The sequence below is a fragment of the Pan troglodytes genome, chromosome 16 (assembly GCF_028858775.2).
Source record: "Pan troglodytes isolate AG18354 chromosome 16, NHGRI_mPanTro3-v2.0_pri, whole genome shotgun sequence".
Taxonomy (NCBI): domain Eukaryota; kingdom Metazoa; phylum Chordata; class Mammalia; order Primates; family Hominidae; genus Pan; species Pan troglodytes.
Genome location: NC_072414.2, coordinates 42,687,914 through 42,809,345, shown reverse-complemented (window position 1 = coordinate 42,809,345; position 121,432 = coordinate 42,687,914). Strand labels below are relative to the sequence as shown.

At 42.0% G+C, this 121,432-nt stretch overlaps 1 protein-coding gene across 8 annotated transcripts; it reads left to right on the top strand.

Moving 5' to 3' along the window:
- The first annotated feature begins 44,485 nt into the window (after nt 1-44,485).
- SPPL2A (signal peptide peptidase like 2A) lies at nt 44,486-103,276 on the top strand. Of its 8 annotated transcripts, none has more exons than XM_009429121.5 (16): nt 44,527-44,672; nt 60,792-60,902; nt 61,676-61,858; nt 62,344-62,433; nt 62,918-63,051; nt 70,721-70,869; nt 73,803-73,899; nt 74,341-74,442; nt 78,135-78,216; nt 79,794-79,868; nt 84,449-84,505; nt 84,700-84,753; nt 85,490-85,592; nt 88,619-88,696; nt 90,721-90,881; nt 102,979-103,276. In XM_009429121.5, exons 1-16 carry the CDS (start codon nt 44,553-44,555, stop codon nt 103,051-103,053), a joined length of 1,671 nt encoding a protein of 556 aa, XP_009427396.2. In that variant the 5' UTR covers nt 44,527-44,552; the 3' UTR covers nt 103,054-103,276. The 8 variants fall into 8 exon arrangements, with proteins under 8 accessions (XP_016783720.1, XP_016783721.1, XP_063651016.1 ...); XM_009429120.5 differs by lacking the exon at nt 44,527-44,672 and adding an exon at nt 44,867-45,233; XM_016928231.3 differs by lacking the exon at nt 84,700-84,753 and having other exon boundaries at nt 44,486-44,672.
- The last annotated feature ends 18,156 nt before the right edge of the window (nt 103,277-121,432 follow it).

Genomic DNA, 121,432 nt, shown 5'->3' with positions numbered 1-121,432 from the left:
GCTAGCAAACTGACATTTTTATCTTAGAATTCTATCCATTACCTCAAGTTAATCAAGGATTAGCCAACCTCTTCTAAATTCAGACAACCCAAAATTGTCTGTGAATGTAAACAGTTGTTGTTGAATGCGAGTTAAGTGATACTTGCTGATAAATAATTCTGAGTCTGCAAACTTCTGGGCCAGACTTCATTGCTACTGGATCAAAATTCATGCCTGCACATAGAGGATGGTAATTAAATATCCTAACACAAATTATGGGTTTGGAAGAAATGTACTCTTTAATTGGGTACCTTATCTATTCTGTGGTCACTTAAGTATAACCCACTAACTATAGAGTTCTTATTCTACTTAAACATGCAATTTAAAATCCATTATCCAGCAGTATAATTCGAAAAGGCTGTAGAAAGTCTAGTTATGCAATAGTAACATCAGAAATATAGTCATAGTTTAAGATAGGTCATGCATTAGTCTCAAGATAGTCTTCTTATTAGTTGCCAGAACAATGTTTTGCTATCTAACAGCTCCCTCAGAAAAAAATGGTACTGATAAATGCTGACTGGAATGAAATATCTTAATTTTTTTTTCCTTTGCAGGAAATCAGGTCTTTATCAGATCACCTACTGGCCCAGTGGTTAAAAGCATAAACTTGGGAGATAGACAGACCTGCATTTCAATCTCTGCTGGAATACTCAGCCACTGTGTGACCTCAGGTAAATTGCTTACCCTCTTTAAATCTGTTTACCCATCAGTAAAACGGAGATACTAACACCTTTACTCAATGGATTAAGAAATAATTAAATTAAGTAATGGGTAAAAAGCAGTTAGCCCAAGGTCATGTCCATACTGAGCATCTGATAAATATTAGCTACTATTCATAAATTATTATTGGTCTTTGTTACAAGACTGAACTAGTTCTAATTAGAAGTAAGAGAGGCTGGGCATGGCGGCTTATGCCTGTAATCCCAGCACTTTGGGAGGCCAAGGCTGGCAGATCACCTGAGGTCAGGAGTTCGAGACCAACCTGGCCAACATAGCAGAACCCCATCTCTACTAAAAAAACTACAAAAATTAGTCAGGTGTGGTGGTGGGCACCTGTAATTCCAGCTACTCAGGAGGCTGAGGCAGGGAGAATTGCTTGAATCTGGGAGGCGGAGGTTGCAGTGAGCCAAGATGGCACCACTGCACTCTGGCCTGGGCAACAGAGCAAGACTCCATCTCAAAAGATAAAATAAAATAAAATAAAATGAAAACAAGCAAACAAAACAATAAAAGACAAAAGAAAAAAGAAAAAAATATTTTTTTAAATCCAGAGTAAGTCTCCTCTAACCCTGTTTCATTGGTTCTAAAATGAACATTTTTTTTACATTGTAACACCTCTGTGATTCGGATACTTCTTACAATTGATAATACATATTCATTGCTTAACTGGCAGGTTATTTTTCTTTCATTATGCTAAACAAAATAATGGCATATCTTACAATTCATGGGACTTAACTTCAATGAAATGCAGTAATTGAGCTTTCTACTAAAAAATACTAACAGCACACAAATAATTCCCTAAAATGCATCCTCTATCATTGTACTTATCACACTAACCTGTGATCTGTCCCCCAGCCCTAAGCCCTGAAATGCGTATCATCTGGCACAAAGACATCGCTTACATTTGTTGAATAGCCGCGTGCTTAGACTTGATCCGATCTTATTCACCACTTATACTGTAAGTCTCTGAGTGTACCCAACAGGAGTCTATTCCTCTTTTTTCAGAATTCAACAGTCTTTAATTATGTCGTGTCCAGTGTTGCTCATACTTGTTTCATGCATGTGAATCTCATCTACCTGGCTATAGTGTAAGCTTATAAGGACTGTCTGAGTCTGATAAATGTTTTACCTTTCCTAAAGTGCTGGTAGCATGACATTTACAGATGCTACTTGACTTACCTTGGGGTTACCACCTGCTAAACCCATCCAAGTTGAAATACCTCGAGTTGAAAATGCATTTAATACACCTAACCTACTGAACACCACAGCTTAGCCTGGCCTACTTTAAACGTTCTCTGAACTTTTACATTAGCCTGTAGTCAGGCAAAATCATCTAACACAAAGCCTATTTTATCAAAAAGTGTTGACTATCTCAAGTAATTTATTGAATACTGTACATTACTTCAAAATTGTAGTGGTTTCGTACCATCATAAAGTTGAAAAATCGGAAGTCAAACCATCATAAGTAGGGGACGGTCTGTACTTAGCGATCAATTGCCTAAAAGGTTTTTTGACACTGTATTAGGAGATACGATCATATTCCTGCTACTCTGATTCCCCTGGAATCTTGGGTAGGAAAATGTTTGAATTCCTTAGGCTACTCTAAACAGTTCAAAGCCCTGAGAGTCTCTTCCTCTACAACTACTTGTTGCTAATGAAGCTTTTGCCTGTTGATTGAAATAGTCAGACCTACAGTGAAAGCATTAACCTATAGAATAGATGGTCTCTGGCATAGCTGATACTGTCAGTGCATCACCCGCAGCTTCTCTGATCCTTTTTTTATTAGCTCTGGGGCCCATCTCCCACTTTCTGTTTGGTTTCCTTTCAATCAATCCACTTCACTATTATTCCCCGAAACCCAGAATTGTCCCAAGGGAACCATAGCCATTGCCTGAGTAGTGTCTGAGTATGAAAGCAAAACTTATTTGCCTCAAAGCTAGATAAGCCTGAAGGTATGACTTATGCTCCAGAGCTCTCCACAGGATCAGGCTGAGGCCAGACATCATCTGAAATTGTACCTTTGCTTGGCTTCTTTCCCCCTTCCCTATCTTACTCCTCATTCTCTTCTTAAATTAGTGAGGCAATTAGGATCTGTACTTAATAGTGTCTGGGTTGTAGCATAAAAGTAATGAAAAAAAAGCTTTGTGTTCCATGATTTTAAATGTTACAGTTTAATAAGTCTTTGTTATTCCCTCAGGATGTGTATCTTTGGAACTCACAACAAGCAATATAAACCATCAACAAAACCAGACCTCAGGAGTCTTTCTGCCCTACCCTTTAGAAGGACACATTCTGCCCTGAGCAGGATGATAGGAATAAAGAAACAGCACTTTGGGAGGCCGAGGCAGGCAGATCACTTGAGGTCAGCAGTTTGAGACCAGCCTGGCCAACATGGTGAAACTCCGTCTCTACTAAAAATACAAAAATTAGCCGCGCGTGGCAGCGCACACCTGTAATCCCAGTCACTCGGGAGCCTGACGCACAAGAATTGCTTGAACCCAGGAGGTGGAGACTGCAGTGAGCCGAGATTGCACCACTGCACTCCAGCCTGTGTGACAGAGTGAGACCCTGTCTCGAAAGAGAGAGAGAAGAAGGGAGGGAGGAAGGAAGGAAGGAAGGAAGGAAGGAAGGAAGGAAGGAAGGAAGGAAGGAAGGACGGAAGGAAAGGAAAGGAAGGACAACAAACAATAAGAACTGACCAAATATTTAAATATTTCTTTTTCTTTTCTTTTCTTTTTTTTTTTTTTTTTGAGACAGTCTTACTCTGTCACCCAGGCTGGAGTGCAGTGGCGCAATCTTGGCTCACTGCAACCTCCACCTCCCGGATTCAAGCAATTCTCCTGACTCAGCCTCCCGAAGTAGCTGGGATTACAGGCACACGCCGCCACGCCTGGCTAATTTTTGTATTTTTAGTAGAGACGGGGTTTCACCATGTTGGTCAGGCTGGTCTTGAACTCCTGACCTTGTGATCTGCCTGCCTCGACCTCCCAAAGTGCTGGGATTACAGGTGTGAGCCACTGCACCCGGCCCTGACCAAATGTTTCACAATCAATTCTAATTTATTTACAGATGACATTTATCTATTTCCACTTTTGACAGTGCTTTTCTGATGAGCATCTTAGTGGCTTTTTGGAATTAAATAATGCAAAATGAGTTCACTAATCCCTTAGTGCTGTCCAGCATACAGTCCACATTTCAATAAAATGCTGCATGATCACTTTATAGAAATGCATCCCCTAATGGCTCCAATTCCCCTCTTACTATATCCCTTGTAATACTTTGGATTCTCAAAAACAAATCTCAGGATCTAGTCTAATGAATGGAATACTTACATAACGCCCTTTGGCCAGCAATTTCACAAATTTGATTTTTAAAATTTATTGGCTGGGCGTGGTGGCTCACGCCAGTAATCCTAGCACTTTGGGAGCCGAGGTGGGTGGATTACCTGAGGTTGAGAGTTCAAGACCAGCCTGGCCGACATGGTGAAACCCTGTCTCTACTATAAATACAAAAAATAAGCCGGGTGCAGTGGCTTGTGCCTGTAATCCCAGCTACTCAGGAGGCTGAGAGAGCAGAATTGCTTGAACCTGGAAGGCAGAGGTTGTGGTGAGCCGAGATTGCGCCACTGCACTCCAGCCTGGGTGACAGAGCAAGACTTCATCTTAAATAAATAAATAAATAAAACAAAAATAAAATGTCTTTAAAACTCTTAGATGTGGTAGATGCTGGTGGATGGTGAAAAGAGCACAAGCCTTGAAGTGAGACAGCTCTGGAAATGAATTCTAGTTCTTCTCCTTATTTTATGGCCTTAAGCAAGTTGTTTGATCTTCCTGAGCTTCAGTTTAATTTCCTTAACAAAATGGTTATGAATAAATGAATGGGCCAAGCACGGTGGCTCACGCCTGTAATCCCAGCACTTTGGGAGGCCAAGGCGGGCGGATCACTTGAGATAAGGAATTTGAGACCAGCCTGGCCAATATGATGAAACCCTGTCTCTACTAAAAGTACAAAAAAATTAGCTGGGCGTAGTGGCGTATACCTGTAGTCCCAGCTACTCTGGAGGCTGAGGCAGGAGAATCGCTTGAACCCAGGAAGCGGAGGTTGCAGTGAGCCAAGATCACGCCATTGCACTCCAGCCTGGGCAACAGAGTGAGGCTCCATCTCAAAAAACAAACAAAAACAAAAAACAAAAATTAGGCCAGGCATGGTGGCTCATGCCTGTAATCCCAGCACTTTGGGAGGCTGAGGCAGGTGGATCATCTGAGATCAGGAGTTCAAGACCAACCTGGCCAACATGGTGAAACTCCATCTCTGCTAAAATAAATACAAAAATTAGCCAGGGGTGGTGGCAGGCACCTGTAATCCCAGCTACTCAGGAGGCTGAGGCAGGAGAATTGCTTGAACTCAGGAGGCAGAGGTTGCAGTGAGCCGAGATCGCACCATTGTGCTCCAGCCTGGGCAACAAGAGCAAAACTTCGTCTCAAAAAAAAAAATTAGCCAGGTGTAGTGGTGCATGCCTGTAATCCCAGCTACTCGGGAGACTGAGGCAGGAGAATCACTTGAACGCAGGAGGCAAAGATTGCAGTGAGCCGAGATCGTGCCATTGCACCCCAGCCTAGATGACAGAGTGAGACTTCATCTCAAAAATAAAAAGAAAATGAAAAAAAGAAATGAATGAGATAATATGTATCTGTTGGGGGGGAACTGAGATGTTAATCTGTGTTTTGCTCAGGCTGCTGTAGGTATTTTTGCCTCACTCATCTGAAGAAAGTAGCCCTCTGCTTCAGGGAATGGTTAATAGCCCTAATGTCGCAGGGCCAAAATTAAAAGTTGCCTGACACTTAGAATACAACCTTCTATCTAGTCTTGGAGGTGATATTGCTGGATTATTGGAGGTGGCAGGAGGCACCAAGGGTTGGGAGAAGAAGTAGACCAATACTGGAAATAAAGTTATTTGGGGACTATCTCCCCAAGTTTAGGAGAAAGTGCTTATAGGTTTCAAGAAAATCAGGGACATGTGTGCTCCCACACAGTACTTGGGTCCAAGGCCTCTGATCGTGATAGCTGACTTGGCAGTGTGCCGCACTGCAGGGGGCAAGAAGGGTTGGTCACTAGACTTCAAGGCTTCCAATTTTAGTATACACCTCTGGCTCAACCTGTGCTCAAAAGTAGAGGAATCGCCAGGCATGGTGGCTCAAGCCTGTAATCCCAGCACTTTGGGAGGCTGAGGAGGGCAGATCACGAGGTCAGGAGATCGAGACCAGCCTGGCCAACATGGTGAAACCCTGTCTCTACTAAAGACACAAAAAATTAGCCAGGCATGGTGGTGCACGCCTGTAATCCCAGCTACTTGGGAGGCTGAGGCAAGAGAATCGCTTGGACCCAGGAGGCAGAGGTTGCAGTGAGCCAAGATTGCAACACTGCGCTCCAATCTGGGCGACAGGGTGAGACTTCGTCTCAAAAAAAAAAAAAAAAAAAGTAGAGGAATCACCTATCCACAAGGACAGAACCACCTGTACACCTAGGAGAGACGAGCTCTTGTCCTGGGTCCCACACTTTAGAGAGCCCTACTCTGGCCCTCCATGGGATTGTGCCCCTCTTTATGGGAGAAGAGGTCCACAAGGGGCATGTCCACCTGGAGCCCACACCTCACCCTTGTAGACCGTGCTTCATCTAAATGGGACCCCAGAATTCCCAGCCCAAATGGCCTGAACTACTTCCAGGTCCTGAGCCAGCCTCTTTCCAGAATTTACATTCCTGAAGGCAGCCATGCCTCTGTGTACACGCCCTCACATGAAGGACAGTTAAAAGGTGACTTTTTGGCAGGAATGGGGATTGGTGAACAGAGCTTGGATGTGTAAGCTGGTCTACACACACATGCATGCAATTTCCTTTATTGTCCTGAACAGAGCTGGGATGGGAAGTGAAAGAGGGGAAGTGTAAGAAGGAAAAAACGCCAAATATACAGGAAAAACAAACTATTTTTTTCTATACTCACACCACTCTCAATACATCATGTCTGTCACCAGATGTGTGCGGTTTTGTTCCCATACTAAGCCACTCTCCAATTCTCTATGGACACCAACTGGGAATTAAACTCACTTCTGACACTATCTAGTGGGAGTCAGTACAGATTCCAAAGATTAAGGGCTCAGTCCCACAAGACTTCCCCCACATCAACTACCAATCACAAGTCTAGGTTGCCACCTGTGCTTCTGGCAGACTGTCTATAAACCAGAGGTTCTTATGACCTCCTCCTTAGGCTCAATCATTTGCTAGAATGGCTCACAGAACTCAGGGAAATACTTTACTTACATTTACCCATCTATCATAAAAGATACAACTCAGGAACAGCCAAACAAAAGAGATGCATAGGGCAAAGTATGTGGTGAGGGGCATGCAGCTTCCATACCCTCTCTGGGTATACTGCCCTCCCAGCATGTCCACACATTCCCCAGCCTGGAAGCTCTCTGAATACTGTTCTCCTGAGTCTTTATAGAGGCCTCATTATATAGGCATGACTGAATAAATCACTGGCCATTGGTATCAACTCAATGTTTAGCCTTCTCTCCTGCCTGGAGGTCAGGGGATGGGGCTGAATGTTCCAACCCTGTAATCACCTGGATGGTTCCTCTGCAACCAGCCCCCATCCTTAAGCTATCTAGGGGCCACTGAGAGATGCCTCATTAGAACAAAACACTGCAATCACCCAGGAAATGAAGCTCTGTGTAGGAAAAGGAAGAAGATCCAGTATATATTTCTTATTATTAATCACAACATCATCACAGGCCAAAGCTAGGGCCTAGGGCCAGCTTTTCTTACACCTGCACATTCAGATGCAGAAGCCCAAGAAGTCCTCAAATTCTAAATTTGAACAAGGACTTCCAGCTTGTTATGAAAATATATTTGTCAAGACAGAATGACAGAACCTATTTAAGAGGTTGTCAGCTTGATTTATAACTTTCTTTTTTTTTTTTTTTTTAAGGCGGAATTTTGCTCTGTCGCCCACGCTGGAGTGCAGTGGCGCAATCGCGGCTCACTGCAAGCTCCGCCTCCCAGGTTCACGCCATTCTCCTGCCTCAGCCTCCCCAGTAGCTGGGACTACAGGCGCCTGCCACCACACCTGGCTAATTTTTTGTATTTTTAGTAGAGACGGGGTTTCACCACGTTAGCCAGGATGGTCTCGATCTCCTGACCTCATGATCCGCCCTCCTCGGCCTCCCAAAGTGCTGGGATTACAGGTGTGAGCCACCGCACCTGGCCTGATTTATAACTTTCAAATATTTAATATAAACTTCCATTTGTACTCTCATCCTAGACCCTGAAAATATTAGGAGTGGGCCAGCCAAGAAACCACAGGACTAGGATCAACACCCAGCAGTGGTAGCCAGTGTGGTCTGAAGACCAGAGGGCTCACCTCTGAATATTCTGGAATGTGTAGGACGCTGGGAAGGTGAAGATACCCTAGGAAATGCCCCCCTCCTCAAAGTAAACATGACAAAACCCAGATTTCCCATCTCCCTTGACCAATGTGGTACAGAGCCAGATTTAACTTCATTTAGAACAAAAATGGGCAAAGACTTTTGTCTGTCCTGTTCACTGCTTTCTCCCTCCATAGCACTTAGAACAGTACCAATATACTTTTTTTCTTTCTTTCTTTCTTTCTTTCTTTCCGTTTTTTTAGAGACAGGGTCTCAGCATGTTGCCCAGTTTGGTGTTGAACTCCTGGCCTCAAGCGATCCTCCTGCCTCAGCCTCCTAAAGTTCTGGGGTTACAGGCATGAGCTACCACGCCTGGCCCCAATATACTTTTTTTTTTTTTTTTGAAGCAGAGTCTCGCTCTGTTGCCCAGGCTAGAGTGCAGTGGCATGATTTTGGCTCACTGCAACTTCCACCTCCTGGGGTTCAAGCAATTCTCCTGCCTCAGCCTCCCAAGTAGCTGGGATTATAGGTATGCGCCACCACACTCAACTAATTTTTTTATTTTTAGTAGAAACGGAGTTTCACCATGTTGGCCAGGCTGGTCTCGAACTCCTGACCTCAAGTGATCTGCCTGCCTCGGCCTCCCAAAGTGCTGGGATTACAGGTACGAGCTACCGTGCCTGGCCCCAATATACTTTTATTGAATTAATGAATTCTTGCTCCCAGTGTGAGGGACCAAACTCTTGCCTGCCACATGTGTAAGCTCCTGTTTTTTGTTGTTGTTTGTTTTTTTGTTTTTTTGAGACAGAGTCTCACTCTGTTGCCCAGGCTGGAATGCAGTGGTGTGATCTCGGCTCACCGCAACCTCCGCCTCCCAGCTTCAAGTGATTTTCCTGCCTCAGCCTCCCAAGTAGCTGGGATTACAGGCACCCGCCACCACACCCTGCTAATTTTTGTATTTTTAGTAGAGACAGTATTTTGCCAGTTGGCCAGGCTGGTCTCAAACTCCTGACCTGAGGTGATCCACCCGCCCCAGCCTCCCAAAGTACTGGGATTACAGGCATGAGCCACTGCTCCCGGCCAAGCTCCTGGTTTTGTGCTACCACATATTAGGTGTCAGTGTCAGGTACTTTATTTTATTTTATTATTTTATTTTATTTTAGAGACAGGGTCTCACTACGTTGCCCAGGCTGGACCCAAACTCCTGGGTTCAAGTGATCCTCCCACCTCAAACTCCTAAGTAGCTGGGGCTACAGGTGCTCACCACTGCCAGGCACGTTTTCTTTGTGCTGAACACTATATGATACTTATTTGTATCTAACTTGTCAGATGAATCTAGAATACTCTGTTTATTTACTAAATTATTTTAGCACTTGTGGACTGTCTGCTAGGCCCAGACTACTGGCTAGGTCTTGCCTGCCAGGTTCTCTTGCTTACTATCATCATAAGGAAATGACATCCTACTTTCTGATGGAGCCCCTATCTATTAAAAACTCAGTTTCTTGGGTCCTGTATCTGAAACCACTTCTGTTTCACCCACAGCTTTGGGGCTCTAGACTTTCTCTATTTATGACTTTCCAATCCTTCATGGTGCAGTTCTGTTTACTGGTTGTGCCCACATTTAATGTAGTACCTGCCTCTCTCCCATCCTAGATGCAAACCTAAATTAGAAATCCCACTTACAAATAGCTCATCGCCAGGTGTCTGCACAGTAGACATGCCCTTTGATCTGTGGGCCAGAAAGTGATACTCCTACTGTCACTCTTTAGGACAGTTTATTCAGAGGAAAGTTATAGAAAGAGTGAGTCCATCTAAAAGGCATCTTCTTTCTTGACATTCTAAAGGCTGAGGAGTACTGTTTTAGAGACTTCTGGCCAGGCGCGGTGGTTCATGCCTGTAATCCCAGCACTTTGGGAGGCCAAGGTGGGCGGATCACCTGGGGTCCAGAGTTCGAGACCAGCCTGACCAACATGGAGAAACCCCGTCTCTACTAAAAATACAAAACTTGCCGGGCATGGTGGCTCATGCCTATAATCTCAGCTACTCAGGAGGCTGAGGCAGGAGAATCACTTGAACCCGGGAGGCAGAGGTTGCGGTGAGCTGAGATCACACCACTGCACTCCAGCCTGGGCAACAAGGGTGAAACTCCATCTAAAAAAAAAAAAAAAAGGGAGAGAATTCTATAAGTCCCTATGAACCTCTTTGTGTTTCTCAGCTCCCTGCCATCTGCAGAGAATGCATTCATTCTCTGAAGACTAAAAACCATATGATCTCCATCCTGTTGTTGAACTGTGATCACAATTGCAGCTAGGATTTTATTAGTCTGAGTTTGACCACCTTCTGAGTTTAACTAGCTTAGTAGTTTCACTACAGTGCAATTCTACTAGTAGTACCAAGCTAAGTAAGCCGTATTCTCAGTACTCATCATCCTGCCTGGCGTGTAATATTATTCAGTGAAATAAGTAGTCTCTCCCTCCAGAGACAGCTTATGTCAAGAACTGTAAGGGATCTGAGATTGTACCCTACTTACAAGTTAACATGTTAGCCTGTCATAGTTTCATGGATGTTGATAGAAGACATGAGACTCCTGGATCAAAGATAAAAATAGTTTATTACCCACAGCAATAGCAGTATCTACAGTGTCTGAATTTTTTGAGCCAGCTCCCCGAGTCCCACTCCCCACAAGATAATGTGAATAGGGCCAGTTAACACCTGTACAAGGAACTCTGAGCTTCAGGAATCTGAATCTTTTTTTTTTCCCCAGAGTTTTTATGGTTTTATTTAACACAACTAAAACTTACACATGAGGTGTGAGAAAGAACAAAATTTCAACAAATTGAGTTTCAAAGATCTTTTTTGTTTTGTTTTGCTTTTGTTTTTCATTTTTTGTTTTTTGAGACAGATTCTCACTCTGTCGCCCAGGCTGGAGTGTAGTGGTGATCTTTGCTCACTGCAACCTCTGCCTCCCAGGTTCAAGCCATTCTCCTGCCTCAGCCTCTGGAGTAGCTGGGATCACACGCACCTGCTACCTTGCCTGGCTGATTTTTGTATTTTTAGTAGAGTTGGGGTTTCACCATGTTGGTCAAGCTGGTCTCAAACTCCTAACCTCAGGTGATCTGCTCAACTTGGCCTCCCAAAGTGCAGGGATTACAGGTTTGCGCCACCGTCCCTGGCCAAGTTTCAAAGATCTGATTGGCTTTTATTGGCAATTCATAAACCAGGCAGCATCCAGTCTACAAAATAGAAAGGAGCTCTGATGAGCTAAAGAGAGTGGGTGAGTTTAACAGACAAAAAAAAGTGGAGAAAAACAGAAACAAGAAACAAATAGCAGATTTGTCATTTTGAGGTTATCTTCCTTATAGGGACATAGGCAAAATCTTGTTGGCTTAATGGGATTTGGCTATAATTTGTCTTCTGATTTCTCAGAAGATCATATCTTACAGGTATACAACTTAGGTTTCAGTTTGCTGAACTTCAGCATGAATGACTCTATTTGAGGCCTGCTGTCTTAACAGCTTTTAACAGCTGTCTATTCATTTTCTTTGCTGTGCAACTTGGCCTTGGGATTGGTGACTCATGGCCAGCCGGGCTTCTCTTTCCTCTATGACTTTTCAGTTCTTAGACATTGTGAGCGATCCCAACACAGTAAGATTTATTGCACTGCAGCAGCACTTACAGCTCCTTGACACTGTAGACCAGAAACCCAGAAGCCACCGAGTAGCATGTGCTTTGTCTTCTTCTTGTTCCCATAATCAATGTTGGGAATCAAGATCTGGCATTTGAACTTTCTCCACACTCTGTTGTCAATGCCTCTGGGTTAGAGTCAACCTGCAAACAGTCCTTGTTTTCTGGGTACCCTGTCAATCTATCCTTTCCTGCCCCTGTGGATTTTTAGGTTTCAATGAGAAATAACCAGAGTAAAAAAAACACACACACAGACACAAACTATAAATCTATTTTCGTTGCAAATGAACAAAACAATTCAAATATTCAGAAACTCGCTGGATATCATATTGGAAATATGTATTTCTAACCAAAGGTTACATTTGATCATGTTTAGTCTGAATGTTCACCATGAATTCATTAGTTGTGTGGCTGGGTCATTTGGAATTATACAACTCAACCTTTCAAGTAAAAAAATCCTATTCACCACTACTGAATTGAACTTCACATTGTAAATATTTGGCCTAATGGGATAATTATGTTATTAAAAAGAAAATAAAATTGTTTCATCTTTAAGCAATTGGCACAGTGTATTCTCGGTACATTTTTTTTTTCTCTACTTGGTGGCAGTATAAACTGGAAGTACAGGTTAAGCCACCTTTCTGACACTTGGAAAGTTGAAGACAGGAGGGAGAAAGGCCTGTCACAGCTGATTTCATGTTATGACTTGTTAATAGGCCCAGCCAAACTACCCTTGCAGTAGTTCAGGGAATTAAAAAAGGCATCCCCAGGGCTATGCAGCAAGAATATTTCTTGCACGACAGGATTGGAAAAATAAAGAGGGTTTCTTTGAAAATTGTGCTTGATGGCCCAGATTGAAATATATGCCAAAGGATAAAAAAATTCTTGGCCGGGCATGATGGCTCACGCCTGTAATCCCAGCACTTTGAGAAGCTAAGGCAGATGGATCACCTGAGGTCAGGAGTTCGAGACCAGCCTGACCAACACGGAGAAACCGCATCTCTACTAAAAATAGAAAATTAGCCGGGCATGGTGGTGCATGCCTGTAATCCCAGCTACTTGGGAGGCGGAGGCAGGAGAATCGCTTGAACCTGGGAGGCGGAGGTTGTGGTGAGCCGAGATCGTGCTATTGCACTCCAGCCTGGGCAACAAGAGCAAAACTCCATCTCAAAAAAAAGAAAAAATAAAGTATTTTTTAGTAGAGACAGGATTTCTCTGTGGCGGCCAGGCTGGTTGCTGGTCTTGAACTCCTGAGCTCAGGTGATCCACCCATCTCAGCCTCCCAAAGTGCTGGGATTACAGGCATGAGGCACCACACCCGGCCAAAAAATTCTTTTCATTCAAAGTCTTATCAATTATCTTATTGTTTGCACTCATCTTTTCTATAAGTAAACCTGGAAAAAGCTATGAACTCTGAAATCTATCAGCCTGGGTTCAAATCCCAACTCAATGTCTTGGCCAGATGATTATTATTATTATTATTTTTTCCTGAGACGGAGTCTTGCTCTCTCACCCAGGCTGGAGTGGGGTGGCATGATCTCAGCTCACTGCAAAGTCTGCCTCCCGGGTTCAAGCAATTCTTCTGCCTCAGCCTCCCAAGTACCTGGGACTACAGGCCCACACCGATGCCCAGCTAATTGTTGTATTTTTAGTAGAGATGGGGTTTCGCCATGTTGGCCAGGCTGGTCTTGAACTCCTGACCTCATGATCCACCTGCCTTGGCCTCCCAAAGTGCTGTGATTACAGGCATAAGCGACCATATGTGGCTTAACTTTCAAAGATTCATTTTCCTTACCTGTAAAACAGGAATGTAATGGCACCTAAAGGATTTTTTATATGGATTAAATGAGAATATAGAGCTCTAAGCACAGTGACTGATCAATGGTAAGCAGCAAAGAACTGTTTTGTTGTCTCATAATTGTTAAAATAAAATTAAAAAGCAAACTTTTATACAAGTTTGTAATGAAGACCACACTAAAAACTCCTGAAGACTTAATCACAAGATGAGTAAGAGAAGATTTTAATGGCAAATAATCCATTTATTAATCCTTCTATCCTCTTCCTAATCTCTTCACCCTTCTGACACTAAAAGTTATACACATAGTCTTGGAATATGGAATGTTTCATCAAAATATACTACGTTGCCATATTATTAAGGAATTATAATCCTGTGACTGCTTGTATTTTTTCCAACTGGTTACATGAAAAAGATAGCCTATTAAGAGATTTATAAACATGAAAATTTAAAAATGATTTTTCTTTTCATTTTAGAACTGATTTATCACACAGTCATATAAGAAAAACTTTCAGTGAAATTACATAAAATGTGGTGGCTCACACCTGTAATCCCAGCACTTTGGGAGGCCAAGGCAGGTGGATCACCTGAGGTCAGGAGTTTGAGACCAGCCTGGCCAACATGGTAAAAGCCTGCCTCTACTAAAAATGCAAAAATTAGCTGGGTGTGGTAGCAGACGCTGTAATTCTAGCTACTTGGGAGGCTGAGGCAGGAGAATCGGTTGAAACCAGAAGGTGGAGGTTGCAGTGAGCCGAGATCACACCACTGCACTCCAGCCTGGGCAACAAGAGCGAAACTCCATCTCACAAAAAAAAAAAAAAAAAAAAAAGAGGAAAAAAGGCCAGGTATTGTGGCTCATGCTTGTAATCCCAGCACTTTGGGAGGCCAACGCAGGAGGATTGCTTGAGGCCAGGAGTTTGAGACCAACCTGGGCAACATAGGGAGACTCTGTCTCTACAAAAAAGCAAAACAAAAGGTAAAAATACAAAAGTGTTTTTCCCACACTCACGATACTTAACACAATACTTCTGACACCAGGTCTTTGTGGGGAAAAAAACCCACAAGTAATTCTGCAGTAGACACTAGCCAGGTGTCCTCTAATTCAATTAAATCCTGACACTATTTACCTAGAAATAGTGTCAGATCGCATGGATTCAAGGCTAAGTCACACAAGGATGCCCCCTACTTCAGATGCCAGTGACAAACAGTAAGTTGTCACCTGTACTTCTGACTGACCAGCTATAAATCAGGGATTCCCATGAATCTCTCATTGGCTTTGATTAATTCGCTAGAACAGCTCACAGAACTCAGAGAAACAAGTTAGTTACATTTACCCATTTATTACAAAGTATACAGATGAACAGCCAGACGGAAGAAATGCATAGCTCATAGCATATGGGATGGGTGCAGAGCTTCCATGCCCCCTCAGGGAGCAGCACCCTCCAAGAACCTCTGTTTTCTTTTTTTTTTGAGACAGAGTCTTTCTCTGTTGCCCAGGCTGGAGTGCAGTGGCACCACCTCAGCTCACTGCAACCTCCGCCTCCCAGGTTCAAGCAGTTCCCTGCCTCAGCCTACTGAGTAGCTAGGATTACAGGCGCCCACCACCATGCCCGGCTAATTTTTGTACTTTTAGTAGAGATGGGGTTTCACCATATTGTCCAGGCTGGTCTTGAACTCCGGACCTCGTGATCCACCCGCCTCAGCTTCCCAAAGTGCTAGGATTACAGGCATGAGCCACCGCGCCCGGCCCCATGTTTTCAACTATCTGGAAGTTCTCTGAACCCAGTCCTTTTGGGTTTTTATAGGAGGCTTCATTATGTAGGCATGATTGATTACATCATTGGCCATTGGCGATCAACTCAACCCTCTCCCCTCTATGGCAGTTTTGGAAGTGCCAATCATGGCTCAGTCTTTCCAGTGATCAGCCCCAATCCTGAAGCTATCTAGAGGCCCCCAGCCATCAGTCATATCATTAGCATACAAAAGACACTCTTACCACTCAGGAGATTCAAGGGTTTTAAGGGCTGTATGCCAAGAAACAGGGAAGAAGACCAAATACATACAGTTGTTCATTGCTATCTTTAGGGGATTGGTTCCAGGCCCTCCCTCAGATACCAAAATCCCTGGATGCTCAAGTCCCTTTTATAAAATGACATAGTATTTGCATATAACCTAGGCATATCCTCTTGTATACTTTAAATCATCTCCAGATTACTTATAATACCTAATACAATTAAATGATTTGTAAATTGTTGTTATATTATATTGTTTAGGGAATAATGACAAGGAAAATGTCTATACATGTTCAATACAGATGTAACTATCCTTTTTTTCCCAAATATTTTCAATTTGTGGTTAGTTCAATCCACTATGAAATATGGCATACAATATGGTACCTCTGGCTCAGAGCTCTAAGATGGAGTCAGGAGGCCATTCTACAAAGGACCTACAACCTGGATTTTTGAAAACCCAGGAACTTGCCTTTACCTTTGAACTGGGCCAAACTGCAATCACCACAACATCCTGGAAAACAGCTGAATTTCACCAGTACTGCAACTCCTGATCAGCAACAACCAATGAACTATAGACTCACGTACTAAGCCAGCTGCCTTCACCAATGATAATTCTTTCAAAACAACTTCCATAATCACCCTTAACTTCCTTATAAATCTCCTCTCTCCTCCCTCTTATTGGAACACAATTTGGCTTCCAGCCAAATGTATGTCTCCTGAATTACAACTCCTAAGACCCCAGTAAAGGCCTTGTCTTACTGCTTTGCAGTCTGGTCTTATGCCTCTTTTTCTTCATTGACATGCAGAACAGATACAGAGAACCAAATGTATATATTTTATTGTAAATCACAATATTATAATTTGTTAAACAGGTTCATCTTTATGGGCCCAGTACAGTCAGTCCTCAATGAACTTTTTATTGACTGAATAAAGTAATGAATAAATCAATGAATTATTATATGATTATAGCTTGCTTCTCCCCATAAGTAAATTGACTTTTTGGCCAGGCGTGGTGGCTCACGCCTGTAATCCCAGCACATTGGGAGGCTGAGGTGGGAGGATCACTTGAGTCCAGGAGTTTGAGACCAGCCTGGGACAATATAGGGAGACCCTGTCTCTTAAAAAAATATACATTTTAAAAATAAAAAGTAGGCCGGGCACAGTGGCTCACGCCTGTAATCCCAGCACTTTGGGAGGCTGAAGCAGGCAGATCACTTGAGGTCAGGAGTTCGAGACCACCTGGCCAACATGGTGAAACCCCGTCTCTACCAAAAAATATAAAAAATTAGCCGGGTGTGGTGGCAAATGCCTGTAGTCCCAGCTACTCAGGAGGCTGAGGCAGGAGAATCACTTGAACCCAGGAGGCAGAGGTTGCAGTGAGCTGAGATCGTGCCACTGCACTCCAGCCTGGGGGACAGAGCGAGACTCTGTCTCAAAAATAAAATAAAATAAAATAAAATGTAAATTAACTTTTTAAAAGGGAAACCATTTTAACCTAGTGCTATCCACCCGTTTCATTCCTACTGTTGCTATCTCTCCTTTCTTTTCCTGTCATGGAAGAATGGCTATCTCTTCTATCTAAATTTGTGTTCTCTTCCTTAACATACTTCTGGAAAATATTTACCAGTTGTCTTGCAACTAGTATGGGCCTCGTGACTAAGTCTCACCAATGGAAAGTAAGCAAAATGATGTATCTGTCTCTGGGCCTATCCCATAAAACACTGAACTTGAGATTCTCCCTCACTCTTCATTTCTTCAACCAGATGCAGAAAAACGAGCGGAGGATTCCAAGGCCCAAGAAGACACCGCAGCTACCAGATAAAAGATATTTGGTTTTTGGGTCCATGAATGACTGTGTGGAGTAAGCCTCCATCCACTTCACCTCCAACCAGTTTATTTATATATTGGACCATGACACGAATAGAAAATAGTTATTGTTTAACCATTGAGATTTTGTATGAACAAATGAAATTAACAATTACATTTGACCGGGCACTGTGGCCCATACCTGTAGTCCCAGCACTTTGAGAGGCCGAGGCAGATGGATCACATGAGGTCAGGTGTTCAAGACCAGCCTGGCCAACATGGTAAAACCCTGTCTTTACTAAAAATACCAAAAAATTAGCTGGGCATGGTGGCACCTGTAATCCCAGCTACTCAGGAGGCTGAGGCAGGAGAATCGCTTGAACCCCGGAGGCGAAGGTTGCAGTGAGCTGAGAGATTGCACTACTTCACTCCAGCCTGGGTGAAAGAGCCAGGCTCCGGCTCAAAAAAAAACCAAAAACAAAACAAAAAAGCCCCAGTTACATTCAGAGCATTATATTCCCCCGTTCCTTGATCCATCCAGGGCTGGAATAAAAAGCACTTAAACAGCTTGGTATATGCCAGTCATCACCCACAATGTATAAGGGTTTGGAAGGAAGGAGCAGGTCCTTTCATTAGCGTTGACCACTTGACTCCTGTGTTGTCTAACGCTTCCTCCCTGCTTTATCTAACCTGAAATTTGGTCAGTGCCATTCATGGAAGAGCTGAGTTGTAGCTTTTTTTTTTTTTTCTCAGACGGAGTCTCAGAGTCTCGCTCTGTCGCCCAGGCTGGAGTGCAGTGGCGCTATCTTGGCTCACTGCGACCCTCTGCCTCCAGGGTTCAAGTGATTCTTCTGCCTCAGGCTCCCCAGTAGCTAGGATTACAGGCACGCACCACCATACCCAGCTAATTTTTGTTTTTTTGATAGACATGGGGTTTCACCATGTTGGCCAGGCTGGCCTTGAACTCCTGATGTCAAGTGATCTGCCTGCCTCGGCCTCCCAAAGTGCTGGGATTACAGGCATGAGCCACTGTGCCTGTCCAGGAGTTGCAGCTTTTTATGCTCATGAGGTAGCCTGTTCTGGTAACGGGCACTGCTTCCTGAGCCTGAGTTCCATTTTTGCTTGCACAACTTAGTCTTGATTTGGGGGATTTTAGCTTCATACACCAGGAGCTCCTAGGAGTAAGACCTTGCTTTGCTTTCCTTTTGCTGAGTCCTATTCCAGAAGCACATTCTATACTAATGAACCATGGTAAACATCCTAAAGCCAGCTTTCTGTACATTTGGAGTCCTGAGTTTTGTCTGTCCTCTTCATACCCTGCCTCCCACTCTTGCTGGGGAATCTTACTGTGCCCTGGTGCCCTAGTTGGCAGACCAATCATTTGTTTCAACTATGCCCATTTCCCTTGAAGTCTACTGAGGCCCCTTTGTTGTGCTGAATTGCCAGAGCATTTACTTTCAGCTGGGCCCACGCCTATCTTTTACTACCTGGTGTGGGTGGGTCTGGAGCAAGGTATCCTCCTGACCTTCCTCTCCAGCCTAGAGTGACCTCTGCGGTGCCCTACAGATGAGTTCTGAGATAGTACACTTCAGAGTTTATAGAGGTATTTTGTTTTCCCATTGGCATTTCGTATTTTAATGAATTTGTTTTAATTATGATAAATGTGTTTGAATCGTAGAGTATCATAAATAAGTTAATTGTTTTAGGGCCTTATATCTTTATGAGATATGGATATACGGCATTTGGTACATGTTTGACATGCACATATTATTTTATTGTGTTAAATCCAGCCTACCCACACCTAAACTTAAAGTTTTGATGACTCGACATCGTTTTACAAAGGTTCCAGCCAGTTGCCCTATTGTAAAGTCATTGTGTAAGCAAGCTTTAAAGTGTTTTCCTTCCTTAATCTTACTTTTGTCCTACAGTTCTTCCAAGTATGTCTTCCTTTCATTAGTTGGCTTGTAACTTTACTACCTAGCTAAATAGGCCTAGTTGTTTCTCAACAATGACTTCTATTATTGAGCTTATGAAAGTAAGAAAATAAAATCAAACCTGCTGCTTGTAGATACAAGTTGTCAATTAGCAATTCACAGGAAAGCAGCTGCTTTAAGTAGTCTGTCCTACACTCCAGGCAGCAACAATGATAATAAAAGCCCTCACCCCACAGATGTCCTGGAAACACCCAGTTTCCATGCTGGAAGGGCAAATCTATTTGCACACGAACGTCACCACCTACACTAAGGGTGCCTGCAGAGTCCAGTAAAGACAGCTAACACTGAGTGGCTGTTTTTGTTTTTGTTTCGTTTTGTTTTGTTTTTGAGAGAGTCTTGCTCTGTGGCCCAGGCTGGAGTACAGTGGCGCGATCTCGGCTCACTGCAACATCTGCCTCCCAGGTTCAAGCAATTCTCCTGCCTGAGCCTCCTGAGTAGCTGGGATTACAGGTGGCTGCCACCACGCCTGGCTAATTTTTGTACTTTTAGTAGAGACAGGGTTTCATTATGTTGGCCAGGCTAGTCTCGAACTCCTGACCTCAAGTGATCCACCCGCCTCAAGATTACAGGCATGCACTGCACTCAGCTAACACTGAATGTTTAATATGCACCAAGCATTATGCTGCACTTTTTATTTATTTATTTAATCACTGCAGCATTTTTAGAAGGCCAATACTATGATGATTGAAACTGCCTTTGCAAAATTCTGACTGAGACATTGAAAGATCTAACTTAACCAACTCCATCTTCTAACCTCCAAGCTGTCCTTGTTCATTACTGGGCATAGGCTGAACTAACTTTGGGAGAAACTTAGTTTATAGTTGAAAACAAAAATGTTTAAAACAAAGACAACAACATTCCTTTCCCAAAGCAGACCTCCTTGCCTGGGGACTAGATTGCCTTTGTAGGACTAACATTAGCCACAAGATTAGAAATTATGGTTTAGAAGTCATGCAGCTGGAGGCTACAAGATTCTGACCCTCCCTAAACTGCTCCTAAGATCAGTGCTTGAGATATTTTGCTGACCTTGTACTTGATGGATCAGTTGGCACCACGCAGATTGATAAACTGCCTCATCTGATCTTGTGGCCCCCACCTAGGAACTGACTCAGCACAAGAAGACAGCTTGAGGCTGGGCGCTGTGGCTCACACCTGTAGTCCCAGCACTTTGGGAGGCTGAGGTGGGCAGATCACAAGGTCAGAGTTCCAGACCAGCCTGGCCAACATAGTGAAACTCTGTCTCTACTAAACAAAACAAAAAATTAGCTGGGTGTGGTAGGGGGCGCCTGTAATCCCAGCTACTCAGGAGGCTGAAGCAGGAGAATCACTTGAACCTGGCAGGTGGAGGTTGCAGTGAGTTGAGATTGTGCCATTACAATCCGGCCTGGGCGATAGTGCAAGACTACGTCTCAAAAAAATAAAAACAAAAAAGACAGCTTGGACTCCCTGTGATTTCATCCCTGACCAAGCAGCACCCCTGGCTCACTGGCTTCCCCCAACCCACCAAGTTCTTAAAACCTCTGCTCCCCGAATGCTTGGGGAAACTGATTTGAGTAATAACAAAACTCTGGTCTCCCGCACAGCAGCCCTGCGTGAACTACTCCTTCTCTACTGCAATTCCCCTGACTTGATAAATGAGCTCTGTCTAGGCAGGGGGCAAAGTGAACCCCTTGGATGGTTATGTTAGCACTACAGATAAGGAAATGAGGCTTGTATGTCTTGGGTAACTTGGCGAATGTCAGAGTGTCAATTAGGATGGATTCAACTGCAAGAAATAAAAACTTATGAGGAATAGCTTATACCAGTGTTTCTCAAATTTTAATCTGTATAAGAATCACGGCTGGGCGCGGTGGCTCACGCCTGTAATCCCAGCACTTTGGGAGGCCGAGGCGGGAGGATCACAAGGTCAGGAGATCGAGACCATCCTGGCTAACACGGTGAAACCCCGTCTCTATTAAAAGTACAAAAAATTAGCCGGGCATTGTGGTGGGCGCCTGTAGTCCCAGCTACTCGGGAGGCTGAGGCTGGAGAATGGCGTGAACCCAGGAGGCAGAGCTTGCAGTGAGCGGAGATCGCGCCACTGCACTCCAGCCTCGGTGACAGAGCAAGACTCCGTCCCCCAAAAAAAAGAATCCCTTGGGACTGGGCATGGTGGCTCACACCTGTAATCCCAGCACTTTGGGAGGCTGAGGCAGGTGGATTACTTGAGCCCAGTAGTTTGAGATCAGCCTGGGCAATGTGGCGAAACCCCATCTCTACAAAACATACAAAAATTAGCTGGGTGTGGTGTCCGGTGCCTGTAGTCCCAGCTTCTTGGGAGGCTGGGGTGGGAAGAATCACTTGAGCCCAGGAGGTCAAGGTTGCAGTGAGCTGTGATCACACCATTGCACTCCAGCCTGGGTGACAGAGTGACACCTTGTCTTAAAAAAAAAAAGAATCACTTGGGATCTTGTTAAACACAGATTATAATTCATTGTGGGGATGGGGTGAGGTTCTGCATTTCTAATAAGCAATCAAGTGACGCCGTTACTGGTCTGCAGACCACACTTTGAATATCAAGTGCTTAAGCCACAAGAGCACTTACTGCTTACCTAATGGAGCGATTTGGAGGTAGGTGGTTCCAGGATTAATTCAACAACTCTATAATTTCCTTCAGGACACAGTCTCCTTCTCTATCTTTCTTTCTTTTCTTTTCTTTTTTTTGAGACAGAGTTTCACCCTTGTTGCCCAGGCTGGAGTGCAGTGGCGTGATCTTAGCTCACTGCAACCTCCGCCTCCTGGGTTCAAGCCATTCTCCTGCCTCAGCTTCTCAAGTAGCTGGGATTACAGGCATGTGCTACCTCACACGGCTAATTTTGTATTTTTAGTAGAGACAGGGTTTCTCCATGTTGGTCAGGCTGGTCTTGAACTCCCGACCTCAGGTGATCTGCCCGCCTCGGCCTCCCAAATTGCTGGGATTACAGTCACCTGCTACCACACCTGGCTAATTTTTGTATTTTTAGTAGAGACAGGGTTTCACCATATTGGCCAGGCTGGTCTGGAACTCCTGACTTCAGGTGCTCTGCCTGCCTCAGCCTCCCAAAGGCCTAGGACTACAGGCAGGAGCCACTGCACTCAGCCCTCTATCTTTCTGATATACCATCATAAGTAAACAGACTTTTTAATCTTAGGCTATTGGCCAGGTGCAGTGGCTCATGCCTGTAACCCCAGCACTTTGGAAGGCTGAGGTGGGCGGATCACCTGAGGTCGGGAGTTCGACACCAGCCTGACCAACATGGTGAAACTCCACCTCTACTAACAATACAAAAATTAGCCAGGTGTAGTGGTGGGCACCTGTAATCCCAGCTACTCAGGAGGCTGAGGCAGGAGAATCGCTTGAACCCAGGAGGCGGAGGTTGCAGTGTGCTAAGATCGCATCATTGCATTCCAGCCTGGGTGACAGTGAGTCTCAAAAAAAAAAAAAAACTTAGGCTATTTTCTCATGGTCACAAGGTGGCTACCTCTGCTCCAAGCATCATATTTATAGCCCTAAACTATAAATATGATTTATTCCCTGAGACTGCACACATAGCCAAATGGAAAAAATCTAGTAAGAAAGATCTGTGAGTTGCCAGGTGCGGTGGCTCACGGCTTTAATCCCAGCACTTTGGGAGGCCAAGGCAGGCGGATCACAAGGTCAGGAGATTGAGACCATCCTGGCCAACATGGTGAAACCCCGTCTCTACTGAAAATACAAAAATTAGCTGGGTGTGGTGGCACGTGCCTGTAATCCCAACTATTCAGGAGGCTGAGGCAGGAGAATAGCTTAAACCAGGCAGTCAAAGGTTGCAGTGAGCTGAGATCACGCCACTGCACTCCAGCCTGGCGACAGAGCGAGACTCCGTTTAAAAAAAAAAAAAAAAAAAAAAAAGACCTAGGAGTTGATGGAAATACAGGTAGAAGAAGTAAAGGGTAAAAAAGGCTGATAGGTAGGCATTAAACAGTGTCTGTCATAGCTGAGGAGTAATATAGCCGGGATTCAAATGAACCTCTGTTCAAAGCTATAACACCTCTCGTCTGTTGAATTGCCTATCACTGATGGGAGGTGGAAAAATCTCAGAAGGCAAGCCTGGAATGTGATTGTTCTATACACGTTTAACTCTGATGACTCGTACCATGCCAGCCTGAAGAATGAGTGTGTTATAAAAAAGGGGAACAATTTGTTTAGTACCTAGAGATGAAGAGCCAAATAAGCATTGTCTAATTACAAATGTTCTGCTCAGCAGAGAGCTATTCTGTTATAAGGCAGGGATTATTTTTCTGGATTAGATGTGCACATAAAAATATTCCTTAAAAAGATATCTTTTATCTTAACTCCATACTCACCAAGAAAATTTCTGATTCTTCATTTGACTTGCCAGGTAATTGGATACCAGAAAGGGATGGGTGTGTGGAGTTCTCTGATAAATCTACACAAGTGTTTGTTTCTCTGAAAGTGCAAAGTTCTCACTGGGAATAAATTCATGGATTAAGAGAAGAGCTCCGCGACAACCCATGTCCAGATTGAAATTTATTGTGCAATAAAAGTGGAACCACAAGTCATTATGAAAGAAACAGATTGTGTAGGAGATGTTGGAAAACTGGTTCACCATATGGAAGAAAATAAAACAGAATCCACATCTAACATCACATATGGAACCTAGACCATTTAAAGACCTAAATGTGAATGGTAAAACTATAAAGTTCACAGATTAAAAATATAGACCAGTATATTTTTAACTTAGAGGCAAAGAATAGATTTTTAAACAATATTTTAAAAGCCCAGTGAGAAATCAGTTTACATGGAGTAGTTGGTTTCTCAGGGAGCATGTAAGAAGAGGGTGTTCACTGAAGAAATAAATGTATATGGTGCTGGGGAATAGGAAGCAACATGGGTGCCACCACTGAGAGAGAGAATAGGTTGGGACAGGTGCACTGGCTCATGCCTATAATCCCAGCACTTTGGGAGGCCGGGATGGATGGATCACCTGAGGTCAGGAGTTTGAGACCAGCCTGGTCAGCATGGTAAAACCCTGTCTCTACTAAAAGTACCAAAATTAGCCAAGCATGGTGGCAAATGCCTGTAATCTGAGCTACTCGAGAGGCTGAGGCAGGAGAATTGCTTGAACCCAGGAGGAGGTTGTGGTGAGCCGAGATCACATCACTGCACTCCAGCCTGGGCAACAGAGCGAGACTCTGTCTCAAAAAAAAAAAAAAAAAAAAGAATAGGTTGGATATAATGGATCAGGTGTACCCCATAGCAAGCACATAAAATCATACATATTTTGCATAATACATTCAAATAAAAAGATATCTATTAAATACATTAAATTGCCAATGGGAGTAGGGGAATGGAAACAGTATGGTGATAAAATGGAATGAATGGATGAATAGATAGGTACATAAATAGAATGGGGGGTCTTCATGGGACCAACAGTGATAACATACCAGTTACTGAAGAATGCCATTTAATTCAACCCTCGGTACCTAAGATCTAAATACATAAAAAATACATAAATTAACACATGTAGGCATGCATATATACAGACATTTATGTATAGTTTCATATACAAATATAAATTTTTTGAAGTTAAAAAAATAAATACATGAAGATTCTTGTTTATTAGTTTTCTTTTTTTTTTGAGACACAGTCTCGCTCTGTCGCCCAGGCTGGAGTGCAGTAGCACAATCTTGGCTCACTGCAAGCTCTGCCTCCTGGGTTCATGCCATTCTCCTGCCTCAGCCTCCCAAGTAGCTGGGACTACAGGCACCCACCACCACACCTGGCTAATTTTTTGTATTTTTAGTAGAAACGGGGTTTCACCATGTTAGCCAGGATGTTCTCGATCTCCTGACCTCGTGATCCGCCGGCCTTGGCCTCCCAAAGTGCTGGGATTACATGCGTGAGCCACCATACCTGGCCTGTTTATTAGTTTTCTTGTAATTTCTTTTTTCTTTTCTTTCTTTTTTTCTTTTTTTTCTTTTTTTTTTTTTTTTTGAGATGGAGCCCTGCTCTGTCATCGAGGCTGGAGTGCAGTGGCGTGATCTCAGCTCACTGCAACTTCTGCCTCTAGGGTTCAAGCAATTCTCCTGCCTCAGCCTCCCAAGTAGCTCTGGGACTACAAGCACGCTCCAGCATGCCTGGCTTATTTTTGTATTTTTAGTGGAGATGGGGTTTCACCATGTAGGCCAGGCTAATCTTGAACTCCTGACTTCAAGTGATCTGCCCGCCTCAGCCTCCCAGAGTGCTGGGATTACAGGCATGAGCCACCTCACCCATCCAGTTTTATTGTGATTTCTTACAGATGTCCTGATAAAATTCAGTCTCAGAACTCACAAAGCTGAATCAGAGCCTGCACCTGGGACCCATCAAACCAGGCCCCAATAAGTAAGCCTAGTCCATGAACATCATGTCTCTTTCTTTTCTTTCTTTTTTTTGAGACGGAATCTTGCTCTGTCACCCAGGCTGGAGTACAATGGTGCGATCTCAGCTCACCACAACCTTTGTCTCCCGGGTTCAAGCAATTCTCCTGCCTCAGCCTCCCGAGTAGTTGGGATTATAGATGTCCACCACCACGGCGGGCTAATTTTTGTATTTTTAGTAGAGACGGGGGTTTCGCCATGTTGGTCAGGCTGGTCTCAAACTCCTAACCTCAGGTGATCCGCCCACCTCAGCCTCCCAAAGTGCTGGGATTACAGGTGTGAGCCACCACACCTGGCCTACATTTTCATTTTTATCTCTACTTAGTTACTGTCTCTTTGTCTAATTAAGTTCTTCAGTTGATGGGTAGAGTTGGGCTGTTATTAATGATAGATAAACTCATTTGCACTAACAGTTTTCATGCTCTCGGTATTATTACAGTAGATTATTTTCTTGGTCAATGTAGTTTTTTTTGGTGTGAAAGGAGATATCCTTTTTTCGTGTTTTAAAAATAACTGCTGATATTTGAGGGATAACATTTAAGGTGAAGACACTATAAATAGAAAACTATGTCACTGAATTGTAAACTGGCATTTAGAATGGAAAAAGAAAAAAAGGAGTGTGTTTATAAATGGAAGAGAATGTTTGTACAGGAGGCCAACTGTTGTTTTTAAACTAACCTTGATGCTAGGATTTAACCCTTTGCGCCTAAGGACATTAAGTAGGTTAACTTCTAACCACTTGGAATCAAAGGGCAACAGGGACAAAATTATGAAAATTCTTAGGTAATGCTTGAATTTAGAAATTCTATAATCTAAGTGCCAAGTAAAAGGTCAAGACAAATCCTTTTTAGCCTGACTTTATATAAAGGCAAGTTTGTAAGTTAAATAACCAACATATTTAGGGAAAACAGCTGCACAAGTAAAGCGAACTGTTAAAATATCTGCTTGATTTTAAAAATCCAAATGAATATACATAAACTTTTATAATAACCAATAGAAAACTTAGAACAGCTAAAAATGTGTCTAAATTATGTGCTTTTTATAGTTCCAGTCCAGCTCTAAAGGAACATTATGAGTTTGTGGCTTTATGCTTTCTTCCTTTTAAAATGCCATTTATATGCATACAGGTGTAGCTCACTACTAGTGCCTGGTGTTCCAGTTTGCCTCTAGGCAAGACTAGCTGGGAATGCATTTTGCAGATGCTAGACACTACACGCCCTCATCTCCCATAAGATATAGGACCTAAAGGCAAAATTGTAACAAATTCTAATTATATGCCTACCAGACTAAAATCTGTGGACCAAGTCACTGTAGTTGTAGAAATAAAAAATTGAATCAATCCAATCAAATTGCCAGAAATAATTCAATAAAAGGCGTTCTCTAAGGAAGCAAGTTTTTCTAGACAAACAGAAAGAAGTGTTTGAAAAAAGAATTACTAAATTGATAAGGAGTAACCTAGGAAAGATGTGCTTCTTTAGGATTTTATTCAAGAACCAAGATGTATTACATTATTTAAACAACTGCTCAAAAAAACAAGATTGCAGGCACTGTCATTTGTCTCCTGGTGCTTTCCAATTTGAGAACGAAAATTGAAAAAGGAGAAAAAGGCATAGAGACGATTAGAGGAAGCTGACTCCAGGAAGTAATTTTGAAAATATTCTGTCTTGTACCTATTAGTCTAATTAGGCTTTGGGCAGAGAAAGGGCTATAAAATAAGGTGACTGTTTAATTTATTATCCAGACATTTTGAGAGTGAAAGGGAGCACTGTTAATAAATACGCAAGGGTAATAGGTATAAACCAGGACTGTCCCAGGCAAAATGGAGGTACAGTTCCCCTAACTGTGAATGTGGTACTAGTTCAGGAGCACTAGAGATGCTTAGCTGATGTCTGAAATTCCACAGGCTTTATTCCTTTTTTTCTTTTTTTTTTTTTTTTTTTGAGATGGAATTTCGCTCTTGGAGTGCAGGTGGCGCGATCTCAGCTCAACTGCAACCTCCGCCTCCTGGGTTCAAGCGATTCTCCTGCCTTAGCCTCCCGAGTAGCTGGGATTACAGGTGCCTGCCATCGCGCCCAGCGAATTTTTGTATTTTTTTAATAGAAACAGGGTTTCACCATGTTGGCCAGGCTGATCTCCAACTCCTGACCTCAGGTGATCCACCCGCCTTGGCCTCCCAAAGTTCTGGGATTACAGGCATGAGCCACCGCACCCAACCAGCTTTATTCCTTTGACTTAAGTCAACAAGGCAGTTGGCTCAGTTTCCTGGAAGAAGTAACCACTAAACCTATATATATATATATAATTTGAGACAGGGTCTTGCTGTGTCACCCAGGCTGGAGTGCACTGGCACGACTACAACTCACTGTACTTTTCATCGCCTGAGCTCAAGCCATCCTCCCACTTCAGCCTGCCTAGTAGCTGGGAATACATGCATGAGCCACCACAGCAGGCTACTTTCTTTCTTTCTCTCTTTTTTTTTTAGAGACGAGGTCTCACTGTGTTATCCAGGTTGGTCTTGACCTCCTGAGTTCAGGTGATCCTTCTGCTTCAGCCTCCTAAACTGCTGAGATTACAGGCATGAGCTACCCTTCTTCCTAGCCAATCATTTATATTTTAACATGAACAGACTTTTCAGAGTCTTCTCAGAGGACAAGTTGGGAGCGACTCTGCTGCCAGTCTGGAGATCTCTGAACTATTTTTGGCTGAGGGAGGAGGAAAAATATAAGACCGACCCCAACTCAGAGAAGTATCTGCATGTGACCACAGGTGTCAACCAGGCCTCCTTAGCTCAAAGGATCTGTGCTTACCTATGCCCATGAAACACATGTTCCCCCAAAGATCCCATCTCATATCAGAATATAGAGAGTGAGCTCCCAGCTGCTCATGGATCATTCTGTTCTACATAAGCCAGTTTAGAAGCTCACAGGATAACTGCCTTTTTTTATGAAGTTGAGTGAGTGCTTTTCCTTCATTTCACCAACTAGAGAAAAGTCCCTGGCCGGAGTTTTAGCAGTCCCATACCACACCCAGAGTGGGAGCACTGAGGAAAGGATGGGGTGAATAACCCTGAATTCATGCTAAAAAGCATCCTTTCTCACAAAAAAGATTATGGGATTTTTTTTTGCACTTCTTAACTCTGAGCAATTTATATCTCAGAGCAATTTACATCTCTGATTTAATCACATCTTAACCTGAATGCATGCATTAAAAACAGCCGCAAAATAAATAAATGAATAAATTAAAGTCTCTAGGCTATAATTTGGGCCATCTTTGACCAGTAATTTGCATCAATGCCATCCTTGCTTTTCACAACAGGTTATACAAGCAAGGTAATAGCCAGTGATCACTCTCTTTTTATGAATATATAAATGAATACTAGAGGATGTCTCTGGAGAAGATTACAGGTTTTATATAAAGCTACTTTTAGATATAAGGTCCTGAAATAGAAACTTACAATCTGAGCAGAAATCAAATGGCTCCAAGATTCCTGTACCAAGGTGTCCTTGCCAAAAGATCTGCTAGGGCAAATGCATCATCTGTAAAAAGGCTAGAAACTAGCCTATAGTCCACCCCAGCAAGGTTTGCTGTCTAGAGTAGCCACGTCCAATAGGACATTCTGCAGTGATGGACATGTTCAGTATCTGTGCTGCCTGACATGGTAGCTATTAGCCAAGTGTGGCTATTGAATACTTGAAATGTGACTAGTACAACAGAGGAACTGAATTCTCATTTTGTTTTGATAAGTTTAAATTCAAATACCCACATGTGAGTACTGGCTACCTTATTGAACAACACAAGTCTAGAGGCTAATCCAGCCTAAAGAAAGCAATCCAGGCCAGGCACAGTGGCTCACGCCTGTAACCCCAGCACTTTGGGAGGCCAAGGAAGGTGGATCACCTGAGGTCAGGAGTTCAAGACCAGCCTGACCAATATGGTAAAACCCTGTCTCTCCAGAAAAATACAAAATTAGCTGGGTGTGGTGGCGGACACCTGTAACCCCAGCTATTTGGCAGGCTGAGGCGGAAGAATCGCTTGAATCCGGGAGTTGGAGGTTGCAGTGAGCCGAGATTGCACCATTGCACTCCAGTCTGAGAAACAAGAATGAAACACCGTCTCCAAAAAAAAAAAAAAAAAAAAAAGGAAAGAAAAGAAAGCAATCCAAAAGTCACCTTTGAATTCAGCAAGGAATCTGACAACATTTGATAACTTAATATTTTAGCTGTATAAAAAACTATACTTTCCCCTATTAAATTATCTCAATTCGGCCAGGTGCAGTGGCTCACGTCTGTAATCCCAGCACTTTGGGAGGCTAAGGCAGGCGGATCACAAGGTCAGGAGTTCGAGACCAGCCTGGCCAATATAGTGAAACCCTGTCTCTACTAAAAATACAAAAATTAGCTGGGTGTGGTGGCCCGTGCCTGTAGTCCCAGCTACTCAGGAGGCTGAGGTGGGATAATTGCTTGAACCAGGAGGTGGAGGTTGCGGTGAGCCGAGACTATGCCATTGCATTCCAGCCTGGGTGACAAAGTGAGACTCCGTCTCAAAAAAAAAAAACAAAAAAACTCAAGTCTTCACAATGGCCTTCTAGGCCTTTCATAATCTGGCCTTCCACCCTTCACTAACTTCACTCATTACCTCTAGGATTTCAGCTCCTGCTCTATCTACCCTTACTCATGTAGCCCCAGTTCTAGTGGCCCCTTTGCAGCATTCTTGCCTCAGGGTCTCTGCATTTGCTGTTTTCTCTGCCTAAACTACTCTTCTCTTACCTATACTCACGGCTTGTTCCTCCCCTTCCTTTCAATTAATGTTCAGATATTATGTTCTCAGTGAGGCCTTTCCTGACCACCCTATTTAGAATTATAATGCTCACCACCACCCAGACTCCTTACTTCTTTTTAAAAAAGAAGTTACCCAACTTAACTTTCCTCTTTAGTGTTTTTCCTCTCCTAATATACTTTTTCTTTCTTTTCTTGTTTTTGAGACAGACTGGAGTGCAGTGGCACAACCATGGCCCAAGGCAGCCTCAACCTCCCAGGCTCAAGCGATCTTCCCACCTCATCCTCCTGAGTGGCTGGGACTACAGGCATGTGCCACCATGCCCAGCTAGTTTTTTTTATTTTCTGTAGAGATGGAGTCTTCCTATGTTGCCCAGGCTGGTCACCAACTCCTGGGCTCAAGCAATCCTCCTACCTCGACTTCCCAAAGTGTTGGGATTACAGGTGTGAGCCACCATGCCCAGCCTTTTCTAATATACTTCTAACATAATTCAGTTACTTATTTTGTCTCTCTCCCCATCTAGAATGTGAGCTCTATGAAGGCAAGGATTTTTGTTAGATTTATTTACTTCTGTACTCAGTGGTGTGCTCATAAATGTTTAACATCTAGCTCAGGGATGGGGGCAACACCCTGGTTTGCCGATTTCTGTGGCGTAAATACTTCCACTACGGCCAGTTTCAAGCTACCAACAAAAAGTTACTGAACATAGAGCTGAACAAAATCTGAGAAGAGACAAAACTAATATGTGGTGATTGAAGTCAGAAAACAGTTATTCTTGGGAGCAAAAGCCAGCTAGAAGAGAACAGTAGAGGGACTTCTGAATAGATAGAAATGCTCAGTTTCTTGAAAGGATGCTGGTCACACAGATGTGTTGAGTTTGTGAAAGCTCATCAAAGTCTACACTTGCAATATGTACACTTTCCTGTCTTTATATTATACTTCAAGAAAAAAAGTAAATTTAAAGAATATATAGGGCCAGACACAGTGGCTCACACCTGTAATCCTAGCACTTTGGGAGGCCGAGGTGGGCGTATGACTTGCGGTCAGGAGTTCAAGACCAGCCTGGCCAACATGGTAAAACCTTATCTCTACTAAAAATACAAAATTAACCGTGGTGGCCCATACCTGTAATCCCAGCTACTCAGGAGGCTGAGGCAGGAAAATCGCTTGAACCTGGGAGGCAGAGATTGCTGTGAGCCGAGATTGCACCACTGCACTCTAGCCTGGGCAACAGAGCAAGACTCTGTCTCAAAAAAAAAAAAAAAAAAAGAATATATACTGAGTGCTCTTTTGACCAGGCATGGTGGCTCACTCTTGTAATCCCAGCACTTTGGGAGACTGAGGTGGGAGGATCACTGGAGCCTGGGAGATGGACATTGCAATGAGCTGGGATTGCGCTACTGCATTCCAGTTTGGGCAACAGAGTCAGACCATGTCTCAAGAATATTAATTATATATTTTTAAAAAGAATATATAGTGCCCTTTTATGTTCATAAGTTGTAAAATACTTCTCTCACTCCTCCCAGTTTCCAGAGCTCCACCCTTTTGTTACTGAATTTTAAACTCATGGCCTTCGGTCTTTATCTCGTGACAGTGGGTCACCTCTCTAAATACACTTTCATTTAAACTGATGTTCCCATCTCAGCTGATCCAGGTGACTGCAAATGACCGGCTGTACTTGCTGATGGGGTTGCACACTAATGCCTAGACTAGGCCAGCAATATCACGTGGCCCTATCATCGTGATCTCTGGCATGTACACCTGACACAGAATGCCAAGTATAAGTTAATGAAAAACAAGAAAAATTAGGGGAGGTGTCTAATAATGTCAAGACTTCTTAAAGAGAAAATATAATTATACAGTTTGTATTTTCAGCAAAAAACTCATGGGGGTCAGGCTACACATTGTTATGAATGTAACATTCCTGCCAAATTGGATACTTGGTATTAATATTTAAATACTGACTTAAAGTCCAGGCTCCGTGGCTCACGCCTGTAATCCCAGCACTCTGGGAGGCCAAGGTGGGTGAATCACCTGAGGTCAGGAGTTCAAGACCAGCCTGGCTAACATGGCGAAACCCCATCTCTACTAAAATACAAAAATTAGCCAGGCATGGTGGCAGGTGCTTGTAATCCCAGCTACTTGGGAGGCTGAGGCAGGAGAATCACTTGAACCTGGGAGGTGGAGGTTGCAATGAGCCAAGATCACACAACTGCACTCCAGCCTGGGCGACAACAGTGAGACTCCACATTAAAAAAAAAAAAAAAAAAAAGAAACAAAATAAAACACACACACACACATACAACTGATAAATACTGATTTAAGATGCTAATTTATATTTATTTATTTATTCATTTTTGAGATGGAGTCTTGCTCTGTTGCCCAGGCTGGAGTGCAGTGACAAGATCTCATCTCACTGCAACCTCCACCTCCCGGGTTCAAGCGATTCCCCTGCCTTAGCCTCCTGAGTAGCTGGGACTACAGGTGCGCGCCACTGCACCCAGCTGATTTTTGTATTTTTAGTAGAGACGCATTTCACCATGTTGGCCAGGCTGGTCTCGAACTCCCAACCTCAGGTGATCCACCTCCCTCAGCCTCCCAAAGTACTGGGATTACAGGTGTGAGCCACCGTGCCTGGCTGGTGTCATGGGGAGGCAGCATTGGTTTATTCCTCATTCCTCCTGCACACAGTATTTCTTATTCCTCCTGCACATAATAGCAGTGGCTATTAGTGGAATTGCACTATTAGTCAAAAATCCTGAATCTGTTTTCTGCTGAGCAGGCATATTTCATAGAATCATAGTAAAATAGAGCCAGAAAAGTCATGTGGAAAATATACTGCTGTGTAACAAATGGCACCTTAGAAGTCTAAAATTATCCTTGTGCATCAAAAAGATCTGACTGCATTTACTTGCTTTGGGTGATAGTTTATTAATCTGGAGGCTCCTATAAATAAACAACTTCAGGCTGGGCACAGTGGCTCACACCTGTAATCCCAACACTTGGAGAGGCCAAGGTGAGCAGATTGATTGAAACCTGGAGTTTGAGACCAGCCTCGAACATGGTGAAACCCCGTCTCTACAAAGAAATACAAAATTAGCTGGGCGTGGTGGTGTGCACCTATAGTCTCAGCTACTGGGGAGGGTGAGGCAGGAAGATTGCTTGAGCCAAGGAGGCAGAGGTTGCAGTGAGCTAAGATGGTGTCACTGCACTCCAGCCTGGTGACAGAGCAAGACTCTGTTTCAAATAATAGTAATAAACAACTTTGGTTTAAAAAGCCCAGAGTAGTCTCAATATGTCAATAGTTAATACTGTAGTGCCCAACCAAGAAAATCATATAAATTAATTTACCTGGAGTCAGAGGAGGATTTGATTAATATGTGAATCAATCCACTATGCCAGAAAACTTTGGATATGGATTGGGTTTTGCTTTTTCCAGCAATATCTAAAGTCAACTACTGTTCCTTGCAGCAACACTGATTTATACAGACAATAGCAGCCGTTGGTATACCTCAACACCAAGAACAATGTAACTCTAGCTTACAATTTGTTACCTCTTTTTTTTTTTTTTTTTAAGAGGGATTCTCACTCTGTCACTTAGGCTGTAGTGCAGTGGCATGATCTCAGCTCACTGTAACCTCCACCTCCTGGGTTCAAACGATTCTCCTGCCTCAGCCTCCTGAGTAGCTGGGCCCACAGGCCCACACCACCACGCCCAGCCAATTTTTGTATTTTTAGGAGAGATGGGGTTTTGCCATGTTGGCCAAGCTGGTCGCGAACTCCTGACCTCAAGTGATCTGCCCACCTCGGCCTCCCAAAGTGCTGGGATTACAGGCATGAGCCATTGAGCCTGGCCTATTAGTTATTTCTTTAAAATTTGTATTTAAAAACCATTCATACAAAAGAATATATAGGTATATAAATAAAATCTCTAAAGTTATCTTATGTACCAGGCTATTTTTATTCATTTTTAGTGTAGAAATATGTCCTGGAGGGAAAAATAATTCAAGCTTTTATCAGTGAAGAAAACCTTGGACTTTTTTTTGAGATGGAATCTCGCTCTGCTGCCCAGACTGGAGTGCAGTGGCGTGATCTCAGCTCACTGCAGTCTCCACCTCCTGGGTTTAAGGGATTCTTCTGCCTAAGCCTCCTGAGTAGCTGGGATTACAGGCATGCGCCACCACGCCCAGCTAATTTTTGTATTTTTGGTAGAGACGGGGTTTCACCATGTTGATCAGGCTGGTCTCGAACTCCTGACTTCGTGATGCACCCTCCTCGGCCTCCCAAAGTGCTGGGATTACAGTTGTGAGCCAACACGCCCAGCTGAAACCCTTGGACTTTTTAGGCAAATCAAAACCTAAAGAGTTGATTTTGTTTGAAATTAGATCCAGTTATTCTTCAAAAGACGAGTCTTTTTTATGTTTTATAAGACATTTCAGAGGTAATTTAGTCAAACTCGAAAATATTCAAAACCACAACACTGGCTTCTTAATTATTAGCAAAATTTCTTAATTTAATAAACATTTATAGAGCACCCACAACTGGATTTAATTTCTGGCACCATTTCTTGCTGGGAGATTTCATATGCATAAATTTCCTTATCTGCAACATAAGACTAATAATTTGTGTCATAAAACTGCTTCAAATGAAGCTAATTAGAAAAAAATAGTAACTTATAAGACATTATAAAACCTTGCATGGCTTTGCATTCAAGTTCTCTTGCTGAGAGCTTATAAAGATTTCCTGGCTGGGTGCGGTGGCTCACGCCTGTAATCCCAGGACTTTGGGAAGCCGAGACGGGTGGATCACCTGAGGTCAGGAGTTTGAGACTCAGCCTGGCTAACACAGTGAAATCCCATTTCTACTAAAAATACAACAAATTGGCCGGGCGTTGTGGCACGTGCCTGTAATCCCAGCTACACAAGAGGCTGAGGCAGGAGAATCGCTTGAATCCCAGAGGCGGAGGCTACAGTGAGCCAAGATCGCGTCATTGCACTCCAGCTTGGGCAACAAGAGCAAAACTCGGTCTCAAAAAAAACAAAACAAAACAAAAAAAGATTTCCTAAGGGAAGATGACCAAAGCCTGAGTTTTGGTCTATCACCTTGAGTCCTCCAACTGTGAGCTGTGTGAAATCCTTTCTCCTGAACTTTCCATCTACTGAATACATCTCTTCTGAACTCCCTGCCATTCAAGTCAACATTTCAATTCACCTGTCTTGTAGGAAGTATATACTATGTTTCACTGATTGACACAATTTCAAAGGAGCAGTAGTTCTGTCAAGAGCAGTAATAAATATATGTGAACAGGTAAACAGAAGATACAGTGATGAAACCACAGCTGACAGCTTGCCTCTCTGCTCCTAGTCACCTCCTGTGAACCAGGAAGCATTCAAGTCACATGCTTTGCTCAAGAAGAAATGTCTCATAAGCAGGTATCAAGGAGGCAAGCATTTAGCTAAAGTCAGATATTCGGAAAAACACCACCAGGAAACTTGGAGCAGCTTTTTCGTCTGTGAACAAGATAATTACTGCGACTGAGGTGGTAACATTGATTATTCCCATTAAAAGGGTAATAAACATTTATTTATTTATTTATTTATTTATTTATTTATTTATTTATTTATTTTGAGACAGAGTTTAGCTTCTGTTGCCCAGGTGGAGTGCAATGGCGCAATCTCGGCTCACTGCAACCTCCGCCTCCCGGGTTCAAGTGAGTCTCTTGCCTCAGCCTCCCAAGTAGCTGGGATTACAGGCACCCACCACCACGCCCAGCTAATTTTTTGTATTTTTAGTGGAGACGGGGTTTCATTGTGTTGGCCACACTGGTCTTCAACTCCTGACTTCAGGTGATCCGCCCACCTCAGCCTCCCAAAGTGCTGGGATTACAGGGGTGAGCCACCGTGCCCGGCTAAGGGTAATAAACATATTGTCTCCTAGAAGTTATGTTCAGAGATAGGTATTGACACACAAACCCAAACCCAACAACACAACCAGTAAATGAAAATGGTGGGAACCAGCAATCCCACTTCTGGGTATATATCCAAAGGAAATGAAACCAGTATGTCAGAGATATCTGCATGGCCATGTTCACTGCAGCATTATTCGTAACAGCCAAGATATGGAAACAACCAAATTGCCCATCAATGGATACATGGATTTTAAAATGTGGTAAAGAAGCCAGGCACAAAAAGACAAATATCTCATGATTTCACTTATATGTGGAATCTAAAAAAGTTGAATTCATAGAAGTAGAGAGTAGAATGGTGGTCACCAGAGGCCTACAGGTGCGGGGGTGGTGGACAGGGAAAGGGGAGACATTGGTTAAAGGGTGCGAAGTTTCAGTTAGACAGGAGGAATAGGTTCTAGGGATCTATTGCACAGCATAGTGACTATAGTTAATAACAATGTATTGTATACAGTATTCAAAATAGCTAACAGAGTGGATTTCAGATGTTCTCACCACAAAGAAATGAAAAGTATTTGAGATGATGAATATGTTAATTAGCCTGATTTGATCATTCCACAATGTATACATGTATTGAAATCACATTGTACCTCGTAAATATATATAATTCTTATTTGTCAGGTAAAAATAAAGTAAAGCTTAAAAATAACTCATTAGATATCTTTTCCCACTTTTAGAAAGGAAAATAATGAAGCAATAAGATTTGGTTCATATCCTTGTTGGCTGGAAACTCCTAGAAATTCTTTGAGTTTGCCAGTAATAAAGAGTTGATTTCTCTGCTTGAACCCGCGAGGCAGAGGTTGCAGCAAGCTGAGATTGTGCCACTGCACTCCAGCCTGGGCGACAAAGTGAGATGCCATCGCAAAAAAAAAGTTGATTTCTCTATACCAGTAGTTCTATTAGGTACATGATGTTTTAAATTTACATCTCTCTACTGACTAATGATGTTGAGCATCTTTTCATGTGCTTATTTATCATATGTGCATTGTCTTTGGTGAATTATCCAACTATTTGCTTCATTTTTAAAATTTTTTGTCTTCTTATTTAGTTATAAGAGCTCTTTATATATTCTGGATTCATTTTTGTTGTTGTTGAATGTAGGTTTTGCAAATATTTTCTCCCAGTCTAGGCTATGCTTTCATTCTCTTAACAGTATCTTTCAGAGAGCAGTTTTTATTTTGATGAAACCCAACCTATATATATATATTTTTTTTTTTTTTTTGAGATGGAGTCTTGACCTGTCACCCAGGCTGCAGTGCAATGGCATGATCTTGGCTCACTGCAACCTCTGCTTCCCGGGTTCAGACCATTCTCCTGCCTCAGCCTCCTGAGTAGCTGGGATTATAGGCACCCGCCACCACACCCAGTAATTTTTGTATTTTTAGTAGAGATGGGGTTTCACCATGTTGGCCAGGCTGGTCTTGAACTCCTGACCTCATGATCTGCCCACTTCGGCCTCCCAAAGTGCTGGAATTACAGGTGTGAGCCACCACACCTGGCCAGTAAATGGTATTTTCTTTTCTTTCTTTAGACAGGGTCTCACTCTGTTGCCCAGGTTGGAGTACAGTGGCTTACTGCAGCCTCAAGCTATTGGGCTCCAGAAATCCTCCCACCTCAGCCTCCTGAGTAGCTGAGACTACAGGTGCATGCTACCATGCCCGTCTAATTTTCGGTTTGTTTTTGTTTTTGTTTTGAGACAGAGTCTTCCTCTGTCGCCCAGTCTGGAGTACGCTGGCATGATCTTGGCTCACTGCAAACTCTGCCTCCCAGATTCAAGAATTCTCTGCCTCAGCCTCCCGAGTAGCTGGGATTACAGGCGCGTGCCACCATGCCCAGCTAATTTTTGTATTTTTAGTGGACACAGGGTTTCACCATGTTGGCCAGGCTGGTCTTGAACCCCTGACCTCGTGATCTGCCCACCTTGGCCTCCCAAAGTGCTGGGATTACTGGCGTGAGCCACCACACCCGGCCACACTCTTTTTTTTTTTTTTTTTTTTTTTTGAGATGGAGTTTCACTCTGTTGCCCAGGCTGGAGCACAGTGGTGTGATCTCGGGTCACTGCAACCCCTGCCTCCGGGGTTCAAGCGATTCTCTTGCCTCAGCCTCCTGAGTAGCTGGGATTATGGGCGCACACCACCATGCCTAGCTAATTTTTGTATTTTTAGTAGAGATGGGGTTTCACCATGTTGGCCAGGATGGTCTCGATCTCCTGACCTCGTGATCCACCCGCCTCGGCCTCCCAAAGTGCTGGGATTACAGGCGTGAGCCACCGGGACTGGCCTGATTTTCATATATTTTTAAATAGAGACAAGGTCTTGCTATGTTGCCCAAGCTGATCTTAAAATCCTGGGCTCAAGCAGTCCTCCCATCTGGGCCTCCCAAAGTGTTGGGATTACAGGCATGAGCCATCGTACCCAGTCATAATCTTAAAAATTGAATTTGTAGCCAGGCCTGGTGGCTCACACCTGTAGTCCCAGCACTTTGGGAGGCCCAGAAGGGAGGACTACTTGAGCCCAGGAGTTCAAGGCAGGTGGATCACCTGAGGTCAGGAGTTCAAGACCAACCTGGGTAACATGGTGAAATGTTACACTACTAAAATTACAAAAATTAGCTGGGCATGGTGGTGTGCCCCTGTAATTCCAGCTACTCAGGAGGCTGGGGCAGGAGAATCGCTAGAACCTGGGAGACAGAGGTTGCAGCGAGCCGAGATTGCGCCACTACACTCCAGCCTGGGTGACAAAGTGAGACCCTGTCTCAAAAAAAAAAAAAGAAAAGAAAAGGCCGGGTGTGGTGGCTTACGCCTGTAATCCCAGCACTTTGGGAGGCCAAGGTGGACAGATCACCTGAGGTCAAGAGTTTGAGACCAGCCTGTTTAACATGGTGAAACGCCGTTTCTACTAAAAACACAAAAGATTAGCCGGGCGTGGTGGCTTGTACTTGTAATCGCTGCTACTTGGGAGGCTGAAGCAGGAGAATCACTTGAATCCGGGAGGTGGAGGTTGCAGTGACCCGAGATGGCGCCATTGCACTCCAGCTTGGGCAACAAGAGCGAAACTCCGTCTCAAAAAAAAAAAAAAAAAAATGCAGATTCTGATTCTGATCCAGCAGGCGTTTGTTTGTTTGTTTTTTGTCGCCCATGTTGGAGTGCAATGGCAAGATCTCGGCTCACTGCAACCTCTACCTCCCAGATTCAAGCAATTCTCCTGCCTCAGCCTCTCGAGTAGCTGGTTTTACAGGCGCCCGCCATCACACTCGGCTAATTTTTTGTATTTTTAGTAGAGATGGGGTTTACACCATGTTGGCCAGGCTTGTCTTGAACTCCTGCCCTCAGGTGATCTGCCCATCTCTGCCTCCCAAAGTGCTGGGATTATAGGTGTGAGCCGTGGCGCCCAGCCGATCCAGCAGGTTTTAACTGTACCTATTCCTGGCATGATTACGCATTTCTAACAAGCTTTCAGGTGATGCTCTGATGTTGGTCCAGAGTACATGATTATAGACTTCATTATGAATATCAGTGAAACTAAATAGTCTTCTAGACAGTACAGGGGTCCTCTTAGGAGTTTTCTCAAGAGATTTCAGTTACAATGCATCTGCAGTCTGATGGCACAGACATTTGTGTTTGGGCAAGCAGTTCTCCCATTCCTCTAATGAGTTTATTCAAAACTCTTCAGTAGATGCGTCACTTGGTCCCACTTTCACCACCCACCTCAGCCTCCCAAAGTGCTGGGAATACAGGCATGAGCCACTGCACTCAGCGCATATGTCTTATTTCCAATTATCTAGGGATTTTCCAGACATCTTTTTGTTATTGATTTCCAATTCTCTTGTGGTCAAAGAACATACTTTGTATGATTTAAAACCTCTTAAACTTGGCCGGGTGCGGTGGCTCATGCCTGTAATCCCAGCACTTTGGGAGGTCGAGGCAGGCGGATCACAAGTTCAGGAGATTGAGACCATCTTGGCTAACACGGTGAAACCCCATCTCTACTAAAAATACAAAAAATTAGCCGGGCGTGGTGGCAGGTGCCTGTAGTCCCAGCTACTCGGAAGGCTGAGGCAGGAGAATGGTGTGAACCCGGAAGGCGCAGCTTGCAGTGAGCCAAGATTGTGCCACTGCACTCCAGCCTGGGTGACTGAGTGAGACTCCGTCTCGAAAAAAAAAAAAAAACAGAAAAAAAAAACCTCTTAAACTTATCAAGATGTGTTTTATGGCCAAATAGTTTATTTGGTGAAGGTCCTATGTACCCTTAAAATTAAGTAGTTGTTGGGTGGAGAGTTCTATAAATGCCAATTAGGTCAAGTTGGTCAATGGTGTTGATCAAGTCTTCTGTATCCCTGCTGATTTTCTGCCTACTTGTTCTTTCAATTATTAAAAGATTTCACTTGAAATCTTTAACTGTAATTATGAATTCATCTATTTTTCCTTTCAGTTTAATTCGTGTTGGAGCATGGGATTTATGTTTCATTTTAATTTCTCAGATCACTCTAATATGCAGCCAGCGTTGAGGGACATTGCTTTAAGCCAATGGTTCTCAAACTTCAGCATACATCAGAATCACACAGGGAACTTGTTATTAATAGAATAGATTGATGGACGCTACTCCCAGAGTTTGTGGGGTGAGGTCCAAGAATTTGCATTTCTTTCTTTTTTTTTTTTTTTTTCAGTAGAGACGGGGTTTCACCATGTTAGCCAGGATGGTCTCGATCTGCTGACCTCGTGATCCACCCGCCTCGGCCTCCCAAAGTGCTGGGATTACAGGCGTGAGCCACCGCGCCCGGCCAAGAATTTGCATTTCTTATAGTTCCCAGGTATTTCTGATATGCTGATCCAGGAGCCACACTTTAAGAATCACAGTCTAAGCCAACATTTCTCAACCTTAGCTGCATATTAGAATCATCTGGGGAGCTTTAACAATCCTGATTCACCACACAACCCAGATCCATCCGCTTTTAAGGAATAGAATGTGAGGCAAGTTTCCACTAAGCAGTTCTCTACTTGACTTTTCCCTTTGGCTTAGTGATTTTGGGGTCCCAAGATTTATTTTCCTTTCACAAGTTCCAGCACTTTGGGAGGTAGGCAGATCACCTGAGTGCAGGAGTTCAAGACCAGCTGGTAACACAGCGAGACCTCATCTCTACAAAAAAAAAAATACCAAAATTAGCCAGTCGTGGTTGTGCATGCCTGTAGTCTCAGCTACCCAGGAGGCTAAGGTGGGAGAATCACCTGAGCTGGGAGGTCGAGGCTGCAGTGAGCCGAGATCGTGCCACTGCACTTCAGCCTGGGGCACAGAGTGAGACCCTGTCTCAAAAAATAAAAACAAACAAAAACTAGAGCTCTTCTGATAGCCCAGGAGCCAGTTTAGAGATTCACTAGGCAAAGAGCCACGAGAGGCAGATGGGAATATTTAGAGATGAAGTCATCCAGTCCATACAGCTATTCTATAAAAGGGGAACCTAGGCTGGGCACGGTGGCTCACGCCTGTAATCCCAGTACTTTGGGAGGCTGAGGCAGGCAGATCACCTGAGGTCAGAAGTTCAAGACCAGTCTGGCCAACATGATGAAACCCCGTCTCTACTAAAAATACAAAAATTAGCCGGGTGTGTTGGCGGGCACCTGTATTTCCAGCTACTTGGGAGGCTGAGGTAGGAGAATCGCTTGAACCTGGGAGGCGGGGGTTGCAGTGAGATGAGATCATGCCATTGCACTCCAGCCTGGGCAACAGGAGTGAAACTCCATCTCAAAACAAAAAGAAAAGGAGGGGGTGGGGAACCTGGCTTGCTGTGGGCAACTGGAAAGTATGAAAAGAGTCCAGAATTGATTGGCAGCAGATGAGGCAGTTCTTACCTCACTGTGCCCCTAAGCTTCAGACCAACCCACATAGCCATTGACAGCAGATATTTGCACTTGGATATCCTAAAAGCATTTCAAACCCACTTCCAAAAGTATTCCCCCCCACCCCATTTATCCCATCAACCCCCACCTACTTCGCCTTTGGCACCCAACTCAATAAATAGCCCAGGGCAAGACCCTGGGAATCATACCTCTCCCTTTATCTCCATGTCTTCAAAGTTACCAAATTCTACTACAAATCTTTTAGATCCATCTCCTCCTCCCTATTTCTTCTGCCACAGTTCAATCCCTCAGTGTCCCTGGATTTTGTTACTACAGATGTCTAACAGGTGTCCTGGCTTCCACTTCTTGACCTGTTTCAACACGTCTGCTGCCCTGCCAGCCACCATAGAGAGCTTTCTAAAACAGAAAGTGTATGTCATTGCCCTATTTATTATTCATTTGTTCTCTACCCCTGGCAGGACAAAGCCCAAAGTCACAAACAGTCCCAATGTATTTATGATTTTGCCTCTGGCCTCTTCTCACATGTCATCTTTCACCACTCATAACTTCAGCCAAGCCCAAGTTTTGCAGTTCCTTCAATGCCACCTTTGGCTTTGACACTAATGGCTCACTCTTCCTGGAAGTGCCCCCCTTCTTCTACCCTTTGCCTGGCTAAAATTAACTCACCCAGACTCAGCTCAGGCTGGTATTTTTCCTGGCACCCCTTTTATAACTCCTTTTGATACTTCCATAACATCTTGTGCAAACAAGAGTCACTGCTCACCCTGAACTGTGTTTGCTCACACATCTGTGTCCCTCGTTAAACTATGAGCTGTGGGGTGGCAGGCACACTGTCCTATTCAGCATTTGATATTAAATATTCATCCAACAAATATCTGAGGACCTACTATATGCCAAATACTGTAGATGTAAAGGGTATAGCAGTCAACAAAGCAAAGACACCCCTTGCTATGAAGTGGGAGGTGGCATAAATAAATGAACCTATACATAGAATGAAAAGTGCTGTGCAGATAATTAAAATAAACAATAATATGAAAGTGACTGGACAGGCCGGGTGCGGTGGCTCATGCCTGTAATCCCAACACTTTGGGAGGCCAAAGCGGGTGGATCACCTGAGGTCGAGAGTTTGAGACCAGCCTGACCAACATGGTGAAACCCCGTCTCTACTAAAAATACAAAATTAGCCGGGTGTGGTGGCACGCGCCTGTAATCCCAGCTACTGGGGAGGCTGAGGCAGGAGAATTGCTTGAACCCGGAGGCGGAGGTTGCAGTGTGCCGAGATTGCACCATCGCACTCCGGCCTGGGCAAGAAAAGCGAAACTCCGTCTCAAAAAAAAAAAAAAAAAAAAAAAAAGAGAGAAAAGAAAAGAAAAGAAAGTGACTGGACAGGTACTTTAGATTGGGTATGTCAGGAAGTCCCATCTGGGGAAGCGACATTGAAGCTGATAAGTGAATGTCAACAAGGCAGGCATTCTGAGCTTTGGAGAGAAGAGCACTCCAGCAGGGAGGACTACCAGAGCAAAGTCCGGGCGGCCCACCAGAGCAAAGGCCGGGAGGGCCAAAGGTCCATGCGCCTTAAAGTGTGGGAAAGTAGTGAAGATGGGGAGACAGGAAGGCAGGGGCCAGATTTACCTTTGCAGGCTAGAGCAGAGTTTTGATTTTTTTTTTTTTTTTTTTTTTTTTTGGAGACCGAGTCTCGCTCTGTCGCCCAGGTTGGAGTGCAGTGGCACGATCTCGGCTCACTGCAACCTCCGCCTACCCGGTTCAAGCGATTCTACTGCCTCCGCCTCCCGAGTAGCTGGGACAACAGGTGTGTGCCACCACGCCCAGCTAATTTTTTGTATTTTTAGTACAGACTTGGTTCCACCATGTTGGCCAGGATGGTCTCGATTTCTTGACCTTGTGATCCGCCCACCTCCGCCATCCAAATGCTGGTATTACAGGTGTGAGCCATCACACCCGGCCAAGTTTTTATTTTATTCCAAGTGTGATAGAGAGAGACATGATCTGACTTATATGTTTTGAAAGATGGCTCTGGGACTGCTATGTGGCTACTGGGCTGTCCGGAGGGGAAACTGAGACCCGTTTGGAGGAGAGAGAAGTTGGTGGCCCGGATAGAGTGGTGGCAGCAGTTCTGGAGAAAGTGGATGGATCTGGGTTATGTGGTGAGTCAGAGTGGCCAGGAACAAATGACAGGCAGATGAATTAGGCTGACCCTTAGATTTCTGGCTGCATGCAACACTCGGGTAGTTACTGGGGAACCGAGCAGACGCTCAGACACTTCCGAGCCTTGAGAAATCCGTTCTCCCGCCAGGCTTCGGTGTGAGTTAAAGTCGGGCAGCCGGAAAGCGACAGGCTCAGACCCGCAGCCGGTGGCCTCGTAGCGCCGGGACGCCGGGACGCCTCGATACCGGGAGAGCGCTGGGACTCTCCGAGCCCGGCGCGGGGGTTTCCGCATCTTACGGGCGGGGCCGGAAGAGGAAGTCGCGCTGCCGTGGCGGCCGCTGTAGCAGCGGCGGTCCAGTCGTAGCCCGGCCGCCCGCGCCTGTCCGGTCCGGTCCGGCCCGGCCACGGAGGCAGCGCAGCGGCGGGACCCCGAGCCTACTCCGCCGAGTGAGCTGCGCCGCGCCGTGCCGTCCCACCCGGCACCCACCAGTCCGATGGGGCCGCAGCGGCGGCTGTCCCCTGCCGGGGCCGCCCTACTCTGGGGCTTCCTGCTCCCGCTGGTAAGGGGGCGGGAAGGCGTGCAGGCCTCCCAGGGGCTGGGCGGGGCCGGGGCCAAGGCCGGGGCTCCCTTCCCCTACTCCCCGCCCGGCCTCCCCTCTGCCCGCACCTCCGCGGCCTGCTCTCGCACTCCTCTTTCCTCCCCTCCCCTTTCCATTACTCATCTCTTTCCTTCCAGCCTCCTCTTTTCCACCCTCTTTCCCCCAACTTTCCCGCCCCCCACTCGGTTCCCGCCCATTGAAGTCTGGCGAAATACCTACCGCAAAAAGATCAGAGGAGCCCCTTAGGTTGCGTTGACCTTGATGCTTCTCGATAGTTGCTCACTGTCCCAGCATATTTAAAATTGACCTCTGGGTTTTATTGTCTAAGCCTTTCTTACCGCTTTTTACCCTTGGGAAGAAAAAAATATATATACAAGGCGCCAGGATGTTTAGCGGTTCGAGGACTGCACTTTAATTGCACTAACACGGATGTCTTTTTAAAATTTCCTTCCCCCACTGTAGCTCCTGCTTCGCCTTAGGGCTCATTTGATTCTGTTATGAGGGTTTTTTTTTTTTTTTTTTGGAGGGGTGGGTTTTAATAGCAGTAATTTAAAATAACTTTTAAAAGGAGACACCAAAATGTAATGCTTTTAGTGGTTTTCAGTTTTCTGCCTAATTTAAAGGGATGGGTGGGGAGCGTCGGTTAAATGTAAGTAAGAAATATGTGTTCATAGATTTGTTTTCATAGTCACAGAGAAGTAATAGTGTTTTAAAATTCAGCCTCAAGTAATTCGAGCTTCAGTGTGGGAGTGGGGTGTCAGGAACCCGGTGTTTCAGTTTTTGTTTCTAGTGACTTTTACTTCGGGAGTTTCAGGTTGGAAACTTACGCATGTTATTTATTACAGAATTGGTGTCGTGTAAGCTTGTTTCGTTCTATTAGAATGTGTGATTTCTTTGAAAGACTGTTTTGCTGACTCTCCAGTTTAAGGGGTTAGTATTAGTGAATACAAAAGTGTCTTTAATATTTATTGAAAAACCAAAATCTAAGCCAAAAAGTAAGTGCCTTTTGGTGTATTCATAACTTTGACAGGCAACATAAGGAACCTGAGAGAATGTATCTAAAAATTGCTGGGGGAGGGGTGTTCGATATAAAAAGAGCAACAAAGTAGAAGTGTTAGTCGGAGTCTTTAAGGTGTTGACTGTGTAATCAGACAGATAATACTTATGTCCAAAAGATATTCAGATAGTATGTAGATGTATGCAAAACTATAACCTAGATATAAAACTTTTCAAAGAGTTTTTGCATTCATTTTCATTTGAATCTCTTGAGCTGATTTTAAGAATGAATATATATCACATTCGTACTAATCCCTTTTCAACATAAATTAATAGCTTAGTGATACATCAGTTCCTCATAAACTCACATTGAAATTCTTATTAAAGGCCCTGAGCCCTCTCACCAGAAAACTCTACTTAAGTAGACTTGTCATATGATTTCATAGCCTTCACAAATCTAAAGATCATCCCTGTTCTAAATTGTATCTAGGCTGTCTCCCACGTTCTGGATTTTAGGCCTTTTTTTGTTGTTGTTTTTGTTTTTTTCGAGACGGAGTCTCACTCTGTCACCCAGGCTGGAGTGCAGTGGCGCGATCTCGGCTCACTGCAACCTCCGCCTCCCAGGTTCAAGCAATTCTCCTGCCTCAGCCTCCCGAGTAGCTGGGATCACAGGCAAGCACCACCACGCCCAGCTAATTTTTGTATTTTTAGTAGAGATGGGGGTTTCACTATGTTGATCAGGCTGGTCTCGAACTCCTGACCTCGTGATCCACCCTCTTCGGCCTCCCAAAGTGCTGGGATTACAGGCGTGAGCCACCACGCCCGGCGATTTTAGGCCTTTTATATTGCACCTATGTGCTTTGTTGTACCTCACCATGGTAATCTCGGGTTCTATATTCCCCGGTTCTAGGGTTGTTGTGAAGATTAAGTAACATTTTTCCTACACTGCAAATGTTTGGTGTGCATCTTATTATATGGGATGTAATGTCCTGATGACTGAATAAACTGACAATATCTGTTTAAATTGTAAGGATCTTTTTTTCGATACCAGCTAGTATCACTGATTTTTCTATTTCTTGTTGATTTCTTTATGGATTTGTTTTCTTCTTGGTTCCTCCTTCCTTTAATTTCCTGAGATGTTCTTTCTCATTCCTTTCGTGTTCTGAGAACTTGGGTAGATCTGGTTTCCTTTTCCTCAGCTGGAGTTCTTTCTCCTTTCTGTATACTTAGTTCCTTTCCTCCAACTCTGTCTGAAGTCTTCTAACATTTTCTCCCTGAAGCCCTTTGTTTATTCCTCTTCCCTAATTTTACAGCTCTAGGTAGCCTTTCTGAGTTCATTTGATTAGTGATGCCAGCTCAATCATTTCATTTCTCCTCTCTGGGCTCTTGAAACTGGCACTACTTGTCCGGGCGTGGTGGCTCACACCTGTCATCCCAGCACTTTGAGAGGTCCAGGTGGGTGGATCACAAGGTCAGGAGTTTGAGACCAGCCTGGCCAATATGGTGAAACCCCGTCTCTACTAAAAAAAAAATACACACACACAAAAAAATTAGCCAGGCGTGGTGGCGCATGCCTGTTATCCCAGCTACTTGGGAGGCTGAGGCGGAAGAATTACTTGAACCCGGGAGGCAGAGGTTGCAGTAAGCCAAGATCGTGCCACTGCACTCCAGCCTGTGTGACAGAGCGAGACTCCGTCTCAAAAAAAAAAAAAAAAAAAAAAAAAAAAGAAACTGGCACTGCTTCCCCTTAGTCATGTAATAACAGGGCCAACATCCTCATCTATAATAGAAGCAGCACATAGTCTTCAGAAACCACTGGCACATCCATCTAGAAGAGGCAGAGCATTTAGTATTGGAAAGGCCCTTAAAGATCATTTGCCTACCCTCCTCATCTTGTCATCTTCACATCAGAGTGACCTCACTGTGTATTTTGAACTGAAGCTACAGCACATCTGGCTGTTTTAATATTTTTTAAACCCATTAGGTCTAGAAATTAAATGAGTGCCTAGCAGGTAGTTAGCTGTGTCTTGACCTTGCCATAAGTACTTTTGGGGTTTTTTTTTTTTTTTTTTTTTGAGATGGAGTCTTGCTCTGTCGTCCAGGCTGGAGTGCAGTGGTGCGATCTCAGCTCACTGCAGCCTCCACTTCCTGGGTTCGAGTGATTCTCCTGCCTCAGCCTCCCAAGTACCTGGGATTACAGGTGCCTGCCACCACACCTGGCTAATTTTTGTAATTTTAGTAGAGATGGGGTTTCACCATGTTGCCCAGGCTGGTCTCGAACTCCTGACCTCAGGTGATCTTCCTGCCTTGGCCTCCCAAAGTGCTGGGATTACAGACATGAGTCACCATGCCTGGCTGCCATAATTACATTTTGCACCTCTCCTTCCCCAGTTCAACCTCGACCCTGGGTCGCAATGGTCAGAACTTTATTTCTCAGTGTGGACCCAGTCATGGGATTCTGTTTCAAAGACAATGGATATTGTTTATGCTGGCTCTGTCTTTTTTTTTTTTTTTTTTGAGATGGAGTCTTGCTCTGTAGCCTAGGCTGGAGTGCAGTGGCCTTATCTCGGCTCACTGCAGCCTCTGCCTCCTGGGTTCTAGCAATTCTCCTGCCTCAGCCTCCCGAGTAGGATTACAGGTGCACGTCGTGATGCCCGGCTAATTTTTTGTATTTTAGAAGAAACGGGGTTTCACTGTGTTGCCCAGGCTGGTCTCAAACTCCTGAGCTCAGGCAATCCATCCACCTCGGCCTCCCAAAGTGCTAGGATTACAGGCGTGAGCCACTGCTCTTGGCCCTGGCTCTTTTTATTTTATTTATTATTATTATTTTTTGAGATGGAGTTTCACTCTTGTTGCCCAGGCTGAAGTGCAATGGTGCGATCCCAGCTCATCACAACCTCTGCTTCCCGGGTACAAGCAATTCTCCTGCCTCAGCCTCCCAAGTGGCTGGGATTACAAGCATGCACCACCACGCCCAGCTAATTTTGTATTTTTAGTAGAGACGGGGGTTTCTCCACATTGGTCAGGCTACTCTCGAACTCCTGACCTCAGGTGATCTGCCTGCCTCATCCTCCCAAAGTGTGGGGTTGCAGGTGTGAGCCACCATGCCCGCAGCTCTGTCTTTTTAAATTGCTTCAAAGTTCTTTGAAGAATCCTGAGTCTTCCTCATAGTGTCTTTATAAAAGTTCTGTTTTGGAGGATTGCTTGAGGCTAGGAGTTTCAGACCAGCCTGGTCAACATAGCAAGACCCCACCTCTACAAAAAATTTAAAAATTAGCTGAGCATGGTGGCTTGTGTCTCTAGTCCCAGCTACTTGGGAGGCTGAGGTAGGAGGATCACTTAAGCTCAGGAGTTTGAGGTTGCAGTTAGCTATGATCACGCCACTGTACTCCAGCCTGGGTGACAGAGAAGACCATGTCTCTAAAAACACACACACACACACAAATGAAAAAATAGTTTTGTTGATTTTTTTTTCTTCAAAGAATTTGAAGTAGCATATAGCTGCATCTTGAGCTTGATACAATGAAATGATAATCAGGATCCCCAGCAGAAAAATCTGTTGCTGAAAATTTGCCTTCCTTTTGTATACTACACCAACTCAAAGATTCTTCAATTCTTTCTCTTCTGCTCTGTTCTCTCAACCTCCAGGGGAAAGTAGGTATGTTCTGCTACCCAGGCAGTTAAGAAATCTGCTGAGCTGCTGTGCTGTGGAATGAATTGTGTCCCCCACACCCCCAACAGCCCCACCCCAAATTCATATGGTGAAGCCATAACCCCCAGTGTATTGATATTTGGAGATGGGTCCTTCAGGAAATCATTAGGTTTAGATGAGCTCATGAAGACGGGACCCTCATGATAGGATTAGTGCCATTTTAAGAAAAGACATCAGGCCAGGTGTGGTGGCTCATACTTGTAATCCCAGCACTTTGGGAGGCTGAGGCAGGCGGATCCTGAGGTCAGGAGTTCGAAACCAGCCTGGCCAACATGATGAAACCCCGTCTCTACTAAAAATACACAAATTAGCTGGGCACGGTGGTGGGTGCCTGTAACCCCAGCTACACGGGAGGCTGAGGCAGGAGAATCACTGGAACCCAGGAGGCAGAGGTTGCAGTGAGCCAAGATCGTGCCTTTGCACTCCAGCCTGGGCGACAGAGCAAGACTGTCTTGGGGGAAATAAAAAAAAAAAAAGACATCAGAGAGCTTTCTCTCTCTCTCTTTGCCATGTGAGGACACAGTGAGAAGGTAGCTATCTATAAGCCAGGAAGAGAGCCTTCACTAGAAACTGGCCCAACTGGCACCTGATCCAGAACTGTGAGAAAATAAATTTCTGTTGTTTAAACCACCCAGTTTGTGGTACTTTGTTATGAAGCCTGAGCTGACTAAAACATGCTAGGTTTATTACATTTCCTCCTTTTAACTTTCAGGTTCTTCACAATTTTTGTTTTACCTTGCCTCTGAACTGTCTGTGATTTCTACAACCCATTGGCTCCTTTCTAAGTCACTAATGGCTATATATCTCTTTCCCAAAATTCAACACCTATAATCTCCTTTGAAACTCAAAAAATCCTGAGAAGGTTCAGGAAAATTATGACTTATCCTAGATCACATAGAAAGTCATGAAAAATAGGACTAGAACCAAGGTCTTTTGCTATTTTTCCACTAAATTAGGCAGTAATAATTTTTCTTTTCTTTTCTTTTCTTTTTTTTTTTTTTTTTTTTGAGACAGAGTCTCGTTCTGTCGCCCAGGCTAGAGTGCAGTGGCGCAATCTCGGCTCACTGCAACCTCTGCCTCCTGGCTTCATGCCATTCTCCTGCCTCAGCCTCCCGAGTAGCTGGGACTGCAGGCACCCACCACCATGCCCAGCTAATTTTTTATATTTTTAGTAGAGACGGGGTTTCACCGTGTTAGCCAGGATGGTCTCGTTCTCCTGACCTTGTGATCCACCTGCCTCGGCCTCCCAAAATGTTGGGATTACAGGCGTGAGCCACTGCGCCTGGCCTTTTTTTCTTATTAATGTAATATAAATAGGTTATATATGTTTTAATAGAGACAGAATCTTGCTCTGTTGCCCTGGCTAGTCTCAAACTCCAGGGTTCAAACAGTCCTCCTACCTCCGCCTCTCAAAGTGCTAGGATTACAGGTGTGAGCCACTGTACCCAGCTAATAATTTTTTTCTGAATCAAAAATAGGGTACAAGACTGATAGGATAAATATGTGAACTTTATTTATAAGAAAAGGCTTAAAAATAGGAAAAGTTGGCCAGGCATGGTGGCTCATGCCTGTAATACCAGCACTTCGGGAGGCTGAGGCAGGAGGATTGCTTGAGGCCAGAAGTTTGAGGCCAGACTGCACAGTATAATAGTAAGACCCCGTCTTTAAAAAAACTTTATAAATTAGCTGGGTACAGTGGATCATGCCTGTAGTCCCAGCTGCTCAGGAGGGTGAGGTGAGTCACCCAGGAGTTGAAGGCAGCAGTGAGCTGCAACCATGCCTCTGTTCTGTAGCCTGGGTGATAGAGTGAGATCCTGTAGGTAGGTAGGTAGGTAGATAGATAGATAGATAGATAGATAGATAGATAGATATGCTTATTATATATTTGATCAGTTGTTTAAAATCACCTGAAATTTGGTCCGTTTATGAAAATCCAAACCATAAAGTCTCCAAGTATAGGCCGTTCCCTGAAGATAGTAAAAATTTTTTTTAAGTTGATTGTTTTTAGGCCAGAATTTGCCAAGCTTTACCATGCCCTATGGTCTTAAATCAGTTCTGACTTAAGCATTTATATTACTTGCCTGGCCTTGTAGGCATTTGAGTTTGTGAATTCTAATGTAAATCATAAATGGCTGGGCGTGATGGCTCACGCCTATAATCCCAGCACTTTGGGAGGCTGAGGCAGGCAGATCACGCGGTCAAGAGATCGAGACCATCCTGGCCAACATGGTGAAACCCCATCTCTACTAAAAATACCAAAAAATTGGCCAGGAGGGCACCTGCTCTAGTCCCAGCAACTCGGGAGGCTGAGGCAGGAGAATGGCGTGAACCTGGGAGGCAGAGCTTGCAGTGAGCCGAGATCACGCCACTGCACTCTAGCCTGGGCGACAGAGTGAGACTCTAAATGATCAAAGGAATAGGCAACATTAAGATATATTTAAACATTAAAATTGTTCTTTTTTTTTTTTTTGAGATGGAGTCTTGCTCTGTCGCCCAGGCTGGAGTGCAGTGACGCCATCTCAGCTCACTGCAAGCTCCGCCTCCCGGGTTCACGCCATTCTCCGGCCTCAGCCTCCTGAGTAGCTGGGACTACAGGCGTCCACCACATTGCCTGGCTAATTTTTTGTATTTTTAGTAGAGACGGGGTTTCACCGTGTTAGCCAGGATGGTCTCGACCTCCTGACCTCGTGATCCACCCGCCTCAGCCTCCCAAAGTGCTGGGATTACAGGCGTGAGCCACCGCGCCCGGCCTTTTTTTTTTTTTTTTTTAATTGAGACAGAGTCTCACTCTGTCGCCCAGGCTGGAGTGCAGTGGCTCAATCTCAGCTCACCGCAACTTCCACCTCCTGGGTTCAAGCGATTCTCAGGCCTCAGCCTCCCGAGTAGCTGGGATTATAGGCGCCTGCCACCATGCCTGGCTAATTTTTGTATTTTTAATAGAGACGGGGTTTCGCCATGTTGTACAGGCTGGAAACATTAAAATTCTTTAATTTGAAAAGAAAATGATAGGGAATATGATTGAAGTCAGTTGATCTGGACAAAGTAAATTAAAATTGTTCATGAGATCCCAGAATACCATAACAGGCACCTCATAAAGTCAGAGAAAAAGGAAGTAGAACTTCACAGTATGGGCTAGTAAACTTGCTTCCTTTGTGTGTAAGGATCAAATAAGATGCTGAATATAAAGATTCTGTTGTGAGCTTGATTTGATGGCCCTGGAGGACACTCGATTCCAGGACCAGTCTGAAGGAATTGGCCTGTAAAAGGAAGATTGGGGGTGAGCAGTAAGGAGCATTTGTCATAGGGAAAGGAGTTCCATGAGCTCTACAGTCCTAGAATTGGGAGTATTTAGAAGAGTATAAGGAAAGGATTTAGGGCCGGGCGTGGTGGCTCACGCCTGTAATCCCAGCACTTTGGGAGGCCGAGGTGAGACTCTGTCTCAAAAAAAAAAAAAAAAGAAAGGATTTAGGATGTGGGAGGAACTGATTGGTTATTAGAGGAACTTGAGAAGCTGTAGGAAACCCATGCCAGTATTGTAGAAGGGAAGGAGTTAACAGCGAATGCAGAGAAATATGTGATCATTATTAAAACTGGAGTGTGATGGTTGGGCACTGAGAATGAGGTGCTTGGAGATCTAGCTGTGTGAAGGGACTTGAAGTGACAGCAGATTTCAAAGACCGCTGATCTCGGTTTTAGAGAGCCCAGTTCTAGGCCTGAGACTGACTGACCTCATCCTTTTGGTCATTTTGGATCTGTTTCATATATATGATGAAGAGACTAGATTATGTTATTTCTAAATCCCTTCTACCTCTTAAATGATTTTTGTCAATTGATATAGGGTCTGGCTATGTTGTCCAGGCTCATCTCAAACTCCTGGCCTCAAGCGATCTTCCCACCTCAGCTTCCCAATGTGCTGGGATTCCAGGTATGAGCCACCATGCCCAGCCTCTTTTAGCTCTTGATACTAAACTTTTTACTAAAAGAATTTTTTTTAAGGTTTTAATGAAGCCATAGAAGACCAGACCACAGTTTATTACAAAGGAAAATTCAGACATTCTGGAGCATGTCTCTAACTTGGAGGGTGAAAAGGAAGGATCTTTGTCAAATGATCTAATACTAGTATGAGTGGATCACCTAATTTGGCACTTGTAATGTTCAAACAGACCCTGACTTTTTTTTTTTTTTTTTGAGACGGAGTCTGACTCTGTCAGACTGGAATGCAGTGGCGTGATCTCAGCTCACTGCAAGCTCCGCCTCCCAGGTTCACGCCATTCTCCTGCCTCAGCCTCCAGAGTAAGTGGGTCTACAGGCGCCCACCACCACACCCGGCTAATTTTTTTGTATTTTTAGTAGGGACGGGGTTTCACCATTTAGCCAGGATGGTCTTGATCTCCTGACCTCGTGATCCGCCCACCTCAGCCTCCCAAAGTGCTGGGATTACAGGCATGAGCCACCACGCCCAGTCCAGACCCTGACTTTCAAGCCCATTTTCTGTATGTTTCCCAACTTAATTGACACAGCACTGTGGTTTCCACTGTTCTGTTCTTTTATAGCCTTGTTACTCAAGGTGTGGTCCATTGACCATCAGCATCACCTAGGAGCTTATTAGAAATGCAGAATATCAGGCCAAGCATGGTGGCTGATAACTGTAATCCCAGCACTTTGAGAGGCTGAGGTGGGAGGATCACTTGAGGCCAGGAGTTTGAGACCAGCCTGAGTACCATGGCAAGATCTTGTCTCCTATAAGCACTGCTCCTATAGCAGTGGTTCTCAAACTTTAACTGATGTCAGAATCTCCAGAAGGGCTTGTTAAAACATAAATTGGTCAGAACTTCTGATTCAGTAGGTCTGGAATGGGGCCCAAGAATTTGCTTTTTTCTTTTCTTCTTTTTTTTTTTTTTTTTTTTTTTTTTGAGACAGGGTGTCCTTCTGTCACCTAGGCCCTAGGCTGGAGTGCAGTGGCATGGTCATGGCTCCCTGCAGCTTCAACCTCCAAGCCTCAAGCAATCCTTTCACCTCAGCCTCTGGAGTAGCTGGGACTATAGGTACACGCCCGTACACCAAGCTAATTTTTTATTTTTTTGTAGAAACGAGATCTCTCCATATTGCCCAGACTGGTCTAGAACTCCTGGCCTCAAGTGGCCCTCCAGCATTGGCCTCCCAAAGCACTGGGATTGTAGGCGTGAGCCACCATGCCCTTCCAAATTTGCTTTTTTTTTTTTTTTTTTTTTTGAGACAGAGTCTCGTTCTGTCACCCAGGCTGGAATGCAGTGGCGCGAACTTGGCTCACTACAACCTCTGCCTCCCGGGTTCAAGCGATTCTCCTGCCTCAGCCTTCCGAGTAGCTGGGACTATAGGCACATGCCACCACGCTCGGCTGATTTTTTTATTTTTAGTAGAAACGGGGTTTCACCTTCTTAGACAGGATGGTTTTGATCTCCTGACCTCGTGATCCTCCTGCCTAGGCCTCCCAAAGTGCTGGGATTACAGGTGTGGGCCACCATGCCTGGCCCCGAATTTGGGTTTTTTTTGTTGTTGTTTTTGTTTTGTTTTCGTTTCTGTTTTTTGAGACCGAGTTTCACTCTTGTTGCCCAGGCTGGAGTGCAATGGCTCGATCTTGGCTCACCGCAACCTCTGCCTCCTGGGTTCAAGTGATTCTCCTGCCTCAGCCTCCCGAGTAGCTGGGATTACAGGCATGGGCCACCATGCCCAGCTAATTTTTTATTTTTTAGTAGAGACAGGGTTTCTCCATGTTGGTCAGGCTGGTCTCGAACACCTGACTTCAGTTGATCCGCCCACCTAGGCCTCCCAAAGTGCTGGGATTACAGGCATGAGCCACCACGCCTGGCCAATTTGTGTTTTTAATAACTTAAAAACTATTAAAGTTTTTGCTAGGAAGTCTTTGGCTTTAATTACTTCCTGCTCATGATTATTAGTTTCAAGTTTGCTTTTAATCTCCCCAGTAAGACTATACTTTCTTGTTTTGTGTTATTTTTTCAACATCTTTATTGACGTATAATTTGCATACCAAACAATTCACCCATTTAAAATGTATAAGTCAATAGTATTTAGTATATTCACAGATATGTGCAACTATCACCACAGCCAATTTTATAACGTTTTCATCATCAGAAAAAGAAACTTAATAGGTAGAGCACTGAGGAATTTTAGGGCAGTGAAACTATGTAGTACAATGCTGTAATGATGGATATGTGTCATTGTACACTTATCAAAACCCATAGGATGTACACCAAGAATGAACCCTAATGTAAACTATGGGCTTTGGATGATAACGATGTGTCAACGGAGGTTCATCAGTTGTAACAAATGTACCACTCTGCTGTGGGATATTGATACTGGGAGAGGCTACACCTGTGTAGGATAAGAGGCTATGTCAAAACTCTGTATTCTCTGCTTTATTTTGCTGTAAAACTAAAACTGCTCTAAAATAAAGTCTTTTAAGAAAGAAATAAGTCCGGGCATGGTGGCTCACGCCTGTAATCCCAGCACTTTGGGAGGCTGAGACGGGCGGATCGTCTGAGGTCAGGAGTTTGAGACCAGCCTGGCCAACATGGTGAAACCCCGTCTCTACTAAAAATACAAAAATTAGCCAGGCCTGGTGGTGGGCTCCTGTAATCCCAGCAACTCAGGAGGCTGAGGCAGGACAATTGCTTGAACTCGGGAGGCGGAGATTGCAGTGAGCCGAGATCACGCCATTGCACTCCAGCCTGGGCTTTAGAGTGAGACTCTGTCTCAAAAAAAAAGAAAAAAAGAGAGAAAGAAACTCCATGTCCTTTAGCTGTACCCCTTATCTCCACATCCCACCAGGACCCAAGTAACCACTAATCTTCCAACCATTAATCTTTTGTATTTCTTTTACGTTGCATAAGTACTTGGCAAGGTGCTAGATATATTTATTAAGAGATTAATGTGTATAAACAGTTGCCTCATCTAACTTAATCCTTATCATAACTGTGAGGTCTGAGTGTTTATTGTTATCTCAAAGCTGAGGATATTGAAACTTAAGATAGGTTAAATAACTTATAACATAACCAGTAAATGATGAAACTAGCATTGTATCCTTGTACTATCATTTAAAAACTCGTGCTCTTAACCTTTCTACCATACCTATTGTAGTAAACTGAATTTTCGAAGCTATGCAATATCTATGAGAAATTTTACTAAGATATTTAAAATGTCATGGAAAGGCTTAACTTGTTTGGGCATGCTGGCTCCCTCACAAAATTTGCTGCATGTTCTTTTCTTTTAATAGCCTCTTTATGTATCTCTCCACATTTTTCCTCAAGCTCATATAAATGCACAGATACATTGTAGGGGCTTCTTGAGGGGTCATTATATAAAAATAGGATTATACTATAAATATCACTCTAAAACTCACTATGGACATCTTCTGTTTCTAGAAATAGATCTGGCTCTTTGTTTTGAGTAGCTGTGTACTGTGCATATCATAATGTAACAGTTACCTTATTGGTGGAAGTTGGGTTTTTTTGCTATTACATACAATATTGCAGTTAATATCCTTATACATTTATCTTTGTGCTTTTGCATACTATATCTGTAGATATGAATCACAAGATTCTATGTATTACAATTTTTGATAGATGCTGCTCATTTTTTATTAAAAAGGTTATACCACTTGAGCAGCAGCATGCACAGTTAAGACCCAGATCCTGATCTGGGTATCTTTCCTCTCCACAAGGAGCTTAATGGAATGGCTGGATCCGGATGTATAGCAGATAAAGGACAAGGTCAGCCTAGGATACCTGTGTCAAAAAAACAAGAAGTCCTCAAAGACTTGTTTTTTGTTTTTTTGGGTTTTTTTTTTTTTCCAGATGGAGTCTTGCTCTGTTGCACAGGCTGGAGTGCAGTGGCACGATCTCGGCTCACTGCAACCTCCACTCTCCAGGTTCAAGCAATTTTCCTGCCTCAGCCTCCTGAGTAGCTAGGATTACAGGCGCCCACTACCACACCCAACTAATTCTTGTATTTTTAGTACAGACAGGGTTTCACCATGTTGATCAGGATGGTCTCAAACTCCTGACCTCAGGTGGTCTACCCGCCTCGGCCTCCCGAGGTGCTGGAATGACAAGTGTGAGCCACTGCGCCCAGCCTAATTTTTGTATTTTTAGTAGAGACGGGGTTTCGCCATATCGGCCAGGCTGATCTCGAACTCCTGACCTCAGGAGATCCACCCGCCTCAGCCTCCCAAAGTGCCGAGATTAAAGGCATGAGTCTTGTATAAAGGATACAAAGAGCCAGCTAGAAGAGGTTCTAAATGACCAAATTTGGAACAATTTGAATATCAGACAAACCATCGTAATTATACCACACTGAAATTTTTAAAAAATTAATGCATCTCTACTGATACTAAAAGATGGTAGGGGAGAGAGTAAAGCTCTTTTAAAAAGAAGGATATGGCTGGGTGCAGTGGCTCACACCTGTTATCCCAGTACTTTGGGAGGCTGAGGTGGGTGGATCACCTGAGGTCAGGAGTTCCACACCAGCCTGGCCAGCGTGACAAAACCCCGTCTCTACTAAAATACAAAAAATTAGCTGTGCGTGGTGGCAGGCACCTATAATCCCAGCTACTCGGGAGGCTGAAGCAGGAGAATTGCTTGACCCCAGAGGCGGAGGTTGCAGTGAGCCAAGATCATGCCATTGCACTCCAGCCTGGGCAACAAGAGCGAAACTCCGTCTCAAAAAAAAAAAAAAAAAAAAAAAAAAGGATACTAGCCAGTAAGGGTAGAAGGAATGACAATATTTTAAAAATTCACCATTTTGTAATCTCTAGTATGATATGGGAAATTAAATTTAGGCAAGGATCATCATGGAGGCTAATATCCTGGTGAGAAGAAGCTGTTGGGCTGTTCACATGGTGCCATAGATTACTTACTCATCAAACATAAAGGGAAAAACATGTCTTTACACTAGAGAAATCCTGCGGTTACCACCTTAACCAGATCGTCAAAGTCAGCATCACTAGTGCAGGAAATCATGATGTTAATGTGTTATTTTGTTGGATGCAGTAAGAAGTACCCAATTCACTTATGAAGCATTCTTTCCAAAAATGTTTAAATTAAATCTAAGCAACCTTCATGTTTATCTGCAGGATTATCTTCTTTAGTTAGAACTGTAAGTGATTTTACTATATGACCTTAGGTAGGTTACGTTAGTGACTTGTCTGAGTCTCAGAGCCCTTGTTTGTAAAAACAGTGACATTGAATCAGAAAAAATGTATGAAAGTAACCTAGCATGTAGTTTGTTATATCATAAGAATGTAAAATACTAGTTCATCTCTGCTGTCAGAATCCATTCATAGCCACCAAGTATATAGCTGAATGAAAACTACATTTCTCTTTTTCACATCTTATTTCCTTTTCTAATTCTATGTAATCTGATGGCATGTTTTATGAATTCCCTATACTTGCTTAGATCCATAAGCTGTGCAGCCCCAAGTATGGCATAAACCCTCTAATCCAAAATGTTCAAGGGACATTTTAGGTAACAGAGCATGGGATTAGAACATTTCTATACTCATTAGAAACTTACGTTGACTTGTATGAAACTACCAGTTTTCTAGATTAAAATTGGTCAAATATCAGCAGTGTCATGTGATTCAATCTAATAATGTGCTTTGGTGGCAGAAGCTTAGTACATCAACATTTGCCAAGCATTCTTTCTTTTTCCTTCCTTACGGTTTTAGAAAAAGATTTGCTCAGAGGACGAGAGAAGGATTTGTATTGAGCCAAGTTTTAAGGAAATTGTGATGTGAACTCTTAATCTATTGTGATGTGTATTCTAAATATTTTTGGATATTTCTTCATTTTATACTCTCCTCTCCCCCCAGGTACAATAGTTATTCTTTCCAATCACTTCTTACCTCTTGGCTTTTCTTTCCAGGTAGTGGGAAATGAGACAAAGCTTTTCTTTTTCTGTACTTTAAATTCTGGATTGGTCTTTTTGAATAGGCAGTTGCAGAATTTTGAAAACATGAGCAAGAATAATTTACTTCAAGTTCCAGCTGGTTCTCTTCCAAAGATAGCACTTAGAAATGATAATGTACTTTTTTTCTTTGTACCCTAGTTCCTAGTAGAATATGGAACGTAAGACAGATTGATGGATTTTGAGTACATGTTGTTTTATAGAATATAAACAATGGCCAGGTGCGGTGGTTCACACCTATAATCCCAGCAGTTTGGGAGGTCAGGAATTCGAGACCAGCCTGACCAACATGGTGAAACCCTGTCTCTACCAAAAATACAAAAATTAGCTGGGCATGGTAACACGCGCCTGTAGTACCAACTACTTGGGAGGCTGAGGCAGGAGAATTGCTTGAACCCAGGAGGTGGAGGTTGCAGTGAGCCAAGATTGTGCTACTGCACTCCAGTCTGGGTGACAGAGCAAGACTCTGTGTCAAAAAGAAAATAATATAAACAATGAAGTAATAATTCATAGGAGATTGGAAAGGAAAGTTTCCAGCTGTCAAGTATTGAAATTACATCATAGCAAGAATTCTCCCTGGGGTACGGCCCTTATAACAAGAGTCATAATTGTTACTCCCTTAAGAAAGTGACGTATCTTCCTTAAAGAAGGTGTGCTGGGCAATTGTGTATAGTTTTAATATTCCTAACCATCCTTTTTATTTCCTCAAACAAGAAGAAACAAATTCATGGAAGACCATCCCTCTCAAGGAAATGTGATCAACCCTGCATATAAATAGCTTTATTAAAATCCTTAGTTGTTGGCAAGCCATAACATTGCAAGTTTGAAAGTTATTGTTTGTCTCCTAGACAGCCGCTCAGGAAGCAATCTTGCACGCGTCTGGAAATGGCACAACCAAGGACTACTGCATGCTTTATAACCCTTATTGGACAGCTCTTCCAAGTACCCTAGAAAATGCAGTAAGTAAATCACAGTTACTATTCATAAACATAAAAATAGTGAAGAAGGAGGCTGGGCACGGTGGCTCATGCCTGTAATCCCAGCACTTTGGGAGGCCAAGGCGGGTGGATCATGAGGTCAGGAGATCAAGACCATCCTGGCTAACACAGTGAAACCCCTTCTCTACTAAAAATACAAAAATTAGCTGGGTGTGGTGGCAGGCACCTGTAGTCCCAGCTACTCAGGAGGCTGAGGCAGGAGAATTGTGTGAACCCAGGAGGCAGAGCTTGCAGTGAGCTGAGATCATGCCACTGCACTCCAGCCTGGGCAACAGGGTGAGACTTCGTCTCTGAAAAAAAAAAAAAATAGTGAAGAACGCTGTGTACAATGGCTGATACCTGTAACCCTAGCACTTTGGGATGTCAAGATGGGAGGATCATTTGAGACCAAGTGGTCAAGACCAATCTGGTCAGCATAGTGACACCCTGTCTCTATTTAAAAAGAAAAAAGAAAAAAGAAAAAATATTGAAGAAGTGAGAAGGACTGATAATTATGTTTTATTGTGTGAACCATTGTCATGTACGGTTGTTAATAAATAATTATTGATTTTTCTCAAGTATTTTTCTCTCTGGGAAAATAGGGAATTTTAAAATACTTAATTCTAAGCCTAAATATCTCATTCAAAAGATATTGTCTTAAACCAATATTGATAACCAAAGGCAGTATCTATAACTGAATGCATTTAGGATGAAATAGATTTTTAACATGTTAAAAAGACATTTCTTATTTTCAGACTTCCATTAGTTTGATGAATCTGACTTCCACACCACTATGCAACCTTTCTGATATTCCTCCTGTTGGCATAAAGAGCAAAGCAGTTGTGGTTCCATGGGGAAGCTGCCATTTTCTTGAAAAAGCCAGAATTGCACAGAAAGGAGGTGCTGAAGCAATGTTAGTTGTCAATAACAGTGTCCTAGTAAGTTATAAAAACAATCATATCTTATTTTGAGTTCATGATGTGAAATTTCACAAAAATGGAATTAACGTCTTTGTGTGTGGTTTGGAGGCTGAGTTTTGAATGATCTGATGGCAAGATTCTTTGTAAATAAATAATCAAGATCTAATAGGCATTTACTTGGAAAGTTTTTCAGTTTTTCTATTCCTAGAGCAGATAAGACTTTGTTAGGAACAAATATATATATATGCATATATATATAGATATATATGTATTACACATATGTAATATGAATATATCATAAATGCTATATATATTATAGCATTTATCAGTTTAAGTTCATGTTAAAAGGATTCAATTTTGAGAACTTAGAGTATTAAGAAAGAATACCTGAAATTTTGTCTTATAACTTAAAGAAAGACGTAATATTTATATTTAATGGAATAGTATTTTATTCTATAAATATATTAGTAGTAAATAAGTTTTCATAATTTTTTCTTTTTTAGTTTCCTCCCTCAGGTAACAGATCTGAATTTCCTGATGTGAAAATACTGATTGCATTTATAAGCTACAAAGACTTTAGAGATATGAACCAGGTAAATTAGCAACTACATATTAGATAAAGTTTATAAATACTGTATCTCTTTATTTTTAATCACTAATGTTTAATTTTGAGTGTTATATTTGCTCCATTTGCTAACAAGAAGCTATAAGGCCTATCAAGTTTTTGTTTGGAAAGTACTCATCTCTCATTTGGCACCAAGTGTCTCAAAGCCTAAACTTTAGAAAGGATGTTTGTTTTCAGTTCTTTAAAAATCTCTTGTCATGTCATTTATCTTAACTTTAAATTCCTGAACAAAATATGATTGTGTAGAACACTGTACTTTAAAGATTTTATAAACCAAAGCATATCATCATACTTTTGACTAGAGAATATATCATGTCATCAGACAATAATTCTAGTCTTCTTGACTGTCTGATGTATAATGTCCATTCCAGAGTGAAATGTGGACTATTGCTGTTATGACTATAGTAGAAAGAAAAGTTATTCCTGTGTTTAACTGTTATTTTGCCTTTCAGACTCTAGGAGATAACATTACTGTGAAAATGTATTCTCCATCGTGGCCTAACTTTGATTATACTATGGTGGTTATTTTTGTAATTGCGGTGTTCACTGTGGCATTAGGTGGATACTGGAGTGGACTAGTTGAATTGTAAGTTTAATTAACTTAAGCATTTTTGTAATAAATGGTTAAAAATTTCTGCAATCATTTTAATTATATAACAACATTTAAAAATTTATCTGCCCTCAGAATATGATGCCAGTAAGCCCAGTCTGCAGGTTTGTCCTCATGTAGATCATTTACATTTTCACCAGAGAGAAAAGAGTCACAGATTTCTCTAACTCTTCCACTGTCAGAGGAACATTGACATCACATCAGAGACCCTTTTAAGTTAAAATGTTTAATTCTGTCTCCCAGGAAAGGTCATGGGAGATATCCTAATATGCCTATTGATTTAGATTGGAAGAAAATAAGCAAGAGAAAGTGGGGAGTTTTTCAGCTCCTCCTGGGCTGGGTCATTACAGTGTGGCCTCATCATTCTGTTTAATGCTTTAGGAATTCTAAGGATGTTAGTAATGTCCATCTTTTTTTTCACTTAGTCAAGATTTATTTCAAGGCTTGAAAACATTCAGGCCAACTAAAATGGTACTACTGTCACTTTTTATAATACATAAATAGGCCAGGCACGGTGGCTCACGCCTGTAATCCCAACACTTTGGGAGGCCAAGGCGGGCAGATCACCTGAGGTCAGGAGTTTGAGACAAGCCTGGCCAACATGGTGAAACCCTGTCTCTACGAAAAATACAAAAATTACCTGGGTGCAGTGGTGTGTGCCTATAATCCCAGCTACTTGGGAGGCTGAGGCAGGAGAATTGCTTGAACCCGGGAGGTGGAGGTTGCAGTGAGCTGAGATTGTGCCATTGCATTCCAACCTAGGTGACAAGAGTGAGACTATGTCTCCAAAAAAAAAAAAAAAAAAAGTAAATAATTAATATAAAACTTTGAAAAACATAGACACAGTTAAATAACCACTAAACACCACACTATTCAATTCTCAAAAGCAATGACTATTTAGCATACTGTAAGGGAACAGTAAAATATCAGAGAACTTTTATGCATTTAGAGAACATAATTAGCCGCAAGCTAGTCAGACAAAATAAACATAAATGTTTTTACATTTTCCTTTTTTTTTTTTTTTTTAGATACAGAGTCTTGCTGTTGCCAGGCTGGAGTACAGTGGTGCGATCTTGGCTCACTGAAAACTCCGCCTCTCCGGTTCAAGTGATTCTCCTGCCTCAGCCTCCCAAGTAGCTGGGACTACAGGCACGCACCACCATGCCCAGCTAATTTTTGTATTTTTAGTAGAGATGGGGTTTCACCATGTTGATCAGGATGGTCTTGATCTCTTGACCTTTTGATCTGCCCACCTTGGCCTCCCAAAGTGTTGGGATTACAGGTGTGAGTCACTGTGCCTGGCCTCCATGTTTGTTTTTAATTTTGCTTTATAAAGTCACGGATAAATTGAGGCATCTCTCAATTTTAGGATTTCTCACATTAAAAATTATATATTTATATATATTTTTTTGAGATGGAGACTTGCTCTGTCATGCAGGCTGGAGTGCAGTGGTATGATCTCAGCTCACTGCAACGTCTGCCTCCCAGATTCAAGCGCTTCCCCTGCCTCAGCCTCTTTAGTAGCTGGGATTACAGGTGTCTGCCACCATGCCTGGCTAGTTTTTGTGCTTTTAGTAGAGATGAGTTTTCACCATGTTGGCCAGACTGGTCTTGAACTCCTGACCTCAGGTGATCTGCCCACCTCGGCCTCCCAGAGTGTTGGGATTACAGGCGTGAGCTACCGCACCTGGCCTAAAAATTATATTTTCTAGCCTTGGCAACATAGCAAGACCTCATCTCTTCTAAAAATAAAAAAATTAGCACACACCTCTAGCCCCAGAGGCTACTCAGGAGGTGGAGGTGAGAGGATTGCTTGAACCCAGGAGTTTCAGGTTACAGGGAGCTGTGATTGTGCCACTGCACTCCAACCTGGGCAACAGAGTGAGACCCTACTAAAAAAAAAAAAAAAAAAAAGGCCAGCTGCAGTGACTCATTTTTGGGAGGTCAGGTGGGCAGTTCACTTGAGCCCAGGAGTTCAAGATCAGCCTGGGCAACATAGTGAAACCCCGTCTCGGCCGGATGTGGTGGCTCACGCCTGTAATCCCAGCTCTTTGGGAGGCTGAGGCGGGCGGATCATCTCATGTCAGGAGTTCGAGATCAGCCTGGCCCACATGGCGAAACCCCATCTCTAGTAAAAGTACGAAAATCAAACAGGTGTGGTGGCGTGCGCCTGTAGTCCCAGCTACTCAGGAGCCTGAAGCAGGAGAATCACTTGAACCCAGGAGGTGGAGGTTGCAGTGAGCCGAGATCATCCCATTGCACTCCAGCCTGGGTGACAGAGCGAAACTCCATCTCAAAACAGAACAAAACCCATCTCTACAAAAACATAAAAAATAAAAATTATATTTTCTAAGTATTTTTATTGAAAGAAATGAAAAAGCCACAAACTGCATTGTTTGCCATAAATTCATACACCAGAAAGTAAAATGCAATCCAGCTGAATCTGTATATGCTTCCCTTTTCTCCAACAACAGTTTTAAATGTTTTCTATATACTTTATAAGTTTTATTAAAATCAGTTCTAATTAATTTATGCAGATTAGGGGAAATGATTTATAATAAATTTTCCTTAAAATTACCTTCTACAAACTTCTAACCCTACTGCCCCCATAGCCACCACATCTGCTGCTAAAGTGAACAATGATGCAATGTACTGTTTGTGGGGGCGCAAAGCATCTGTAGTCTTGATTTCCTGAATAGCCAAAGATTTCAACTTTCTGCCAGTTTAAACAAAAAGACTCAAATGGCCAAAATTATACAGTGAGAAGAAAAATCTATAGCATGAAGATTAACTAAAACTTTAAAGCATGTCTGTATTTTAATTTAAATATAGAAATTTCAAATGTACATAAAATTCAGATTTTCCTATTTAGTAGTAACCTTAACTCGGTCTCCTTACAGTTTTGTACTTTTGGCTCCAAATTAAAAAGAGTCAGTGTATATTCATAACTCTCAATGAAAAAAATGTGCCCAGAGCATATTATTTCATGTATGAAGGGCAAAATATATTTGCCTTGTGAATTGATCTATAGCTTCCATTTAAAAGATCTTATTTGTAACTAAATGAAGCTAACGTTATTTGTAATTTCTTAAATACTAAAATTTGATTGACTTACATCAAGAGGGAAATGTTAAGAGTTTAACAAGTGTAGGTTCCTGGAGCGTTGAGCTTTAAACATTTTATGTATTTGGAAAGCATGTTTCAACATATGTCAGTCACATCTTTCATATGAGTAAGCATGTTTTTCTCCTTCATTATTAATCTTTAATCTTTTTTTTTTTGAGATGGAGTCTCACTCTGTCACCCAGGCTGCAGTGCAATGGTGCAATCTTGACTCACTGCAACCTCCACCTCCCAGGTTCAAGCAATTCTCCTGCCTCAGCCTCCCAAGTAGCTGGGATTGTAGGTGTGAACTACCACACCCAGCTAATTTTTTGTATTTTTTTTAGTAGAGATGAGGTTTCGCCATGTTGGCCAGGTTGGTCTCGAACTCCTGACCTCAGGTGATCTGCCTGCCTCAGCCTCCCAAAATGCTGGGATTACAGGTGTGAGCCACTGCACCTGGCAATTATTAATCTTTATAAAGCATAGTATGTAAGATCTCCATATCTCTAAAATCATTTTGTATATTACTTAGGGAAACTTTAGAAATAATTTTCCAAAAGCTGCTGATTTATTGAAAATGTTTTCCTATTTATTATAGATTCTTACTGTACTTCCATTACCATGTAAATTTTTTCTTCTCTAGAATAGTGCTTCTCAAACTGTAAAGTGCATATACTTATCTAGAGATCTTATTAAAATACAAATTCAGGCCAGGCGTGGTGGCTCACACTTGTAATCCCAGCACTTTGGAAGGCCAAGGCAGATAGATCACTTGTGCCCAGGAGTTTGAGACCAGCCTGGGCAGCATAGTGAGACCCGTCTCTACAAAAAGAATTTACAAATTAGTTGGGTGTGGTGACATGAACCTATAGTCCTAGCTACTCAGGAGGCTGATGTAGGAGGACCATTTGAGCCCAGGAATTTCAGGCTGCAGTGAGCCGTTATCATGCCACTGCACTCAAGCCTGGGCAGCAGAGCAAAATCCTATCTCAAAAAGATAACAATAAGAATAATAAACTACAAATTCAGATTTAGTAGATTTGGGATAGGGGCCCAGATTCTGCATTCTGTTTTTTGTTTTTTTGAGATGCAGTCTCACTCTGTTGCCCAGGCTGGAGTGCAGTGGTGAGGCCCCAGCTCACTGCAACCTCTGCCTCCCAGGTTCAAGCAATTCTCCTGCTTCACCTTCCCCAGTAGCTGGGATTACAGGTGCACACCACCACGCCTGACTAATTTTTGTATTTTAGTAGAGACAGGGTTTCACCGTGTTGCCCAGGCTAGTTTCGAACTCCTGAGCTCAGGCAATCTGCCCGCCTCAGCCTCCCAAAGTGCTGGGATTACAGGTGTGTGCCACCGTGCCTGGCCCAATTCTGCATTTTTAGCAACTCCCAAGTGATTTAGCTGGCCTATGGACCACACTTTGAGTTTAGCAAGGCAAGCTTTTTTATATACACGCTAGGACAAGCTCCTCCTTGAGAAAATTGAAAATTGGAGGGGAGTACATATCAGCTTTTTTATTTGTAAAACATGATGATGGAGCAGAAACAAGTAATTTGTTGCCTTCAAAAACCAGATTGGGAGAGGAAATGTCCCATACCTGCAGGATCATGGATTTTAAAATTGAGGGGGCTGATTCTAAGAGCAAAATAAAGATAGAGAGAAGTAAGTGTATGTGGGAGGAGAAAGGGGTGGTGACCGTATGGAGAAAGAGAATATGAATCAGTGATATAAAGGAAAAAGTTCCATAAAAATGATTATTAAAAACATAAGACCCATCATTTAGCAAGTAATGACAGTTGGATGGAAAGAGAGTAAGGCTTAGGGAAGGGAAAATGTGCCAGAACAGGACCTCACAACCCAAAATTACTCCACCAAATGAGAGATGTACCTTAAGCAAAAGGGAAAGATGCCTGGGTTCTATAGAAAGACTTTTCAGCAGAGTGTTAAAATCTTTTTTTTTTTTTTGGAGTCGAGGTTTTGCTCTTGTTGCCCAGATTGGAGTGCAATGGCGCGATCTTGGCTCACTGCAACCTCCGCCTCCTGGGTTCAAGCAATTCTCCTGCCTCAGCCTCCCAAGTAGCTGGGATTACAGGCATGCACCACCATGCCCAGCTAATTTTTGTATTATTAATAGAGATGTGGTTTCACCACGTTAGCCAGGCTGGTCTTGAGCTTCTGACCTCAGGTGATCCGCCTGCCTCAGCCTCCCAAAGTGCTGGGATTACAGGCATGAGCTACCATGCCCAGCCTAAAATCTTTTTATAATAAGGTCACTGGTCCTCAGCCTTTATAACCTCTAGATGGCATGCAGTAAAGCTTAGGTTCCTATTGCGTATGGCTCTCAAGCTGATATGAAAGTACAATTTTTTTTTTTCAAAAAAGATTAATTGTAATTTTTTTTTTTTTTGAGTTGGAGTCTCACTGTCACCCAGGCTGGAGTGCGGTGGCATGCGGTCTTTGCTCACCACAACCTCTGCCTCCCAGGTTCAAGCGATTCTGCTGCCTCAGCCTCTCAAGTAGCTGGGATTACAGGCACGTGCCACCACGCCTGGCTAATTTTTGTATTTTTAGTGGAGATGGACTTTCATCATGTTGGCCAGGCTGGTATCAACTCCTGACCTCAAGTGATCTGCCCACCTCAGCCTCCTAAAGTTCTGGGATCACAAGTGTGAGCCACCACACCCAGCAGAATTGTAATATTTTAATGTGATATAAATCTAGTACACTGTATGCTTTCCTTCAAGAAATTGCCTGTGCTTTTTAGTTCAATGACTATGAATAGATATTGAATTATTATGGCTCATATGTATACTATGACAAAAATTTCTTTAAATGTATTTCTGTAGTGACAGATACCATAATTAGCACCTTTTTACACTCAGGTACCACATTTATAGAAATTTATTTAATACCCTGTCATTCAGCTCTGGAGTTTCAGAGGGAGGTGCTAGCATGTCTCCATCAACTCTCTCCCTCCTCTTTTCCCAGGCAATCTACTCTTTTTTTTTTTTTTAATTTTTAAAATTAATTTTTAAAAATATATTAAAATAAATAAACTTTTTTAACCTAAATTTTATATTGAGCCCAGACCTAACAAGCAGGGCCAGGATTTGCCCAGGAGGGAGCAGAGTTTAGAACAGAGTTGTTGAAAAGTATTCAGAAGTAGTATTAATAATGTGTCGTAGGTTGCATATAACTAGGAGGAGACAGTAGTAAGGTCGACAAGAGAGATTGCCCAACAAACAACAGTTGCAGTTCTTTTCCTCCTCGACTTCTGTCTCTATTATTAGCTCTGTGGCCTAGCAAGGGTTGAGACAATATTTCGTTATCTTAAATAAAGGTAGGACAAAGTTATGCCTTGAATTTCTTTTGAGTCCTTTATAATACATGGATGAGCATAGACTAGGCATATAGTAAATGCTAAGTTGATTGAGAGGAGAATTTAGCGTTTACATTTAAGAGAAGCGGCTGGGTGCAGTGGCTCACACCTGTAATCCCAGCATTTTGGGAGGCCGAGGTGGGTGGTTTGCCTGAGCTCAGTTCGAGACCAGCCAGGGCAACATGGTGAAACCCCGTCTCTACTAAAATACAAAAAATTAGCTGGGCCTAGCCGCATGTGCCTGTAGTCCCAGCTACTTGGGAGGCTGAGGCAGGAGAATTGCTTGAACCTGGGAGGCAGAGGTTTCAGTGAGCAGAGATCGCGCCACTGCACTCCAGCCTCGGCAACAGAGCAAGACTCTGTCTCAAAAAACAGAGAAGCTAATTTTTAGAAGTACTTTACTATCTGTAAGTTGATAATAGTAAGTTTGTAAGAAGCATTGGTTTTAGTTTGAAATTTATTATGTCAATATAATTTTCAAATTAGGTAATATAAACATCCACAAGTATTAATTTGTTTATATAATAAATGTCATCTCTTTTTTTTTTCCTTTTTTTTTTTTTTTGAGACGGAGTTTCGCTCTTGTTGCCCAGGCTGGAGTGCAATGGCACGATCTCAGGTCACCACAACCTCCGCCTCCCGGGTTCAAGCAATGCTCCCGCCTCAGCCTCCCAAGAGCTGAGATTACAGGCACACACCACCACACCCGGCTAATTTTTGTATTTTTAGTAGAGACAGAGTTTCACCATGTTGGTTAGGCTGGTCTCGAACTCCTGACCTCGTGATCCGCCCGCCTCGGCCTCCCAAAGTGCTGGGATTACAGGCATGAGCCATCATGCCCGGCCAACATCATCTCTTTCAACAATTTTGCCTGCAGAAAAAAATGTTTCAAAAGTTAGTGGTTGAAAACAGATCATCTCTGGAGAGTAGCATTTAAGGTTTTTACTTTCTAGATTAAATATTTCTTTGTAGGGTACAGTTTTTAAAAAGTACATTACTTGCTATAACAAGATAGCTTAGAAAAATAATAAAATAAAAGTATTTTAATAAATAAAAATACATTGTTTTCTTCAGAAACAGATTTAAATTGGTGTTAGAGATAAATTTTTTAAATAACTGTACTTGGCTAAGATTTGCTAAAGTTCCTGTGTGTTTGTACAGGGAAAACTTGAAAGCAGTGACAACTGAAGATAGAGAAATGAGGAAAAAGAAGGAAGAATATTTAACTTTTAGTCCTCTTACAGTTGTAATATTTGTGGTCATCTGCTGTGTTATGATGGTCTTACTTTATTTCTTCTACAAATGGTTGGGTAAGAAGTCATATTTTATGTTTGCTACTGTTAACATACATTCTTTTCACTGACTATTACTAGATTTATCTTTTCCTTTAAGCCATTCTACCTGGAAAACGTATGTGAATAATTTGGTTAATATTAATTTTTTTTTAATTATCAGAGTTTTAGGTCTCTGTTACTCTGAGATAAAAATATTCAGATTAAAAATACAATGTGCCAGGAGCAGTGACTCACACCTGTAATCCCAGCACTTTGGGAGGCCAAGGTGGACAGATCACCTGAGGTTGGGAGTTTGAGACCAGCCTGACCAACATGGAGAAACTCCATCTATACTGAAAATACAGAAATTAGCTGGGTGTGGTGGCACGTGCCTGTAATCCCAGCTACTCGAGAGGCTGAGTCAGGAGAATCGCTCGAACCTGGGAGGTGGAGTTTGCAGTGAGCCGACATTGCGCCATTGCACTCCAGCCTGGGCAACAAGAGCGAAACTCCGTCTTAAAAAAAAAAAAAAAAAAAAAAGTACGTTATGTTTTCAGATAAGAACACTTCTTCATGGATGACTTGAAATAATTGCCATGGTCCCTAAGTTTTCCTCTCTGTAGATGAATGATATAGCTCAGTATCTAAGCAGTGGATTAAGGAGTTCTTGGTGGCTATATTTAGTTACATGAAATAGAAGATTATTCAAATTACTGATGTATTGCCTCTACTTACTCCCAAGTGTAGTTTATCTTTTGTCAATTTGCAAATCAAGATGTTTTATTGCTTGAATTTTATGTTACTTATATAAACAGTTAGGATCATATATCTGAAGACACACAGGTACTTCCCTGTGGTCTAGAAAGTAACTAGTTCTTTTTTTCCTTGAAGAAAGTGGGAGCAGGAACTATAATGGCTTGTCCATCTCCTGAACAGTCTTATTAATGGCTTAATAGAATGGAAATTTGCCATCCCTGGACAGTATACAGCACAAAGAGAAGGGAGACCAGGGTAAAAGGAGTGTACCTGATAAGAACTAGCAAAAAGCCCTTTTAAGAACCACCAAAGGCTACCATGCTTATGTGTATAGCATTAGCATAAATTTCTGGACTAGAAAACTAGGGCCTAGGATTTGTTTCATTCGGCTTTTTTTTTTTTTGGAAACAGAGTCTCGCTCTGTCGCCCAGGCTGGAGTGCAGTGGTGCAGTCTTGGCTCACTGCAACCTCCACCTCCCAGGTTCAAGTGAGTCTCCTGCCTCAGTCTCCTGAGTAGCTGGGATTACAGGTGTGCGCCACTGTGCCCGGCTAATTTTTGTATTGTTAGTACAGACGGGCTTTCACTATGTTGACCAGGCTGGTCTCGAACTCCTGACCTCAAGTGATCCACCTGCCTTGGCCTCCCAAAGTGCTAGGATTACAGGCGTGAGTTACCGCACCCAGCCTCATTCAGTTTTTGTTCAGTTTCTCTTGTCCTGTGACAGCAGTTTAAAAACTAGACCTATGATATCTTTTTTTTTGAGACAGTCTTGCTCTGCTCTGCTCTGTCACCCAGGCTGGAGTGCAGTGGCACAATCTGGGTTCACTGCAACCTCTGCCTCTCGCATTCAAGCGATTCTCCTGCCTCAGCCTCCCAAGTAGCTGGGACTACAGGCACATCCCACCATGCCCAGCTAATATTTGTATTTTTATTATTTGTATTTATTTATTTATTTGAGATGGAGCGATTCTCTTGCCTCAGCTTCCCAAGTAGTTGGGATTACAGGCATCTGGCACCACCCCCAGCTAATTTTTGTATTTTTAGTAGAAACAGGGTTTCACCATGTTGGCCAGGCTGATCTCAAAGTCTTGACCTCAGGAGATCCACCTGCCTCGGCCTCCTATAGTGTTGGGATTACAGGTGTGAGCCACTGTACCCAGCTTATGACATGTATTTTTTAATTAAAATTAAGTCATTCTGGCCAGATGTGGTGGCTCTCGCCTGTAATCCCAGCACTTTGGAAGGCCAAAGTAAGTGGATCACTTGAGGTCAGGGGTTCAAGAGCAGCCTGGCCAACGTAATGAAACCCCGTCTCTACTAAAAATACAAAAATTAGCTGGGCATCGTGGTGCGTGCCCGTAGTTCCAGCTACTCAAGGGGCTGAGGCAGGAGAGTCGCTTAAGCCTGGGAGGCGGAGGTTGCGGTGAGCCAAGATTGCCCCATTGCACTCCAGCCTGGGTGACACAGTGAGACTCCGTCTCAAAAAAAGAACTCATTTTGTTAATATCACTCATTTTAAACTGTTGTTGAGAGAGCGAGTATTAAAATGATATTTGTATTATGTTGGCATCAAACAGGTGATTTTATTAATTTAATACTCCTTCAGATTAATTTCTCTTATCAACTCTTAGTTTATAGTAGTCATTGATAGAAAAAAGAGAGCCCTCTACTTTACCTGAAAGCATATTTTAGTTTTTGGTAAGAGATTTCCTTAAATTCATCGCTATTTAAAAAGAAGACAGCTGGGTGCAGTGGCTCACTGCTGTAATCCCAGCACTTTTGGAGGCCAAGGCAGGCATATCACCTGAGGTCGGGACTTTGAGACCAGCCTGGCCAACATGACAAAACCCCGTCTACTAAAACTACAAAAATTGGCTGGGTATGGTGGCGCATGCCTGTAATCCCAGCTATTCGGGAGGCTAAGGCATGAGAATCACTTGAGCCCAGGAGAAAAAGATTGCAGTGAGAGCCGAGATTACATCACTGCATTCCAGCCTGGGCGACTGGGCGACAGAGTGAGACTCTCAGAAAAAAAAAAAAAAACCTCACGATCTAAATTTCAGCTTAGTAAGTAATTCAGGTCATCGTATAGTCACTTCATTGGAAGTATGATTCAATAAAAAAAGCTAAAGAATTAATATTGCTTGTATAAATATTTTCTTATCACCTTCCCTTCTGTTCTCATGTAATTTAGTGTTTTGTTTTTTTCTAGTTTATGTTATGATAGCAATTTTCTGCATAGCATCAGCAATGAGTCTGTACAACTGTCTTGCTGCACTAATTCATAAGATACCATATGGACAATGCACGTACGTATCTCTTACAGGAAATCTTATAATGTTGGTGTTTATAATTTGAAACAATACAAAAGTAGGAGTATTATTTGAAACCTATATAGTCCGATATACATTGGACCTACAGGTGTTTAAATTTAAATTTAAGTAAAATTAAATAAAATTAAAAATTGAGTTTTTCATTCTTATTAGCCACATTTCAAGTGCTTAATAGCCACATATGACTAGTAGCTACTATATTGGACAGCACAGATATAGTACATTTTTCATCATCACAGAAAATTATATTGGACTGATAAACATTTTATTACGTCTCATTTGTTTTACTTAAAATCAAGACTTTCAAAATTGATATTTCAGTCACTTCTTATGACTGTGGTTAATATTTGCTACTTCTTATATCAAGTGAACATTGTACTTCATCTGCAGTGTTAACTATTTTAATCTGTTTTTTAGGATTGCATGTCGTGGCAAAAACATGGAAGTGAGACTTATTTTTCTCTCTGGACTGTGCATAGCAGTAGCTGTTGTTTGGGCTGTGTTTCGAAATGAAGACAGGTATGAATACTCAATGTATTTGCTTTTAGATTAAGGATGAATTGTTTCCTATCTTGCCCTGATACTTATTATGATTATTATGGAATTTTTTTGCTTCTATGCCAGAACACCAGTCTTGTAATGAACTACTTCTTAAATAAGCAGATCTTATGGTAATGCATTTGAACTCATATAGAGAAGGAAATATGAATTATGATTTTAACACATACACTGAAATAGACTTTAAAAATATACTTAATTTCACGCCTGTAATCCCAGCACTTTGGGAGGCCGAGGCAGGCGGATCACCTGAGGTCGGGAGTTTGAGACCAGCCTGACCAACATGGAGAAACCCCGTCTCTACTAAAAATACAAAAAATTAGCCAGGCGTGGTAGTGCATGCCTGTAATCCCAGCTACTCGGGAGGCTGAGGCAGGAGAATCACTTGAACCCGGGAGGCGGAGGTTGCAGTGAGCGGAGGTTGCAGTGAGCCAAGATCGCACCATTGCACTCCAGCCTGGGCAACAGGAGTGAAACTCTATCTCAAAAAAAAATGTGTGTGTGTGTATGTATATATGTGTGTGTGTGTGTATATATATACACACACTTAATTTTGGTATAGCCACACAGTTGAGTGCAGTGCAGCTCTAAACAATGAAGATCTCTATGAATTGATATGCAGGGAGTTCCAGGAGAGAGAGAAAGAGAGAGAGAGTGCAGAAACAGTCAAAATGTCCATCAAACTTTGAATGGGTGAATACATTACGTTATATTTACACAATGGAATACTATTCACCAATAAGTAAGCCATATACCACATGCACAGGCGTGAATGAATTTCAAACGTAATGCCAAGTGAAAGTAGTCAGATACAAAAGAGAACATACTTGCCGGGCGTGGTGGCTCATACCTGTAATCCCAGCACTTTTGGAGGCTTGAGGTGGGCAGATCACCTGTGGTCAGGAGTTCGAGACCACCCTGACCAACATGGAGAAGCCTCGTCTCTACTTAAAAATACAGAATTAGCCAGGCGTGGTGGCATGTGCCTGTAATCCCAGCTACTCAGGAGGCTGAGGCAAGAGAATCACTTGAACCCAAGGCAGAGGTTGCAGTGAGCCAAGATCACACTATTGCACTCCAGCCTGGGGAAGAAGAGTGCAACTCCATCTCAAAAAAAACAAAAAAAGAAAAGAGAGAGAGAGAATATACTCTATGATATATAAAGTACAAAAAGGAGCACAGTCTATACTTTTTAAAAAGTTTTATTTTTAATTATTATGGGAACATAATGACTATATTTACGGGATACATGTGGTGTTTTGATACAGGCATACAATGTGAATGATCACATCAGAGTAATAGTGGTATCCATCACCTCAAGCCTTTGTCATTTCTTTGTGTTGGGAACATTCCAATTTCACTCTTCTAGTTATTTTTACAATATACAATAAGTTATTAACTGTATCACCTTATTGTGCTACCAAACACTAGATCTTATTTATTTTATTTAGCTATATTTTTGCACCCATTAACCATCTTCACTTTATCACCCCCACTCTCTACCTTTTTTTAGCCTCTGGTAACCATCATTCTACTATCTCCATGAGTTCCATTTTTAATTTTTATTTTCTTAATTTTAGCTCCCACGATGAGTGAGAATGTGCAATATTTGTCTTTCTGTGCTTGGCTTATTTCAGTTAACATGATGTCTTCAGTTCCATCCATGTCTTTGCAAATGACAAGACTTCATTATTTTTTGTGGCTGAATAATATTCCATTGTGTGTATTTGTAAAATTATATATATATGAGTGTGTATAATATTTCCTTTATCCACTGGTGGACACTTAGGTTGATTCCATATCTTGGCTATGGCGAATAGTGCTGCAATAAACATGAGAGTTCAGGTATCTCTTTGATATACTGAGTTCCTTTCTTTTGCATGTATATCCAATGGCGGGATTGCTGGATCATATGGTAATTCTGTTTTTAGTTTTTTTGAGGAATTTCCATACTGTTCTTCATAGTGGCTGTGGTAATTTACATTCCCACCAACAGTGTACAAGGTTTCCCCTTTTCCCACATCCTTGCCAGCATTCTGGGATGAGATGATATCTCATTGTAGTTTTGATTTACATTTCTCTACTTGCAATCAGATTTCATCTGATTGGAGATGTTGAGCATTTTTTCATATATCTGTTGGTCATTTGTATGTCTTTGGAGAAATGTCTATTCAGATATTTTGCCCAATTTTTAATTGGATTACTTTTTTTTTTTCTATTGAGTTGTTTGAGCTCCTTACATATTCTGGTTATTAATTGCTTGTCAGATGGGTAGTTTGCAGATATTTTCTTTCATTCTGTGGGTTGTTTCTTCACTTTCTTGATTTTTCCTTTGCCATGCAAAACCTTTTAGCTTGATGTGATTCCATTTGTCCATTTTTGCTTTCATTGTCTGTGTTTTCAAGTCTTACTCAAGAAATCTTTGCCAAGACCAGTGTCCTGGAGCATTTCCCCAATGTTTTCATCAAGTAGCGTCATAGTTTCAGGTCTTAGATTTAAGTCTTTAATCCACTTTGATTTGATATTTGTATTTTTTTAAGTGAAAAAAGCAAAGTGCAAAAAAATATTTAGAGTATGCTGTCTTTTATGCAAGAAAGAGGGGGATATGCCGGGCGCGGTGGCTCACGCTTGTAATCCCAGCACTTTGGGAGGCCGAGGCGGGTGGATCACGAGGTCAGGAGATCGAGACCACGGTGAAACCCCGTCTCTACTAAAAATACAAAAAAAATTAGCCGGGCGTGGTGGCGGGCGCCTGTAGTCCCAGCTACTCGGAGAGGCTGAGGCAGGAGAATGGCGTGAACCCGGGAGGCGGAGCTTGCAGTGAGCCGAGACTGTGCCACTGCACTCCAGCCTGGGTGACAGAGCGAGACTCCGTCTCAAAAAAAAAAAAAAAAGAAAGAAAGAGGGGGATATAAGAAAATATACAGATATCTGTTCATTTGTAGGAAGATAACCAGAAAAAATATATACTTAGGTTTATATTAATGGTTTATTAATAAAATTATTGAGGACTGAAAGGATTTAATGGCCTAAAATTTGGGAAACAAAGCTCATACAGCTTTATGCAGCTTCAGGTAGGATAATCAATGGATAATTACTTATGTCAATTTCTGATGGAGTAAGTTGCATAGCTCTTGTTTTCTTTATGTTCAAGCTATTTGGATCTGTGTTAACACTGATATTTTGTTAACAGCTGTTTTCTAGAGCGAGACGTGTTAATGCACTTATGTCTGATATATGTTCTTCTGAGGTAGCCTTTTCAACTTTTTCTTAGTGTAATAATATTCATTATTCTACTAGGACAGTAAAATTACCAAATATAGAGTATATGAGGGGTTTTGTTGTTATGCTTGCTGTTTAATATTTGAATAGTCAGAAATTAGCCAGGCATGGTGGTGTGCATGCCTTTAGTCCCAGCTACTTGGGAAGCTGAGACATGAAAATCACTTGAACCCAGGAGGTGAAGGTTGCAGTTAGCCGAGATCATGCCACTGCACTCCAGCCTGGGTGACAGAGTGAGAATCTGTCTTAAAAAAAAAAAAAGGAATAGTCAAATCATAGCAATTAAATGATATTACCTCAGTGATCTATGTCTTTTGAAAGGCTTCATCTAAACATTGATAAAGCAATAGAGTAATATCTTTTGATTTTAGGTGGGCTTGGATTTTACAGGATATCTTGGGGATTGCTTTCTGTCTGAATTTAATTAAAACACTGAAGTTGCCCAACTTCAAGGTAATGTATACAATACTACTTTGCTAGTTAAAATAAATTTTTAAAAGACAGCTTTATTAAGGCATAATTTACCTACAATTAAATGCGCCAATTTTTGGCATACTGTTTATGAAAATTTTATGAATGTGTAACTTTATAACCACTATCCCAGTGAAGTTGTAGAACATTTCTCATCTCTTCCAAAAGCTCTACCATGGCCTTTGCAATCAGTCCTAACCCCCAGGCCCAGACAACCACTGATTTGCTAGCTAAACTATTGTTTTTTTTTTCTTTCTTTTATTTGTATAAATTTAAGGGGTTCAAGTGTAGTTTTATTACATGGATATGTTGGGTAGTGATGAGGCTTATAGTATAACCATCACTCGACTAATGTGTATTGTCCCCATTAAGTAATTTCTCATCCCTCACCCCTTCTAACTCTTCCACCATGCCGAGTATCCCAGTGCCTGTTATTCCTCACTCTTATCCATGTGTACACTTTATTTTAGCTAAATTTTGTTTGTTTGTTTTTGCAGAGCTAGGGGTCTCGCTGTGCTACCCAAGCTGTTCTTAAACTTCTGGCCACAAGCAGTCCTTCTGATTTGGCCTCCCAAAGTGCTGGGATTACAGGCATGAGCCACTGCACCCTGCCTAAAATATTTTTTTTTTATTTATTTGGTTTTTTTGTTTTGTTTTGTTTTGTTTTTTTTGAGATGGAGTCTCATTCAGTCTCCCAGGCTGGAGTGCGGTGGTGTGATCTCGGCTCACTGCAGCCTCCGCCTCCTGAGCTCAAGTGATTCTCCTGCCTCAGCCTCCCAAGTAGCTGGGATTACAGGCACCTACCACCAAGCCCTGCTAATTTTTGTATTTTTAGTAGAGACAGCGTTTCACCATGTTGGCCAGGCTGGTTTTGAACTCCTGACCTCAAATGATCTGCCCACCTGGGCCTCCCAAAGTGCTGGGATTACGGGCATGAGCCACTGTGCCCAGCCTGCCTAAAATATTTTTAATCATTCATATAATATGCCAAATTCATGAAATCTTTAACATGACCAAATATCAGGGAAGCACATTTCTTCTTTTTTTTTTTCCAAGACAGAGTTTCACTCTGTCACCGAGGCTGGAGTGCAGTGGCACGATCTCAGCTCACTGCAACCTCTGCCTCCTGGGTTCAAGTGATTCTCCTGCCTCAGCCTCCTGAGTAGCTGGGTTTATAGGCATGTGCCACCATGCCCGGCTAATTTTTGTAGTCTTAGTAGAGACGGGGTTTCACCATGTTGGCCAGGCTGGTCTCGAACTCTTGACCTCGTGATCCGCCCCGCCTCAGTCTCCCAAAGTGCTGGGATTACAGGCGTGAGCCACCAGGCCCAACCCAGCACATTTCTTTGGTTCGGTGATTTTTTTTAAAAAAATAAGATAAAGAAGATAAGGGTTTTAATATGTAGAATAAAACTATACGTAGTATTAACCATAAGATATCTTTTTAAAAGTAATATTTAAATGTATATTCATATATTTATTTGCACTTGAAAAATAATTTAATGCCTTCATTTACATTTAGGAAGATTGACCTTTAATTTTGTTTCTTTCTTTGACAGTCATGTGTGATACTTCTAGGCCTTCTCCTCCTCTATGATGTATTTTTTGTTTTCATAACACCATTCATCACAAAGGTATGACCATATTTTTGAAATGGGTGAAGAAACATGCTAAAAAATGATCATCTTAAATCTGCTCCTAGATTATTAATTTTGCAGATGTTTACCACTGAGTGAATTCTAATTCTCTTAAAAGAACTGTCATTGAAATTGGCCTTTTAACTTTCAAGCTTTTAATCCATTTTGTTAGATTTTAAAATGTCTCTTGACTGATATAAATATGAGAATATCTGTACTTCCCTTTTTAAAATATTTTTTCTTATGAGCTAAATGTTTACTGTAGGCAATATAGACAATAAAAAAAATAAAATATCATTTCTGAAGCCCTAGTTTGAGACTAAGAAAGAGCAGCACGCTGGAAATCAGAAGGCCTAGAATGTAGCTCTGTAACCTTGCAACCATAGGCAAGTTACTTAGCCCTTTCTGCTTGCATTTACTAACCCGTTGAATGAGGGAGTACTGCTAGCTATTCATCTTCCACCTCCATCGGTGGAATTCTTTTGGTTCCAACTAACAGAACCCAACCGAAGCCTTCTGTACCAAAAAGGTCCCATTTATCTAGGCTGTGTTTGTAGGCCAGTGTGGGACTGGCGTCAAGAGAAACTAGACTCAGGGCCACATACTCTCCCTTTTTGCTTCTGTCCATTTGTTCATTCTCTCAGACTGGCTTTTTCCATGAAGTTAGAATCTGAGCAACTGGCAGCTCCTAGGTCATATATTCCCCGATCTGCCGCTAGCTCTTCAGTAAAATGAGGAGAGGTGTTGGGTGAGTATGGTGGTCCTTAATTATTTGTCAAGCTTTTCTACCTTGATCCTTTTCCTGTCTCATGAATATAATATTAATTATTGCTTAATTCCCCTACTTTCTCCCATTTTGAGTCTTGCTTTGTAACTTTATATTATCCATTTGTCCTTTGTCACTCATATATTTAAGTATTTGATATTCTCTACTTTATTTATCATTCCTTCTTTTTTTTTTTTTTTTTTAAAAGGCCGAGTCTTGAGGCTGAAGTGCAATGGCACAGTCCTAGTTCACTGCAGCCTCAAACTCCTGGGCTCAAGCCCAGGAGTCCTCCCACGTTGGCCTCCCAGAGTATTGGGATTACAGGCATGAGCCATAGTGCTTGGCCTCATTTCTTCTTTACCCATTCATTAAACCTATCATCTGTGAAATCATTGTAAAAATCTACACTTCTGATATTTGCTATAATGGCATAAAGACAAACTGTACCCTATTGGGGAGCTAAAATTGTAATAGGTAACAAATATAATTAACTGTCCCAAAATGCAGCTAACCAACCAAACTTTTTTTTTCCTCTTCTTTGAGACACAAACCTTCTTTTTGGTTTTTTCCTCTTCTTTGAGACTGGGTCTCGGTCTGCCGCCCAAGGTGGAGTTCAGTGGCTCAATTATGACTTACTGCAGCCTTAACCTCCTGAGGCCCAGGTGATCCTACCACCTCAGCTTCCCAAATAGCTGGTACTACAGGGACACGCCATTACACCCAGCCAATTTTTGTATTTTTTGTAGAGATGGGGTTTTACCATATTGCCCAAGCTGGCATATGGGTCAGCTGGCATATGCCTGGCCTAACCAAACCATTTTACTAGCACCTTTCTGTCACTTAATGATGAGCCATTTGATTCATTGACTTCACTGAACAATAGTAACCTAAAAAAAGAAACATTCATAGAACTAGTATTACGGGTTATAACTAAATTTGTTAATTTGGCCAGGTGCGGTGGCTAATGCCTATAATCCCAACACTTTGGGAGGCCAAGGCAGGCAGATCACTTGAGGTCAGGAGTTCGAGACCAGCCTGGCCAACATTGTAAAACTGTATCTCTACTAAAAATACAATAATTAAGAGGCCGGGTGCGGTGGCTCATGCCTGTAATCCCAGCACTTTGGGAGGCCAAGGCGGGTGGGTCACTTGAGGTCAGGAGTTTGAGACCAGCCTGGCCAACATAGTGAAACCCCATCTCTACTAAAAATACAAAAATTTGCCAGGCACAGTGGTGGGCGCCTGTAATCCCAGCTATTTGGAGGGCTGAGGCAGGAGAATCGCTTGAACCCACAAGGTGGAGGTTGCAGTGAGCCAAGATTGCGCCACTGCACTCCAGCCTGGGCAACAGAGCGAGACTCCATCTCAAAAAAAAAAAAAAAAAAATACAATAATCAGCCAGGTGTCGTGGTGCACGCCTGTAGTCCCAGCTACTCGGGAGACTGAGGTGGGAAGATCGCTTGAAGCCAGGAGCGGAGGTTACAGTGAGCCGAGATCGTGCCACTGCACTCCAGCCTGGGCAACAGAGTGAGACTCCGTTTCAAAAAATAAAATTGTTGGCCGAGCGCAGTGGTTCACGCCTGTAATCCCAGCTCTTCGGGAGGCCAAGGTGGGCGGATCACGAGGTCAGGAGATTGAGACCATCCTGGCTAACATGGTGAAACCCCATCTCTACTAAAAAAAATAGAAAAAAATTAGCCAGGCATGGTGGCGGGCACCTGTAGTCCCAGCTACTTGGGTGGCTGAGGCAGGAGAATGGCGTGAACCCAGGAGGCAGAGCTTGCAGTGATCCAAGATCGTGCCACTGCACTCCAGCCTGGGCAACAGAGTGAGACTCTGTCTCAAAAATAAATAAAAGATAAAAAATAAAATTGTTAATTTATTAGGGTATTTTTAACTTGGTTCAAAAGTGTGTTTTTGTAGGATACCCCATCAGAGATCTCATAGCAAAAGTGAAATGTTCCCTCTACAAAGCCATTTCCATAAATCAACAGATAATCCATAACATATGACACATATATTACACAGTAGATACAGCTGTAAACTGTAACTAAACTGTTTTTTAAAATAACTTTTCCATTCTGACACTACTCTTCACTTTGTGAATAAACATATCTGCCCCAGCAAACTGTTTGCATTCCATATACATAGAATGTTTCAGAATTTTAAAGGTATAGGATGAAAATAAAGGTGTCTTTTAGCCTTCTTTCTTTTGTGCTTAAGAAATTTTTCGTCTTCCTATTTCTATCTTAGTTCCTACTGACTAGGAACATGATTTCTAGCAACCTAATATGGTGGAAAAAGCTAAGTGCTCGCTCTTTGGAGTTCACTGCTGTAGATTTACTTTAATACCTTCTTCTGAGTCTGATTTGTTTGTTTTTATTAAGGCAGCAGGCCTTAGTTTAGTAGGTAACTCAAAAATCAGATTGCTGATTTTCCTGGTTTTCACTGTAAATTTGAAGGATTAAATATTGCATATTCTAAACATGTTCTTGACCCAAGTATTAGTGGCCTTCTAGTGAGTTGGCAAGGCGGGTCACCATAAGAGTACAGCAATAAGAGCCTGTCTTATTTATTTTTTTCCATTCACCGCTGTGCTCAGTATTGTGTCTTACAAGTAGTAGTTACTCAGGTATCTTTAAATGTATGGGAGGATGTCAATGATGGTCTTCAGTTAAATGTTTTACATAACAATTAGAAAGTGAACCAAAATGAACTCTTTATCTGGAAATGTTATCACAACCTGGGAATCTGCTTTAAGGAACTGTACTTAGTTTATTTTCCTAAACTCCTTTGACTTAACCCCTCTGTAACCCAAAGCTTAACATGCGCAGATTTCTGCAGCTACAGGTTTTATCCTCCTTTCTGCTCAGCTCAGGAATCAGTGAGGTCCTTTTAAAAACACTCAAGTGGTTTCTCCTGTGCACCCCACCCACATGGAAAATATTATAGTTAGTCAATCAAATTTTCCTGAAATTCAGCATTTGTTTATCTTCCCTGTACCTGCTTTGCTGATACACTTACAATAATACGAAAGATAAAATGAGTGGTTCATGCAGTCTTAGCTTGCTGCCTCACAATGTTTTCCCTCTCCACAACAGACTTGGCTATCAGGAAAAATTTTTTAAATGAACCCCTCACACAACCCACATAAAAAGACTTTATCCAGGCACAAGGGAGGGAAATTTAGCTAAGGTTAATGTTTTGATTGGATCATAGAAAGCAGGCAGGGCTGAAATTGGATGAGAGTTAGGCTAGAGAAGCTTCTCAGGTTCTATAGGGTTGGGTCTTTTCAAGTTTGGTTTCATTGTTTTGTTATTGTGGTGAGTAGCCAGAAGGTCAGATGTATATTTATTCAAATAAAGTTACCAATATTTTTTACAAAGCTAAGTGTAAAAGATTTTAGTATGATCTTCTTCACTGACATTACTGAAAACTAAGAATATATAGTATAAGGCATAATGTAACTAAAAGTACTGTACCTAAAATTTTTAACCCATTACAAATGTCAGATATGAATATGTCATTACAAATCAGAACTGAGGGTTCACTTGAATTATTTTTACATGATTCATTTGCCAATTTCTGAGAATTATTGAGCTCTGATAAAGTGGAGCAACTGTACTAGGTGGACTTTGTTTTAGATGACTTCAGTTTTTGCAATCTACAAAGACTTTAGGAAAAAAGCAGTCTGCAGCCCATTTTCAATCAGTGTAACTGGCCATATGCCATGGGGCTTAAATCACACTTGAATAGTGGCAGATTGTTCTCTTTAAATGATTAGACAACTTCTTTTCCTTCTCAATTTTAGAATGGTGAGAGTATCATGGTTGAACTCGCAGCTGGACCTTTTGGAAATAATGAAAAGGTAGGGATGGCAATGAAATAGAAATGGCTATCCAGTGTACGTATGTGTATCCGGTTAATAATTTGCCTTCCTGTGTAATTCACTGGTCACATAGTGCATGTTAAGGTATTGTAAAACTTATTTCTCAGAAAATATAGCTCTTTTCTTAGTTATTCTAAATTATTAAATACCTATTGACTTGGGTTTCATCCTAGAATGATGGAAACTTGGTGGAAGCCACTGGTCAACCCTCAGCTCCCCATGAGAAAGTAAGGATTGTATTTCAGATATGTTCATTGGACTTTAAATCATACCCTCTGAGACAAGACTCTTCTTTGGGGGAAAAAAAAATCCAGATTGCCAAAAAAAATTAGGCCTGTTCTGTTTTCTGTGTTTCAAGGCCTGAGTTCTATCCTTGGTAAAGAGAAAAAAAAAAGGTTAAATGTGGGGATACTTGGTTAATACTGTTAATCCTACATGTGTGTTGAGCATTTTTTTCAAAACTAATCTTTTTCTTTTGGAAATAGATAGAAACAGAGTATTTCAAGTTCCTTTAAACTGTCAAAAGAACTATTCTAATGTTAATCATTCCCTTTCTAGAAGATATGGGTGGCCAGGCACGGTGGCTCATGCCTGTAATACCAGCACTTTGGGAGGCTGAGGCAGGCAGATCACCTGAGGTCAGGAGTTTGAGACCAGCCTGGCCAACATGGTGAAACCCTGTCTCTACTAAAAACAGAAAAATTAGCCAGGCGTGGTGGCTCATGCCTGTAATCCCAGGTACTTGGGAGGCTGAGGCAGGAGAATTGCTTGAACCTGGGAGGTGGAGGTTGCAGTTGCAGTTGCAGTGAGCTGAGATCACGCCACTGCACTCCACTTGGGCGACAGAGCGAGACTCTGTCTCCAAAAAATAAATTAGTAAATAAAAGATATGAGTAAAGATTGCCAAGAAGTTCATTGGTGGCCTCTGTTTTTTTTGTTTTGTTTTGTTTTGTTTTTGAACAGTTGCCAGTAGTCATCAGAGTACCAAAACTGATCTATTTCTCAGTAATGAGTGTGTGCCTCATGCCTGTTTCAATATTGGGTTTTGGAGACATTATTGTACCAGGTAAGCAATTGTAACAATTTTAGTTAAAAAAAAAACACGGATGATTTTAAATCGTCATATGTATAGAATCTGTTAAAAGTTACCTACTCTGTATTAACTATTTCTCGCTGTCACTAGAGCTGAGATTGTCATAACAAAAAAGCTTGTTGAGGGGTAGAAGGTAAAGCCCAAATGGTAATAACTAAAGTACTGTAATAGCTCCCGTGGCTCAAAAAGTTTGTTAGAGAAAGCAACTAGGATCAGTTTAACCTTCTTCTTCAAGAAAGTATATTTGTGACTCGTTTTAGAAGTTGAATATAATAATGCCAAACAAATAGTTTATATTACTTATATTTTAAGATAATAGTTATCTTTTAGAAAAAGGGGTTTAAGAATATTAGGCAAGGCTGTGATCAAGAGGAGAAACATAGAAGAACACCAGCTTGTAGGACTGCGTAATACAAAAAGACAGTTTATAGTGGAACTGATCACCATCTCTTAGCATGTCTGCTCTGACAGTGTAGTTTTGCCTTACTTTCCTCACTGCTCTGTCTGTAGAATAAACTTAATCCAAGCCCATTAATAATTTAGTTTAGAAGTAATTAATAATATTCCTCTATCAACTGAGTTTTTCCTTCTTCATTTTTCTTTTTTTTTTGAGATGGAGTCTCGCTCTGTTGCCCAGGCTGGAGCGCAGTGGCATGATCTCAGCTCACTGCAACCTCCGCTTCCCAGGTTCACGCCATTCTCCTGCCTCAGCCTCCTGAGTAACTGGGACTACAGGCGCCTGCCACCGCACCTGGCTAATTTTTTTTGTATTTTTAGTAAAGACTGGGTTTCACCATGTTAGCCAGGATGGTCTCGATCTCCTGACCTTGTGATCTGCCTGCTTCGGCCTCCCAAAGTGCTGGGATTACAGGCGTGAGCCACCGCGCCGGCTCCTTCTTCGTTTTTCTTAGTCTTCCTATGTACTAACTGCCTGTGGTGGATGGGTGAGGAGTACTGGTGCTTCTGAAAAAGCCCTTCTATTTACATAGTAAAACCAGGTAGAGAGAGAAAAGCTAGCAGTGTTGCCTTGCAAGTTGACATGGCAAAGTCTCTCTTAGCTCAGTGAATCTTGATTCACATAATTGATAAAATAAGGAAAACATTCTATTGAGTAACCTTACACTTCTTTGAATATCATTAAACTTATGCCTGATTTTACCATTTCCACACCAAGGGCTATACAAGATCTTCTATATAGAACTTGGCATAGAACTGGTAAAAATAGCATATAAATACTACATTATTGAAGTAAATGTCAAAGGTCTAAAACAAAAATATTTCTCCAAAGAGCAGAGGTACTGACAATACATGACAAGCTGAGATTTCTTCTTTGGGAAGAAGAAAAGGTTCAACAAATTTCTTACAAGAAATAGATATTAAATGAGTTGTTTCTGCATAATTGCATATTTACAAATGAAAGCATGAGCCGAGCGTGGCGGCTCATGCCTGTAATCCCGGCCCTTTGGGAGGCTGAGGCAGGTAGATCACTTGAGGACAGGAGTTCAAGACCAGCCTGGCCAACATGGTGAAACCCCATCTCTACTAAAAATACAAAAATTAGCTGTGTGTGTTAGCACACGCCCATAATCCCAGCTACTTGGGAGGCTGAGACAGGAGAATCACCTGAACCCAGGAGGCAGAGGTTGCAGTGAGCTGAGATCACACCACTGCACTCTGACCTGGGTGACAGTGAGACTCTGTCTCCAAAAAAAACAAAAAAACCCCAACTGAATAGTATTCCAGTCTGTGTATGTACCACATTTTTTTATTCATTCATCTGTTGATGGACACTTAGGTTGCTTCCATATCTTGGCTATTGCGAATAATGCTGCAGTGAATATGGGAATGCAAATATCTCTTTGACATACTGATTTCAGTTCCTTTGGATATATACCCAGTAGTGGGATTATTAGACCAAATGGTAGTTCTAATTTTAATTTTCTGAAGAACCACCATACTGGTTTCCATAATGGCTACACTAATTTACATTCCCATAAGCAATGTACAGGGTTCCCTTTTGGTACATCCTCTCTAAGGCTTACTTTTCATCTTTTTAATAACAGCCATTCTAACATATGTAAGGCGATATCTCATTGTGGTTTTAATTTGCATTTTTCTGATGATTAGTGATTTTGAGCAATTTTTCATATGCCTGTTGGCTATTTATGTGTCTTCTATTGAGAATTAGCTACTCAAATCCTTTGCCCATTTTCTAATTGGGTTGTTTACTTATTATTGAGTTGTTTGAGTTCCTTATATTAATATATTTTAGGTGTTAACCCCTTATCAGATACATAGTTTGCAAATATTTTCTCCCATTTCACAGGTGTTTTCTTCACTTTGTTGACTGTTTCCTTGGCTGTGCAGAAGCTTTTTAGTTTGATGTAAACCCATTTGTCTGTTCAATATATTTTTTAATGATAAATTTTAAAAGTTTTCTTCATGGCTGGGCTTGGTGGCTCATGCCTGTAATCCCAGGACTTTGGGAGGCCAAGACCAGTGGATCACGAGGTCAGGAGATCGAGACCACCCTGACCAACATGATGAAACCCCATCTCTACTAAAATACAAAAAATTAGCCAAGTGTGGTGGCACGCGCCTGTAGTCCCAGCTACTCAGAAGGCTGAGGCAGGGGAATTGTTTGAACCCGGGAGGCAGAGGTTGCAGTGAGCCGAGATCGCGCCACTGCATTCCATCCCGGGCAACAGAGCGAGACTCCGTCTCAAAAAAAAAAAAGTTTTCTTCATGACATGGAATATTGAGCAGCTAATAAAAATGATAGTTAAAAACTATTTAATAGCTTGAGGAAATGTTTAAACTATGGTATTAAGTATTTTTAAAATCAGCATATAAAATTTTGTCAAGAATTTGAGGTACTTGAATGTTCTTATAATGCAACAATGAAGATTCAATATAACATATACTGTTACTATTGTTAACAGTTGAATTTGCATTGCTGTTATTGTTTTAAGAAAATAATGTTTTGTTTTGTTTTTAAGGCCTGTTGATTGCGTACTGTAGAAGATTTGATGTTCAGACTGGTTCTTCTTACATATACTATGTTTCGTCTACAGTTGGTAAATTTTTGTTTTTCTTTGTATTAAATGTTGAATTGTATTGTCTGGAGGAAAAGACAGAGGTCTAAAAATAAAGAAGGAGTACAGTTTGGGCATGGTGGTTCGCCCCTGGAGTCCTAGCACTTTGGGGGCCAAGGCAGGCAGATTGCTTGAGCCCAGGAGTTCTAGACGAGCCTGGGCAACATAGTGAGACCCCATCTCTATAAAAACAGTTTTAGGGCCAGGCACAGTGGCTCACACCTGTAAGCCCAGCACTTTGGGAGGCCGAGGCAGGCAGATCATAAGGGCAAGAGATTGAGACCATCCTGGCCAACATGATGAAACCCTGTCTCTACTAAAAATACAAAAAAAATTAGCTGGGCGTGGTGGCACGCACCTGTAGTCCCAGCTACTGGGGAGGCTGAGGCAGGAGAATCACTTGAACCTGGGAGGCAGAGGTTGCAGTGAGCCAAGATTGCCCCACTGCACTCCAGCCTGGTGACAGAGCAAGACTCTGCCTCAAAAAAAAAAAATATATATATATTTTTGTATTAGCTGGGTGTGGTGGTCATGCCTATGGTCCCAGCTACTCAGGAGGCTGAGATGGGAGAAACGCTTAAGCCCAAGAGGTCAAGGCTGCAGTAAGCCATGATCGTACCACTTCACTATAGCCTGGGCGAAAGATTGAGTCCCTGTCTCAAAAAAAAAAGAAAGGAAGAAAAAGAAAAGAAATAGCTAAGTGAGGGAGAAGATGAAGAAAAGAAAAAAAGTATAAAGAAATTCAAAAAGCAGTCTCAGCTGGGCGCAGTGGCTGGCCAGACGTGGTGGCTCATACCTGTAATCCCAGCACTTTGGGAGGCCAAGGCAAGTGGATCACTTGAGGTCAGGCGTTTGAGACCAGCCTGGCCAACATGGTGAAATCTCAACTCTACTAAAAATACAAAAAGTAGCTGGGCATGGTGGCGCACACCTGTATTCCCAGCTACTCGGGAGGCTGAGGCAAGAAAATTGCTTGAACCTGGGAAGTGGGTTCAAGAGACAAGATTGCACCACTGCACTCCAGCCTGGGCAACTGAGCGAGGCTCCATCTCAAAAAAAGCAGTTTGAGGCCACTAAGTATGGTACTCTCCAGGGCTTTAACATATTAGTATCCAAAGGCAGATTATAGGAGTGTTCATTAATTCTCCTGTGTACCTTTGGACAACTCAAACTCCCTGTTCCTCCATTGCCTCATCTTTAAAATTAGAAACTATACTAAATTGTTTATAAAGGGAATATTCTGAGATCCTATGTTCCTAGTAAAACCCTGAGTCATTAGGAAAAGTTCAGGCCGGGCGCGGTGCTCACACCTATAATCCCAGCACTTCGGGAGGCTGAAGCGGGTGGATCACCTGAGGTCGGGAGTTTGAGACCAGCCTGACCAACATGGAGAAACCCAGTCTCTGCTAAAAAAATACAAAATTAGCCAGGCGTGGTGGCACATGCCTATAATCCCAGCTACTTGGGACGCTGAGGCAGGAGAATCGCTTGAACCCAGGAGGCAGAGGTTGCGGTGAGCTGAGATCGTGCCATTGCACTCCAGCCTGGGCAACAAGAACAAAACTCCGTTTCGAAAAAAAAAAAAAAAAAGAAAAGTTCAAAAGTATGTGCTTATTAACAAAGCTTAGGAAGTATGTAATCAGTGTTAGGAAGATTTTTTTAAACAACCTATAGTACCTATTGGTACAGATTTAGTTATCTAAAATATGAAACTATTTAACATCTTTAATAGCAACAGATAATTGAAACTCTCATGAATTATTATCTCTTATCAATGATACATGGTTAGGTTAGTAATAATTGAAATGCTAACCAGTTTCCACATTTTTCAAAAGCTCCATAGAAGATGTCTCCTAATCCTATCTAGGAAAATGATGAAATTACAAGAAGTCATAGAGCAAAAATATCCTCAGAAATGTTTGAAAACCAGTACATAAATGACAGAGGAAAAAACCCACCTTTGGTAACATGTAGAAATGACTTATAGCTTGGTATTCTTCTTGCAGCCTATGCTATTGGCATGATACTTACATTTGTTGTTCTGGTGCTGATGAAAAAGGGGCAACCTGCTCTCCTCTATTTAGTACCTTGCACACTTATTACTGCCTCAGTTGTTGCCTGGAGACGTAAGGAAATGAAAAAGTTCTGGAAAGGTAACAGCTATCAGGTATGTGCTTATACTTTGGTTACCAAGTTATCTTATGGCTTAATTTACTGACTGATTTTGGGTGGGGACAGCCTATATGTAGCAAAGCTTTTATGTACCAAAAAGTACTGTAATACCACCTTACTCACTGTCCACCTATTGAATCATCATTTGTGACCTCCCCTGCAATCTAATGCCAAAAGCCTGGTGATTCAAGACAAAACTACAAAAAAAAAACAGCAGAGGACATCGGGGAAAACAAAATAGCATTTCAACATGTATTTTCAAAACCTACACAAAAGCAGACTTCATGAAAGATAAAATTCGTTGTTTAAAATAAGTACTTAATTTTGAGACTAAGCATTAGCTATTTGTAGTAAGAGTCCTAAGGTTTTGCAGATAAAAAGTGTACTCTGGCCAGGCACGGTGGCTCACGCCTGTAATCCCAGCACTTTGGGAGGCCGAGGCAGATGGATCACCTGAGGACGGGAGTTCGAGACCAGCCTGGCCAACATGGTGAAACCCGTCTCTACTAAAAATACAAAAAATTAGCCGGGTGTTGTGGCAGGTGCCTGTAATCCCAGCTACTTGGGAGGCTGAGGCAGGAGAATCACTTGAACCCAGGAGGCAGAGGTTGCAGTGAGCCAAGATTACGCCATTGCACTCCAGCTTGGGCAACAAGAGTGAAACTCCATCTCAAAAAAAAAGTGTCCTCTTCAGCATCTAAATGGGCCTAACCAAACTAGATAGGGCACTCATTTGAGATTTAAGTGAATCAAGGTTGAGCTTTCTTTAAAATTTCTAAACAAAGAAAATCTTGATACCAAGGTCTCTTTTGCTTGAGTGGTTTCTTCATTAAAGTTAAAGCCTTTTCTTTTTTTTTCCCCTAAATGTTCTTGGTATTCCAGTAAAGTCTGTTTGCATTGAAATTAAGAAGAGTTGGGAAACCCTAGCCTATTGAGGTCAGGGCCATGGCACTGACCCCTTCATGAAGGCACTTTGTGAGGCAGTTAGCTCTGCTTTCCCCTATTACAACTACCACTCTCCTCCATCCACCCTCATGCTTCTGTGTCAGTTGTCACGTGAACAAAAAGAGAGACACTTTGGATGGGTGGCTGAAACTCTGATAGTAGATAAACAGTTCAAAGTCCATGTCCATCTTGTGCTTGGTCTTTCATGTTATTTATAGTGTTACTTAATGAGAGGTGGTTAACACATTAAGTTACAGACTACTATGATTTGAAAAAACACTGGTTTAGAATTCTTTTGAGGAAATCTTAAAATTTCTTTGAGATTTGGTTAAGCTAATAATACCTGTCTTGCCTATGTCACAAAGCTGTTGTCTCAACTTATACTGTTATACATAGAATTAGTTTATGATCCTAATGCCCTTGACTAAACTAGTAAGGTAACTTTTAACTTTTCCATTGAAGATGACACTCACATAGGTTTTTTATAGATTTTTAAAAATAAAGTGTATCCTATGATATACACTATGCTAATAACATCTAAAAATCACATCTCAAAAAGTACGCTACATCATTTTTTAATGGTTTTATATTTCTTCATTTAGCAAATGTTTATGAGTGATTCTATGAGAGGATACTATTTTTGGTATTGGTGATACAAGATGATCAAGTTAGAAAGAGGCCTATTCTCATGACCTCTTGAAAGTTACAGTCTAGCCGGTCGCGGTGGCTCATGCCTGTAATCCCAGCACTTTGGGAGGCTGAGGCGGGAGGATCACGAGGTCAGGAGATCGAGACCATCCTGGCTAACACGGTGAAACTCCATCTCCACTAAAAAATACAAAAAAAATATTAGCCGGGCGTGGTGGCAGGTGCCTGTAGTCCCAGCTACTCGGGAGGCTGAGGCAGGAGAATGGCGTGAACCTGGGAGGCGGAGCTTGCAGTGAGCCGAGATCGTGCCACTGCACTCCAGCCTGGGGGACAGAGCAAGACTCCGTCTCAAAAAAAAAAAAAAAAAAAGAAACACGAAAATTACAGTCTAGTGAGGAATAGACATAAAGTCACTAACAATAAAGTGTGATAAACCTATTAGTTACGGCAGGTGCCATGAAAACTATAGATGGGATATCCAGTGCTTGTGGTTTCAGGAAAGAGTCCTAGGTGATTTGGGGAGGGCTTTCTAAAGAATATTAAATTTATGTCCAGACTTTAAGACTGAGCTGTGTGTTCCATGTTGAAGGAACCATGTCTTCCGAGGCTCAGAGGGAAGAGAACATGGCACATTCTAGAAACTCAGTGAAGGTTAGGATGGCTATAATGCTGAGTAAGGGTTACGGGAGTTACAGGAAATGAAAGCTGGAGAAGGAAGCAAGAGTGAGAGCCTTGTATGTAGCATCTTATAAGCCACATTTAAGAGTTTGGACTCTATACTAAGCATTGGAGACCATTTAAGGTTTTAAGAAATCTAGAAAATTAAGGGAGCAAAACTGGGGACAATTATCGCAATAAGAAGTGATAGAAGGCCAGACATGGTTGTTTACCCTGATAATTCCAGCACTTTGGGAGGCTAAGCCAGGAGGATCACTTGACCCCAGGAGTTTGAGACCAGCCTGGGCAATATGTGAGACCCTGTCTCTACAAAAAAGAAAAAATTTGCTGGGCGTGGTGGCACATGCCTTTGGTCCTAGCTGCTCGGGAGCCTGAGGTGGGAGGATTGCTTGAGTCCGGAAGATAGGGGCTTCATTGGGCCATGATTGCACCACTGCACTCAGCCTGGGCAACAGAGCGAGCGAGACCCTGTCTCAAAACAAAAGCACAAACAAAAAAGAAGTGATAGAAGCCTAAATTAGCAAAATAGTGAGATGGAAAGACGTGAACAAAGTTAAGAGAAATTTAGAGGCATAATAGGGCCTCATGATGGAGTCAGTATGGGTAGAGGAAAAGAAGTAGAGTTCAGGGCTTCTGGATTGGGAAACTGAGTGGGGGGATGGTGATGAAGGAAAGGCAACAGGGTTGAGGAAGATGATGATGAATTCAGTCTTGAACATTTCAGAAGTACCTATTGGATCACCACAAAGAGAGAAATAATAGGCAGTTGAATAAATAGGTCTGATGTGCAAGAGACAGACCTGGCTAGAGATAGATAATTGGGAGTGCCATTAGCATACAGAATAAAGAGTTGAGAATGTAGAGGCAGAAGAAAAGACTCAGGACAGGCCTGTGAGCAAGAGATTTCTATTATTAGGGGTACTTATCTGATTAACTGTAAATCAGGACAAAGAAGACAAGCAACATCAGGAAATTTTGTTGTGAGTTGACATTAAATCTTTGTTTAGTTTAGAATTGAAATTTAGGATTGTTAGTGAGAGCACATGTGCTGTCTTACAGAATTATGTTTCTTGTTATTTTCATTGTCAGAATTTATTTTTACTTATAAAAAATTCATTTCCCTTTCATACAGCTTTTAAAGTATTTTATTATTAAAAATATATGCTTATAGGCTGGGTGCAGTGGCTCACGCCTGTAATCCCAGCAGTTTGGGAGGCTGAGGCGGGCAGATCACCTGGGGTCAGGAGTTTGAGACCAGCCTGGCCAACATGACAAAACCTCATCTCTACTAAAAATACAAAAATTAGCTGGGCGTGGTGGCACATACTTGTAATCCCAGCTACTTGGGAGGCTGAGGCGGAAGAAGCGCTTGAACCTGGGAGGTGGAGGTTGTAGTGAGCTGAGATTGCGCCATTGCACTCCAGCCTGAGTGATAGAGCAAGACTCCGTCTCAAAAATAAATAAATAAATAAAAATAAAAATATGTGATTATAGAAAATTTGGAAAATATTTTTTAAAAATACAAGAGGAAAATTAAGTCCGCCCATAATCCTACCACCTAGAGATAGTTAAGGTTTAAGTGAATTTCCTTCTGTGCCTTCTCTGGATAAATGGATAGACGAGTGAATGATACTATAAATAGTTCTCTTTCTTTTTCAGTGCATTTTATATTTTATTTTAAATTCCTTATAAAATTATTTTAATGGCTATATAATATTTCCTTATATGCATATATCATACTTTGTTATTTACTTTGACCCAGTAATTTCTCTTAAGGTATTTTCAGAAAATGATTAAAAATTTGGGCAAAAATGGTGTGAAAAGATGTTCATTATAGTAATTCTAGTCTTCTTTGTTCTATTTTAATGTCTTGTAGGTTAATATTATTGGTAGTTAATTTACTAAAATTTTTACATAGACCTTTACTGTTTGCATTTTAGTAATTTTTCTTTTTTGTATCTTAATTACAAATTAGTGCATATTTGTGTTTTTAAAATAAGCAATACAAAAGTGTCTAAAGTAAAAATGGGAGTCCTTTTTCTAACCATTCTTCCCCCACCCCCACCCTTAACGGGCAGCTACTGTAAACAGTTTCTTTCTTTGTAGCTTCCATATCTTTTTATGCTAACTCATACTGGAAATAGTTGAATATTTAGAGTTGTTGTATACATAAAGTTATTAACATTGCATTTCTTTGGAAATATTCTACAGCACATTTTTTCCTCTGGTTGATTCTAGCACCTTTCCTCCTTCTTTTTCCATAATTGTTACTGACACAGGATTGTAGTTAAGGAAAGATTTCAACCAAGGGCTACATTTATATTCCCAATGAACAAATGCTTTGCCCTGGACCATCCAAGTTTCATTCTTAGGCTGGGAGCGGTGGCTCACACCTGTAATCCCAGCACATTGAGAGGCCAAGGCTAGTGGATAACTTGAGATCAGGAGTTCGAGACCAGCCTGGCCAACATGATGAAACCCCATCTCTACTAAAAATACAAGAAAAAAGTAGCCTGGCATGATGGCACACACTTGTAATCCCCAGCTACTCAGGAGGCTGAGGCAGGAGAATCTTTTGAACCTGGGAGGCAGAAATTGCAGTGAGCCAAGATTGTACCACTGCACTCCATCCTGGGCAACAGAGTGACACAGTCTAAACAAAAAAAACCACCAAAAAAAACTTCTTAAAAATAATGATCTTGAGAAAAATTTTTTGGGCGGGGAGGGGTGGCGGAATTTGCTCTATCACCCAGGCTGGAGTACAGTGGCACAATCTTGGCTTACTGCAACCTCCACCTCCTAGGTTTAAGCGATTCTCCTGCCTCAGCCTCTCAAATAGCTGGGATTATAGGCATGTACCACCATCCCTGGCTAATTTTTGTATTTTCACTAGAGACAGGATTTCGCCATGTTAGCCAGGCTGGTCCTGAACTTCTGACCTCAGGTGAACCCACCCGCCTTGGCCTCCCAAAGTGCTGGGATTACAGGCATGAGCCACCGTGCCCGGCCAAGAAAAAAAAATTTTTTTTTTTTTTGAGATGGAGTTTCACTCTTATTGCCCAGGCTGGAGTGCGATGATACTATCTTTGCTCATTGCAACCTCCACCTCCGGGGTTCAAGCGATTCTCCTGCCTCAGCCTCCCAAGTAGCTGGTATTAAAAGCATGCGCCACCCTGCCCAGCTAATTTTGTATTTTTAGTAGAGATGGGGTTTCACTATGTTGGTCAGGCTAGTCTCAAACTCCTGACCCTCGATGATCCACCAACCTCGGCCTCCCAAAGTGCTGGGATTATAGGCGTGAGCCACCATTCCTGGCCTGAGAAAAAAATTTGCCTCTGCTTCACAGCAGCTACCTACAAAGGGAAAGAACACTGTTGCTAGTCACTAAGTAATAATAGCCCCAGGAGGGCAGACATCAGGAGCTTTACCATATAACATAGTAGCTAAGTAAGGCATTTGATTGTAGGAAAATCTGTTTAAAAGCGTATAAAAACATGGGCCAACTTTGTTAATAAAATTCTCACTTTCTAGTGTAGTATCGTAATTGTATTAGGTAAAGACATTCAGAATACAAAATAACCCATAGAAGTAAAGAGCATAGAGTCTAGTACCAGGCTGCCTAAATTTGAATTCTAAGTTTGTTAATTATTAGCTGTGTAGCCTTCGGCAAGTTGCTTAGCTTCTTGGTGCCTCAGTTTTTCTACATAGTAAAATGGGATAACAACCTATTTCAGAGGGTTGCTGTAATAAATATGTTAATATCTACAGATTGCTTATAGGTGCTGTGAATTTATTTGCTATCATTATTTGTAGGAGTGAGGATTTTTTGTTTTGTTGTTTGTTGGTTTGGTTATTTCTCGACTCATTGACTAAATTTTCATTTTCCTGGTCTGGATATGAAAACTTTGGGTTTTTGTTAAATCTGCTTCCTTTAACTTACTCGTAAAAGAACAAATTCTGAGCTATCACAAGCTGCAGAGAAAAAATTATGTTTAGACTCAGTCATTTTTCTCATTATGCACAAAATGTTGAAATATGGGAATGGACATTTGCTCAAATTTTAGGCAACTTGCAGGATGTTAAAAAAAATACTCAGGAAATGCTGGGCGCGGTGGCTCACTCCTGTAATCCCAGCACTTTGGGAGGCTGAGGTGGGTGGATCACCTGAGGTCAGGAGTTCGAGACTAGTCTGACCAATATGGTAAAACCCTGTCTCTACTAAAAATACAAAAATTAGCTGGGCATGGTGGCAGGCGCCTGTAGTCCCAGCTACTCGGGAGGCTGAGACAGGAGAATTGCTTGAACCTGGGAGGCGGAGCTTGCAGTGAGTCGAGATTGTGCCACTGCACTCTAGCCTGGGCGGCAGCAAGACTCTATCTCAAAAAAAAAAAAAAAAAAAAAAAAACTCAGGAAAGAGTATTTTTTCAGAAAACTAGCATTTTTGAAAGTTATGTAATATAATGCCTTTACAAAATTATTTCCCTTTTAAAAAGAAAATCTCTCATTGTTTATGTCCAACATTTAAAATCAAAATTAGCTTACCTTGAATGTTATCATTTGTGGGAGACAGTGTATTGTGGCCTTTGACATCAGTTCTGACGAATAACTTAATCTCTGAAGACTGTCTCCTCATCCATAAAATGAGATTGGATCTACAGGGAGGTAGGGGAATAAGAAATCCATAGTGGGGCCGGACATGATGGCTCATGCCTGTAATCCCAGCACTTTGGGAGGCCAAGGCGGGCAGATCACGAGGTCAGGAGTTTGAGACAGCCTGACCAACATGGTGAAACTGCTGTCTCTATTAAAAATACAAAAATTAGCCAGGTGTGGTGGCAGGCGCCTGTAATCCCAGCTATTTGGGAGGCTGAGGCAGGAGAATTGCTTGAACCTGGGAGGCAGAGGTTGAAGTGAGCCGAGATCGCATCACTGCACTCCAGCCTGGGTGACAGAGCAAGACTCCGCCTCGAGGAAAAAAAAAAAAAAAAAAAAAAAAAAAGGGAGGGAGGGAGGAAGGGAGGAAGGGAGGAAGGGAGGAAAGGAAGGAAAGGAAGGAAGGAAATCCATAGTGGTGGGTTAGCTTAAGGCTTGGTGTGAGGCAGGTGGATGTTGAAATCTGTTAAGGCTAGGCAGAGACTTCTGAAATAGAATGGGGAGCTTCTACATGCCTGGTGAGACAGAGGGAGACTTGATATGGTTCCACTGTGAGATGGGCCTGAGGGTCAGCTCTGGCTCATCTCTTAGGCTAACAGTGTAATAATAATCATTTGCTTCTCTCTCCCAACCTCCATCATCTCCTAAGCTTTGTCAGTTTCTATTTCCAGAATATCCCTATTTAACTCCCAACTTAAATTCTGCCTTCTCCAAGCAGATCTCTAAGAAATTAGAAGGAAGTAGGCACTCCAATTAAAATCACATTTACCTTTCACCGTATTTTTTTAGACTTTGTACTTTAAATACTTAGTAACATCTGCCCTGCAGTGCAGGTATTTATATATGCCTCCCTCACTAAGTATTAGCTGTTACGTATTAGGAATCCACAATGCTTATGACAGTAGTCTTTATGCTGTAAATTCTCAGCTAATGTTATTGAAAGTCTTTATGCAGTGCACCTCTAATGCTCAATCCTTCATCCACTGGCCTTTAGTTACTTTTGCATGTGTGTATAAGCTTCCTGATTGTATTTCAGCAGCCCTTATAAAATGACTGTAATTGTCATATGCCACTGTAAAAGTAAGGCACTTTTAAAACATTAAACTAGACATGTATCTCTACAGTCTTTATGTGCAATCTTTTTTTGTAAATATTGCAAGTTTTTGCTGCTGTTTTGAAATAATCAAAGACAAAACAGGTAATATAAAGTTATAATCTAAGGCTAAGGCAAATTTGTTTATACTATTAGTCATTTGGTTCATTCGAATGCCTGATAATAGAGTTGAGTGCAAGATTATTGGTAGTAAAAAGCAGGACTTTTCACTGGAGACTCTTTAAATGTCCAGGTACCCCTGGCAGTCTTTCCATGCTGTTTTTAGGGGGCAAGTTATACCTCACTTGTAACTTGGAGACCTTATTGAAATACTTTCAGGATCTTACTTTGAGTCTTTCAGCCCTTACTGTGAGTTTCTCTCATCAAAAGAAGTAATGTTTCTATAGGGTTTCACTAAAATAATACTAATTTGGGCTGGGCGCAGTGGCTCACGCCTGTAATCCCAGCAGTTTGGGAGGCTGAGGCGGGTGGATTGCCTGAGGTCAGGAGTTCGAGACCAGCCTGGCCAACATAGTGAAATCCCATCTCTACTAAAAATACAAAAAATTATCCAGGCGTGGTGGCGCGTGCCTGTAATCCCAGCTACTAGGGAGGCTGAGGCGGGAGAATTGCTTGAACCCGGGAGGCGGAGGTTGCAGTGAGCCAAGATTGCGCCATTGCACTCCAGCCTGGGCAACAAAAGCAACACTCCATCTCACACACACACAAAAAAAAGATACTAATTTGGAAATACTAATTGTAAATTATTTTCTACAGCCCAAAACTAGTTACACTGTATTTCCTATGAACATTTTTTGTGGAATGCTTCAAGAGCTACAGTACTCAGACCCACTTATTTGATTTTATGTGAAGTCTTAGTTCTAATTAGTATAAAGCAAATAAAGATACTTTTTTCTCAGAAGAGAAAAATCAAGCAGAGTCATAATTACTTTGGCATATAGCACAATGAAAAGGAGTCATCATTTTAGGGGATATTTTTTGCTTCTGTAATGAAATAAGTGGAGTTAAATTTGTGCAGCAATATCCAATGGGCTATTTTTCTCTGGGCAGGTAGTAAGTTTTCAGTTTGTGATACCCAGTAAACAGTGAGTTGTGTCTGTTAAATGTCACTAGTACTTCTCATTATTTTTAGAAGTCACAAGCTGTAACTGACAAGTCAGAATACAGAGATAAGTTAGAACAACTCTGCTTTAGTATCAGCAAGTCTCCAGTTACCCTGCATTAATGAGTGTTTTATTAGACTATTTCTGGAGATTGGTTCAATTATAAGCAAGCAGAGCTATCAGAAAATGCCAGGTTAGCTGATCTGATTTCAGAGCCCATCTTTCCAAATCAAGCTCTCCTGTTTCCAAATATGATGAAAATGTTTGCCAATTTTGTCAATTAATTGTATTATTTATGTTAATTTATTGTCGTATTTTTTAAAACTTTGTTCTTTATGTTTCTGTATTGTTTTTATTGGAAAGTCAGTAAAGAAAAGTAAATAGGGAATAGAGATGCTTACTTCTCAATAAGTTGACTTTGAAAGTGGTTTTTTTAATTAATATATTTCTATGTTCAGGGATTAGATTATATAGTGCCAGTGAGGTACCTGGGGATTAGGAAAGAAGAGGCAAGTTAGATGGGACTGACTCACTACCTACTGTGCTAACGAGGCACCAGGGAAGCATGTTATAATTTAGGGTATGTGGGCTATCATTTCATTAGATTACAGTTGCCAGGGTAAGCAGATCCTGGGGAAGAAAGAGGGTTTCTCCACCATCCATTCTGCTGAGGCTGCTTCAATTTTCTCTCTACACAGCCCTAATCTCTTAGACCCAGAACTTTTAAATTCCTAGAAGAAAAGGGGCCTAAATATATCTTACATACTTTTCCTTTCCCCTCTTCATTTAAATTGACTAAAATTAAATGTTCAACATCTTCATCTTATGTTTCATGTAGTGAACTGCTTAATGTTATCTGTCTTGATTTGGCTTTTGTTTTTTTCCCCTTAGAATTGCTACAAACTAGTGACCTTAAATCTAGGGGATATCTTTGGCAATTAGAAGACCTCAAAATGGTTTTGGGTCTTGAAATGGCTTGTAGAGTATCAGCAGGTTTTTAATTTTTTTATTTTTTTTTATTTTTTTGAGACAGGGTCTCTCTCTCTATTGCCCAGGCTGGAGTGCAGTGGCGCGATCTTGGGTCAGCAAAGCCTCTGCCTCTCAGGTTCAAGCAATTCTCCCACTTCAGTCTCCCGAGTAGGTTTGGGATTACAGGCGCACCACCACGCTTGGCTAATTTTTGTATTTTTAGTAGAGACAGGGTTTCACCATGTTGGCCAGGCTGGTCCCGAACTCCTGACCTCGTGATCCAACTGCATCGGCCTCCCAAAGTGCTGAGATTACAGGCGTGAGCCACTGCGCCCGGCCCAGGTTTTGATTTTGTAAGCTGTCTCCATTAGTTGAGACAGTTGTCAGCCAAAAGCCTTAGCTCACGTTGTATTCTTTCTGCCTGGCAAGTCAAGAGACCCTGTTTCGAGATGATTCCACCCTCTTGTTCTTCTTCCAAAAAACACTAAAGCCTTCAGAACCACTTTTCAAAAATAGGAACATTTATCTTGCTGATCTTTCCTTCTTCTAATTCTTGATGAAGGAAAGGAAAAAAGTGCATCACAATACTGAAATTTAATCACTAGTCTAAAAATCTTTAACAGTCTTCACAAAGGCATTAAATACTTTTTTCTATTTTTAGTAATTGTATTTGAGTTGCTGAAACACTGAAAGCATTTAAACAGTTTCTTCATCCTTCATTTCCAAATATAAGACAATTTTTTATGAGAATATAGGCAGAGCTGAAGTGACCATTTGAGAAAAGTTTAACTGGTAATTTCTTTTTTTTTTTTTGGTCGGAGTCTCGCTCTGTCACCCAGGCTGGAGCGCAGTAGCACGATCTCGGCTCACTGCAAGCTCTGCCTCCCGGGTTCATACCATTCTCCTGCCTCAGCCTCCCAAGTAGCTGGGACTACAGGCGCTTGCCACCATGCCTGGCTAATTTTTTTTTTGTATTTTTTAGTAGAAACGGGGTTTCACTGTGTTAGCCAGGACCATCTGGATCTCCTGATCTCGTGATCCACCCACTTCGGCCTCCCAAAGTGCTGGGATTACAGGCGTGAGCCACCGTGCCCAGCCAGTAATTTCTTTAAAATAGTCTACAGCAAATGTATTTTTTTTTTTTTTTTTGACAGAGTCGCACTCTGTTGCCCAGGCTAGAGTGCAGTGGCGTGATCTCGGCTCACTGCAACCTCCGCCTCCTGGGTTCAAGCAATTCTCCTGCCTCAGCCTCCCGAGTAGCTGGAACTACAGGCGCCCGCCACTACGCCCAGCTAATTTTTGTATTTTTATTAGAGACGGGGTTTCACCATCTTGGCCAGGCTGGTCTCGAACTCCTGACCTCATGATCTGCCCATCTCAGCCTCCCAAGGTGCTGGGATTACAGGTGTGAGCCACTGCGCCCGGCCTAGCAAATGTATTCTTGGTTTTGTTTTCAGAAATCATTCGACCTCAAGTTCATTTTTTGTAGAAATTATTATAATGTTTCCAAAGTTTAAATTATCTTACGGTTATTTCAAGGTGTCAATAATATCACACTGTCCCAGAGTCAGCAGGTATTCTCACAGTGACTCATGAGGCCATTTTTAGTTTTCCCATTTGTATGATTGGACACTGCCTGGAATAGTGTCCTGGAATAAGTGTCAGGAATATCTTCCTTTTGTTCTGGAGTTCTCACTGCCATGAAGGGCAGTATTCATATTGGGAAATGGAGATAACGGAAGATCCAGAGAACACAAATTGGCTTTGAGTCATGTGATTAGGCTTCCTGAGAGGTTCAGTGTCACCCTGACTATCTCCTTAGAAGTGTGGATGTTGAACCAGAACAGTGCTCCAGAAGGAGTGCTCAGTTTCATAGAGCAATCTGTGTTTTTTAGAAAAACTCAGAATCCTTTTGCTAATGTAGTGAATATTGGGGGCAAGTTGAAATTTTGCATTTCCTAACGTCTTTTATTTATGCCTAGATGATGGACCATTTGGATTATGCAACAAATGAAGAAAACCCTGTGATATCTGGTGAACAGATTGTCCAGCAATAATATTATGTGGAACTGCTATAATGTGTCATTGATTTTCTACAAATAGACTTCGACTTTTTAAATTGACTTTTGAATTGACAATCTGAAAGAGTCTTCAATGATATGCTTGCAAAAATATATTTTTATGATCTGGTACTGACAGTTACATCATAAATAACTAAAACGCTTTGCTTTTAATGTTAAAGTTGTGCCTTCACATTAAATAAAACATATGGTCTGTGTAGTTTCCGAGATGTACTATATACAGTATATTTTTCTAAAAAAAATGCCTTGACCCACCCCTATACTTTTTTCAACGAAATCTGTTTCTTTCAGCTCTGATGGTAGATACAAGTAGTTACTATTTCTGAATGGGTTTTACTGTAAAGAATTATGCAAATTGGCCAGGCGCGGTGGCTCACGCCTGTAATCCCAACACTTTGGGAGGCCAAGGCGGGCGGATCACGAGGTCAGGAGATCGAGACCATCCTGGCTAACACGGTGAAACCCCTCTCTACTAAAAATACCAAAAATTAGCTGGGCGTGGTGGAGGGTGCCTGTAGTCCCAGCTACTGGGAAGGCTGAGACAGGAGAATGGCGTGAACCCGGGAGGTGGAGCTTGCAGTGAGCCGAGATCGCGCCACTGCACTCCAGCCTGGGCGACAGAGTGAGACTCCATCTCAAAAAAAAAGATTTATGCAAATTATATCTGCTCTATAGAAATAACTGTTTAACACCATGCAAGAAGGCGGTTCAACGGTGAAAATTTGGACCTTATATCACTGCAAAGGTTAGAAATACATAATTTTGGAAATATAAGTGCATATTTTTGTAGTATTTTTTTAAACCCAATCCTTTCATAAACTTGAGAACTGAAGTTACTTCAGACTGCATGTGTATTATATTAAGAACATTTTTCCAGGTATAGAGAAACATAATATATAGAACTAGTCACTAAAAGGAGACAGAAACTGAAATCTAGTTTCATTGGTTTGACAGCCTTTTTTTTTTAAATGTAGCTTAAATTTCAGTACTAACATTCAGTTTCACTTTGGTATTTCTGATCTTTGCAATTTGGTTCTGTTAATGTTAAGGTTTGATTTTTTTAAAAAATTATTTTTCTTAAGAAATTATGTATTAATACATATGGCTCATCGTTGAATACAGCATTCCTAACATTATCCCACATTCCCCCACTCCCACCCGTTATCTTTTTTTCTTCTTGATGCCCACCCCTTTCCCCATAGGTAATGATTCTTAATCTTGGTGGAGGATGTACAAAGTGCGGTTCAGAGAAAAGAATTGGCAACAACAGCAAGAGACTTGGTGTTAGTCTCAGTTTAATTACAATACAAGGAAGAGTTGAGTAATTTGCCGCATCTCAAGACCTTGTATCTCAGTTTTCTAATCTGTAAAATGAGTAGGTTAGACCAGCTAATCACTCTGGTACCTTCCAACTTGAAAAAAGTTTTTTCCTCATTCTTTGGTAAATTTTAGATGTGGCCTGAACATTCTCCTGGAGGTCAGAGGTCAAATTATCTTTCCATTTTCTTTTATTTTACTAAGAATTTCGCAAATGACAAGTGATAACAAAGGCAGCAGGATTTTTCATTTCTCTGTAAATAATGTATAAAATATGTGAACAGAACTATATCTTTCATCTAAGGCCAGTTCAATTTATTAAGAATAAAACTAATGCCTTTTAAAATTGATCAGACCTTTGATACTTGAACTAAATTTTGCATTAGAGACTTTTAAAAAATTGTTCGCTTTTGCTGAATAAATTGCAAATAGAGAAGCTTCATTGACAGTCAGTCCCTCTCTGCTTAATGCAGTTATGGGTCTTTTCGTTTATGGCAAATGACTTACCTGACAAGAGTTAATTTTGCCTCCATTGTATCAAGTTTGAATATTTTCCAAGAAATCTGATTTATTTGGCAGACTCTGAGAGAGAGAACAGATTAAGTGCCGTTTTAAAACTCTATATTTTCATTTATAATAATAAAATATTTGCCAAAATACAGCTGTTTTGTAAAATTATCTGCACCCTCATCCAAGCTTTATATTTAATAGCCTTAATCACATTTTATGAAGAATGTTAAATAAAATTTTTTTTTTACTACATCGAAATGAGATAATTAATTTCTTTTTTTTTTTTTTGGAAATGGAGTCTCCCTCTGTCACCCAGGCTGGAGTGCAGTAGCAAGATCTTGGCTCACTACAACCTCTGCCTCCTGGTTCAAGCAATTTTCCTGCCTCAGCCTCCCAAGTAGACGGGATTACAGGTGCGTGCCACCACACCTGGCTAATTTTTGTATTTTTAGTAGAGACGGGGTTTCACCTTGTTGGTCAGGCTGGTCTTGAGCTCCTGACCTCATGATCTGCCCGCCTCAGACTCCCCAAGTGCTGGGATTGCAGGCATGAGCCACCGCGCCTGGCAAAATAAGATAATTTCTCAAAATAATTTGGTTTCATATAACTGGAGTAGTAATTAATATTTTAACTTCATCAACTAGATGTATCTCCTCAGTAGCATAGTAACTGGTACATCCAGAAATCTGAAGTCCGAGTTACTTGATACAAATTCTACTTTATCTAACCATTAGTTATTAAGGAGGTAAAATCTTGTTCTAATTTGCTATTAAAATCTTATTGGTTAAATAGAAATAAGAAAAAGTATAATTACTCAAGTTTCTTCATCCTCAATGTCAACTTTATATTGTAATTAAATGTGTAGCAACCAAGCTGACAATAGTGATTAAGAAATTAAAGTACAGAAATATTTTATTTGGGGACTCAAAATGAACAAAAGATAGATAAGATTAAAATTTCACTTAAAAAGCTGCCATCTCTTCCTCTCTTGCCCTCCCACCACCAATAACTTTAAGGGGAAGAGAAGCTGGTTTTTTCCCTAAACATGTCTTTAAAATAATGATACACTGTATTTATTAATTCTTGATGCAAAAAAAAAAAAAAGTTAGAAAATCCCTTTGAACATTTTTTTGGCTTATCAACAGAAATCACTATCTCAAATTGTAATGTAGATTACTTTTGTCTCGGTTTAGTTTAGCAAAAATAAATGTGAGGCTTGTGGGGAAAGACCTTCATTTTCTAATACATTATATTTTCTTCTAGCTTGTAGATTTTTTTTTTTTTTTTTTTTTTTTTTTTTGAGACTGAGTTTCGCTCTTTTTGCCCAGGCTGAAGTGCAATGGCATGATATCAGCTCACTGCAATCTCCGCCTCCCGGGTTCAAGCGATTCTCCTGACTCAGCCTCCTGAGTAGCTGGGATTATAGGAATGTGCCACCACACCCGGCTAATATTGTATTTTTAGTAGAGACAGGGTTTCTCCATGTTGATCAGGCTGGTCTCGAACTCCCAACCTCAGGTGATCTGCCCGCCTCAGCCTCCCAAAGTGCTGGGATTACAGGCATGAGCCACCGTGCCTGGCACTTGTAGATTTTTTTTTAGATTAGCAATTCCTTAGTAGAATCTGCAATTTATTTCTCTTTTAAAGAGAATTTTAACCCATCCGCTATTGGCATTCTTATATTTTACTTGTCCATAGAGATTTTAGTGAATTGATACATTTATAATAAATACAAATGAGCTTTCCAGTTTTCTTTGCTCTTTCAATTTATGCTTTAGTATAAGCAAAAATTACTATTTTTACATTTTTAAAAATTGTGGGTACATGTAGGTGTATATATTTATGGAGTGCATGAGATGTTTTGATACAGGTATGCAATGTGAAATAAGCGGATCGTGGAGAATGGGATATCCATTCCCTCAAGCATTTATCCTTTGAGTTATAGACATATTTTACATTTGAATAAAAAATATTTGAACTAAGGCCGGGTGCGGTGGCTCACACCTGTAATCCCAGCACTTTGGGAGGCCAAGGCGGGTGGATCACGAGGTCAGGAGTTTGAGACCAGCCTGACCAACATGGTGAAACCCCGTCTCTACTAAAAATACAAAAATTAGCTGGGTGTGGTGGGGCTCGCCTGTAACCCCAGCTACTCAGGAGACTGAGGCAGGAGAATTGCTTGAACCTGGGAGGCAGAGGTTGCAGTGAGTTGAGATCACACCACTGCACTCCAGCCTGGGCGACAGAGCGAGACTCCATCTCAAAAAAAAAAAAAAAAAAAAAAAAAAAAAATATATATATATATATATATATATATATATGTATATATGAACTAATTTATTTAGGCTTAATCTCTAAAATTTCAGCCTGATCTTAACCAATGAAATTTCAAAAACAAAAACTGTACTTCAGTCTACAATTGAATGGAATTCAGTGTAGACCAGTACAATGGAATGTACTGGCTGAGATGGGAGGGTCCCTTGAGCCCAGGAGTTTGAGGCTGTAGTGAGCTGTGATTGTGTCTGTGAATAGTGACTGCACTCCAGCCTAGGTGACATAGCAAGATGCCATCTCAAAGAAATATAGATATATAACATAAAATAAATAACTTTATACATTTCCTGGAGGAAAAGTACTCTGTAAATTCAAGAGATCTGAATCAAATTACTCAACCTTTTGGAATTTGATCCTCTACTGTAATACTCATATGCGAGATTACTGAATTTTCAGAGTGAAAAAAAATTGACAGGGTAATATATAGGCCATATTATAGTGAAGATCATAAGTATAAATGTCCTCGTTTAATCTTTCCATATTGAGGACAGCTTCTGCATATAAAAATGTTCATTGGGAGAAAAATTATTTTTAAAACTAAATTTTTATAGTAGTCCTCCATTACTGGCAATTAAGGAGCAACCCACAAAATGTCATTATGTGGTTCTTTGATTAGGCATAAAAAGTATTGCAAACAGCTTTTCTATTCCTTTGGAATATGAATCTTTTTAATGTCTAAAGTTAACCTGCAACATTTTCTACTAGGACAAGTCAATGTAAATTAGGTAATTTTTGCCTGTTTTATACCTTCTGTTGCATTTTGTTCAAATGAAAACATTTTTTAAAACATATAATTGAATTTTTACTTCTCAGATAATTGGTTTGAGTGTGGAATTTCTTTTTTAACACTTTGATATGTAAGTTAGTGTAAATTAATACTTTTATAACACTACTAGGCTTTATATTTTTATGGAATGTTTTAAAATTTGAAATTTTTGAAGTGTTAATTTAGCAGTACTTTATCATTATGTGCCAATACTGACAAGAAAAACAATTTTTTATGTATTTAATATACTATGGTATTCAATAAATTCTATTTTAAAATAAAATTTGAATTTGTTTTATTTTGAATGAGGAAACAATAATTGAAAATGAACTAACAGTGTGCTAGATAGATCATGTTCATATAACACAAAAATGGTAATAATTGCTTAAGAAATTATGTAGCTATTTAGGTTTTACAAATTATCCTTAAAACCTAGATTCTGGCCGGGCACGGTGGCTCACACCTGTAATCCCAACACTTTGGGAGGCCGAGGTGGGCGGATCACGAGGTCAAGAGATGGAGACCATCCTGGCCAACATGGTGAAACCCCGTCTCTACTAAAAATACAAAAATTAGCTGGACGTGGTGGCATGCGCCTGTAGTCCTGGCTACTCAGGAGGCTGAGGCGGGAGAATCACTTGAGCCCGGGAGGTGGAGGTTGCAGTGACCGAGATCGTGTCACTGCACTTCAGCCTGGCGACAGAGCAAGACTCCGTCTCAAAAAAAAAAAAATAGATAAATAAATACCAAGGTCTATATAGGCTCTTTTTTACCAAAAAACAAAGTCCCACCCCTTGTGATGAACAATCCTGGCATTTGCATTTTTGCTGATATTTTTCCCAGAAATTACCAAGATCCTTGCTGCCATTGTACTTTCTTTTTAATTCAGATGAGATTGGCTTTGATATGTATTGTAGTTTGTCTTGATGATATGTTGAGAAAATCCTGTTCTTCCCTCCATACAGGAACCTTGTGTCATACTACAGGCCCATATGTCTGGAAAGATACATAACTTTCCAGAAACTGGAAAGAGTGGCTTTTTTTTTTAGGGAGAAAGGAAGTAAGATGGCTAGGGCACCGGAGTGAGGACTTTTCCATGTATACTTTTTTTTTCTCATATTTAATATTTTGAAAAATAGAGACGAGGTCTCACTATGTTGCCCAGGCTGGTCTCAAATTCCTGAGCTCAAGTGATCTGCCTCAACCTCCCAAAGTGCTGGGATTACAAGCATGAGCCATCAAGCCCAGCCTATACTCTTACTTTCTGCATTTTCTATCATATGCTTCTGTTATGAATTTAAAATACAAATACCATAAGAATCTACTGAGTTAATTTTGGGGGGATGTTATAAAATTTATTCGTTTAAACATTCAGATAATTATTTTTCTCTTAATAAATAATCATACTAACAGCTGGTTAAATAGTAAATTATTCATATCATTTTCTTTTTTTTTTTTTTTTTGCGACAGAGTCTTGCTCTGTCGCCCAGGCTGGAGTACAGTGGCACAATCTTGGCTCACTGCAACCACCCCCTCCCGGGTTCAAGTGATTCTCCTGCCTCAGCCTCCCAAGTAGCTGGGAATACAGGTGCACGCCACCACGCTACACCTGGCTAATTTTTTGTATTTTAGTAGAGATGGGGTTTCACTGTGTTGCCCAGGCTGGTCTTCAACTCTTGAGCTCTGGCAATCCGCCTGCCTCGGCCTCCCAAAATGCTAGGATTACAGGCGTGGGCCACCATGCCTGGCTAATTTTTGTATTTTTAGTGGAGACGGGATTTCACCATCTTGGTCACACTGGTCTCGAACTCCTGACCTTGTGATCTGCCTGCCTCGGCCTCCCAAAGTGCGTGAGCCACCTCCCTTGGCCAGATCAATAGTTAAAAATTTTTTTTGTTGTGACGCTTACCCTACTGACCCACGACAAATTAAAAATAAAGCAAAAATTAAAATATCACTGAAAAGCATTAGTGCTAGAAAATGAAAACAATGACCATTCTAGGTAACACTGATGATAAAATGTTCTCTCTAAAAAAATTTTGGAAATTCCAATTACCTGTGTATGAGCCCTTAGAATAGAAGCATTGCACTTGTAGCAATAGCCAGACTTCTTAGCGGACTTCTGGAGAGAGATCGCTGTAAACTATAGTAAGGCACTAATTCTTGCTTCCTTAGGAGGCTATGGGCAAATATTAACAGTTCCTAGTCAGCTAAAACTGAATGTCTACAGTTTGGCATATCATTCTGTTAAAAGCAATTTAACAATTTAGATCAAAGAGTCACTTCTCTAGATTAAGTGGGAAAAGGTACCAATTGGCTTCTAATTAGTAAGTCACCTATAAATAGGCTCTGCTACCTATTTAATTATATAGAAAACCAAATAATTTTTTTATAAATGTGAAAAATGTTTCATCCACAAATGTGTTAATATGTATGTGCAACACTTTTCCACTGAAGCCTCACCAACTATTGACCAAATTCAGTCCCTTTCAATGCAGAGAAATAAAATATACAAAGGCAGTTGCCAAGTCCTCTCCATTCTGTCTTCCAGATGTCTCAAAAGAGTTCCAGGAATCACCATCCCCACCACCACTAAATTAACTTAATCTGTCTGTACTGTAACAGTTTCTTAATGGGTCTTCCAGCCATTAATTGTGCCATTGATTCCCTTTCCACATCATAGCCAGTGATCTTTCCAAAGTGGAAATCTGATCATTCAACTACAGTGCTTTAGAAAAACCCTTAACAGCACCTAATTTATCTAAGAATAGTCCAAAATCGTTAGCATGATTTTTTTTTTTGAGATGGAGTTTATACAATGGGAAATTAAGTTGGAAATGAACAGGGGCTACACTAGTCAGACCTTAAAAATCACATTAACGCCTGGGCGCGGTGGCTCACACTTGTAATCCCAGCACTTAGGGAGGCCAAGGCGGACGGATCACCTGAGGTCGGGTGTTTGAGACCAGCCTGACCAACATGGAGAAACCCCCTCTCTACTAAAAATACAAAATTAGCCGAGCATGGTGGCCCGTGCCTGTAATCCCGGCTAATCGGAAGGCTGAGGCGGGAGAATCGCTTGAACCCAGGAGGCGAAGGTTGCGGTGAGCCGAGATCGAGCCATTGCACTCCAGCCTGGCGACACAGCAAGACTCCGTCTCAAAAACAAAAAAGAATAATGAGACAAGGATTGACTTGGTGGCTCATGCCTGTAATCTCAGCACTTTAGGAGGCTGAGGCAGAGCTCAAGATCAGCCTGGGCAACATGTGGGACCTCGTCTCTAAAAATAAAATTAAAACAAAAAAAAGAGAGAGGGCCGGCGAGGTGGCTCACGCCTGTTATCCCAACACTTTGGGAGGCTGAGGCAGGCGGATCAACTGAGGTCAGGAGTTCAAGACCAGCCTGGCCAACATGGTGAAAACCTGTTTCTACCAAAAATACAAAAAATTACCCAGGCATTGTGGCAGGCACCTGTAATCCCAGCTACTCAGGAGGCTGAGGCAGGAGAATCGATTGAAACCGGGACGCAGAGGTTGCAGTGAGCGGAAATCCTGCAGTGAGCAACAGAGCAAGACTCCATCTCAGAAAAAAAAAAAAAAAAAGAAAGGAAAAATAAAAACAGTGAGACATGTATATATACACTCATACACATAAAAACCCATACAGTAACTTTGAATTGATGCCATTTATCTTGCATTTTAGGATATTCCTTAGCTCATCTTACAATGTTAAAATTTTATTATAATAAATTGACATTAACAATGTTAATATGTCATAGAAATAGAAATGTGATTACATCCAGTGTCAGAAAATCAGATCTTTTTTTTTTTTTTCAGACAGTCTCGCTCTGTCGCCCAGGCTGGGGCTGGAGTGCAGTGATGCGATCTCAGCCCACTGCAACCTCCGCCTCCTGGTTTCAAGCGATTCTCCTGCCTCAGCCTCCCGAGTAGCTGGGATTACAGGTGCCTGCCACCACACCTGGCTAATTTTTGTATTTTTAATAGAGATGGGGTTTTACCATTTTGGCCGGGCTAGTCTCGAACTCCTGACTTCAGGTGATCTACCCGCCTCAGCCTCCCAAAATGCTGGGACTACAGGAGTGAGCCACCGCGCCTGGCCCCAACAATAATATTCTTAATCAGCATAGGGCTTTGCTGAATTCAAAGGGGAATTTCTCTCTATGGTTACCAGTAATTTGTCCTGGCTTTTGCCCAAATCTAGTCACTTGGGGCAGAGTTTTAGAGCTTTAGGAAGAAACTTTTTTCCCTTTTAGAAATAAACACAGGCCAAAGAAAAGGTTATTAAAAGTGGGAAAATATGCCGGGCACAGTGGCTCACGCCTGTAATCCCAGCACTTTGGGAGCCCGAGGCAGGCAGATCACGAGGTCAAGAGATCGAGACCATCCTGGCCAAATGGTGAAACCCCGTCTCTACTAAAAATACAAAAAAAAGTTAGCCAGGCATTGTGGGGCGCGCCTGTAATCCCAGCTACTCGAGAGGCTGAGGCAGGAGAATCGCTTGAACCCGGAAGGTGGAGGTTGCAGTGAGCCAAGATCACACCACTGTACTCCAGCCTGGAGACAGAGCAAGACTCTGTCTCAAAAAAAAAAATAAAGTGGGAAAATATTTAAAAATTTTTTAGTTGCATATTGTGTAACTGATTAGCATATCACATATAATACAATTGAAAGAAGCCTGATTTTCATCCTCTCAATTATTCAAGAAATACTTATTGAATACTTATGATATGCCAGCCACTGTACTAAGGTACTGGGGTTAGAGATTAGTGTTTGAAACATTCCAGGTATTTTTAGTTGGCATTTTATAAGCTTTCCACTAGCAAATGAGGGTAATTCTTTTGAAAGAGTCCCTAAGAAAGAAAATCCATTAATCCTCTATCCAAAGTACAGCAAAATTTGTTGGAACTGGTTTAATCACCTTCTGCTTATATAAACAAAGGCTTCTGTAGTCATTTGCCAGGCATCTATGAGTGTCTGAGTTTAAATGACAGAGAAAGTTACATAAAATGGAGATTTCATATATTGACTCTATCTTTGTTTTCATGCTTTAAACAATTTTAATTGTTTTAATGTTGTCAACATTCTAAGTCCTTTCTTTTTAAAATTTTTTCTTAGAGTCAGGGCCTTGCTTTGTTGCCCAGGCTGGAGTGCCCAGGCTGGAGTGGCATGATCATGGTTCAATGCAGCCTCAAACTCCTGGGCTCCAGTAATCTTCCCGTCTCAGTCTCCCATGTGCTGGGATTACAGGCGTGGTCCCTGTGCCTGGCCCTAAATAATTTCTTTTTATTTATTTTTATTTGTATATATATATATTTTGAGACAGCATCTCACTCTGCCACCCACGCCGAAATGGGATGGTGCAATCACAGCTCACTGCAGCCTCGACCTCCCCTGGTGATTCTCCCACCTCAGCCCCCTGAGTAGCTGGGACTAGAGGCACGTGCCACCATGCCCAACTGATTTTTGTATTTTTTGTAGAGACACAGTTTCGCCATGTTGTGCAGGCTGGTCTCCAGTTCCTGGGCTCAAGCAATCTGCCCATCTCAGACTCCCAAAGACTCCCACTTACAGGCGTGAGCCACCGCACCAGCCCTAAATAGTTCCTTTTTAGTTTTGCGATAAAGTGTGTGTCTCTTTTTCAGTTGCCCAGGGACTCACACTGATGGCAGATCCATTCAGAGAGAAGCCAGAGGCATGATTAATGTGGAAACAATCACATAAGCCAACAATTTGTATCTAGTGCATTAAACAAAGATCTTTGACTGGACTGGGCGCCGTGGCTCATGCCTGTAATCCCAGCACTTTGGGAGGCCGAGGCGGGCGGATCACGAGGTCAGGAGATCGAGACCATCCTGGCTAACACGGTGAAACCCCATCTCTACTAAAAAATACAAAAAATTAGCTGGTCGTGGTGGCGGACGCCTGTAGATCCAGCTACTCGGGAGGCTGAGGCAGGAGAATGGCGGGAACCCGGGAGGCGGAGCTTGCAGTGAGCCAAGATCACGCCACTGCACTCCAGCCTGGGCGACAAGCCAGACTCTGTCTCAAAAAAAAAAAGATCTTTGACTAGTTGATTAAACAGGTTGAGGTAAAGATTTTGTGAAAGACTGAATCACATATAATCTGTTTTCTATTGTTAGTGACAGATTTCTCAGTTGTGACTTACTGTCACAAGAGGTAATATAGCATAAGGCTCAAGGGCACAAACTCTGGAATTAGACCGTAATGGTTGAAATCCTGGCTCTGCCCTGTGCCTCAATCTTCTCCTTTGTGCAGTGGAGGAATAATAATAGCATCTGGCTTACAGAGTTGAAAGGAGCTAATGAGTTAATACATGTTAAGTGAATAGAACAGCACCCAGCAAGTAAAAAACCACATAATAAATGCTAGCTTTTCAGTATAAGAAGGGAAGGACTCTCATGTCTTCAATAGCCCTACTTCAGATCCTTCAGGATTCTGCTTTTAGTTTGTGTTTTGTTTTGTTTTCTAGAGACAAGGGTCTCCCTATGTTGTCCAGACTGGTCTTGAACTCTTGGACCTAAGTGATCATCCTGCCTTGGCCTCCCAAAGTGCTGGGATCACCAGTGAGAGCCACTATGCCTGGCCTGCTTTTGTTTATCTAAACTTAAACTCTGGCTGGGTGTGGTGGCTCACACCTGTAATCCCAGCACTTTGGGAGGCCGAGGTGGGCGGACCACCTGAGGTCAGGAGTTTGAGAACAGCCTGGCCAACATGGTGAAACCCCGTCTCTACTAAAAATAAAAATTAGCTGGGCGTAGTGGTGCATGCCTATAGTTTCAGCTACTTGAGAGGCTGAGGCAGGAGAATCGCTAGAACCCAGGAGGAAGAGGTTGCAATGAGCCGACATGGTGCCACTGTACTCCAGCCTGGGTGACAAAGCAAGACTCCATCTCAAAAATAAAATAAAATAAATTTAAACCTCTATTTTTGTGAATGTCAACATTTTAAACCTGAATACTGTAAGAGATAGTAATTTTTTTTTTTTTTGAGGCAGAGTTTCACTCTTGTTGCCCAGGCTGGAGTGCAATGGGCACAGTCTCAGCTCACCACAGACTCCACCTCCCGGGTTCAAGTGATTCTCCTGTCTCAGCCTCCAGAGTAGCTGGGATTGCAGGCATGAGCCACGACACCCAGCTAATTTTGCATTTTAGTAGAGATGGGGTTTCGCCATGTTGGTCAGGCTGGTCTCAAACTCCTGACCTCAGGTGATCCACCCACCTCGGCCTCCCAAAGTGCTGGGATTACAGTGTGAACGCACCTGGCCTTTTTAATTTTTTTGATGGAGTCTCACCATATTGCCCAGGCTAACCTCAAACTCCTGAGCTCAAATGATCCTCCCAAAATGCTGGAATAGGCGTGAGCCACCAGGTCCAGCAAAATACTATAATGATTCAATGTACCCATTGTCACTCATTTAAGAAAGTTAACAAACTCTCCCTCAAAAACAGGAAATTTTGGGCTGAGTGCAGTGGCTCATGCATGTAATCTCAGCATTTTGGGAGACCGAGGCGGATGGATCACCTGAGGTCAGGAGTTCAAGACCGGCCTGGCCAACGTGGTGAAACCTCATCTCTACTAAAAATACAAAAATTAGCCCCGCGTGGTGGCGCATGCTTGTAGTCCCAGCTACTCAGGTGGCTGAGGCAAGAGAATCGCTTGAACCCAGGAGGCAGAGGTTGCAGTGAGCTGAGATCATGCTACTGCACTCCAGACTGGATGACAAAGCGAGACACCATCTCAAAAAAAAAAAAAAAAAAAGGATAACCAATTGTAAGCTAAAGTCTGCCATCTATATACTTTGATGAAATGTCTGTTCAAATTTTTTACCTTCTCTTCAATGTTTTTAACTTCAGATTTTTAAAATTGGGTTGTTTTCTTAGTGAGTTGTTTTATTGTTTTGTTTTGTTTTTGTTTTTTGAGAAAGATTTTTGCTCTTGTTGCCCAGGCTGGAGTGCAATGGCATGATCTCGGCTCACTGCAACCTCTGCCTCCCTGGTTCAAGTGATTCTCCTACCTCAGCCTCCCAAGTAGCTGGGATTACAGGGATGCGCCACCACGCCCAGCTAGTTTTGTATTTTTAGTAGAGATGGGATTTCACCATGTTCGTTAGGCTGGTTTTTACTCCTGACCTCACGTGATCCACCCATCTCGCCCTTCTTATTGATTTTAAAGAGTTCTTTTTATATTTTGGATACCATCCCTTCCTTGATCAGATACGCATATTGCAAATATTTTCTTCCAGCCTGTGGCTTATCTTTTTATTCTCTTAATAGCATCTTTCACAAAGTAGAAGGGTTTTTGTTTTTGTTTTTATTTTTTGGGTTTCTTTTGAGGCAGTGTCTCACTCTATCACCCAGGCTGGAGTGCAGTGGTGCAATCTCGGCTCACTGCCACCTCTGCCTCCCGGGTTCAAGTGATTCTCATGCCTCAGCCTCCCGAGTAGCTGGGACTACAGGCATGTGCCACCATGGTTGGGTAATTTTGTTTTTTAATTTAATTTGATTGTTTCTTTGTTTTTGAGACAGAGTCTCACTCCATCACCCAGGCTGGAGTACAGCGGCACAATCCCAGCTCATTGTAACCTCTGCCTCCCAGGTTCAAGGGACTCTTATGCCTCAGCCTCCCCAAAAGCTGGAATTACAGGCACACATCACCACGCCTGACTACTTTTTGTATTTTTAGTAGACTTGGGGTTTTGCCCTCTTGGCCAGGCCAGTCTCGAGCTCCTGATGTCAAGTGATCCACCAGTATCGGCCTCCCAAATTGCTGGGATTACTGGCATGAGCCACCATGCCCAGCCTAGAAGTTGTTATTTATTTATTTATTTATTTTTGGAGATGGAGTTTTGCTCTTGTTGCCCAAGCTGAAGTGCAGTGGCATGATCTCAACTCACTGCAACCTCGGGCTCTGGGATTCAAGGGATTCTCCTGCCTCAGCCTCCGGAGTAGGTGGGATTACCGGTGTCCGCCACATCGCCTGGCTAATTTTTTTTTTTTTTTTTTTTTTTTTTTTTTTTTTTTTTGAGACAGAGTCTCACTTTGTCGCCCAGGCTGGAGTGCAATGGCGCGATCTCAGCTTATTGCAACCTCCGCCTCCCGGGTTCAGGCGATTCTCCTGCCTCAGCCTCCCGTGTAGCTAGGATTACGGGCACGCGCCTCCACGCCCAGCTAATTTTTGTGTTTTTAATAGAGACAGGGTTTCACCATGTTGGCCAGGCTGGTCTCGAACTCCTGACCTCGTGATCCTCCTGCCTCGGCCTCCCAAAGTGTTGGGATTACAGGCGTTAGCCACCGCGCCTGGCCTTTTTTTTTTTTTTGAGACAGAATCTCGCTCTGTTGCCCAGGCTGGAGTGCAGTGGCATGATCTCGGCTCACTGCAACCTCCGCCTCCCGGGTTCAAGCAATTCTATTACCTCAGCCTCCTGAGTAGCTGGGACTACAGGTGCATGCCATCACACCCAGCTAATTTTTGTATTATTATTAGAGATGGGGTTTCACCATATTGGCCAGGCTTGTCTTGAACTCCTGACCTCGTGATCCACCCACCTCGGCCTCCAAAAGTGCTGGGATTACAGGCGTGAGCCACCACGTATGGCCTAATTTTTTGTATTTTTAGTAGAGACAGAGTTTCATTATGCTGGTCTCGAACTCCTGACCTCAAGTGATCTGCCCACCTCGGCCTCCCGGAGTGCTGGGATTACAGGTCTGAGCCACTGTGCCTGGCCTAGAAGTTTGCTTCTTGTTGTTGTTGTTGAGACGGAGTCTCACTCTGTCGCCCAGGCTGGAGTGCAGTGGCGCGATCTCAGCTCACTATGAGCTCTGCCTCCTGGGTTCATGCCATTCTCCTGCCTCAGCCTCCCGAGTAGCTGGGAGTACAAGCGCCTGCCACCACGCCCGGCTAATTTTTTGTATTTTTAGTAGAGATGGGGTTTCACCATGTTAGCCAGGATGGTCTCGATCTCCTGACTTCGTGATCCGCCCGCCTTGGCCTCCCAAAGTGCTGGGATTACAGGCGTGAGCCACCGAGCCCAGCCAGAAGTTTTTAATTTTAACAAAATCCAACATCAATTTTTTTCTTACATGGATTGTGCTTTTAGTGTTATATCTAAAAGTCATTTCCAAACTCAAGATCACCCAGATTTTCTTCTATGAGTTTTATTGTTTTTTATTTTCCATTTTGTCTAAAATCTCTTTTGAGTTAATCTTTGTGAAGGGTATAAGGTCTGTGTTAGATTTTTTTTTTCTATGTGGATGTCCTGCTGTTCCAGCACCATTTGTTGAAAAGACTGTCCTTTCTCTGTTGAATTGCCTTTTCTCTTTTGTCAAAAATTAGTTGACTGTGTTTGTGTGGGTCTACTTCTGAGGTCTCTATTTTGTTCCATTGATTTAGTTTGTTTATCCTTTTGCCAAAACACAGTATTTATTACTACAGTTTTGTAGTAAGTCTTGAAGCTGGGTAGTGTCATGTCAGTCCTCAACTTTGTTCTTCTCCAATATTGTGTTAGCTATTCTGTGTCTTTTGCTTTTTTACATAAACTTTAGAATTAGTTTGTCTATATCCAGAAAACAACTTGCCAATATTTTGATTAAGAGTGCATTGAATATATAGGTCAAGCAGGGAAAAACTGGTATCTTGACAATATTGAGTCTTCTTATTCATGTAGATGGACTATCTATGTGTTTAGAGCTTGATTGTTTTTGTCAGAGTTTTGCAGCTTCCTTCATATAAATCTTATACATATTTTGCAAGATTTATACCTGTTACTTTTTTTGGTGCTAATGTAAATGGTAATGTGCTTAAATTACAAATTTTAATTATTCATTTCCCCATATCATCTTTTTTAAGAGATGGCCTCTCACTGTTTTGCCCACAACTCCTAGGCTCAAGTGACCCTCCTGCCTCAGCCTCCTGAGTAGCTGGGACTACAAGTGCACACCGCTATGCCTAGCTTCTATATGATTTTTTTTTTTTTAGTTTTTTGGAGACAGGGTCTCACTATGTCACCCAGGCTGAAGTGTAGTGGTGTGATCTTGGCTCACTGCTACCTCCACCTCCTGGTCTCAAGAGATCCTACCACTTCAGCCTCCCAAGTAGCTGGTACTACAGGCGTGTGCCACCATGCCCAGCTAATTTTTGTATTTTTAGTAGAGATGGGGTTTCATCATGTTGCCCAGGCTAGTCTTGAAATCTTGGACTCAAGTGATTTGCCCATCTCAGCCTCCCAAAGTGCTGGGATTACAGGCGTGAGCCACTGCACCTGTCCTCTTATATGATTTGCTTTAAAATATTGACCTTACAAAATTCGCTTTAAAATATTGACCTTGCTATGATACTTCTCTACCACAAAATTATACACATATCAATAGATTGAAGCACTGAGATGAAAGAGGTGTAATCAGAGTTAGTGCTTAAGGCAGTTGTCCTCAAACTGAGGTATATATGCCATGATGATGTACAAAGAGTTTCCAAGGAATATGGGTAGTATTAGGGGAATTGATATTTACATAATTGATTTTATAAGGGAAATTTAACTTCATGTTTCTCTTACTTCTACTTTCTTTTCTTTCTTTCTTTTTTTTTTTTTTTTTTTTGAGACAGAGTTTCACCTTTGTTGCCCAGGCTGAAGTGCAGTGGCGCAATCTCGGCTCACTGCAACCTCTGCCTCCCGGGTTCAAGCAATTCTCCTGCCTCAGCCTCCCAAGTACCTGGGATTATATGCATGTACCATCACACCCAGCTAGTATTTTGTATTTAGTAGAGACAGGGTTTCACCATGTCAGCCAGGCTGGTCTCGAACTCCTGACCTCAGGTGATCTGCCCGTCTCAGCCTCCCAAAGTGCTGGGATTACAGGCATGAGCCACCACGCCCGGCTACCCTCTACTATTTAGGAACGGTATCTTATCTTAATCTGACATGACACTCTGCATGCCAGAATCAAAGGACAGAGTAACATTTTAAGATTCTGGCCTATCAAGAGAGTATATTTGTTTGTTCAACAAATATTTATTAAATGACTGAATGCTTGATGACACCTACTTAGTAGGCATTTAAGATGGATAAGGTTATGATCCTCACGCAGTTGAATGTTTAGTAGGGGATTAACAAGTAAGTTGGTTGAATACAACAGGATAAATGCTATAATAGAGAATATATAGGCTGGGCATGGTGCCTCACGCCTGTAATCCTAGCACTTTGGGAGGCCGAGGTGGGCGGATCATTTGAGGTCAGGAGATCGAGACCAGCCTGGCCAACATGGTGAAACCCTGTCTCTACTCAAAATTAGCTGGGTGTGGTGGCACGTGCCTGTAATCCCAGCTACTCAGGAGGCTGAGGCAGAAGAATCATTTGAACCTGGGAGGCAGAGGTTGCAGTGAGCTGAGATCGTGCCACTGCATTCCAGCCTGGGCTACAGAGTGAGATTCCATCTCGAAAAAAAAAAAAATCAAGAGACTCTTTATTATTATTTTTTATTTCTTTATTTTGAGACAGGGTCTTGCTCTGTCACCCAGGCTGGCGTACAGTGGCATGATCTTGCTCACCACAGCCTCAACCTTTTGGGCTCAAACAATCCTCCTGCCTCAGCCTCCGAGTAGCTGGGACTACAGGCACGCACAGCCACACTGGGCTAATTTGTCTAGTTTTTTTGTAGAGACAGTGTTTCACCATGTTGCCCAGACTGTATCATTTGATTCTCATAATATTTTGCTTAGCATTTTAAACAGCATAGTAGTAAGTGTTGAAATGTTGTAACTAGGCAAGGACAAGGAGGAGAATTAGTATGTGATCTAGTGAGAGTGAAAAATAGACATGCCATTGACCAAAATGGAAACAAAACCCTTCTGGAAAAAAAGTGTAAGAACATTTAACAAACATGTTCTGAAGCACTGAATTTATCAATCTTGTCATCACCGAACACTGACTATAACTGCTCCTGACATATTCTTAGACACTGAATATAAATATATATATTTCAAGATTTATTATTTATTTATTTATTTTTGAGACGGAGTCTTGCTCTTTCGCCCAGGCCGGACTGCAGTGGCGCTATCTCAGCTCACTGCAAGCTCCGCCTCCTGGGTTCACGCCATTCTCCTGCCTCAGCCTCCCGAGTAGCTGGGACTACAGGCGCCCGCCACTGCGCCCGGCTAATTTTTTGTATTTTTAGTAGAGACGGGGTTTCACAGTATTAGCCAGGATGGTCTCGATCTCCTGACCTTGTGATCTGCCCGCCTCGGCCTCCCAAAATGCTGCGATTACTGGCGTGATATTTTTTTAAGAGACGTGGTCTTGCTATGTAGTCCAGGCTTGAGTGCGGTGGCTATACACAGGCACTATCCAACTACTGATCAGCAGGAATTCTGACCTGCTCAATTTCTGTCCTGGGT

Excerpts from the sequence above, each read along its gene's own strand:
- SPPL2A (XM_009429121.5), top strand. The coding sequence starts at position 44,553 with ATGTGGCTACTGGGCTGTCCGGAGGGGAAACTGAGACCCGTTTGGAGG. Across the intron at positions 44,673-60,791 it reads GGATGGATCTGGGTTATGTG|ACAGCCGCTCAGGAAGCAAT; the intron begins GTGAGTCAGAGT and ends TTTGTCTCCTAG. Across the intron at positions 74,443-78,134 it reads GTGTTTCGAAATGAAGACAG|GTGGGCTTGGATTTTACAGG; the intron begins GTATGAATACTC and ends TTTTGATTTTAG.